The 121896-nt window shown below is 39.9% G+C and overlaps 7 protein-coding genes across 19 annotated transcripts in view; 3 read left to right on the forward strand and 4 right to left on the reverse strand.

Annotated features, from left to right (window-relative positions):
• LOC140851988 (putative lipoxygenase 5) overlaps positions 1-5548 on the reverse strand; it is a 6104-nt gene extending 556 nt beyond the window's left edge. The window contains exons 1-9 of the mRNA XM_073244513.1: positions 5097-5548; positions 4618-4898; positions 4169-4406; positions 2952-3275; positions 2055-2140; positions 1827-1934; positions 1343-1647; positions 931-1197; positions 1-535 (exon numbers count right to left, since the gene is read on the reverse strand). The exon at positions 1-535 is cut by the window's left edge and continues 556 nt beyond it. Coding sequence (XP_073100614.1) covers positions 1-535; positions 931-1197; positions 1343-1647; positions 1827-1934; positions 2055-2140; positions 2952-3275; positions 4169-4406; positions 4618-4898; positions 5097-5469 — 2517 coding nt within the window. The 5' untranslated portion in view covers positions 5470-5548. The remainder of the gene's footprint in view (positions 536-930; positions 1198-1342; positions 1648-1826; positions 1935-2054; positions 2141-2951; positions 3276-4168; positions 4407-4617; positions 4899-5096) is intronic.
• A 43168-nt stretch (positions 5549-48716) lies between these two features.
• Positions 48717-50705, reverse strand: LOC105053110 (protein BIG GRAIN 1-like). Its single transcript, XM_010934150.4, has one exon. The coding sequence runs from the start codon at positions 50500-50502 to the stop codon at positions 48940-48942; it is 1563 nt and encodes a 520-aa protein (XP_010932452.3). The 5' UTR covers positions 50503-50705; the 3' UTR covers positions 48717-48939.
• A 4972-nt stretch (positions 50706-55677) lies between these two features.
• Positions 55678-65193, forward strand: LOC105053109 (26S proteasome non-ATPase regulatory subunit 11 homolog). The gene is given in 3 exon segments (XM_010934148.4): positions 55678-55798; positions 63653-64668; positions 64671-65193. Coding segments are annotated over 2 exon segments (1278 nt in total). The 5' UTR covers positions 55678-55798; positions 63653-63674; the 3' UTR covers positions 64955-65193.
• A 2143-nt stretch (positions 65194-67336) lies between these two features.
• Positions 67337-88579, reverse strand: LOC105053108 (uncharacterized). Its single transcript, XM_010934144.4, has 17 exons — positions 88235-88579; positions 84506-84556; positions 84037-84138; positions 82914-83025; positions 77835-77880; positions 77417-77488; positions 76534-76596; positions 76293-76447; positions 76097-76158; positions 71450-71600; positions 70481-70586; positions 70263-70398; positions 68510-68574; positions 68207-68389; positions 68046-68118; positions 67884-67970; positions 67337-67695 (listed from the first exon to the last, which is right to left on the reverse strand). The coding sequence occupies exons 1-16, from the start codon at positions 88392-88394 to the stop codon at positions 67903-67905; spliced, it is 1605 nt and encodes a 534-aa protein (XP_010932446.1). The 5' UTR covers positions 88395-88579; the 3' UTR covers positions 67337-67695; positions 67884-67902.
• A 6853-nt stretch (positions 88580-95432) lies between these two features.
• LOC140852004 (uncharacterized) lies at positions 95433-111970 on the forward strand. 13 transcript variants are annotated; one of them, XM_073244596.1, is made up of 10 exons: positions 95435-95785; positions 95862-95942; positions 96056-96197; positions 98193-98358; positions 103393-103451; positions 105275-106273; positions 110296-110427; positions 110864-111151; positions 111303-111359; positions 111670-111970. In XM_073244596.1, the coding sequence occupies exons 3-10, from the start codon at positions 96093-96095 to the stop codon at positions 111835-111837; spliced, it is 1974 nt and encodes a 657-aa protein (XP_073100697.1). In that variant the 5' UTR covers positions 95435-95785; positions 95862-95942; positions 96056-96092; the 3' UTR covers positions 111838-111970. The 13 variants fall into 13 exon arrangements, with proteins under 13 accessions (XP_073100706.1, XP_073100697.1, XP_073100701.1 ...); XM_073244600.1 differs by having other exon boundaries at positions 96056-96176; XM_073244597.1 differs by having other exon boundaries at positions 95862-95936.
• A 2336-nt stretch (positions 111971-114306) lies between these two features.
• LOC140852005 (uncharacterized) lies at positions 114307-115017 on the forward strand. The gene has a single exon (XM_073244608.1). The coding sequence runs from the start codon at positions 114399-114401 to the stop codon at positions 114786-114788; it is 390 nt and encodes a 129-aa protein (XP_073100709.1). The 5' UTR covers positions 114307-114398; the 3' UTR covers positions 114789-115017.
• A 1248-nt stretch (positions 115018-116265) lies between these two features.
• On the reverse strand, positions 116266-121553 carry LOC105053105 (thermospermine synthase ACAULIS5). The gene is made up of 10 exons (XM_010934133.3): positions 121205-121553; positions 120971-121037; positions 120790-120884; positions 120334-120436; positions 120070-120158; positions 118430-118586; positions 118257-118332; positions 117490-117548; positions 117235-117371; positions 116266-116548 (listed from the first exon to the last, which is right to left on the reverse strand). The coding sequence occupies exons 1-10, from the start codon at positions 121339-121341 to the stop codon at positions 116470-116472; spliced, it is 999 nt and encodes a 332-aa protein (XP_010932435.2). The 5' UTR covers positions 121342-121553; the 3' UTR covers positions 116266-116469.
• Between the last annotated feature and the right edge of the window lie 343 nt (positions 121554-121896).

Here is a 121896-nt window from a genome sequence, read left to right on the forward strand (position 1 = left end):
CTCCCCGAGGTATTCCTCGTCCGCCGAGTGCGTGGAGAGTGTGTCGATGACGGTCATGAACGTGGTGGCCTGCGTCAAACTCGGCAGCGCCGAGAGGAAAAATCGGTGGGGGTCGGCGACGAAGCTCTCATACTCCGGGTCGCCCTCGGCGGGGACTAGCCGGCGCATCAGCGGTGGGCGGTTCGGGACGTAGCCGCCGAGCGGGTATTGGCCGAAGTTGAGCGCGGCGTGCTGAGCCGACGCAAGCCAGAGGAGGGTGGTGAGGATGGAGGAGAGGTCGGCTGGGGAGCCGAGCCGGGGCCACCAGTCGGCGTCGCTCCTGTCGGCGTGGCCCACGCGGACGGCTTCGGCGTACCAGGCTTGGAGCTCGGAGTCGGCTTGGACCACGTGTGGGGTGGGGTAGCAGGCCTCTACGTACGTCCGGACCCACGATTGGATGGCGGACCAGAGGAGGAGGCCGTCGTTGGCGTAGGGGTAGTCCTCCATCACAAGCTTCAGCCCATGGGGTTGGCTGGGGTCCTCTATGGCCATGCCTCTGTTGTGACACAAAATAACATCAAATATATATTAATATTGTCAAAAAATTGGGTGATCATTTGAAGTGAATTCGATCTTGAATTATATACTTGAATGTATATTTTAAGGATTCTTGTGGAATAATTACAAAGATGAAACATGTTTGATTTAGTCATGAAATTGACTGGTCATGCTTGATTTGTTAGTGAAATACTTTGCCTTAGTAATGGAAAACATTACATTACTTAGGGATTTTTATAAGTTTCTAGGTTTTGTTGCGAAACTTGCTTCTAGTTTGTGGTTTTTGGTTTTTTGATTTAATAGTTCTTGAATGTTTTAAACTTTGTGTCTGTAACATTTTGGTGATGGTTGTGTGTAATAAAGGTAAGTTGAAAATAATCAATTGATGCTTGCCTTCTGATGAGATCGGCTGGGAGGCCCTCTTGGTCGAAACGCCAATGATCCCGGTAGAAGGAGGCACTGATCTCCATGCAACATGATCCAGGGGTGAAGCCAGACTCAATGACTCCATCGCCATTGATAAGGATCTGGCGAGCGAGGGCATTGATCTCGAGGGTGTACCTCATGTGGGGCTTGAGCAGCTTGAAGATTGGATGCATGTCACTTAATTGTCGATGTGCGGCTATTATGAAGGGCTCCATGCATGCATGGGTCCTCAACCTGAATGAAGACAATTTCCACCAAAATGTTACCGTGTTGTCACTTGAATTGCAGATTTGAAGTAGGTGCAATCTAGTAAACTTCATTAGCCTGTGCCCATATAAACTTTCATTATTTACTTAATATATGAGTCAATGGAACCTACCAATGGTTGACAAGTTGGTGGACGCCAGCATCATTGGAGCAGACATGAGCCTTGGCAAGTTGCCAGAGCCAATTGCTAGTGGCATCAGTTGGTGGTGTGAGGACACGTTTGGCCCTTGAACAACCAGGCGTTGCTGGTGGGAGACAGAGCTCAATGGCTATTGGTTTTAGAGTCCCAAGTGGAGTGAGAAAAAAGAGAGTTCTTGTGCCATAGGCCTTCCTTCCATCTTGTGCATTGATCCGGTCAACAAATGGGAGGTAAACATCATGGAAATCCAATATGAAGAGCTTGTTCTCCTCCAATGCCTGTTATATGAGAGTTTTAAAAGAAAAATGAGCAAATTATGGACAATCTGATAGCATTTGTTCTGATAAAGGAGCCTTGTGGGCTTCAAGCAATATAAAAGCATCCCATCTTAACATGAATGTGGCTCTGGATTCCAACAAGAGTCTATCAATTTGTTTCTTTCTCAAAAGAGAATTACCTGTTGGACTGACATGCCATTGAGATGGCCAGTGATGTGTTCTTCTTTGATGGCAGATTCAGGCGGACCGTAGATGGTGGGATCGAGCTTGCTCACAGGGGGGAATACCTGAATGGAACAAAAACTAAACCCTTAATATTTGCAAATTTCTCATTGGAAAGGATGTTCTTTGTTCCAAGAACCAGAAAATAACTGAGCCAAACTTATCCTTAGAAATGCTTTAATTACCTGAAGCCGCTCTATATTGACAGGGTTAATGCCAGCGAGTGCTTGTCGAGCGAACTCATCGTCGCGCAGCCATGCAAACTTGTCCTCTGCAAGAAGGCATCAGGGAAAACCAATGGTCAAAATATATACAGCAGAAAGATATGTGGAGTTATGATGACTGCATGATGGCAAATGATATGCTGCTTGGTATGAATTGACTGGCTAAAGTGGCCTTCTCATAGAACTGAAAAGAAAATGATATGCTTATTAAGTAAGACGATCCACACTGATATTTAGCCTTGGAAGAAGGCAAAATAAAAATTTCATCCCTCGAACACGTGTGCACTGTCATCAATAATATCTTGATCCAATTTTTAGCTTCTTGGAGATAGAATTTGAAAAGCATATACTCACATGCCTTCTATTTGTTTAAATGAAGATGCCAGTATATCCTGAGTTCTTGCATGGATGTTGCTTGATTGGCTCATCACTGTTTAATTACAAGGTGTTTTAGGTGTTGGTCTCTGAACATTTAAGGTAGCTGGCATGTGCAATGGAACTCAATGTGACTTGTACTAGCTGTCAACATCGAGTCGCATCCATGGACAGGTGGCCAAGATCTATGTGCACAAAAGTGCCATGTTAGGCATGGTGATCGGTTGGGAGCAGTTGCAATCACCCACAACCAAGATGCTTGATGTCTATGACTTCCAATAATTAAGGGGTTGCAGGATGTAGTTCCACACTTTTTCGCTTTTAGCTCAAGGTTGGTCATAAATGATGTCAAAGTTAGATGGCAAAGGAAATGTGCATTTCATTGAAAGCAATGGATTTCTTCCATCCCTATACTTTGACATGCTCAAACTATCTCAATTCAGTTTTATTAGATACCTTTATGATTAAAGAGAAGATGCTTACTTGTTATGATGTCAGGGGTATCATATCGGAGTAGGCCTTCGCTTGACTCTTCAATCTTACTCACAAATGGAATCTTGTGGAACAGCTGGTCTTGTAAGGTCTGCTTCAGGCGAAGGCCTTCTTTGAAAAGGTTGTCGATGTCGTGGAAGGCCTTGAAGTCATGGCTCTCTGGGGAGAAGGATGCAACAAGAGATGGCACAAGGTTGCGGAGCAATGCTTTCAGTGCACCTGCCGATAACATCTCTTGCTTTGCCTCCTCGAATGCTTCATCACGAGGCACATATATTGGCAATGGATCCTCCGCTCGGCTCTCGGCATGCGTATCTGCAACACAAATCATTAGTCAGTAGGAATGTCATAAGATTCTTGTTAATTCAAGATATTAAGAAGCTTTTGTTTACAGAATTCTCTATCTTCCGAAAGGGATTGGTCTTTCATAAAGTTGGCTTCATGGAAGTGTATACATGTTTGGGGCCATTTATGTTGTTAATGTGGTCAGTTGGGGTTGGTCAGGATTAAAGAAGGATTAGACTTGATCAATCAGACAAGAATTAAGACTTATTCCTCCTATCCTCCTACTTACTTATTCCATGTGGCCAAGTCCAACACTCTAGAGGATTGCATGGTTTTACTAGTCAAATACTTTATACCCAGAAAAGAAAAATAGTGCTTCCATGGAAGCAATTGTGAACACACAACTCTGACCAACATCCAGCTCTTGCCGACGCAAGGGATTGAAAGGAGGTGAGAAATGTTGTGACGGTATATTGTTTCTATATGGGTAACATTGGTCATTATAAGTATAGCGGTCAATGGCTATTAATTATCGTATTTCTGAAAGCAAATTATCATACTTTGACGCCAATAGGACTTGAGAATTTGCTGGTTCTTAACACTTGTGCTAGAGAGAGGTTCAGTGTCTGAATGCAAATAGCAACACTCCCTCCATATTCTTAACGGGACAAAAATTCATTCAATTTGACATCTGATACTGGAGAATGTCTTTGTTCCATCTACCAATTTTTAGTCCAACCCTGGCCTCAAATTTTGCCATTTGGCATAGAACAAAATTTGGCTTGGGATCAACTTCAAAAAGCAAACCAAATGATGCATGTAACCTTACGTATATAAATCTATAAGACATCTTTGTTGCCACCCATGCCCTTGTCTTAAGAGTTTATTATCGCCATACCAGTCTGATAGAAATGTGCCAATACCTGTATTGGTTGGAGGCCTCCCTGTTCTACATCTCCTTGGATATGGTATTTTCTCTCCTCCGAGGACTGGCCGGGCATACTCGATCCCCTTGTCGGGGTTGCCCAAGTCATTATAAGTAGCATACTCATAAATTCTATCAGTGAGCTTCCTCTCCCCGGTGCCGTCGCCCCTTAGCTCCTTCAACTCCCTTCCCCTGAGTTCCTTCAGGCCAGGGGGTGTCTCTGAAGGCAAATAAGGCTGTTCCAACCAAACCATTAAGACCAAAAGGCTCATTAATTAAGGCAACTAGCATGGCTTACAAGTTCTAGTGGCTTTAAAATAGCAATAATTAGCATTAGCACATGGACAAATTTTCTCTACTATAATAATATTTTAATTATCATCATTGTTGGTGTTAATTATTGTTATAATCATTCTTAGAATTGTATTCAAAGGAGGGATGGGAGACCTTGTTGCTGAAGAAGACCCTCTGGTTGGGGTGAATTCTGGTGGGTTGGACCCATGAGTAGCAGGAGAAGTGGACGGCGCCGCAAGCGAAGCCCTCGACGACGATGCTCTCCAAGAAGAACTCTCTCTGGTGCCGGTTGAGCACCGTGATGGCTCCCGGCGTGCCGAAGCTGGAGTCCACCATGAACTCAGCTATGTACACCACCCTCTCTCCCTTTGCATTCTTCTTCTCAAACCAGTCCCTGAGGACTGCCTGCTTGCTAGTCTTCGGCCTCTGTGACCCTTCGGTATCGAAGAAGAAATCAGAAATCACAGGCAAAATGAACAACTCAAACAAAATACTAGAGAAAATAACAGTAGAAATATTGTTTAGAAATATATAGTTCTAGGTGTTTGTGTTTAGCAAACAGGTAAATCAAACCAAAAAAACAGCAAAAAGTTGAAATAAATGTCGAGAAATTAGAAAGGACATGGGCTCACGTGGATCGATCTCGGTGCTGACAAGCTCCAAAACGATGTTTCTACCGAGCTTATCAGAGAAGGCATCGAGCTGCCTCGCAATCTTTGCTTTGAAATCCTCCTTCTTCTTCTTCCTCACCGTCACTGCCGCCCTGACCTTAAAGCTCACCGGCTTCTCCGCCGCCACCTTCACCACTCTCTCCGTAACCACTGCTGCTGTTGGTGTTGTCACAACTCTCCTCACCCCACAAAGACTCCTTTGTCTCAATGGAAACAAAGCAGGGGAGAAGCAGAGCTTGCTCTGCACCCCTCGAAGCATTCGAGAGGTCGAAGAAGGAAGGAGAGGAGATTTTTGGATCAAAGAAGTGCTCAAAATCTCGATAGGAGCTGCCATTAGGTATATATTTTTGTTCCCAAAATCTCACCTTTGTGGATCAAGAAATGGGGTGGGTCTTCTGCCTCCTTTCCCTGTTGGCTTGGTTCTTTATAATATTTTGGTGGGAAGAGAGGAGAGAAGCAGCTCTCGTATAAGAGAAGACCAGGAGTAAAATGGGAATTTTGGGTAAAACCTCCGCATGCCGGTCCACGTTTTTCTGGCGCGATAAAAATGGGTAAAATTTGCGAGGCTTCGCGGTAGCGGGGGGTAGTTTTGGTCGTTAAATTGACGCTCAGGCCACTAGACTTTCTGAAATGACATCTCAGTCCCTGGAGGGGTAAAAAGGTTTTGGTATCATTTGACCACCGCTATCGAAAAGTATAGGGCTGTGATTGGTGGACCAGCTGGAGTAGCCGTGCCGCATCCAAATTGGGGTGGGAGGAAAAGGTGTAGGGTTTAGCTTTGGTACTCAAGCCCAAAGTAAGCATAACTACATGATTGTAGGACCATTCTGGTGCTAGTGTTCCACATATAGTGTGTACTGAGTGTACATTACAAACTATTGCCAGGATAAGCATTCTTAGTTGGAAAACTACCATAATATTCATGAACCTATACATTGATAAAACTTTTCAAGAGATCATGGTGCTCTATCTGACTATTTCTAGTAAAAAGAAGCTCGTAGACAATGAGCTACACAATCACAATAGCTCTCGTGTTATATCCATAAATATCTCCGATCCGAAATCTAGGTTTCAGGGATATGCATCAAGACTTTTTCGTAGTAAGTTGAGCTTCAAAGATAATGTAATGAGCAATGCAAAACAAATATGATAGTTATCATCTTAACTGATAAGAGTGGTGAATTGATAAGAGGATTATGTCACCTAAGGCATTGCTATAGCTGTATTAAGTTTCATTAATTCTTAATGGTTAATTGTTGGTGGTGTATTGTATTAAAAAGAATCTGCATATGGCCTTCTTTATGGAGAACTAGAGGTTTGCTTTTTGCCATGACGTACATACCGACTTTGAGATTTTATGGTTATCAAGATGATTCCTAGTTGGTGAGATTGCTCCTTTTTGATGAGTACATTGTAGTTTCAAGTCACATTCACGGCAACTAAAGGTTTTAGGTTTATAAAATGAGGTTTGTTAGTATTCATGTATATCGAGTGAATTGGTGCAGTAAAGTATGGACATAGGTATAAGACTAGGATGATGAACGGATGCGAAAAGTAGTTCAATTGAAAAGTGATATTAGAGTTAAAAGACAAAGATGAAAATTTGAATGCTAATCATGATGATTTACTACTACGTATATATCTGTTTTACTAATAGCATCACATTGCAATTGAATTTTAAACTAAGTTGATGAAAAGATTATGGGTGAACACATGTTGCTTGAATCTTTTTAACTTTTCTCCCAAAGTCAAGCTAAATGATCATGCACTGATGGATTCTAAGACATACTTGGTCATCATGGATGAAATAACTGAGGGCAGGTGTGAAGGGTTGGGACTAGGATAGCATTATTAATGGGTAAAAGTCAACATTAATTTTTGAATCGGTTAATTAGACCAAATTCTACCACATTTGGATCGGAGGGTAGTTGGCCGATACTGACCAGCATTTTAAAGTGCCTCCATTTGGTAATGATTTGTGAAGATTTCTCTTTTCTACTTAGGACTAACTAGCTGTACCGAAATGACTAGCGAGCATCAACTCTTTTTTCCACTTACAGCTAAATAATAGTAAACCCCTAGAGATCTTGGCAGAATAAATAAAAAAAAAAACTTGGGAAAATTGTCTTGATGTTTAAGTTTATTTGGCTCATAATAGCAATTATCTTGTTAAGATGGTTTTATCATGATATTATTAATTCATTCATAATGTACAAGTGACCAATCTAGGAAATCCGAACTATGTAAATCAAAATTATATGATATTTCTATCCCTTCAATGTATATGCAGTATTATTTTATTCAAAAAAATATTAATTTTTGAATCTTGTTTTAAAGCTTTGATGATAAAAAAAATATCTATATTATAATTATCTAAGTTCAAATACTTGAAAATACACCACCTGAAAGTTGAGCCAAAACATCTAATTACTAAGCAAAGAGATGTGATCATTGGTACAAGCCTTAGTTCATTTTGACAACAAAGAAAGTTATACCATATTAACAACCACACATTAAGTTTTGAGAGTCTAATATATAACCGATGATGTATCACATTAAAGCCAAGAAATGTGTTTTTAATAAGTTGTTACATTAATTATAAAAACATGGTCAAGCATCATTTGGTTATATCAACAAATAGGAAAGGTGTACAATATACACTTGAGATCATCAGATTTTATGGGCAATCATTTCATCGGTGGCTTACCCTAAGCCTTAGCCTTTTGGTGCTATTTATGCATGAGTTCAAAGCTTAAAACATTTATATTCTGAAGCAAAAACAAGCTCCATTACTTATTTTTATAAGGGGGCATCCAAAATAATATAAATTTTTTTTGGCAAATTATCTCTTATCCCAACGCAATCTCTTTTTTTCTTTTTTTAATTTCATAGCTATTATAAAAAATTTCTAGATTGTGCACATGAGAATTTGACTTTTCCCGACAATCTCACCTCTTGACAAGTAGATTTCTAAGCTTGATTTTTGGATAATACATCTCCAAGAATTGGATAAACCTCTCTCTCAAAAATAAATGATATATTGAGATTAACTCCCATTTTTATCTCCAAAGGACTGCTTCGGAAACAAAAAAAATACAAGTACTTCCGGATAGGATTATTGCCATGTAACTATATTTTTTTTCATGGATTTAATTTTAGATATATGACATGTGATTTAGTAGCAAGTTTGCATGGCAAGAATTCAAATAATATCTATAAATCTGTCCAAAGATTTTTGTTGACAAACTTGTAATAAATCTTAGTTGTCCTAAACTAACCGAGATAAGACTAGATGGCTCTAATTATACTGGCACGCAGGAAATCTTGGATTTAGCCAGGTGGTTTCCTGTCACCAAAAGAAAGAAAAGGGCATATGTGTAATTTCATCTCTCTGGACGGAGATCCGTGTTGATTTGAATCCTGCGCGGTTGAAGTCGAAACTTAAATCTCGTCACTGTGGTCAAAAACAGCTAATATAAGACGGCTCTTGTCAAACCGCGTGCAGACACTAGCCACGTGTCCAATAGCTGGCCATAACTTAATTGGCTACGCTCCACGAAACATCCAATCGAACTCGACCCTCCAAGTGCTAACCGTCCGATGATGATCGGATGGCTGCAAGGGAAGAGATCATTTATTTTTTAATTTATTTTCCTTTTGTCCTTCTTTGGCACGGTAGTGACTACTTGCTCTTCGTCTTATAATTTTTTTTTAAAAAAAATTGCCCTTTGGTGCCAAGTGTGCTGTTTTCCATACCTTTTAATTCTAAAATTAAATGCAAAGAGTGTCATCTCATGTTTGTGTATGAGCATTGGATGTTCCAAAGGTTGCCACGTCCCAATTTAGCAGTCTCAACTAGACGAGGGGCTGTCCTCGCTATATGTTAAATAAGTGTTGGTTGGCATGATTTGAGCTAGTTGCACCAATGAGTTCCTTTGCTTCATGGATGTGGCTAGGTTGGCAGGTCCCATCAAGCTATCTTTTGATTTTGAAGGTGTTGCAAATTAAATTACATAGTCATCTAATTCGATTGGTTAGGCATTTTAAAACCTTTCGTAGAGGGCATTAATTCTTGTTTCAGCTTCATTTGCTTGAATAATTATTGTTAATGTCATCAATAAGTAGACTTAGCAGCAATTTTGTAACATGAAAGTCAACATTTGGTAACCATCTTTTTCCCTCCCTCCCTCCCTCTCTCCCTCTCCATATACATATATATTCCTCGTGGTCTTGTCCTGATGCTAATGGAGGATTGGCTTGTGTAGGAGCGCATCTATTAGGCATCTTAGGGCTTTATTTTTTACCTGGGCTTCTAATTGGGGTATACTCTAGCTTTATCAACTTGGTAGATTATGTCAATAGTGCGTATTTAGAGTAAACTAGGGAAAGCATTTAGACTAGGGTTGTTCTTGAGAGTCAAGATTCAAGTTAGGGGTGTATGATAATTCACAAAAATATTTAATTAGGTTAGATAGGCTAAATTGAGGAAATTATTCTTTATGGGTTCTAGGTTGGACGTATCGGCCCTTGCTCTGAAGAAGTAATTAAATTCTAAAATTTTACAAAATATCAATTTAATTTTGATTTATTATATTTAGATGATATTCAATTGGTTTGCACACTTTTGATTGGATAACTATTGTATATTAGAGGTAAGTACCGATCCATCTCAAATGCTAGTCCATTTTTTTTAATGTGAAACCTTGTGTTATGCAAATAAGAGAATATGGTTGAGAATTATTTTTTCTTGAATGAAAATATTTTCATGAATAATTGGCTTAGAATTGATGTAGTAAAATTAGAACGCCTAACTTAGAAATTGTATTCCATTTTGTTGAATCATGAATTCAATTTTGTTGTATATAGAACTAAAATGTGGTTGTCTGGAAGAAAATGCTTGGTGGGTTCTATTTATTTTAGATGAGATTTCTATGATTATGGGTTAGCATCATATCTATTAATGAGAGGGACAGTTGAAGTTGAATATTATTTTCTCATTAATTTATGAAATTGTTTGTACATGAATCCAGATCATGCTCAGGATTTGGGTTTAAGATATGGATATAATTAAGCATATGATTGACATTGAGATATAGACTAACCATATTTTATCAATACATAGTTACAGTGCATAGACCAGACACCTAATAACAGTCACAGGATGTAAGCACGACACTACTAATGGATGCCCAGTCAGAGAGTAAGCATGATACTACAAAGTGGAATAATGATATTGTTGATACCCGTTGGGGGATACCCACCGACCGACCGATCGACTATCGGAGGGCCCGACCGGCTGGCGGCCCGACCGACCGACCGACTATCGGAGGGCCCGACCGGCTGGCGGCCCGACCGACTAACCAACGGTCCAACGGACGACTCTGACTGGCCGATCGTAGGTCGGGCGACAGGCCGACGGACGCTATCAACGGCTAACTGCGGTCATTCCACGGTCCATTCCCGACCGACTAAATCCAGAGGTCCGGTAGCCGACCCACATGAAGCTCGCCGACCGACGGAGGAGTCCGACGCCACTCTGCTGGCCACCGACCTTGGGTCGGCCGACTCCACCAACCACCGTACGGCCGCCAGACGTTGTCAGCTCTGACACGGACATGCGGCACAGTTACCTAGGGGCATTGTCCCGCCGAGAGCCGGGTCAACCCTGGTGATTAGACGGCTACACGGCGACATGACATTTTCACGGCGGCTCTGACAGTCTACAGTGAGTTGACAGTTCCTCACTTGTCCGCGCCATTAATGACGGCGCCATACCTAGCTCCACTATATATACCGGGGAAGGCAACAGTGGAAGGGTCGATCCGCCCGTCTCTCCCACATACGCAGGCTCGCTCCTCTCTCTCTCTCCCTCTCTCTCTTTCTCAGAGCTCTCTGTCTGCATTTCACTGTTACCCAGTCACCTCTCTGACTTGACCGTCGGAGGGTCCCCGCCGGAGCTGCCTCCGGTCAGTGCGGACTTCCTTTTGCAGGTGCACGCTTCCCGGCGATCGGGCGACGAGGCGATTGGCCGCAACAGATTGGCGCGCCAGGAAGGGGTCAGCATGACAAAGACAAGAGCTCAACGATCGAGAATCACTGGGTCGGCAAGGCGCTCTTCCCGCCGGGAAGAAGCCTCCCCGCCCCCACCGGCGGCGGAGCCTAGCTCTCCGCGCCCTGCAGTGACTACGGAGGCCCAGATTGCGGCCATCGTACGGCAGATGACCGTACTGACCGACGCAGTCAAAAGCCTCCAGCAACAACCGGCGGCCCGACCTATGCCTCCCAGGAGCAGCCGCCGACGGCCGCGCCGACCCCTGTCGCCTCCATGCGAGCGCTCTCAACAGCGCCCCCACGGAGAGGAGGAGGGGCGACCACGGCGCGACGACCGACGGTCTCAGCGGCCCTCTCCTTCTCCGTTGGAACGGGCGAGGAAGGAAAAGCGGCCGCGCACACCGTCGGCCTCTCTTTCAGAATCCTCCGGAGGCTCCACCCCCGGGGTCTCCCAGCATCGACGAGCGGACGACTACGAGCGACGGTTCGAGGAGATCGACCGCCGACTCGCCCAACTGCAGATGGACGGCCAGAAGTCTTCGAACGACGTCGACTTCCAGACCGCCCAGCCTCTCTCTCGACTGGTCCTCGATGAGCCGATTCCCAGTCGGTTCAAAATGCCGAACGTGGAGCCATACGACGGCTCCACCGACCCAGTCGACCACCTCGAGAGCTACAAAGCTCTCATGACGATTCAAGGGGCAACCGACGCTCTTTTCTGCATCGGCTTCCCCGCGACGCTTCGCAAGGCTGCCAGGGCTTGGTACTCCGGTCTTCGATCGGGCAGTATCCATTCCTTCGCGCAGCTCGAGCACTCGTTCGTGGCCCATTTCAGCACCAGCCGAAAGCCGCCGCGAACGTCGGATAGCCTTTTCTCTCTCAAGCAGGGGGAAAACGAGACGCTCCGACACTTCGTGGCGCGATTCAACGCGGCCACGCTCGAGGTCCGGGACCTCAACGAAGACATGGCGGTTTCAGCCATGAAGCGGGGCCTGAGGTCGTCCCGGTTTACTTATTCTCTGGACAAGACCCTCCCCCGAACATACGCCGAGCTACTGGAGCGCGCATACAAGTATATGCGCGCGGACGAAGGAGCGTCCGACCGACGCTTGGTCGAGCCCAGAGGTCCGAAGGAGAAGCGAAGAAAAGGTCGGGAGCCTGCCGAACCAAGCAGGCCCCCGGCCAATAGTCGACTTTCTCCACCCCGACAGATCCAAAAATCACCTCGCCGACAGACTCCGAGGCCGGTGCATCCCAGGTATGACTCCTACACTCCTCTCTCCGCTCCCCGTGCGCAGATCTTGATGGAGATCGAAGGGGAAGAATACCTGCGACGGCCTCCGCCTCTGAAGGCAAAGGGCCTCGACCACCGGAAGTACTGCCGGTTCCATCGGAGCCATGGCCACGACACCGAGCGATGCATCCAGTTGAAGGATGAGATCGAAAATCTCATCCGCCGGGGGTATCTCGGCAAATTTCGAAAGGGTCCGCCGACCCGACCGACTGCCGATCGACGCCCCCAGCCGACTGAAGAGGCGCCGACTAACCAGCCGACGGCTGGAGTCATCAACATGATCTCCAAGCGGCTGGGATCGGGGACGTCTACAGGGGGGGAGCCGACGAAAAAGCCGCGCCCGGACGACGTGATTACCTTCTCAGAAGACGATGTTCGGGGCATCCAGACTCCCCACGACGACGCTGTTGTTGTGTCGGCGACAATAGCCAATTATGATGTAAAATAAATTTTTGTTGATAATGGAAGTTCGACAAATGTTTTGTTTTACTCGACCTTCTCCCGAATGCGACTACCGACTGATCGACTTAGTGGGGTCTCCACGCCCTTGATCGGCTTTGCCGGAGACACCGTCACGACAGAAGGAGAAATCACCCTGCCCGTGACGGTCGGCACCGAACCACGGCAAAGCACAGTCTCCCTCATTTTCGCGGTCGTCCAAGTTCCTTCGGCCTACAACGCCATACTCGGGCGACCCGGATTGAACGCCCTCAGGGCGATCGTCTCGACGTACCATCTCCTTGTTCGATTCCCGACCAAAAACAGAGTCGGGGAGATGCGCGGAGATCAACAGCTCGCCCGACGATGCTTCCAAATCTCCGTCCAAAGCGACGAGACAAAGGATCCCCTGACAATCGACAAGCTGGATCAACGGGAGGAGGAAGAGCGGGGTTCGCCGGTCGAGCAGCTCGAGGCGATCCCGATAGGAGAAAATCCCGACAGAAAAGTTTGGATCGGGTCTCAATTGCCCGACACCGAACGCCACCGACTGGCGGAGCTGCTGACGGCCAACGCCGACATATTCGCATGGTTGGCAGCAGATATGTCGGGCATCCCTCCAGAAATAATTACTCACCGACTCAACATCGACCCGACAATGAAGCCGGTGAGGCAGAAGAAAAGGTCCTTCGCCCCAGAAAGGCAGAAGGCCATTGACGAAGAAGTGGACAAGCTGCTCGAAGCAGGCTTCATTCGGGAATCCACGTATCCCGATTGGCTCGCCAATGTCGTCATGGTCAAGAAAGCCAACGGGAAGTGGAGGATCTGCATCGACTACACCGACCTCAACCGAGCATGCCCGAAGGATAGCTTTCCACTCTCGAAGATTGACCAGCTGGTGGATGCGACGTCCGGATTTCGACTGCTCAGCTTCATGGACGTCTTCGCCGGGTACAATCAGATCCGGATGGCGCCTGAAGATGAGGAGCACACCGCGTTCGTGACCCCCAAGGGCCTCTACTGTTATCGGGTGATGCCCTTTGGATTGAAGAATGCCGGCGCCACCTACCAGCGACTCGTCAATAAGATCTTCAAAGACCAGATCGGGCGTAACATGGAGGTGTACGTGGACGACATGCTGGTAAAGAGCACGCAGATCCCGGACCATGTTCAGGATCTCGAGGAGACCTTCCGCACCCTTCGACGACACCGAATGAAGCTCAACCCGACCAAATGCGCCTTCGGGGTGTCCTCGGGGAAGTTCCTCGGGTTCCTCATTTCTCAGAGAGGGATCGAGGCCAACCCTGAGAAGATAGAGGCGATCCTCGACATGCGTCATCCAAGCACCAAGAAGGAGGTCCAACAGCTGAATGAAAGAATCGTCGCTCTTAGCCGATTCATTTCCCGATCAGCTGAAAGGTGCCTCCCGTTCTTCAAGACCCTGCGCCAGGCGAATGGTTTCTCTTGGTCGGATGAGTGCGAACAGGCCTTTGAAGACCTGAAAAGGTACCTGGCTTCTCCGCCGCTGCTCGTAAAGCCGCAGGTCGGGGAGACCTTGTATCTCTACTTGGCCACATCTTCTGAGGCGATCAGTTCGGTGCTCGTTCGGGAAAACGAGTGCCGAACCCATCAGCCCATCTACTATACCAGCAAAGTGCTCCACGGCGCCGAAGCCAGATACTCGGAGACGGAAAAGATGGTTTTCGCCCTGACCGTCTCCGCGCAGTGGCTCCGACCATACTTCCAGGCCCACGCCATCGTGGTACTCACCAACCAGCCCCTGAGGGCCGTACTGCGCCGACCCGATACATCCGGATGACTCGCTAAGTGGGCAATGAAGCTTAGCGAGTTCGACATTCAGTACCGACCGAGGCCTGCCTTGAAGGCTCAGGTCTTGGCCGACTTCATCGCTGAATGCCCGACGACCGACCGAAGGTCGGGAGCTGAAGGCCCGGGACGAGATTCGGTCTCTGAGCCAGACCCGATCTCCACCTGGGTACTTCACATCGACGGAGCCTCCAACGCTCAGGGAAGCGGGGCCGGGCTCCTGCTCACGAATTCGGATGGGGTAGTCACCGAATACGCCCTCCGGTTCGACTTCAAGGCCTCCAACAATCAAGCCGAATACGAGGCACTCCTCGCGGGCTTGAGGATGGCGAAGGAACTGGGCGTCGACAGCCTCCGGGCATTCTCCGACTCTCAGCTGATCGTGGGGCAGGTCAAGGGCGACTTCGAGGCGCGAGATCCGACCATGATCAAGTATCTTCAGAAGGTAAAGGATCTCGTGGCCCGCCTCGAGCATTTCGAGATCTCCCACATCCCCAGGACGGAGAACGCCCGTGCCGACGCTCTCTCCAGATTGGCAACGTCGGCCTATGATTCTTTGGGTCGGACGTTTGTCGAAAACCTCCAACAGCCGAGCATCGATCGGGTCGAAGAAGTACAGCAGCTAACGTCTGAACCAAGTTGGATGGACCTGATCGTCCGGTACCTGTCCGACGGGACCAGTTCCGAAGATCCCGCGGAGGCCAAGCGACTCCGATGGTCGGCGTCGCAATATGTGATCATGGACGGCCGACTCTACAAGAGGTCGTTCTCCCTCCCTCTGCTCAGGTGCTTGGGACCGACCGACGCCGACTACGCCCTCCGAGAGGTTCACGAAGGAATTTGTGGGAATCACTTGGGGGGCAAGTCCTTAGCCTTCAAGGTCTTGCGACAGGGCTACTACTGGCCGACCATGAGGAGGGATGCGGCAGAATTGGTCCGAAGGTGCGAGCCATGCCAGAAGTATGCCAATATTCAGCGCCAACCGGCCAGCCAAATCGCTCCCATTGTCGCTCCGTGGCCCTTCGCTCAGTGGGGAGTCGATATTCTCGGCCCCTTCCCACCGGCGTCGGGCCAAAGAAAGTTCATCGTTGTCGCCATCGACTACTTCACGAAGTGGGTTGAGGCCGAGCCCTTGGCGCAGATCACCGAGCGAAAGATGGAGGACTTCGTCCAAAAGTCCATCATCTTCAGGTTCGGATTGCCGCACACCATCATCACCGACAACGGACGGCAATTCGATAACCAAGGCTTCAAAGACTTCTGCGCCAGGTTCCACATCCGTCATCGACTAACTTCAGTCGGGCACCCACAGTCCAACGGTGAGGTTGAGGTGACGAACCGAACCCTGCTCCATGGACTCAAGACCCGACTGAACGAAGCCAAAGGTCTCTGGGTCGACGAGCTGGGCTCCGTCCTATGGGCTTACCGAACGACCCCCCGTGTCCCGACCGGGGAGTCGCCGTTCAGTTTGGCCTACGGGACAGAAGCTGTGATCCCGCTCGAGATTGGCCTGCCGTCTTCAAGGGTCGAGCAGTACCGCGAGCCGGACAACTCCGAAAGCCGGAGGGCCGACCTAGACCTTCTCCCCGAACTGCGAAATGAGGCTCAAATCCGAATGGCCTCATACCGACAGAGGGTCGCCCGGTACTACAACGCCAAGGTCAGACCAAAGCTCTTCAGGCCTGGCGACCTAGTCTTGAGGAAGGCGGAGGTGTCGAAGCCCTTGGACCAAGGGAAGTTGGCTCCCAACTGGGAAGGACCCTACAAGGTTGCTGACACCTTCGGGCCGAGAGCCTATCGGCTGGAAACCCTTGAGGGAAAAACCATTCCCCGGACTTGGAACGCCGACAACTTGAAGCTGTATTGCCAGTGAATTCTGTAATTCAATTGTCGGAATACATGTTCAGTTTGAAAAATTGGAGTTCTAACTCTTCCACTACCGATCGGCGCTCAGCCCCGACGCACCGACGCGGATCTGGCACCGACGACACATCGGCCCCTTACACGGACCGATGCATCTACAACGACGGGAGTCAATACTCCTTCGACGACTCGTCGGACCTTCACAAAGGGCCGACGGACTCTTATGAACGGGAGTTCATGCTCCCTCTACGGTCGAATTTTCGGGCAGAATCCGTCGGCCGACAGGCCGATCGGGCCCCGACCGAAGAAAGGCAAAAAGCCCACGCGACTATTGTCGCGACTTCCGACCGAGCTACGGCCGGTCGAGGGATGTTCGGCTTACCACCGTCTATCACACGACGCGACCTTTGTCGCATCTACGACTTGCCGACCGACCAACGGCCGGCTGAACGACATTCGGCTTACCACCGGACGTCGGAAAACATCGAACCCGACGCAGGGGTATGGGAACCCGACTTACTATCGTTTCCCCGACACTGCGCCGGACGACGACTTCGACTGTCGGAACCCGACCTAAAGTCGGGACACATTTTACTCTCGGGGCTGAACAAGTTGCTGAAGTCCTACCGACTTGTGCGAGTTAGTGACTTGACTAAGTCAGCGACTAACGTTCGACATTGCAGACATGTTGGCATTACAAACAAGGGGAGAAAGTAAAGGGAAGTTTCATTCAATACTTAAAGAAATTTTATCTACAAAGATAAGGCCGAAGCCCGATTACAAGTCGAAGCAGAGCATAAGACAAAACAAAACCGACTAATCGTCGGAGTCAACGTCCTCAACAGGACGACGATGCGAGTTGGTCGGCGGTTCTGCTCTGACTTCATCCGTCGGGGCCGACCGATCTTCGGCAACTGGCTCTGCGACGTCTTCGGCTTCCGCCCTGTTGGAGAGACCGTCCGAAGCTGGTTCGGCCGCCTCCTCCGCAGCTGGGGCCTCCGACCCTGGCAGAACCACGCCGCTGAGGTCGAGTTCGGGGTACAAGCTCCGAACGGCTTCCCGGGCATCCTCGTACCCAACTTGGTACGAAAGGTAGCCGCTCTCCAAGAGCTCTTCGCGGTACTCCTCCGAGTCCCGGAAGACCTCGATCGCCCGACCCAAAGCCTCCTTTGCCAACTCTGCCTCGGCTTTGGCGACGTCTGCGTCGGCCTGCACGGCGAAAAGGCCTTCTTCGGCCTTGGCGAGGTTCCCGAGACTTGCTCGGAGTTGCTCGCGCTCGGCCTCCAGCTCTTTGCCGACACTGTCTCGCTCATGTCGGAGCCGACGGATGGTTCGGGACTTCTTGGCAGCGTCATCCTTCGCCGACTTGAGCTCCGACTCCAGTGACGCCTTGGCCTCCTTGAGTCCGGAGACCTCCTCCGAGAATCGGGAGACCTCCCCCTCGAGTCGGTTCTCCCGGTCGACTGACTGTTGAAATTGGTCGACGAGGACGGCCTTCTCGGCTTCGAGGCCCGCGACCTTGTCTCTCCAGGCCGCGCGCATGTCCCCGAACTTCCGATATCCGGCTTCCAGCTCGGATATGTTGAAGACCAACTGCACCAAAAAGAAGAACCGACTGTTAGTAAGCCGAGCTTGCAAGGCTACGATTAAAAACAGAAGGAAAGGGACTTTACCCGAATCAGCATCGGATAGAAGGACGACAGCATGTCGGAGACACGTTGGTTCTTCATCGCTCCGATGTCGGCAGGAAGGAGCAGTCCTTGGCATAGTCTCCTGGCCAAGTCGTGGTTGGCCAGGCCCGACGCACCCTCGGGAAGCGGAAAATCGACCGACCCGCCCGCCGACCGACCTTCATCACCCGACGCCATTGGGGCCTTACCTCGGCTGGCCGTCCAGGCCCTGACGTCGGAGATCGACGGCAAGCTCGAACCCGATCGAGTCTCGGCGGACGGCGCGGCGGTGGCATGCGTCGGCTGCTCAGGTTCGCGGAACTCCTCCCGAACCTCCGGAATCTGTCGGTCGGTCGGCGTGCCCCCGACAGGATCAGCCGCTCGATGGTCGGGCGAAGTGGCTCCACCGACTGACGGTCCCTCGGGCGGGACGTCTTCAAGCACTGTCGGCGCCGACAGTGCGATCACCGGCTCCGCCTCCGACCCGGCTGGTTCGCTCGGCGGAACCACGCGGGGCCTCTTGGGAAGCTGCGACGGCCCGGCACCGGCTGCCGGCCTCTTCTTTACGGCATGATGATGTATGTCGGCTGCCGACAGTCGCGTCCTCGGCGGCATATCTGAAAAGGACGACTAAAGGTCAGAGTTAAAGAGGAAGGCAGTGAAGAAAATGAAGATGTCGGGAGAATGCAAACCGACCTAAACGGGGGACCGGGCTAAGGCCGGCGTCGTACAAGGCCTGCTCGGTAACGAGCTCGCTCTGCTTCGGCATCGAGATGTCCTTTAGCCGATGGAAGTCCTCTCGATCGTCGGCCTCCACCCGACTGTTCTCGTTCGGATCGGTACGGGGATTCCCCCAACGGGCGGGAAACCCCCATGGAGCCGAGGACGACACAAAGAAGAACTGGTTCTTCCATCCGTGAATGGATGTCGGAAGACCAGTAATAAAAGAGAGCCCTTTCCGAGGAATGAAGTACCACCACCCTCGGGCTTTGGGGTGGGGTCGGAGGACAAAGAAAACTCAGAAGAGAGAGATCCGAGGTTCGGTCGGCAAAAGCCGACACAAGAGGGCAAAGCTGACTATCAGCCGAACCGAGTTCGGCGCAAGTTGTGCCGGGCACAGCCCGTAATAGTCCAGAATGTTCCGGACGAACTCCGAAACCGGGAATCTAAGGCCGGCCCGGAGATCCTCCAGATAGAACGCCACCTGGCCCTCGGGCGGGCTATTGACCCGACCATCGGTGCCAGGGGCGAACAGCCGAAACTGCTCCGGGATGCAGTACTGCTCCCGGAGCCGATCGACGTTCGGCCCCGAAAGTGAAGAAGCCTCCACCTCCGGGGACGACCGAGTGTCCTCGGTCGGTTCACCCGACCGACTACCTCGTGGGGACGTCCTGGCCATGAGTTCAAGGAAATGGCGAGGAGAGGAGAAAGAAGGAGGAAAGTTACTCTAGCCCTTGGAAGGGAAAAATCGCCAATGGGGGGCAGAGCGGAGAAGTACCTAGAGCGGAGGCTCAAGCGGCAGAGTCTCGACGGTAAAAATGAGAACGGTAAAAATCGTGTGGGGGGTGACTTTGTATATATAGTGCCCCCCCAACGGTCGAGATGCAGGCACGACCGACGAAGGCTCCCCAGATTTCACCGCGTGGCGTCATCAGGGCCGCTCGACGGTCCGACGGTTCGACGCACCACCCTTCAGATCGCGCCACGTCACCTCCATCCGCTCCGCCGAACGCAGACCAATGGCCGCACGCCACGTGGCGCGACGGGACGCGACGTTTGGTGTTCCCGAAGGGGCGACGGGAATGACGGTTCCACTTCTCGATGGGACATGACATCTGGCGCCGGTTTTATCGCTGACACCGACGGGACATCCGACACGACGGAGCGTCCGGCGCCGACTTGACAATTGATGCTGATAGGACTAGACGTCTGACGCCGACTAGGCGACGGACGCCAGCAAGCCTCTCGACATTTACAAGGCGCCAGACACCGTATCAACCGGCGGTACGGTCGGATCCTCGCGTACGACAAATCCACTCCTAGTCGCCAGCTCACCACCCGACTTAAGAGTGGAGGGGGGCAACTGTTGGGGGATACCCACCGACCGACCGACCGACTATCGGAGGGCCCGACCGGCTGGCGGCCCGACCGACCGACCGACTATCGGAGGGCCCGACCGGCTGGCGGCCCGACCGACCGACCGACTATCGGAGGGCCCGACCGGCTGGCGGCCCGACCGACTAACCAACGGCCCAACGGACGACTCTGACTGGCCGATTGTAGGTCGGGCGACAGGCCGATGGACGCCATCAGCGGCTAACTGCGGCCATTCCACGGTCCATTCCCGACCGACTAAACCCAGAGGTCCGGTAGCCGACCCACATGAAGCTCGCCGACCGACGGAGGAGTCCGACGCCACTCTGCTGGCCACCGACCTTGGGTCGGCCGACTCCACCAACCACCGTACGGCCGCCAGACGTTGTCAGCTCTGACACGGACATGCGGCACAGTTACCTAGGGGCATTGTCCCGCCGAGAGCCGGGTCAACCCTGGTGATTAGACGGCTACACGGCGACATGACATTTTCACGGCGGCTCTGACAGTCTACAGTGAGTTGACAGTTCCTCACTTGTCCGCGCCATTAATGACGGCGCCATACCTAGCTCCACTATATATACCGGGGAAGGCAACAGTGGAAGGGTCGATCCGCCCGTCTCTCCCACATACGCAGGCTCGCTCCTCTCTCTCTCTCCCTCTCTCTCTTTCTCAGAGCTCTCTGTCTGCATTTCACTGTTGCCCAGTCACCTCTCTGACTTGACCGTCGGAGGGTCCCCGCCGGAGCCGCCTCCGGTCAGTGCGGACTTCCTTTTGCAGGTGCACGCTTTCCGGCGATCGGGCGACGAGGTGATTGGCCGCAACAATACCCAATTAACAATGCATACAAGGCCATTGTTTAGTCCAAACATAAGTATTTTTCTATTCTCCTACCGAAGAACTTGGAGCCTTCATTGTTTTAGATCTGTATAATAAAATTGTAGAGTTTTGTTTATTTTACAAGTAGATGAACATGCATCCTATTGATCTATTTATATATAACTGGTCGGAGATCCGCATGTTGTACGGAATCGGATGTACGAAAATAATTTTTTTTCTAAATCTGATCGAATTGAAAAAAAATTATATATAAATAATAAAATAATATTCATTCAAATTCTTAAGATCATTTCATATTTTCAATTATTTATATAAATAAATTTTAATTATAAAAATATAATAATATCATATATTAATAACATAATTTAATGTGAAGAGAAATTCTTTCCAAGTGGTATAATATAACTTATTTGAAAAACTGAGTAGACAACATTCCAATACTTCTTCACAAAATATTATTATTATTAATATATATATATATATATATATAGACACACATACACCAACCAACTATATGATCAATGAATTTTCTATTTCTCTATATGCGTATGGCAGATGCATTTATATTTATAATTCATTTATGATTTCATGTCAAGGTTGGGGGGTACTTATTGAGCTGTTGGACTCGTAACTATTCTCTAATAATTTCAAAAGGAGCGGGAGGCTTGGAGATTGCATGACTATGGTTAGTTGTGAGATAGAGTGGTTCTTAGATTTTAGTTCCAGCAAAGATCTTTGATTACATTAGCTATCTTGAGGTTTATAGAATCTTAGTTATTCAATTGAAAATGGTTCTTAGATTTTAGTTCTAGCAAAGATTTTAGGTTACATAAGCTATCTTTGAGATTTCTAGAAACTTAGTGATTCCACTAAAAATTCTATATTTTTGGTTAGATGTGGTCACATGTGTTTGGCGTTGTAGTTTGTGCCTTATATTTTTCATTTTATATCAGAGGATTGGGTTATTTTCATCTCGCAACTGTTATCCATTTTATTTTTATTTAATTTTTTTGAGTAAGAAATCTGCTTTATTGGTTTAAAAATAGTGTTTATATTGTCTTCAATATCATAAATTATTATATAGATTTTAAGATCTTGCATATTTCATGAGATTATATGCTATGAAATATGCAATCATATCATATGCCCAGCTGAGGTGTCATGGAATGTAATATTTATATTTAATTTTGCGCGTACAAATCACATTGGGCTTGCATTTGTGTATTATTTAAGATCTTGCACCATTTTAAGATTGTTGGTGTCATACTTCTATAGAATTTTTCTTGCATTTGTGGTTATTAGAAATTTGTGTATTTTTTAACTTGCACATTTTAAATTGCTATGGTAATGATAAATTCATTAATTTATTAACTTTCCAAGTTTTAAAAAGTCTAAAATTATATGCCAATATGCTTGGATTGAACATGAAATATAGATCAAATTAAAGATAAATGAAATAGATAGCCATCCTTTTTTTCCTTGACAAATAGAAACTTCTAAATGAAGCCATTATTTCATAGTTGATCTTAGAAGAAGAAGATGATGAAAGGGCAGTTAGGCACCTAGGGGATGGTTATAAATTTAAGACTCTATGAGATCTATTCAGACAAGATCGTAAGTTTATCATTAGAAAAAAAAAAAAAAAAAATCAAATCAGAACGAAAGGATCCTGTTGATCTTTCAAACATACACCTTGTTTGCATAGGTTTCCTTTAATAGAATTTGTCACCATGTAGGCAATGCTATGAAATGCCTAAGTGGACCAAAACTTTTGACACATCCTATCATTAATTACATAATGGTCCACCACCCTCCATGCATAGAGTTATAATTATTATTTTCGTTTTTTATTTGCAACATGGTGCTAATGTGCCACCACTAAGATTCAAAGATTCAATCTTTCCCAATAGCAAGCCCACCAAAAAGAAAAAAAAGTGCCAACTAGCTGAAAAAAAAATATACTCATAATCAACTGTTAGAATTCCCACTTTTACACAAGTATTGGATGATCATCCCATGAGAAATGAGATGGGTGGATTGGAATATTCTATTCACACCTGTTTACCGGGACATTTCTCATAATACAAAACAAATATTTCAACAAATTTTAAGTTCTCAAGCCTTAAACATTTTTGGCACTCAGGTGGAACCAAATATATTCTCTTAGCAAATCATGGAACAATCTAAAGTTATTATGGCATATCAGAAGGAGCACTAGGTCAGCCTACATCCTGTGAATAAACATTCCAATGTAGTTATACCTACATATTATCAATGAATGTATAAGCCATCCCTCAACTTTATGCTTCATTCTATATCATCATAAAATTTAGACATGAATAAGTTTTGAAGGATCCAAATATATCGTTGCATTAGAAATACTTGAACCTTGGTCAATAACTAAATCCAATTTAAACTTATGTTGTAGACAGGTATTAATTCAACAATAGAGCTGACGAAGTCTAGTGCTAGACATTTGACAGGTATTAATTCAATAATAGAGCTGATGAAGTCTAGAGCCAGACATAATCAAAGTCTCAATCCGTCACCATGATACTTTGGACCTAGCCAAAGCAAAACCTCATATTTCTCAGACTTAGAAATTACGCATTAGATTGGTATCCTGTCAAAGAGGCTAAAAATACAGTGAGAAGTAAGGTTGCCGATGGGTCCCACCAAATCTTACATTTTCTTCGGGTTTTTCTACAACAAAAAGAAGTCAAACAGACCTGTAGTCTAAAAGCACAGTTCCCCCACCGGTGCTGCACCCTCTAATTGGTTGGTGTCAGTTCTAGATCAAATACTACCTCCTATCTATTGATACATCCTGTGATCTAAAAATGCATCCTTCTGCAAGGAGAGACATGATCTATAACCCTATTGATGTTGATTCTAGATTACATTAGTGGCCATATTACATGATAAGCCTTATTAGTGTTCGCTCTGGCTGTTTGGTTTTGGAGGGGGGGGGGGGGGGGGCAATTTTCACTCCAATCTATTTCGATTTTTATTCCGGTCATGAATTAAATATATTCCAAATCTCATAGAAAAATATAAAAAATAACTATTCCCTGCCGACAAGAGGCGACAAAATGCTACGTCAATTCATTCCATTCTTCTTTCTTTAGAAAAGGAGAAAGAGTAATCTTGGCGACATTTTTGAGCTACAACAGCACTCTTTTGATTGAAACTAATAGGGATTGAACAAAAGAGCATCTCAGTTTCATTTCCCTCAACTAAGCCAACTAAAATCTCATGTTTGACATTGTCGTCACTGGTGTCTTAATCATCCTCTTGCAAGTGAATTTTTTGACCTTAACTGCCAAAAAGAACAGGTGAAAGCAAAGTCTCCTTTTATGTGGTAAAGAAGCCACCGACTAAAGATTTCAAGTAGGACTGGCCATTTGAAATTCCATGCTGTTCTCACTATTGACCATACTTTCCCTGACATGCAATGTTGAAGCTGGTTAGAAAACTGAAATCAAACCTACTTCTCATCTACTTTTCATAAAGTAGAACTTGGAGATACCCACCATGTACATGGATTCTACTATTACAAGACATCGACCACATCCTCTTTAAGTCATGGCTGACACAATACCTTGTGAGACACAAGGCCTTTGCATTGCATAAGGCAAGACCTTAGGAAGAAAAAATGGACAAAACCATGGAATTAAGCCAAGGCTGTGGGCTGGTCGGCAGGGAGAAAGTGTGGAACATACGTGATAAATGCTTTAAAACTTTGTTTCTTAGAAAAAATCAGGGTAGCAACATGACACTGCTAGATGCTTGCATCCTAAACCTCACCTTGTGATCTTTTGGGACCTAAGAAATCTCTCTAGAAAACAAAGACAGGCTACCATTATTAAAATGAGATGATATATATTTGCATCAAAGATGTTTGGATAAGGCAGCAAGGCAGGTGAGGCTTGACACTTGCTCCCTGTCAAAGATGTTCCTTCCTTCATCCACTCCTTCCCTCTCAATGAAGCCAACAATCCATGGTCACTAGGTCATTGGTGGTAGGAATCTTTCAATCAAGTTATCTCTCTCCATTCAAGCAGAAGCTTTGAGCTGAAAACACCATGGATCTCCCTTATTAGGGGCAAACAATGGAAAACACCATGGAGGCACCTAAGATCTGGTGGAAGGGAGGGAAATGTGTATTTAATAGTCTGTAGCTCCATTGACTGGCAAGAACTTTTAGTTTCTGCTGACTAAGATTATAACACTTGGCCCAAGTTTCAAAGATTCCTTACTTCGCGGTCCCCAGCGGCTGTACACAATTATATCCCAATATATACACAGCTGCAAATAATTGTGTACGCATAAATATAAGTATGTGCAGGGATCGTATTATTATATGCAAAAATAATATAATTGTATACAAGAACTATTGCAAATGTATGCAATATAAGTGTAAGTGCGTACAAATCTCATATAAGTGTACGTAGGATTAAAAATTAAATATTAATAGTCAAAGGAAAGAACCAAGTGTTAAAATATCAATATATATATATATATATATATATATATATATATATATATATATATATATATATAATATATATATATATATATAATATATATTATATATATATAATATTAGTGGGTTCGGAGAAGGGGACAGACTAGAAAGGGGTTGTGAAAGACCTGCACATCTAAATCACTCCTATAAAAAATAGCTTCTAATTCAATTCAGTAACACATCACTTCTAGCCGAATATGAACATCTCAGTGCAACACAGTTAATTATCTTTTTTCTTTTCCTTCTTTTTTCTCAGTGGTTGTTGTGGGAACGTAAACTTATGGCAACTTGTAGCTCTGGTTTATTAATTATATATATGCCAAATCATTCATACCTGCAAATGTCTAAGATGGGAAGTATAAGGGATCTTAAGTTGCTCCCCATCATTGGTCGTAGCCTTAAGACAAACAAGATGTGGATGGAATACACCATTACATGACTAAGATTTTGATGGAGTGGACAAAAACCATCAATGATGCTGAAAGTATGAATGCAAAATTTAAAACTCACGCGAATGTTCTGCTATTCTTAATTCCAAAAGCTATGGGAGATTTCATTTTCAAAAATCAAGAGTGTTGACAACCTCACCACTGCTTTCTCTCCACATCCTTGTCAATTTTAGAAAATTTTGAATTGCAACCATGGAAACATGTGGTGGTGATTATTTTTGCAGTGTCTTATCTTTCCTGACTTGGATGATAGTCTTGGCTTTGCAGGTCTATTCTCTCACTAGGAAGCAAGAGCAAGGGAGTTTGTGCAAGTTAATAGATATAGTGTAGAGTCTGAGCTTCAAGCCCAAAGGATCATTTTCATTCAATCGAAGAAACATCGATATCTAATTGGTATCTCATTTTCAGTTCATGTCTGTGTCTGAGCATGTGAAAAATAAGAGTTAGGGTAGTCTCCTCTCTACAAGATATAAACCAACAAAAAGTATTGTCAATTCTTTCTGTGGCAATAAATCATCAGCTACTTTGCACCTCATTTTTGGGTTAGAAATCAGTCTATTACCGCATACCATATTAATGCAAATGATCGATCGTTCATTGTACGTTTGGCTACTAGTTATAATGATGTGACCATAGACCAAGTGTTACATCTCAGTTCCTTTTGGTGGCTCTCGAATTCATTTCATTCCGGCAGCTTGTAATATAAGCACGTATCAGAGTACGAGTCATCTTCTGAGCTATACTTTGAAGAAGATTGCGGCCCAATTTTATTACAATACCTTTGTCATGCCCTAAATCCGGGACATAACACGGCCATGCTATTGAAGGATGGAGCCCACGATAACACGAAGCCAATCCATCATAATCATCTAAAATCCATCAAATAAAAGATTCAATTCATTATTCATAAATAATCGAACCAATATTGGTTCAGAGCATCTAAATCCAAAAGCAAGTACCAATCCGAATCTCAATATTTATAAATAACTACAAATCCGTGATTATAAAATAACTAAACTTCTGCTACCAAATTTTCAAGCTTGCTATACAGATCTTCAAGCCTAGATTTCTTTTGTCGATCCTAACCTTATTCCTCTGTTCAAACAAAAAGAAAACAAAAAGAATATGAGCTACACTAGTTCCAGTAAGTAGAACTTGCACTTCCTTATCGGATCAAACATAAGTTTTTCATGATAATGCAATATTTAGAAATAGCAGGTTAATACAAAATAAAGCATTCATAGAGCATATAACAAAACAAGTTATAAACTCATCATGCATGCATAAATCATGTATATTTCACAATCATGAATTGTAAATCATTTTCATCATGTATTCATGTCATGTTTCAAAATATTACTCACAGATATTCGTGTTAAGATCATTATTATATCCGTGACAGGGCCATTTTCTTAATCGACAGAGTTCTTAATTCATGTGCCAACTTTATATCTCTGGCAGGATCATGTTTCGTGGGATGCTAGCTCCGGATGTCGACCTTCCCGAAGAATTCATTCATAGCCATCTGAGAGCTTTTGAAATCTTTATATCTTTTTCTTAAAGCATACATTGCATAGACGAAAAAACAATAAAATTCATGCTTCATAATCATGCTATTTTCATAAGACATATTCATGAAATCAATGCTCATAATAAAATATTTTTTCATATCACATATGCCGATCCTTATTTTATGAAAAATTATGATTCTATCGATAGTAATTCTTTACATAAAAATATGATCATTTAAAAATAAATAAGGGGTATAAGATCTACTTACTTCGTTCATCTTAGATCTTCAGACTTCGTTAGAAGAATCAGCTAATCCTATTTAAAATATCAAATCATTATCAAATTCTATTCATAAATATAACAAGATTAAATCATAAAGAAAGAGGATTATTGACCGGATGTGTCGGACCATCCAGATACCAAAGTAATTCAGGATCTCTGATCTGAGGGACAGATTCAAGTGACTTGATCAAGAAATTGTGAAGCACAGATTCGATCAAATCAATCATAGAGTTCATTAATAATGAATTTGAAAGATACTTGATATAATCAAATGAGGTTGACATACAGCACGGATATCAAAGCACTTTGGATCATCTTGTTTAGAGTCAATATGAACTCCTAAAAGATGAAGACATGACTTGGTACAGGATTCATAGACCTTCTTAGAGAGAGAAAGTCAATCATGAGAGAGAAATAGAGAGAGAAAATGGGAGAGAGGAATCTTCGTATCCTTCAAAATGGCAATCATGATTGAGATCATCAGAGATTATATCAGGGTGACTTAATATGGATTAACCATAATCGATGTTATCAATTTCGAATAAGGATCGGATCGGGATCCGATCTACTGCACGAATTTTGATCAGTCTCAGATTATCATATTTTCATCTCAAATTTATCCTAGGGTCTATGATACAATCAGAGAGAGAAAATAACCCTAGAGAGACAAAATCCATAAAAAGAGATAAAAAGGTCTAGAGAGAGAAAATAGAGAGAGAATTTAGAGAGAGAAATGGAGAGAGAATGTAGAGAGAGGAGAGAGAGTTCTATTATTTTATATAATTTTTTTTTATTTTATTTTTTTTCTTCTTCTTTTTTTCTTCTTCTTTTTTTTCTTCTTTTTTTTTCTTTTCCTTCTTCTTTTCTTTTTCTTTTTTTCTTCCTTCTTTTTTTCTTTTCTTTTTCTTTTTCCTTCTTCTTTTCTTTCTTTCTTTCCCACGGTTGTCTTGGGCTGAAACAAGGGACCATGTGGTCCCCTTCTTTGCTCGATCGATCAAGGGCCGCAGCCGTTATGGCGGTGGCCGGCGACAAGGGCCGACGATCCCATGGCCCGGAGGAACCAAATCGGTGGTCGGCGGTGACCACTGACGTCGAAATATTGAAGAAAATGGCAAAAATAGAGATTTCTTTCCGCAACAAAATCCGACGACTCCAGTCGCCGGCGAGCGTGCACACCGGCAAGAGAAGGAAAGGGAGAAGAGAGGAAGGAGGAGGAGACTCACCTTCGACGCCGACGAGGCTTTCCGATGAGAAATTGGACGGCATAGGTCGGGTCTCCACGGTGATTTTTCGATGATTGCCGCCGACTGAGTCTCGGATCTTTGGTGAGAGGGAGAGAGGAGGGTTCTCCTCCTTAAATAGAGCCGGAGGGGGCTCTTTCCGTCTCCGATTGAGAGCCGGTGAGAGGAGGAGAAGACTCCCTTTGGGAGTCTTCTCCTCTGTTTTCTTTTATTTTTTTTGTGTTTGAGCTTTGTGGGCTGGTTTTGGGCTCAATTGGACCAGGTTATCACATTCTACCCCTTAAAAAAAATTCATCCTCGAAATTTAACATACCTTCATTTTCAAATAAGTGTGGATATCTCATCTTCATAGCATCTTCAAGCTCCCATGTAGCTTCTCTCTCTTCATGATTACTCCAAGAAATCTTCACATACGAAATGATGCACCGTCTTAAAACTTGCTCTTTTCGATCAATAATTCGAAGAAAAAATTTTTATAGGTTAAATCTTTATGAACTTGCAATGGCTCATACTTTATCACGTTATTTGGATCAGGTACAAATTTTTTTAGTAGTGAAACATGAAAGACATCGTGCACTTAGAATAAATCTGGTGGTAAAGCTAGTTCGTAACAACATCTCCTACTCGGCTCAAAATTTCAAAAGGTCTAATATATTGCGGACTCAGCTTGCCATGTCTCCCAAACCTCATGATACTTTTTGTAGGTGATACTTTTAGAAAGATATGATCACCGATGTGAAATTTCAATTCTCTTTCTTTTTCTATCTGCCCAACTCTTCTATCTATCCTGTGCTGCTTTAGTCTTTCCTTGATCAGATATATTTTTTCTCTAGCATTCATTTATTATCAATAAAATTCTTCTTTATTTACAATAACGTATTTCATAATATCTTTTGATTTAAAGGATTAATATTTCTAATCAATTCAGACCATCACGCTTTTGCTGCGCACTCTGATCTCAACTTACCAAATTATTTAAGTCTATCAAAAATAAAATATCTTTGTATATTAAATCAATCAAAGATAGATCCAACTTTCAGATTTCATATACAATTTAGGGTAAAATTTAAGGTTTCTTGTCATTACTATCTCTTAGGCATAGCACATCAAAATTAAATCTTCATCCACCTTCTATGTTTGAACTTATTACATAAGCTTCACCACTCCTCAAGAATCCAATATGTCTAGAATTAATTTGAGTTAACCTTCGATTTACCTTATAATCATTTAGACAACTTCCAAACCAACCTTTCTTTGTAAAGAAATTAATATCAAAATTAGCAAAGTTATCATGTCCTTGATCCATATAGGTTTAGCATTCCAATGTCATCGAATATACCCAACATAATATATCAATATCTCCCACTTCATTCAGGGTCAACACTTCTCGTACTTAGGTCAATCTGCTAATTGAAATCTAAGATATAACTCGTCAATTCTATTATAGACATCATATGCACTTATGCATAAATTTCATCATAATACCTATTAATTCAAAATCAAATTATTGTATCTTTCTTTTATATCTATCATGTTCCTCATATCTTAGCCTCAAGTTCAAATATCACTAAAGTCACAATCTCGAATAATGATAACCTTAAGTTCAAATACCACTTAAGTCATATTCTCTAGTGATCATACCTAAACTTTATATCATTCTATCACGTCCTTAATGATCATAATCTTAAGCTCTGATATTATCCATTATACTTCACTTAGTCACATCCTATTAATCATACATAAAGTTTTGATATCACTTTATAATCTCAATGGTCTTAAACCTAAGCTCTGATATTATTCTATCATATCCTAATCATTTATATGACTTATATCATAATCTCCAATGATTATAACCTAAGCTCTGATACCATAAAATGTCACGCTCCAAATCCGGGATATAATGGCCATGCTACCGAGGGATGGAGCCCACGATAACACAAAGCCAATCCATCATAATCATCTAAAATCCATCAAATAAAAAGATTCAATTTCATTATTCATCAAATAATCGAACCAATATTGGTTCAGAGCATCTAAATCCAAAAGCAAGTACCAATCGAATCTCAATATTTATAAATAACTACAAATCTTGATATAAAATAACTAACTTTTTGCTATCAAATTTTCAAGCTTGTTATGCAGATCTTCAAGCTAGATTTTTTTTGCCGATCCTAATCTTATTTCCTCTATTCAATAAAAGAAAAACAAAAAGAATATGAGCTACACTAGCCCTAGTAAGTAGAACTTGCGCTTCTTTATCGGATCAAACATAAGTTTTTCATAATAATGCAATATTTAGAAAAGCAGGTAAACACAATAAAGCATTTCATAAAGCATATAACAAAACAAGTTATAAACTCATCATGCATGCATAAATCATGTATATTTCATAAATCATCATTTTCATCATGTATTCATGTCATGTTTCAAAATATTGCTCACAGATATTCGTGCTAAGGTCACTATTATACCCGTGACAGGGCCATGTTTCTTAATCGACAGAGTTCTTAATTCATGTGCCAACTTTATACCGCTGGCAGGGCCATGTTTCGTGTGGATGCTAGCTCCGGATGTCGACCTTCCCGAAGGATTCATTCATAGCCATCTGAGAGCTTTGAAATTTATATTTTTTCTTAAAGCATACATATACAAACGAAAAAAATAAAACCATGCTTCATAATCATACTATTTTCATAAGACATATTCATGAAATCAATGCTCATAATAAAACATATTTTTTCATATCACATATGTCGATTCTTATTTTATGAAAAATTATGATTCCATCGATAGCAATTCTTTGCATAAAAATATGATCATTTAAAAATAAATAAGGGGCATAAGATCTACTTAACTCGTTCATCTTAGATCTTCAGACTTCGTTAGAAAATCAGCTAATCCTATTAAAATATCAAAGCATTATCAAATTCTATTCCATAAATATAACAAGATTAAATTATAAGGAAAGAGGATGTTGATCGGATGTGTCGGACCATCTAGATACCAAGGCAATTCAGGATCTCTGATCTGAGGGACAGATTCAAGTGACTTGATCAAAAATTGTGAAGCACAGATTAGATCAAGATCAATCAATAGAGTTCATTAATAATAAATTTGAAAGATACTTGATATAATCAAATGAGGTTGACATACAGCACGGATATTCAAAGCAACTTTAGATCATCTTGTTAAAGTCAATATGAACCTCTAAAAGATGAAGGCATGACTTGGTACAGGATTCATAGACCTTCTTAGAGAGAGAAAGTCAATCATGAGAGAGAAAGTAGAGAAGAAAGTGGAGAGAGAATCTTCGTATCTTTCAAAAGTGGCAATCATGATTGAGATCATCATAGGTTATATCAGGGTGACTTAATATGGATTAACCATGATCGATGTTATCAATTTCGAATAAGGATTGGATCTAGATCCGATCTACTGCACGAATTTTGGAGCAGTCTCAGATTATATATTTTCATCTCAAGTTTATCCTAGGGTCTGTGATACAATCAGAGAGAGAAATGATCCTAGAGAGACAAAATCTATAAAAAGAGATAAAAAGGTCTAGAGAGAGAAAATAGAGAGAATCTAGAGAGAAAAAATGGAGAAAGAATGTAGAGAGAGGAGAGAGAGTTCTATTATTTTATATATAATTTTTTTTATTTTTTTTTTCTTCTTTTTCTTTTCCTTTTTTTTTTTCCTTCTTCTTTTCTTTTTCTTTTTTTTTCTTCCTTCTTCTTCTTCTTTTCTTTTTCTTTTTCCTTCTTCTTTTTCTTTTCTTCTTCCCACGGTTGTCTTGGGCTGAAACAGGGGACCATGTGGTCTCCTCCTTTACTCGGCCAACCAAAGGCCGCAGCCGTTATGGCGGTGGCCAGCCGACAAGGGCCGACGATCCCATGGCCCGAAGGGACCAAATCGGTGGTCGGCGGTGACCACCGGCATCGAAAAATTGAAGAAAAATGACAAAAATAGAGGTTTCTTCCGCAAACAAAATCCGACGACTCCGGTCGCCGGCGAGCGTGCACACTGGCACGGGAAGGAAAGGAAAGAAAGAGGAAGGAGGGAGGAGACTCACCTTCGATGCCGGCGAGGCTTTCTGACGAGAAATTGGACGGGCAATAGGTCGGGTCTCCACCGGTGATTTTCCGACGATTGCCGCAAACTGAGTTTCGGATCTTTTGTGAGAGGGAGAGAGGAGGTTCTCCTCCTTAAATAGAGCCGGAGGGGGCTCTTTCCATCTCCGATTGGAGCCGATGAGAGGAGGAAGAAGACTCCCTTCGGGAGTCTTCTCCTCTGTTTTTTTTTTTTTTTTTTTTTTTTGGGCTTTGTGGGCTGGTTTTGGGCTCAATTGGACCGGGTTATCACAGCCTTTTTCAGCAGAAGGTAATGGGCCAGGATGGTAACAAATCTATACGCCTGGATGATCCTGAACCAAGAGAGAAGACAGGAGACCAAACACATACATACATACGTATATACATGCATACATACATACATACATACAAATATATTACATGCATATATACATACATTTGAACATTCGTTGTCATCTCTCTATTATTGTCCAACCAGTTCTTATAAATGATATAGTAGCAGCAATGCACACTTCCTTGTTTTTAGTTCTCACTACTTGTTAATCATATCATTTTTAATTTTTCTTTAAACATAAATAAATAGTGTACTTTTCTTCTTGCATTGAATCCAAACATAAAGCAAACTTTTTTTTTTTTTTTGGAGGAAAGATCGATGGTGGAAATGAGACACTTCCCCCATGTATGTTAAAAAAATTTAAAGTCAATTTACAAAGTATATATATATAATGGAAAGAAGAAAAGGGGTTAAAGGCTGCCATTGAAACAAGGAGGCAGAGCTCATGACTGAACGGTGACGTGCACTTTTTTATTAGAACACTACAACTCTCACCAACGACTGGCTGATCCCAAGCATCTTTTGCTGACCTTCTAACATATTTATATCTCCAAGAGGTTTAAAGGTTTTGTAAGGTAGTAGGCCGGCTATTGGATTTGATGCATGCCTTCTTTTATTGGGTAGAAATGATGCATGCCTTTAAGGAGGGCCATATACTTATTGTAAAGGGACGATAATTAACAAAAATGAGTCACTGCTTTTAAGTTAGCTTCGCATAAAGGGTGACATAAACCCAACTTGACATAGATCTGAATACATTTGAGGTTGGATCTGATCATGCTTGACTCAGGCTAACTCGAATAATCAAATAGGTCAAAATTTTCATGAAGTTGGGTCCAAGTCTACACTCTACACTGTTTCACAACTCAAAACACTAGAAGTTGAGCCACGTAAGGCTGGAGTAGTGAAGCTGTTTGCATTTTTCCCTAACATTCTCCTATTAGAAAAATGAAGACAAAAAGGGGGAGCACATTTTGATGTGAGAAGCAGTACATAGTCTTGACAAGCAGGAACTGGTTTCAATCTTTGTTACTATTAGAGTCTAAATGTGACTTGGGTTGTGATTTCAGGAATTCCAGTAGGGATTGGAAAAAGGCATCTAAGTACATATTAATCTCCATGTAGGAAAGAAACTTTTTATCATGTATGTTGGACATGCCCAATGCCAGAAAGAAAATAGGGTTGGGTCCCATGCTTGCTCAAGTCTGACTAACCCAATTACAAGTCTATCAGAAAGATAGTAATAGCATGCATCTCACTATTTGGCCTTGATGTTAAGGTTCTATTTAGCCCTTATGAGAGATAATGGAAAGCATGAAAAGAGGGATATCAATGGGCTCGGATGGCCTAACTGTTTCTAAATTACTTAGGTTTCAGCATTTACACCTCATGACCCAGACTTGGACCTCAAAAAACCAAGTGCATGTAAGTTCGAGTAAAGTTAGGACATATAAAGTCTTTTTTGTGGATACAAGAGAATGGGATCAGTCCTGTCCTTCTCTAACCCAGAAAGGACTTCCAACCCTACCACTCTCAAAAGAAAAGGAATGGAAAGAAGAAGAAGAGAAACAAGAGGAAATAAAGAGCTTTTTTTTGTGGATATAAATGAACGAGGTTCGATCCTGTCGTCATCAAACAAAAACTAGGTTCAGACACAACCTTCATATTCTGAGGAGATGCATTAGGTTCAGAGACAACACTTCATGGTCTGAGGAGCTGCATTCATAAATCCTGGTGGAAAAGTTGATGAACTATTGAAAGCGGCCATAATAGCAGTAGCATCATGGTGAGACACAATCCTTCATGGTTTGAAGAGATGTGGCATTTGAATTCCGTAAGGTGAGACACATTGAAATGGCATTATAGCAGTAGCATCATGATGAGCCACATTGATAACACCAGCTAAAGTAAGGATTTGTTTCAAGCAGGGCATTGTTCACCCACAATGTTTTTTTTTTTCCCCTTTTTTGACAACATACAAACTCAACTCCACTCAAGTTGATGTAGTTTTGATTGTGGTTTGACATTTGGGATGGTTTAATATGACTTGTTATGGCTTGAGTTAAACTACAGATGGGCTCGATCGTGACACTCAAATAGAAAATAACTTTGTGCTTACCGTACTCTAGCCATATTTGTTGTAGAATATGATGCTTATTAAATACGAGATAGGGCTTGATGGAACACTACGTACCCACTATGCTAAGACATGCAAAGTTGTCGGCCATAAGAAAGAGTGACATTGTATGATGAATTTTAGTGCAAGTAAAGGCCATATAAAACCATTTATGCTTAATCCACCTATTTTTTTATGGTAATCAACTTTTCTTGCAAACACCTGCGCCAATGGAACTATGGATGATGGTACACTATTGGCAATGTAGGAGGATCCAATGTTCTTGTAAATCTTGATGCATTAACTCATTTGTGACTCATATAGCATCGTGCATCAACCCATGCATGCACTAGTTCTACCAAAAAGAAAAGGAAAAAAAAAAAAAAAATCAATCCATGCAAAGCATCAACAAGGTAAATCGAGTCTCTTTCATCAACACTCAAATCCATGGCCTTTCATTATCCCTTGTGGGGACCATGTTGTGGCGTACCATGGCCTTTCAACTTCAGAGTGCCTCAAAATAGGTGCTACATAGTTAATTTAGAAAATGATATAATGACATGACACTGGTGCAAGAGCTACCAGGGCAGTGGTCGGTCCCATTGATACAAGAGCATTGATTTTGTGTTCGCATAATTAGGAGGAAAGAACCAAGTTTTGAGTGATCCAATGCACAACTTAAATGACACTAGGAGGATGGAAACTCGATCGGTAACCTTAATCTTATTATATCCAATACTAATTTTAAGTGATTCAAATCAGATGCCTCCTTTACATATTATGGGTCATATCATATCATACAAATTTATGCATCTTATCGGATGTGCATTTAGGAACCAAAACTGGTCATCTCATCCAAGTTTAGATTCAAACATAACCAAATTTGCAGTTGCTAGATAGAGTCAATTTTGACCAACACAAATTGCAAGTGCAACATGCATGAGTGCCTATCTTTCTTAATATATATATATTTTTTTTAAGAATCCAATTGTCTCTGGATTGTATGGGCTTCCTCTGTGAAATGAATGCGATGCATGGATGCTATAGAACTATCAATATGTACTCTGGTTGCATGATATGGTGACCTAAAATGTCTCTTAGGTAGATAACTGGTCTAAAGAAGGCCAACTAAAGGTCGATATAGATCTCATACTCTCACACATCAATAGCTCGAATCATTATATTACATGGAAATAGGTTTGCATTTCTTGTGGATTGGGTTTTTGTTGGGATCCCAAACTGCATATTAGACTTGGATTTGCATTGAGAATCTCACCTGAATCTTACTTATTGCAACCCCTATGATAGTATTAGTTCTGAAAGGTGAGGGAGGGATCTAGAACTTTTTCGAATCGAATTTTATAATAGCCTATCATCATAAAAAACAAAACAGCCAACATTCCCAAGATCACAAGCATGTGCACTTGACATTAGAATAATTATGCCCTTAAATTTATGATCAATTTAATAGATCGTGTGTGGCAATGGCGGTGCCATGGTCGTTTTAAAATTGGTACAAGTATATTTTTGGCTTATAATAAATGGCATGAATGCCTATCAAATAACATGGTCTCGAATTGTAGTTGCTTAAGAATTTTTTGTTACGTAGTTGATTTAATTAGAACACTAGATTGGCAAATTATGTGAAAAAAAAACTAACCTTGAAAATGTCGATTTATTTATAAAAATTTAGAATAGTAACTTGCTTTGAAAGGAAATTGACGTAATTTTCCATTTTTCTATAAGATTCTCTTGGAACGGTCTAACCTAAGGTATCTAAACATCCTACATTTTACTATGGCAAGACCTCTTTGGCAGATATAAGATGTAAAATTTTCAGAATAACTTCATTCCTCATTTTTATCAGATAGGTTTTTCAAGCTTTCTTTTAGTAGATACGGGTCTGTTAAGAACTAGTTTGAGTTGAAAAGCTACAACCCTGTCAACAGTTTCTTATATGGGACTATCTTAAAAAATAATGAACATGTCAATTAAAAAAAAATCAAAAAAAAAAAAACTAAATTAGGTGACAAAAAGTTAATGTTTATGCAAAAAACATGAACATAAGAATCATGGAGAGCTAAGAAATTGAAAAATACGGAAAATCAAGGCAAGTAATATTAGGTACTAATATAATTCATGAACATAGCATAAGCTGAGTAGCAAAACTAGAAAATTGCTAAATATGTGGTTGATAATTCATGTGAAATATAATAGAATGGGTAATATAATTATTTAACTATATGGACTAATTAATCCTTTTAGCTATTAATGTATCTTTTCTTTATTGCTTTTAACCTAAAGATGCCTCTAGATTCTCAAGTGTATGCAAATCCGTATCATATATGCAATGCTATTCTGTTGTTAAATTTCTATCCCTTTATTTTTAAGAAGTGTAAGTTATAAAATTTTTTAAAGTACTCAGTTCTCATGTTATATTCTCTTCTTTATCTCAAAACTTTTGTCTTTCCCATGCTAGTTTCATATTCCAATTAGACCTAATTGTTGCTCTAACCCATCAACATTTCTTCTTAAGAAGAAAAAGGAACAGGATTGGTGGTGAAGCAGAAGTTAAACAAACTACAAACAATGGAAAGATCAATTATTATAGATTAAACTAAAAGAATCAATAATCATATAAAAGAGCGTTTAATGCAAGGACCCTTTAATAATTCATAAGAAAAGTTCTACCTATAATTAAATAACTGACACAGGACAGAAGATGAAGAGAGAAGAAGAAGATGGTGAAGAAGAGGAAAGAGAAGAGAAAAAGGAGGAGGCTTAGGTAGAGGGTGGGAGGAATGTATTGTTAAATTTCAATAATGTAAAACTTATGTTTTTAATTACATAACAATGAATTTATATAGATCTGAAATCTTAATAAGAGTCTATATAGAAATAAAATATCAGAGTCCCCATAAAATTCTAATCCTAGATTCCAAGTAAAAAATAAAGTTTCTTAATTCTCAAATAAAACGAAATTCTCATATCTTTATATTTGCATCTAGTAGAAGTGCATCTAGATTTCTTATTATTAGAGGGTCTTTCACCAATTAACTTGCACTTCAAAAGGATAAACTAAAATCTTTTAATTTTTAACATGGAGCAACTCAGTTCTTCTCTATTAGCACAAAAGTTAATAAATTCTCTATCTTTTTGATTTTTCATGTGCTTATTCTATATTGTTATAGCAAGCACAACTATAGGGCACACACAAATTCGTACAATCACACAAAATAGAGAAGAGAAAAAAAAATAAATACAGGATTTACGTGATTCGGCTGAAAAGCCTACGTCCACGGGCAAGATACGAGAGAAAAATTCTACTATGATGAAAAAGAGATACAATCACTCAAGAACTCTCCAAACTCTAGCCGCAATTTGATTTCCCAAACCTCTCTCACAAAACTACTGAGATTGGCAGAAAATATAATATTTATATCGGTCCATGCCCTTCGCTACCACTACAGACCTCCCAAAATATTTCATTCAGGTCGCAACGCGGGCTTTTCAGATTGGATCATAGTTCGAGCCCATAAAAGATATCCAAAATTCAAGCCACGTTAACATATATGGCTTTGGTCTCATCTGTCTCACTCTTTCATACTAGTCCACGCAAGCAATTCTTACTCCAAGGAAAAAAAAAAAAAAAAAAAAAGACAATGATGTTGCTTTTTTTTGGGGCGGGAGGTGCGCGGAACGCCAATGATCTCTTGGATGACTTGATTACTGATGACATAATTAGTAGTAAAATATGAACTATAATAAAATATAAGCAGTAGCCCAGATTGTTAGCAGATAGATATATGCCAGCATCGAAAAGGAGCCACAAATGGCGGGATAGGAAGTCACCAAAGAAGCAATAAGATGAAATAATTAGGAGGAGGAAAGAGGTGAGAGTCAAACTTTGTGGGTAGGCTGTCCTGAAGCCGTGCGGTAAGGTAATATTTATTTGATGCCCACCAACCCATCCCACGATTGAACTTGGCCTCCACTCCACCAACCATGGGGAACTCCTATAAATTAATCCATGAGAGAACCTTTCCATGTGGGGGGGAACAAATTTGGCCCGTTTCCTATTCGGAGAACCTTAAATGGATGTCTGAGAAGCAGCAGTCATTTATTAAACAATGGAAGAAGGCAGGACAAGATATTATTATAGATCACGTAGCTGGGATGAGTCGTGGCCCATTCCTACCTCCCAAGACCTCATTAATTTATGTTTGCAACTGGCTGCATTTTGCCACCTTAGTCCCACCCCAGCTACCCATTTCCACCGAAAGGGATTTTGATGTTGGGAACCTTCATACGGTCATACATACTACCCAGAGAGAGAGAGAGAGAGAGCATGACTGTTTAAGCTCTTGACAACATTTATACATACACTTGTACATTTTTTTATGGTATTGTTCTTTTTTTAATAAGGAGGGAGGTTTAGCCAGCCAAGTCTTATTTATACATTAAAGTATGTACATAACCATTTTTGATTGTATCGTTATTTCTTTTGATCATACAAAATACTTACAATATTCTGATGTGAGTACATTCAAGGAAATCAGAAAATAAAATGTAATGAAAGTGCAAAGGAAACATTGAATAAGTTTGTCCAAAAGGTACCGTCAGAATGATTTACAATAGATTGTATTGTTGTTAGATTAGCAACCAACACCAGAGGGTTAGCGGTCCAAAACACCCTAATGGACATTAATTTGGTCCCTACTCTCACGTACCTGCCTCAATCCTCTTGGGCTTCAAGGTTTAAGAAGAATATTAGCTAAAATGTCATGATAATTATAACCATTAGTAATTTCCATGTTAGGTCACCAAAGTTTTAGGGTTGGGTCTCAATCACATTTGTACAATATGTCCATCAAATCGTTGTTCATTACACAATTGACACTGAAGTAGTGGTCCAAAGAACCCTAATGACTGACTAATGACTATCAATTTGGTCCCTACCATCACATATCTACTGGCTGAATATCTAAGCTTCAAGATTTAAAAATTAGATTACAATTACATGCTAATCTCAACTACTTATTTTCATATATGTCAAAATCCTAAGATCCGGCAAATTTTATTGCTGGGAAAACGATGAAAAAAGAATGGAATTTCACCAATGGCTTTAATATTGCAAGCTTGCGTGTCCAAAATCAGCTGTTTATAGACATACTTGGTTGGATAAGTTGAACCAAGGCATGCATTTAAGTTTTTACCTTCATAGAAAAACAAATTTGAGTGAACAAAATCTGATTTCTTCTGTTGGCCATTGAGAAGGAAAAAAAAAACATCGGTCACAATGTCGTACAAATTGCTTCGCATTATTATATAAGACAACCAACATATACCCTAACAAAGGGTGATGCTGTAGGATAAAGTGTTTTTATACCACAATCTCACCATGTATCATTTTATGAATTGCACCAATCCCCTTATTTCTTTTTTCTTTGTGACCATAGTTAAGCCCTATAGAACTACTCTACCCAAAAATATTTGCATATCTCAAAGTGGATTGTGAGTTATCTAAAGCATCAAAATTTTCCTTTTTCATATATATATTGACAAGTAGAAATAACCCACTTGATCACAGTTAAGAAGGCTACCACCTTGTTGATTATCTTGCTGTACCAATTGAAATCACTTGCTGATGATATAATTAAGTGGTGGAACAATGTTTTTAGGTATGCAAATTAGATTCCTATGCTCTCAAGTTTTCTTAGCCAACATAGAGCCCATTTTCCCCAACTTCAACAACCTTGACAGGAACATATATATCGTCTCATCAGCTTTGCAGATCAAAATGTAACCATTAATGTTTAAGAATATTTTACCTTCAGCTTTTAATCAAACATCAACCCTACATGAATTGCTGTGCAATGAATTTGTGAGGTTTAAAATTGGAATATATGGTGATGTGACTTTGAACTTCTAAGTTTATAGGGATCGAGTTCTTGCTTGTTTTTTGACCGGAGAACCGGAGCTCTGTCACAAAGCTGAAGAAGGCACAGAAGGAAAAGGAGACTATAGTTATAATAAAATATGCTGAGGATTAGTTGTGGCAGTGATGGAGAATAATCCTTACATTAAGTATCTAATCCTTCAATCATTGCTGCAAAGTTTCGGTTCCGGCCTTCCACAGAGGGCCGAAATTACTTAAATATATAGATTAGTTTGGAAGCACCTTGGGTGAACTTATCCATTCCTTTGAATTTCGCCACGGGGGGACGTTCCTATGAGATTTGTCAGAGCTCAATTAGCACTGCATATTACCAGTGACATTGTTTCTTCGCATTAAGTTGTCTAATTGGATCTAATTATCTTCACATTCTATTGCTTTAATATCATTCTTGTCGAAAAAATGACCGGTGTGTTCCATTTGATCTAGGAAATGTAAATGGTAAATCCGTTAAAATTTAATCCATTCATAACGGTTTGTTGCAGGCACCCTCAACAATTTTTATTTAACATCCTTTGACTTTATCTTCTAGATTATCTCCATTCTTATCGAAGGCTAAATTCGTATCTAGTACATGTTATTTGGTACTAAATTTTACTTTTCTTGATGGATGTTTGCTCTGCATATCCTATCAAACCAAAAGCTAGCTGAAGCCTATCATAATTAAATCTAGCGAACGACAGGATGTCAAAGAGATAAAACAAACCGGATTAAAACCAAAAAATCAATGATTTGGTAGTTATGGATCAGTCTCTTTCCCACTGCAATCATATATTGTTGTTTGAGTGTCCTGATTAGTCCTCGGCTGTCTTTTATGCATATGCTTCGACTAATTATTGTCCACATTTGAAGACAAACTAACAATTTCATGTTACCATCAACATATATGTTTCTAGCATTCTGATGTATCTTTATCATGCAAAGTCACTTGAACAGTTTTCCCAGCACACAACAGCTTGGATTTTTCTTTTTTCTTTAATTTTTTATATTTATCATGAAATAGCTTGAACCTAAATCCAAGGGAGTAAGTTTCTTTATCTCGTGAATAAATCTCGAATTCTTGGAATTTTGAGCCTTGTCAATCACCCATTTATACAACCAACAGCAAGTATATAAACTGTTGAAATTTTATCATAATATCTTTTATTTTGATTTTAGGTTATTCAAAATTTTAATTATTCTATATTCTATATCAATTTTATTCCGAGATATATAAAAAGATATGCATCTTTTAGTAGATAGTGGTTATTCCACTAAGAGATGCCTCCTTTCTTTTTAAGCCAACTCTTTGTGAAAGGATATGGCCCTTAATTAAGAGATGAAGGAATACTTTTGAAGTATTATGTCTCTTGAAATGCATCATGTTGCGGCCAATGCCCTCGTCGCCTGGTCGCCGGGAACGAGCGTCTGCAAAAAAGGAAGTCCACACTGACCGGAGGTGGCTCCGGCGGGGACCCTCCGACGGTCAAGTCAGAGAGGTGACTGGGCAACAGTGAAATGCAGACAAAGAGCTCTGAGAAAGAGAGAGTGAGGGGGAGGAGCGAGCCTGCGTATGTGGGGGGGACGGGCGGATCGATCCCTTGCACTGTTGCCTTCCCCGGTTTATATAGTGGAGCACGGTATGGCGCCGTCATTAATGGCGCGGACAAGTGAGGAACTGTCAACTCACTGTAGACTGTCAGAGTCGCCGTGAAAACGTCATGTCGCCGTGTGGCCGTCTAATCACCAGAGTTGACCACGCTCTCGACGGGACAATGCCCCTAGGTAACTGCGCCGCATGTCCGTGTCAGAGCTGACAACGTCTGGCGGCTGTACGGTGGTTGGAGGAGCCGACCGACCCAAAGTCGGTAGCCAGCTGAGTGGTGTCGGGCCCCTCCATTGGTCGGCGAGCATCATGTTGCGAGAGTCGGCCATCAGACTTCCTGGCCGGAGTCGGTCAGTCGGTCGGTCGGAGTCGGCCAGTCGGTCGGTCGGCCAGTCGGAGTCGGCCAGTCGTCCGTCGGGGTCGGCCAGTCGGTCGGTCGGCCAGTCAGGGTCGGCCGTCGCGGTCGGCCAGTCGGGGTCGGCCATCAGACTTCCTGGCCGGAGTCGGCCAGTCGGTCGGTCGGAGTCGTCCGTCGGGGTCGGCCAGTCGGTCGGTCGGCCAGTCAGGGTCGGCCGTCGGGGTCGGCCAGTCGTCCGTCGGGGTCGGCCAGTCGGTCGGTCGGCCAGTCGGTCGGTCGGCCAGTCGGAGTCGGCCAGTCGGAGTCGGCCAGTCGTCCGTCGGGGTCGGCCAGTCGGTCGGTCGGCCAGTCAGGGTCGGCCGTCGGGGTCGGCCAGTCGGGGTCGGCCGTCCGGGTCGGCCGTCGGGGTCGGCCAGTCGATCGGTCGGCCAGTCAGCCCCTTCGACCGTAAGTCGGTCGGTGGGGATTCCCCAACAGTTGCCCCCCTCCACTCCTGAGCCCGATGTCGTGTTGGCTCGCGTGAACACGTGGGCGACGGCTTCGGACGAAAGGAGTGGTGTTCCGTCTTTTCCTGCCCCGACTCTGGCGATCACATCAACGAACGATCCAATATCGGTCGTCCCGACTGTAGGTCGAGCATGCACGTCGGATCGGAGGTCGGCCAACCTCCGAACGTTGCTCGTCGACACGATCATTCCGCAGAATCTGATAGTCGAGTAGCATCCGACGTATTCGGATAGGATAACGATGGCAAATCGAATATCCATTGTCCAGCCCTTGGCCGGACGTATGCGTCGGGATGTATGATAAACGGTGGCAAGCCGAATATCCTTCGATCGGTCGTGACCAGATCGGTATGTCGCGAATACGACTGCGGTCGTCTTGGCATTTTGCCTTTCTTAGTCGAAGCTAGGTCGGCAAGTTAGCCAGCCGCATTAGTCGAAGCCCTTTGCCTTCAGAGGCCGAGGCCGTCGGTTCAGCGATCGGTGATCGAGCCGTTGATTCGGCGATCGACGATCGACCACGTTGGTCGGAGCCTTTTGCCTTCAGAGGCCGAGGCCGTCGGTTCGGCGATCGGTGATCGAGCCGTTGATTCGGCGATCGACGATCGACCGTGTTGGTCGGAGCCTTTTGCCTTCAGAGGCCGAGGCCGTCGGTTCGGCGATCGATGATCGAGCTGTTGATTCGGCGATCGACGATCGGCCGTGTCGGTCGGAGCCTTTTGCCTTCAGAGGCCGAGGCCGTCGGTTCGGCGATCGATGATCGAGCCGTTGATTCGACGATCGACAATCGGCCGTGTCGGTCGGAGCCTTTTGCCTTCAGAGGCCGAGGCCGTCGATTTTGACGATCGATGATCGAGCCGTTGATTCGGAGATCGATGATCAGCCGTGTTGGTCGGAGCCTTTTGCCTTCAAAGGTCGAGGCCGTCGGTTCGGCGATCGGTGATCGAGCCGTTGATTCGGCGATCGACGATCGGCCGTGTTGGTCGGAGCCTTTTGCCTTCAGAGGCCGAGGCCGTCGGTTTCGGCGATCGATGATCGAGCCGTTGATTCGGCGATCGACGATCGGCCGTGTTGGTCGAAGCCTTTTGCCTTCAGAGGCCGAGGCCGTCGATTTCGGCGATCGATGATCCAGCCGTTGATTCGGCGATCGACGATCGGCCGTGTTGGTCGGAGCCTTTTGCCTTCAGAGACCGAGGTCGTCGGTTCGGCGATCGATGATCGAGCCATTGATTCGGCGATCGACGATCGGCCGTGTTGGTCGGAGCCTTTTGCCTTCAGAGGCCGAGGCCGTCGATTTCGGCGATCGATGATCGAGCCGTTGATTCGGCGATCGACGATCGGCCATGTTGGTCGGAGCCTTTTGCCTTCAGAGGCCGAGGCCGTCGATTTCGACGATCGATGATCGAGCCGTTGATTCGGCGATCGACGATCGGCCATGTTGGTCGGAGCCTTTTGCCTTCAGAGGCCGAGGCCGTCGTAGATTCTCCGCTCCTTCGATCTCTATCAGGATCTGCGCACGAGGAGCGGGGAGAGGGGTGTAGGAGTCATACCTGCGATGCGTCAGTCTCGGACTCCATCGTCAGGGTGACTTTTGGATTCGTCGGGGTGGCGAGACCCGACTATCGGTCGGGAGCCTGCTTGGTTCGGCGGGTTCCCGACCTTTCCTCCGCTTCTCCTTCGGGCCTCTGGGTTCGGCCAAACGTCGGTCGGATGCCCCTTCATCCGCGCGCATATACTTATATGCGCGCTCCAGTAGCTCGGCATAAGTTCGGGGGAGGGTCTTGTCCAGAGAGTAGGTGAATCGGGATGCCCTCAGCCCCCGCTTCATGGCTGAGATTGCCATGTCTTCGTTGAGGTCCCGGACCTCGAGCGTGGCCGCATTGAATCGCGCCACGAAGTGTCGGAGCGTCTCGTTTTCCCCCTGCTTGAGGGAGAAAAGGCTGTCCGACGTTCACGGCGGCTTTCGACTGGTGCTGAAATGGGCCACGAACGAGTGCTCGAGCTGTCCGAAGGAGTGGATACTTCCCGATCGGAGGCTGGAGTACCAGGCCCTGGCAGCCTTGCGGAGTGTGGCGGGGAAGCCGATGCAAAGGAGAGCGTCGGTTGCCCCTTGAATCGTCATGAGAGCTTTGTAGCTTTCCAGATGGTCGATTGGGTCGGTGGAGCCGTCGTATGGCTCCACGTGCGGCATCTTGAACCGACTGGGAATCGGCTCGTCGAGGACCAGTCGGGAGAGAGGTTGGGCGGTCTGGAAGTCGACGTGGTTTGAAGACTTCTGACCGTCCATCTGCAGTTGGGTGAGTCAGCGGTCGATTTCCTCGAACCGTCGCTCGTAGTCGTCCGCTCGTCGATGCTGGGAGACCCCAGGGGTGGAGCCTCCGGAAGATTCTGAGAGAGAGGCCGACGGTGTGCGCGGCTGCTTCTCCTTCCTTGCCCGTTCCAACGGGGAAGGAGAGGGCCGCTGGGACCGTCGGTCGTCGCGCCGTGGTCGTCCCTCCTCCTCTCCGTGGGAGCGCTGTTGGGAGCGCTCGCATGGAGGCGACAGGGGTCGGCGCGGCCGTCGACGGCTGCTCCTGGAAGGCATAGGTCGGGCCGCCGGTTGTTGCTGGAGGCTTTTGACTGCGTCGGTCAGTACGGTCATCTGCCGTACGATGGCCGCAATCTGGGCCTCCGTGGTCACTGCAGGGCGCGGAGAGCTAGGCTCCACCGCCGGTGGGGGCGGGGAGGCCTCTTCCCGGCGGGAAGAGCGCCTCGCCGACCCAGTGACTCTCGATCGTTGAGCTCTTGTCTTTGTCATGCTGTTTCTCCTACCTGGCGCGCCAATCTGTTGCGGCCAATCCCCTCGTCGCCTGGTCGCCGGGAACGAGCGCCTGCAAAAAAGGAAGTCCACACTGACCGGAGGTAGCTCCGGCGGGGACCCTCCGACGGTCAAGTCAGAGAGGTGACTGAGCAACAGTGAAATGCAGACAGAGAGCTCTGAGAAAGAGAGAGTGAGGGGGAGGAGCGAGTCTGCGTATGTGGGGGGGGACGGGCGGATCGATCCCTTGCACTGTTGCCTTCCCCGGTTTATATAGTGGAGCACGGTATGGCACCGTCATTAATGGCGCGGACAAGTGAGGAACTGTCAACTCACTGTAGACTGTCAGAGTCGCCGTGAAAACGTCATGTCGCCGTGTGGCCGTCTAATCACCAGGGTTGACCACGCTCTCGGCGGGACAATGCCCCTAGGTAACTGCGCCGCATGTCCGTGTCAGAGCTGACAACGTATGGCGGCTGTACGGTGGTTGGAGGAGCCGACCGACCCAAAGTCGGTAGCCAGCTGAGTGGTGTCGGGCCCCTCCATTGGTCGGCGAGCATCATGTTGCGAGAGTCGGCCATCAGACTTCCTGGCCGGAGTCGGCCAGTCGGTCGGTCGGAGTCGGCCAGTCGGTCAGTCGGCCAGTCGGAGTCGGCCAGTCGTCCGTCGGGGTCGGCCAGTCGGTCGGTCGGCCAGTCAGGGTCGGCCGTCGGGGTCGGCCAGTCGGGATCGGCCATCAGACTTTCTGGCCGGAGTCGGCCAGTCGGTCAGTCAGAGTCGTCCGTCGGGGTCGGCCAGTCGGTCGGTCGGCCAGTCAGGATCGGCCGTCGGGGTCGGCCAGTCGTCCGTCGGGGTCGTCCGTCGGGGTCGGCCAGTCGGTCGGTCGGCCAGTCAGAGTCGGCCAGTCGGAGTCGGCCAGTCGTCCGTCGGGGTCGGCCAGTCGGTCGGTCGGCCAGTCAGCCCCTTCGACCGTAAGTCGGTCGGTGGGGATTCCCCAACACATCATTTTGAAACCTACAAATATGAGCTTTATTTTGTCATATTTTCCTCTATACTTGGGCTTGGGCCAGTTCGGATTCATTCCTTTATCCCTATTATAAGAGTGCATGTTAAGGCAATCAAGAAATGGCAAATTCTGCTCTTAAAAAAGTACCATCCATTGCATGCCTCAAAGTGGATCATAATCTACTTCATATATTTGTTGAAAGGCTACTTAGAACAACACTATGAGAATATTAGATATTTATTAAAAAAAATGATAAGCAATCTACACTTCGATGAACTTAGAAAATAAAAGACAACGTAGGAGATCACACGAATAACCTAGCATTTGATGTTTAGAGAAGTAAAGCAATTACATATATATATATATATATATATATATATATATATATATATTCAATGAAATGGTGATGACATCAATCTTGATTAATGCTCTCTAACATCTAATCATATCTCTGTTGTCCGTTACGCAGCTAAGATGCAAGCTCTTAAACACACAAACCCTCTAATTTTACATATATTAATGTCCCACAAGCAAATTATAGATTAATCTAATTTACAATTTTTCCACACAAGATTCATTGCTTATCATTTTTTATACTTCTCTTCCCATCTAGCAGACAAAGCATATGCATTCCCCACCATAGAAACTTCCATATTCCTCTCTTTTCCTTTTCTTACCTCCATTGTAACTTTATAATATTACTTCAACTTAGAAGAGGGATTAATATTCTAATTCCTCTCCTAATGACCACCACCTCCTCCAACCACAAGCTCATCTTTTCTGCATTAAGAAATATAAACAGAATAAAAAAATATATAATTATTTACATAAACCTTTTTTTTTTATTTCACCCGGTTGGCACTTAGTCCAAAATTTATTAATTATACCCAAAATGGAAAGCACTAATTTCCCAGGAAATACATACTTTTTCCCCTAAACTTGAATTTTTCTATTTTTTTAAGTTTTCTTTTACACAACTAAACCCTGGGCGATGGCGTGATTGGTCCCCACGTCGGTCGTTTCGTACACCGGTAGCTCGTCCCGGTACCGTCCGATCCCCGTCAAATTCTCCAACTCGAACAGATCCGAGCTCGAATCGCTGATAGCGTCTTCCTCCTCCTCCCCCTCCAAACCCCGAAGCAATTCCTCCACCCTCCTCACCACCGCCGGCGGCCGCGGCCCCGGCCCCGCCGCCGCCGTCAGATCGGCGTCATAAAGGCACTTGTGCCCGCACGGCCGGCAGTCCTCGCCGACGATCACGCTTACGGGGCAGAACCGCACCGACCTCTTGCCCCCGTCCCCCGCCGCCGACGGCTTACGCCGTCCCCTCGACGACGGCGTCTTGCTGAGACACGAACGCGAGCATGCGGACTCCAGCGATGGCGGGGCCGCGATCTTGGGCTTCTTGGGGTTCCCGACGGCGGTGAACAGCCCGTTGAGGAAGCTCGCCAGACGCGCCCCCGGCGACGTCGGGGCCCGGCCCTTTCTCAGGTCGCGCAACCGGCTGCGGATCGAGGAGCCCTTCTTCTTCTCCGGCGGGACCTCCGGACCGCCGGACCGGATCCGGTCCGAGAGGACCGGCTTCACCCCGGCCGAGTAGTAGGCCGCCGCCGACTCGGCCTCGGAGGAGGAGGAGAAGCCGCCGTAGCTGGAGGAATCCGAGGAGCTGGAGGCGGGAGTGACGATACAGCGGCTGCAGTCCCTCGAGCCGCGTCGGATCACCGCCCTGTGGCTCACCGCTGCAGCGTTCCACTCGAGCTCGTCCGCGCTCTGCTTCTTTCGAGCGGCGGCGGCTGCGGTGGCGGTAGAGGAGTAGGTAAAGGATGGATCGGGTGCTCCGCCTCTGCGGTGATCCGGCGCTGGACCTCCTCCGCCGCCATCGGATTCGTCGATGGAGCGGTAGATGGAGTCGAGGAGGGAGGAGGAGAAGGAGGGCTTGTTGCGGCCGCGCCGCGACGGCGGTCTCTCCCACCATTCCATTATTTCTCTACTAGATGGATTAAGAGAGAAAGCCGAAACAAAAGCCAACCACACTGGAGAAAATGGAGACAAGTAAAAGAGAACAAATCTGAGCTTTTTCCTTCCTTTTTGTTCCTTAATTTCTCCCTCTCTTTCTTTTCTACTGCTTATTTCCTCCTTTTCTCTTGGATTTTTTTTTTTTTCCCCTTCCTTCTTTTGGTGGCAGGAAAAGGAGAGAGAGCTCTCAGAAGAGAGAAGAGAAAAATCCCAGGGACGGTAGAGCAGAAGAACGGGAGAAGGGAGGACAAGTGGTTTTAAGAGGTATTGAGAGGCAGAGGCCGCGAACGGGGAGGAAGGGAGAGAGAGGAAATGGTTTTCTTTGGCGCTTCGCGCCTGCAGCTGAGTTGGGGTGTTGGACGACGTGGCATCTGCTTTGTTGGACATGGGACCCGCGTTTGTGTTGTCCGTCGGATCAGCTTGATAGACGGCTGGTGTTGATCTGGGGGCCACCCTGTCACGCGGTATCTGTCGCCGAGAGGTAGATCCCGTCACCCGTCGTAAGTGCCGCTGCATCTCCGCTTGTTTTGCTTTGGATCGGATTAATTGCTGCAGATTGATCGGGTCGAACCGGCTTGTTTTTTAAATGTTAGCGTGTCACCAACCCATGCAATAAAAGTCAAGGTATGCTCTAATTTTTCATTGAGCTGCTTGAACCGGGTTCGGTTTTTGTAAAGTCGAACCCGATGTGGTGGATCAAGTTCCGGTCCGGGTGGGTTAGCTGGGATGAGGTGATTCTGTCACCGGGTCGTGCTCATAACAGAGCTGCTGAGGGTTTTAACTAAGTAGGTATTTGCTCAAAGAACTGGTGGGGACACGAGACACGGAACCATTTAACCAGCGCTTGAGGCTTCCTCCTTGAATCGCCTCACTATTTATAAACAAATCTTATTGGTGTAATTCAAAGAAAGAGAACGTGGGGCATAAATTTGCAAGATACCATACTATAATGTGTTCATGTGAGGAAAAAGATAAAAGATATGAAATGGAGTAAAATAACATAGATGGAAGAACAACAAAGGGTACGGAGTGTTGATTATTCTTCCAGGCGTGGCTTAGTTCAAGTCAGCATTTACAAAGACGGATGCTCGAATTCAAAAGGTGATTGAGTTATACCATGTTCTCAATAGCAGCTTGGTATCAATGTCTTACTAAAACAATGTTGATTTGACATGATCGAATATAACACCTTAATGCATCTAACGTAACCAAGAGAGGGCCTTTGGATGAAAATTAAGCTATAGTCTAATGGTTGAAGTCCGATCGAGTATTTCCTACTAATTTTTGAGAATTATGATGGAAAAAAAAAAAATCTGATCAAATAAAATAAAAATATTTGGATCACTGACTTAGACATCGAACAGTCCTATCACCCCAATCTTCTCGTACGCTCCCAAGTCTCCTCTTCTCTTCAAGTTTTGTTTAAAAGTTTGAAATCCTGGTTTTTAATTGTAGAACCATGGATCCTTGGAACCATGCACACGCACCACTTCACCATCCTTCTTAAGACATCTGATTCTAACGAAACTTATGTGAGGGTCTCTCTTCGCGTCTGTTTGTGTGCATGCATTAAAAAAGAAAAATGGCAATCAAGAGATTTGATGGATAACAAAAAATCCATTGTGAATGGTGATTCATCCTTTTACGATCGGATGATCCATGTACCCCTGGCAGAGTTATCCTCAAGCAATGATGTGCATCCACACAAGCTTTTAATCTATTAAAAATTATGAATCTGAGTATCACAAGGATGTTCGCTTAGCCACTGATCATGGCATTCGGTGGATTGGTAGTCTTTTGTCGACATGTTTCGAGAGAAGAAAGAAAATTTTGGACGAAGTTTGCATTTTGTGAGCAATCATGCTATGGCGGAGCGGTGTGGGTATTACAGTACCATGCATGTAGTTTCTACAACCCTCTAATAACAGATAGCTCTAGAGGATCAAACATAAAATTGGAAACATGATCATTGTTAAGGAGAGAAAATCTTGATGTCTATTATCCAAAAAATTATTTTAGTCTTCCAAACTATTCCAATCAAGATGTACAATCACATAAGCTCAATGAAGTCTAGGTGTAATCGAACTTGGTCTGCAGTTAATTTCCAGCCTTAATAAAACTTAGTGAGAAGACCATTTAGGCCATTAAATCTAAAATGTATAGATGCCCATTTAGCTGACTATTTAATAGAAACCCCTGTAGCTCGTAATCTGATAAATCAAACCGAATCGAACCAAATTTTTCAGGTCGGTTTAAAATGGTTTTAGAATATTATTGATTTGATTTTGATCTTAATTTTAGAAAATCGATTTAAATTAGTTTGGTTTCAGAAATACTCCTAAACCGACTCAATACGAAGCCCATAGAATTCTTGTATCGATATAATTATTCTAAAAAAATAGAAAGATGATGATACAAGAATAATAAGTTCATTAGGACTTTAAAGTCAATTACAAGTGTTTCTAAAAACAAAAATAAGAAAAATTTACCAAAAATCTAAAAAATCTCCTTAATTCATGATGGCCATGGAATAATATTTTCATTATTATCTAAAAATTTCTCAGCAACAACTAGCTGTATCTTCCTCATTCAAGCTCTAATTTAAGTCTTTCAAAATGCTTTTGGAAAGTTTTTTAGATGTTAGATGCAGTTTTCAAGCTATACTTGGAGGTGATTATAATGATATCATATTTGGAGGTGAGGTGCATTAAATTGTACCTATACTTTCTATTTAATAAAAATTAAGCCTATTTAGATACTTGTAAGTCAAATGTCACCTTATATCCTTCTATAGTTAATCTTCAAAGGATCTGTAGATCATGTAGGGCTCTTGTAACATTTAAAGGTTTTGGATTCGACCTTTTATCTTACCCTAGAGTAGTTTTTGATGCTTCAATGACGTTTTCTTCAACCTTTCTATTTTCAACCCTTTATTTCATCCAATAAACATTAATATAAGAGGGTTTTGGATTGTATAACCATGGGGTCAGGCATCTCCAAGATATATCAAGTCTTAATCCAATTAGTGTGAGATGATCAATTTTATATGTAATGTTGTGTTCAAAAATATAGTGGAGGAGCTAACTTCTTTTGAATGTAAGATCTCTCGTATGTGGAGGGGAATTTACTTTTGCTCCTTAATTTTTTGATTGCCATAAGTTTCTTGCATAAAACTATGCACTTAGGATATATCCAAATGATATATCCCAATTACTCATATTGTCTATATCCCTACCATTGATCAATGGCAGCAAAAAAGAATAACTCATACAATTATTAGTTATTATAAAAAAATAATTTGAATAATCAATGCCAAATAACAATACCACTTTGCGATATAGTTATTTATATTAATAATATTCTAAAAGCTTAAGCCAAGAAAAAATGGATTGGCATGCTTATTCCGTGTATGGTCCAGATAATCTACATGGAGATTTATAAAGGGTTGAGATGATTATTGGGTTACTTATATAAACTAGTATCTTCCAACTACCACAAGAGAGCCTTTTTTTTGTATACGGTTTTGTTTTTCCTTTTAAGGGGTGTGGTGCACAGAGTTTCCGGGTGTTTTTGTCCGCATAAAGCGGGCTTTATTTTTTTATTTTTTTATTTTTTTTTGGGTACAAGGAGATGATAACACCACTGAGTATAATCCAAAAAAATTAAAAAAAAATAAAAAATCATATAAGATCCATAGATGAGTCTCATTCAGTCGCTAAGTCCAATTTCTAATATACTCAGAACATAAAATACAATCCAATCTATCATAATGTTCGCCTTTTAAAAGACATATCAAACAGATACGATGATGAAATCATGAAAAAAATTTCAGTTATCGTGGAGGAAAGGATGGGTCTCCAATTGCTTCATCTCATTTTGGATCCAACTGATAACAGCAGTAGAATCTTTTTTTATAAAAATTTTCTCTATCCATAGCTCTTATCTAGTGCATATGATTTCCATCCAAATAACTCGAAGCTTAACTTTTCAGATAGAAGGCTCAAAAAGATATGGGCCTCCAACCTGACATCAAGCCCAAGTGTTTTTCTTTTTTTTTTTTGGTAGAAAAATTTTTTGTGCACCGCCAGTGGTGTCGAAAATCCGACGTGGAGCACACCACCTTATCCCATTGGTCCACATAAATACTACTTTTCAATACGCATTTAATGTCCATAGTTTTACTTTTTCGTTTAAAATTTTGAATTAAAAAAAATGCTCTTGCTCTTTGAAAAGAAATTATGACATCTTATGTCCATATCATGACATCCTGCATGTAGGAAGTCATAATTTGACACAAGATATCATAATATACCATAAGATATCATAATTTTTTTCAAAGTACAAAAATATTTTCATCATTCAAAATTTTAAATGAAAAAGTAAAACTGCATTCATTAAATGCGCATTGAAAAGTTGTTGGATAAAAATACTTCTCCTATATTATAACATCCTAGACTATATTATGACATCCTGCGTGCAGAAAATCATAATTTGATATAGAATATTATAATATACTAGGATGTCATAATTTTTTGGGCTATATTATGACATCCTGCATGTAGAAAGTTATAATTTGATGCAAGATGTCATAATATCCTATATGATGTCATAATTTTTTCAAAAGGGAGGAATATTTTCATCATTCAAAATTTTAAACGAAAAATATTAAATTATAGATATTAAATATGCATTGGAATGTGGTGGCTATATGGATCAATCGAGCAAAATGATGCACTCCACATCAGAATTTTTTGCACCACCTTCAGTGCACAAAGAAATTTTTTTTTTTTTGATAAAGCCAAGGTGTTCTTTCAAAATAGCTTTATATATTTTATCAAAAAAAAAAATTTATATTTTCCACTCCAGGGTTGTTTCTTTATATATTAATAACCAACAAACCCAAAAGCTTGGGCTGTGTTTACTTGCAAAATAAGTTAAACAGAATAAACAAGTTACTTTATTCACAACTTGCTTTACTCCCGAATAAATTACTTCACCATGAAAGGTGAAAAAGTAGCTCCACCGACTTTTTAAAGTGCCCACCTTGTCCTCGTTGTCAGATTGAAGTGGAATAAGCGGAGCGAGTTATTTTAGACTCACGACCTTGTATATCAAAAAAAATATTATAAGAATAATATAAATTTCTCAAAATATTATATTATTTATTCTTATTATTTAGCTATGATTTTTTTTTTTTTTTGGATGGGGCGGGGGGTATCATGTTATGTATTATCCAAGGAACCACTAATATTATTAGCATCCTAGTCCTTAAGATTGCTTTAAATGTACATTAATCGATGGCAATGTTTTGTTCCTTTTTTTCCTTCTTTTTAGAAGGATTCCTAAGTAACTCAGGTGCAAAACTCATGCCAAAGGTTTTAAAGGCTAGGGTTTTGTTATCTCCACCCCCCGCGCCCCCCCCCCCACCCCTCAAAAAAAAAAAAAAGGAAAAAGGCTAGGCTTTAATCTTTGTCCATTGAGGACCCCAACCTAGGATTTTGGGCCAGTCCAGGTATGGCCCGCAATTTTGGGTCCGACAACCTGCTTGGCCCAAGGCACTGCCTTTCCCACCCATCTGGCCTTCACCATACATAAAAGATCCGCAACGGGCCACCCCTGGAGAGGTATGTGTTCGGCGATCTAGGAAGCGATTTCACCTGGTGAGCACTCCGAACCTGGTGAGGGTTTTACTGTTTTCTCCTTGATTTCATTGTTTGGAGGTAAAAATTTCGAATTTAATTAGCACGTCCCGATCCGATTCCGCTTGCTCTTTGAAACACTTCTTGTTTTTGCGTAGTTGAGCAAGATCTAGGTAAATATAGCCCATTTTTCGTGGCCTATGCACGCATATTGATCTCGAACTCGCAATTTCCTGCAAGAAAAGTTTGGGTTTTGTCATTTTTGGGGTTTGTTTGTGTAATGGGAGGATCGATATTTTAAGTTAATAAAGTTATGTTTTGATGTTTGATATGACATCTAGAGACTTCCGTTGCTTTAATTCGTCGGCGAATTTCTGGGTAATTGTGTTTGAGCTCCCTATTATTGTGGCTTTTGTGTTTTCTTTTTCAATCCATATATCTCTTCTTCTTCTCCTTCTTCTTCTTCGTAAGAGTTTGTAATCTGCTTTTAATGCCTGCCAGTAATAAGCTCAAGCAACATTTATCTCTCCTTTTGATTACTTTAGATGAATTGGATTCTTGTAGGATCTTTATTGCTACCATGATTATTTGATTCTCTTGTAGTCATACTATGTAAGGAAAGGTCCTTGCACTTGCACTTGCAGCAACTGTAGGAATCAGATCTGTTCTTTTATCCTGCTCTTACTTTTGAAACTAAATTATGCAACGTGAAAGTCTGGTTTTTTTTTTTTTGCTCCATGTTTTCAACCTCATCCTAATAGTTGAAATTTGAAATAGCGTCCTTGTGGCTTAAGCTGTGTTCTCATGTAGCATCTTCAGCGGTTTGAGGACCCATTAAATGGAAGAATTTTAATTATCCAGTTGTTATGTTTCATCATCTCACTAGTGAAATTGACTTGTAGAACTTTTAGATGATGCCCTCTTCGAAAGTAATCAGCAGTCTTATAATTAACTAACCTTTAGATCCCTCCAGGCTCTCTCTAGCCTTTCGGAAGACAAATTATGGTTCACATGGTTAGATTCAAAATTTTCTTTCAAGTTTTTGCATCTATTGTTAGTCATCCATGACAACTATTGCTGGATAAGTACCTTAGATTGACTATTATTGTTACTACTGAAAAAAGATGGAGAAGTAGATTTGTATATTTCTTATCGTCCTAGTATAGGGTAGGTGAAGTGGTGAACAAAGTGTTGGTGGTAGATGCACCATAGGAAGTCACTGGGATATCACATGGAATAGCTGTGTTATAGATGCTGTAGTTTTAGGATTTAGAGAAAGTATTAATCTAAAGATGAAAATGGAATGCTGAGATGGATGAGTGGTACAACCAAGAAGAATGAAATTTAAGCTTAAGCACTTATTATGATGCCTGAACCAATAAAATACAAATTTGTGGTATACAAGTTGTGATGGTTTGGGTATGTCTAACACAGACAGAAGGAGACACTTCTGTGAGTTAATAGGTCTTGTCCTGTGGTTCCTGCAGTGTTGGTTCCAGAGTTTATAAAAGGCTTCCTCTAGAAGTGACTAGGTTTTTGGTAGAATTAATTAGACGAGTTGGATCTAGAGATCAGATATCAAGTTGTTGGCTCTTGATTTGTGGTAATGTACTGTTTGAAATAGAGGATATCTTTGCTAGTAGTGATGCTAATGTGATGAGATAACATAGACTATGTATGTGCATTCCTAGTGTTTCTGCTTTTAATGTTGCCTTTTCTTAGTGGTTTTTACTTATTGCAAAGCCTATCTTACTTTTAGTTGTTATTTTATGGTGTATTACTGTACTTGGTTTCTGTGTAAAGTTAACAGGCTGAACTGCAATTCTCCTAGAAGTGGTCACTTCCGGATGTTTGTTTACATGTAACAATCTGAAGTGAGGAACTCAGCTTCTTACTTCAGCAAAAATGCCAAACTTGACTCCATCCTTGGGGCCTCCATGATCAAGTTCTATGTGTGTGTGGGTTATGTACCGCTACTTTACTGCCCTCACACTCATTCTCCTGTTATAAATAGACCATTTAGGTATTCTCTTAGGAAATATTTTTTTGCTGATAATCTAATAAAAAAGTTAATGCCGAAAACTGTCCTTCCTATGCACTGTATTCCTCCAAATAGATGCAAAACTCAGGTTTTCAGAACTTAAATTCTTATAACCCAATTTCTTGAAACTTAGCTTTAGACACTTCTAGCAGTTGAAGACAAACGCACCCGTGGTGTGATCTTATCTTGATCCCGTATCTTTTTATTTTTATATTTATTTCCTTCTTCATTCCTTTCATGTAGTCTCCCCATCTCTTCTTTTTGGTTGGCCCAAGACACAAATGCTAGGGAATCGGTTGTAGGTTGTTGTTTCACCTATTGGTTGTAAAATCTTGCCCAACCAGCTAGGATTGTGTTCTTTCAAGTTGTTCTCAATCAACCAATTTCATCCTGCTGACACAAGGCTTGCTTGCTGTTGTTAGTTGATCAAGCCTGCTTAGTGATTGATGGCGACATTGATGTTTGTTACTCATGTTTGGTAGGTTTTTTTTTTCCTTCATCATAGGTCAAAATGTATTACCAACCCCAATGTCTAGGTGACAACCTTTAGATATCTCATGAGACCTTGTGTTACTATAGGCAATGAGCAATCTATCCATAAAAAAGGGTGGCCCATTGCATGAGGCTTACACCACTCCAAAGCCTTCGGAGGGTTAGATGTATGCAGTCTTAATCCTGCAATGTGTAGATGCTATTTCGGTGTTTCGAACCTGTGACACCTACGTCACAATAGAGCAATCTTGCCGTTGCGCAGGTCTTGCCCTTTCTATGAGCAATCTGCCCATAATTAACTTTACTTCTTGTTTCGTTTCTTCCCATAGTCGAAGCATATCCATGAAGTAAAAAATAAAGTTTTCCTAACATACTGTCCTTGCTTGGCATTTCATTGTCATCGATACATATGAGCTAAGCTAGAACTCATTGAAGTCTTGTTTCATTTATTTCCACAATTTTATTGGAGTAATTCATGCCACCTCAAGATCCAACCTTTTAGATTTTGCTTTACCTTTCAGACCAGCATTTATTTATTTATGAATGAGTTTGAAAGGTTGTGGCCAGTTCATTAGGTATAAAATCCTGTTCCTATTGATTGGTCCAAGTTTAATAGAAGATTGGTTTTCCTTGGAGCTGTGATCATGTTTCCTGCTATGGAATAGCATGATATTTTGTCTTGTTTAGATTAACTCCAATAGGTGTTTGACAAAATTTAGTTCATGATTTTTGAACTCATTTGCCCTTTGCCCGCAATCATCTTCCTGCATCATCAACAGTTACCGGTGTGAAATTTCTTCCCACTCCAGAACTGTGTGCTGCCATCTTATGATTATTGAAAATGCCCTTTATCTCTTACAATGAAAACAGTTAAAGTTTGAACTTTAGTTAAATGCATAATAGTGATGAATATTATTTTGGTTGTAAAATATATCACTATCTTCTTTTTGAAAGTCATGCTCATTCATTCTCCTTGTAACTTTCACATTATGGATTATTTACATAAATAATTGAGGTTTATTTGGATGTTATTGGTATTGTCTGATATCCTTCATTACTAACAGTTCAAATGCAAAACTTCGTCATTTGGTAATAAGTATACTGTGTCTCGGGCCTGTGATATTGACACCAAATTCCCAAATTTGGGTACTCAAAATTATATTGCCTTATTTTGAAGCAAGGTTGATGCTTCTTATGCATCGGGTAGGAGTACATGCATAACAATCAACTTTTGATGTCTGGTAGGTTTTTTCAACTTCATTGCCCATTAAAATACAGCAACACTAGGTGACTCAAGTTAAAGCTAGAGGCTCGAGACTACTTGGTGATTTGAGGATCATTGATCACATATCCATGTTTCCAAATGCTGAAGCTACTTAAGGTGAAGGATAAACATTTGATTCAGCTGGCTGTAGATTAAAGTCAAGGTTGTGACTTTTCCAGAGTTATTAGTTTCATAATGCATTTCTTGAGGGAAATAGCAGATTGCTTGTTGGTGGTCTCAATGCTGAATAATTCAGTTTCTTAAAAGAGAATCACAATAAACCCTTGCAAAGTCTGATTATATAATTCATGACTTGTCAGCATTGCTATTTGATTTACCCATCCCAGCTTAGCAGTACTTGAGTCAACCGCCCCAAGTTTTACTTACAGGGATTGGCAGTAATGCCTTTACATGTTTACTCTCGTTATAGATGAACTTATTTTAGGAAGCAAGATAAGGTGTCATCATGCATTTTCAATTTGTTTGATTGTCATGGATAAAAGAAGGTCAACATTAAATGCTATACTGGAAATTTATGTTATATGGGCCAAAAGTTTAATAGAATGAAGACAAAACATGAAATGCAATTTTAGTGGATTAGCACATGACTATGAGGACCTAGTCATGATTGATGCTCAAGGCATACTTGGTTATTATTGTCAGAATGGGTATATGAAGTATAAAAGGTGCTTCTCAAGAGCTATGTGACCAATGCATACCGTTAAGGAGGGAATATTTTATAGGATTGTAAGCCTCAATATTGTTTGAATTAAAATGTTGAGCAGTGAAGAGGGTAGAAACATAAACACTGAGCACATTAGAGAATATAATGCAAAAAAAAAAAATTGTATTGGTGGAATGGGAAGGATGGGAAGAGGAAAGAATATATTAGAGGATGCACAGGAATTGCATTAATAGAGTACAAAGTGGTGGAGATATGATCAAGCTGGTTTGTGCATGTGCATCATAGATTTGAGGAGGTTTCCAGCATGATAGGTGCTTTATATTTGTTAAAGACAAGGCTTGACAGTTGTTGGTTATGTAACCTTGTCCTCTCTAATCCCACTTGTGATTTAAGAATGCCATTTCTTATGAAAAATGTCTTTCTTCCATTCACATGGTCTAGATGGTCATAAGGCAATTAAGCCACAATGAGAACTGAAGTTGTGAGTGGACTTGGTTTCAGAAGTTTGACAGTTGAGTTAAGGATGGTGCCTCTGGTTGTCTACCTTATTAAGCATTATATTGATAAAGAAAGCCACCTTCCTATTGAGGAATGAGGTAGGTTGTTCCTTTTTCTCCAAACCCACCAAAGTTGTTGGTCATTCCCTTCTTCAAATCCATTATTTTAATGGGTGGGGTTATGCTTTCTATCCATTCTCATTGTACTTGTATTGGATAATCTTATGACAAGAGCATCACCTTTCCTTTAATGGCTATTAGAGCAAAATCTCTAGGTGTTTGTTGATGTGATCTTAGGTTGAGAATCATAGTCACAACTGATATGAATTCATCTCTAACTAATACTTAAATGAACAGGAGAAGAAGTGATGGAAAATAATGGAGAAACAACAAGAAATGTTACTTAATTTTGTGGAAATTCCCTGACTTCTTAGAACGTAGTTTTTACGTAACCAAATGAATCTTTGGATTTAAGGAGAATGTCTATGAATTGAATATATGAGCATATTGCAAATTTACCATCAATTAAGAAAAGGTTGTGAGTGTGGCTTTAGTTTCTTCTAGCAATGAACATGTTCTGTCTTAATGGACTATTTTCAGGTTTTTCTTTGTGTTTCTAGCAATGAACAATTATTTCTGCTATAAGCCGAAAGCTGACAAATTCAGCAACTAGATAGTAAGCTCTTGTATGAATTGTTTTTTCTGGTTTTTCAACTATATTGCTTAAATTTGATGTCTTGATGACATGTAAACAAATGGTCTAATAGAATTTTCATGAGAACTTTTTTTTTTTGAAATTAGTGTTGAATTCTTTTTTTTTTAGCTGGCACAGAGCATTTGAAAAACATTTTCTGTGGGGGTAGAAATAGAAATATCGACTGTTTTACCCAAAACAAACTGGGAGAATTTCAAATTGCATTGGAACAGTGTAAATTAACAAGGATGTACCTTCACTGTTTTTTTGAAATCATTGTGTTCAGTGAAAACTTAATGAGACATTTCTGTGGCAATATTAAGGTCAACAATTTCTGCATGTGTGAAGTTGTTAAGCAATAACATCAATGCAGAAGCACCAGCTTAGGATGACAGGAAAAAAAAATTTGTAGAGTCGGAAGCATGGTGAACCTGAAAGGGCAGAAAAGAATGAGAAGTAGAAGCAACCTAGGACTTGCATTAAGAAAAGACAAAGATATGGAGACTAAATGAAAGCATCCAAAACTCAAACAGAAGCTTAAAAGGGGTAAGGAGGGTCGGAAAATTTAGATGGGAGATGTAAGAGAGGATCGGGGAAACATTTTGCATTATATATAGGAATCCCAAGCTTGAGCAAAATTGTAAGCTGTTTGGCTACAGTTATGTATAGTATCTTTTCATCTTTTATCTGTCTTAAGCTGAATCTTGCTTAATCACTGCATTTTTTTATTAAAAATATTTGCGCTCCAGCAATCCTATTTTTGCTGGTATTATTAAAGTCGCTTGGTTCGGTATCAAGTATATATTTATGGTGGTGCTTCTGTATATAAATCTGTGTGCTGTCTGGTCATTACTAATCTGCCTACTCCGATCATGTAGTGCTGCTAGAATTCTGCCGTGCCTTCTTTAGGTGTGATAGTCAACTTGTATGTGATGAATTTATCTTATGGCATTATTGTCGTGACATGGTGGACGTTCAAGGTGATGCATGGGTTAGAATTATGTTCAAACTTGTGTTACAAATCGAAGAAGCTATGCCAAAAACCAGTAGTGTTACATTTCTTTCCATTTTCTAATCTTGTCCAGAGTAGTTGGATTTGGATGAAAGCAACTCAAGTTTGTCTAGACTAGTATTTGACAGAACTGAGAAGGAACTGCTCTGGATGAAATTGACCATGTCTGATGAAACTACTGTAAATTGATTGTTTGAGTGGTGGTATCATTTATTGTGGTTCTGTTAAACAAGGGAGATGCTTAGCTCTTAAACTGGCTCTGGATCAATGTTTTAGATCTTTTGCTGATAGAACACCTTTTCATTATTATGTGGAATTGTGAATAGATGCGGTGACATACAACAGATCCTTGCAAGGTGAGGTGGTTATTTTGAACCCATCTGTATCCATGCATGTTTCCCAGTGCACAATTATCATTGCAAGATAGTTACTTTAGGTATCCTTATTATGGCTTTGTGTAAATTTTTGTAACTTTGGTCTTACTTTTAGGAAACTAATAATTTGACACAAAAGTAAACAATTTGAGGTGCGTGGCATTGAGCACATGGCTTCAGTATTCATAGGAAAAGGATTAATATTTACAGAATTGGAAGTTCACGTCATCAAGTCCTTCTGGAAGAAGCTGATGTTGTGGCCTAGTTGATGGTGTTGTGGGCTAAATATTCCCCCCCTTCCAATCGGCAATTTCCATGGTGCTGCTTGGACTGACTATTTCATTAAACGATTGGCTAGAACATTTTCTATCTTGGTAATGTACAGAAATTAGGAAGCCTTTATATTGGATGTGGTAGCGGGAAAATGGGAAGGGATGAGCCAGCAATATGTTCCCTCATTTTACTCAAAATTACTCCTATCATTTGTTATTTTAGGTGGTTTTATCATGTGTGTGCATGCCCCATGTAAGTGTTGAATTAAGGGGCATCTTGTTTCACTTTACAAGGCCACTTGGGATTGAAAGTGTGAGTAGTAGCAAAAACAAATTGCAAATGTTCAGAAGAGTGAAGAGAAGATTTGAGCATAAAGCAAATTTCATTCTTTAATTTCGTTTACATGTTATCATGACTCAAACTTTCTTGCATTGTCATATTTCATTATCTTTATTAGTTCTGGTATACCTATTGACATTTAGGGTATTCTAGCTTATTGTTGTGGGCACCAGCAGTTTAGTTCGGTGTTTTCTTACTGGGTATATTTATTGAAGCATGACCATAACAGTAGTTTCTGGATTTTGGTACATATCTGAGGCGTGTACTGGAAAGATTTGAGCTCCTTTATTAAATCTCACTAGTGTATATCCATGCTACCTTCTGGTGACATATTTTTCCTTGTTTTCATCTTGTAGAGTTGATACTTGGGCAGTTGCAATGTCTTCAGCAATCCAAGCATCGTATCTTCCTGCTACCACCGATTCAATAGCACAGGCCTTGGAGGCGAAAGATCCTTCTGAGTCTATTTCTATTCTCTACCATGTTCTTGAAAATCCTTCATCTTCCCCGGAAGCATTGCGTATTAAAGAACAGGCAATTTCAAATCTCACAGAACTACTCACACAAGAAAGGAAAGCCGAGGAGTTGAGAAGTCTTCTGACCCAACTCAGACCCTTCTTCTCTTTAATTCCAAAGGCAAAAACTGCAAAAATTGTGAGGGGGATCATAGATGCAGTTGCCAAGATACCAGGAACCTCTGATCTGCAAATCTCTCTCTGTAAGGAAATGGTGGAATGGACCCGTTCAGAGAAGCGTACATTTCTCCGGCAACGAGTTGAGGCAAGGCTTGCAGCTCTGCTAATGGAAAACAAAGAATATTCTGAAGCTCTAAATCTTCTCACTGGCCTGATCAAGGAGGTTAGAAGATTGGATGATAAGCTACTTCTGGTAGATATTGATCTTTTGGAGAGCAAGCTTCACTTTTCATTGAGAAATTTGCCAAAGGCCAAAGCTGCACTTACTGCAGCAAGAACAGCTGCTAATGCTATTTACGTTCCTCCAGCGCAGCAAGGAACAATAGATCTTCAGAGTGGGATCCTTCATGCGGAGGAGAAGGATTATAAAACTGCCTACAGTTACTTCTTTGAAGCATTTGAAGCATTCAATGCACTCGAGGATTTCCGTGCAGTTTTTAGCCTTAAATACATGCTGCTGTGCAAGATAATGGTTAGCCAGGCTGATGACGTTGCAGGCATCATCTCTTCCAAGGCTGGTTTGCATTATGTGGGTCCTGATTTGGATGCTATGAAAGCTGTTGCTGATGCACACTCAAAGAGATCACTAAAATTCTTTGAAACTGCTCTAAGAGATTACAGGGCCCAGTTGGAGGAAGACCCAATTGTTCACAGACATCTATCATCTTTGTATGATACCTATTGGAGCAGAACTTGTGCAGGTTGATTGAGCCTTACTCGAGGGTGGAGATTGCTCATGTTGCGGAGATGATCGAGTTGCCTGTGAATCATGTGGAGAAGAAGCTTTCTCAGATGATTCTTGACAAGAAGTTTGCAGGGACTCTTGATCAGGGTGCTGGCTGCCTTATCATCTTTGAAGATCCCAAGTCCGATGCCATTTTTCCTGCAACACTTGAAACAATTGCCAACATCGGCAAGGTCGTGGACAGCCTTTATGTGAGGTCAGCTCGGATCATGGCCTGAGCTTTGGTGTTTCTCTCTCACAGGCCTTCTCGTTAATGAATGAGACACCAATGGATGATTGATTTTGGTTTCTTTTAGCTTTACCTTGTTTTGTCTTGTAACAAATCACATCATGCTCTCTCAAAGGTAACCTTCATATTTGTGATAAGCTCTGAAATGCATACTCCAGATGTGACTTCGAAATTGGTCTGCTGTCGAGCAAAACCACATGCTGCCATATTTTTATGGTTTATTTGGAAGTTGCTATTTGGTGGTCACGTCTATGCGCTTATCAGATTATTAAAAACAACTGGCACTTTCTTGGGCATTTGTTGACCTCATTGGTTCATATGTTTCAGGTTCAGATTCATAATTTCTGATTTGCTCTCAGTGAATGGGTTCACTTATTGTAGATTGGCAATCTGTATGTAAATTTCTGTTTCAAAATTTTATCTTGGTTTCTAGTAACTTTGTAGATATGGATTTATCAATATTTAAGAGAGAATAATTTTAAAAACATTTTAGGAGAGAGAGAGCAGTGGTAAGGAAAAGCAAGCTGATCCTTTTGTATCAGATAGGGTGTGGGGATTACTACCGAACCCTCTGGTTGGCGAAGTGCATCTTCCCTTGCAGCAAGGTCAGCTACATCCGGCCGAATACCCCAGTGCCTCCAGCAGCCCGTCCGCCACATGTACTGGATGTTCATCTCATTTGCGTGCCATCGACGTGTTTCTTGAGAGGAGCTGGCTAAGAAAGAAGATGCCTCTGATGAAGGTGATAGAAAAAAGCGGCCATCTTTTTCATCAGGATCTTTGACCGAGGAGAGGGTAGATTTTCTCGATGGCAATCTGGAAGCCGTCGAAGGTGATCGGGTTCCTGATGAGATGGCTTTGTGGCTTGAAAATCTCTGACCGGCCATATCATTTTGGATTTCTCCATCCAGGTAGTCAACATGATCAATTGGATCTTGAGTTAGATTCAACTTAAAAATATCATCTTTGATAAATTTTGTATATTTTTACTTCTTCTTTTTTTTTTTTTTCCAGATTTGAAAATACATTTAGCTTTATCGCCCCTCAACCGGCTATGAGAGGCCGGTCGATGAATTAGACCCCTCACAAACATAAAGAGTAACCTCTAAAAACTAACAAGATTGCTTAGATACGATCTGAGTTCATGCTAGAGTTTGCAGTAAAGCCAACGAGCCACCATAACGAAGAGAGTGCCAAAACGAAAATCTTTTTGACTCCACCGGACCACAAGGTCAAATCGTTCCAATAGCTCACGAGGTTACACAACGAGTTTTCCGTTCAGCTTAAGCTAACTGACCTGGCTGAGCAGCATACAAATTTATTTACACAATATTCATCTAATCAAGTACTATTTGCTGGAGAATATTCTTCTGTGGCAGCCTACAACAGCACCAAACCTTATACTGATGATCCACCCGAGAAGGGAATGACTAGCCATTTAGTACTACAATTTGCAACCTTTTTCCTGACCCAACACAAGCCACGGCTAGCAGAGGTCATTTGGAGATGAATGGGGTAAAGAGGGTAACAAACAACAGATGCAATATTTGGAGGGTAAGAAGCTTTTGATAGCTAAGACGCATACCTAAATTCTCGGTAAACTATTCAACCTTTTCTCCTAAATTTTTGATGAGTGCACGGTAAAAGTCAGAGACAGCACATGTACCGTTGGCAGCAAACATATGATCATAGCATCTGGTTTTGCTACCAAATTCACGTGTGACCCATTACCTCAGAGAAGCTGTATGATTACCAGAGATTAATTAAAACAGAACTACGAAAACATATTGCTATATAATACATGTCATGCAACATTTTTCAGATACAATAACCCACCAGGCTTTAGAAACCAGCTTTAAAGAAAGAAACGGAACAAATAACTTCATAAAATTGATCTAGGTTTTGTTTAATCCAATTTTAGCAGAAACTGACATCCAAGAGGCTCCAAAGGATGCATCCACCAAAAGCAAACTAAAGAAATGCAGCTAGGATTATAAACGAAATCAATCCAGTTTTGCTTAATCCTAATCATCCAAGCCAACACAAGAAACCCTCTTATAAGATCAAAAGAACTAGACCCCCTCATAATAGAGCATCGGCCATCATCAGTGGTCACATGACCAGGACTGACTGGGTATTAACCCTAACTGGATCTTAGACACATGATCAAACTGCTATAAGAACCAAACTTCGGATGTTTCATACCAACAGACACAAATTAGGTTCCATCATCAGTCATACATTGCCTATAGGAATGCTAGTATACATACAGAAAACTGCAAAACAAAGTAGAGGCAAGCCTTGCTCAAGTAATTTTAAATCACATGGTGGAGGATGTGGTATTTCACATCATAAAAGAAATGACACAGGCTTCACCATATGGGATCATAAGAATCCCTTCCAACATAGCTATAGAAAAATTGCTAGTACATGCGTATAAAGAACTGGTAAAGCAAGTATAGACAAGCCATGCTCAAGTAATTTTATCTCACACCCAGCAAAGGGTGAATGGTATTTCATGTCATTAAAAAGGAAAAACGACACAAGCTCAATCATACAAATCATAATTCTCCTTTCTACCGCAACTATGAATCAAGATTCATCCCGTTTATCCTTTTGTTACTCATAAATATAAACCACAAACTTCAAGGCTGCTTCAGAAATAATGCTCATGCTAACTGAATAACTGTACTCCAACTTGGTGGGCTAGTAGAACAGAAATATCTCTTCCTGGCCAGCATAAAATTATAACACAACATTGTAAGTTATGATTTGTAGAAACCACAAAAAATTGGCACCCAGCAGTAAGTTTTGAGTAAGAGATAACAGGAAAATTATCAGATTATTGCAGAGAGAACATAGATCCATGAATGGCGATTATAGATGATAGAAGACGATTAGTAGGGGGAGTCACATACCTTCTAAACCAAAATTTGTTTAAGAAACAAAAGCTGAGCTTCCTGGAGGAGGAAGTGCAACAACCTTCCCTACTGCAACTGTTTTCCCTGTAAAACATAAATTATGTGACTGACTATTACAATAAGCACAACAGTTTCATCACCCAAGAATTCCCTTCCCACCTTCGGTACGAAGGGTAAACCTTCCAAGCTGGGCAAAATCTGAAAAGTTCTCGATGCATATCATGTTATTCACCTAGATGACAAATTTGAGTAGATAATTAGTACTAAGAAAGTGTATACTTGTGCATTTTGTTAACTTAAGAGTACTTCAACGGGCATACCTGAATGCGGCAGACAACAACAGCACCATTCTTAACGAAAAGAGGCTTTCTCTTTGGCTTCTTTTTCTTAGGATCAGTGTTCTTTCTCTTCAAGTCAATTTCTTCTATAAGATCTACAATCTCACACTCCTCAACAATTGCATGAATGTGTAATACTGCCTTGTAACCAGCAGTGAAAATTGCCTAGCACAATAGTAGAGCATCAATAATGCTTCATGATTAACCGGACATGTGTTTCCATAAGCCAAACAGCATTGTCATAACCAAGAAAGCCTTTCTTTTTTATTGAGGAAAAGGAATTACATTGTCGATCAATTCAAGAATCTGCAACTGGGCATTGAATTCAGCAACAGCCCCTATTGGATTTGCTGCATGGACATAAGAAATCATGTTAGCACATATTGCCAGTGTAATATTCATATACAAGCAATTTCTAAATTTCATTATAGTTGAAGATCCTTGTATGAAAAATACAATAAATATGTTTCTTTTATTTATAAAAGAAACTGCCTGTGCCAACAAAGTAATCAAGGGTGGAAAAAATGAAGAAACAGCCTACAGTCATCTGGAATTTCAGAATTTTTTATTAAGCACATGGCCCTGTAAAGATTACCCACATTCGGGAAAACCTAAACTAGAGTCATGATCAATCCCACCACCAAAAGACATAATATGAACATTCAAGAATTTCATAGCATTGTAAGATTTTAACAGATCAAGCGCACTAGGAAAACTATCCAAACAAAAGCATGCAAAGAAATCATAACGTATGTCACAAGACCTGCAAAAATGGAATATTAGCATATCATACTGGTTGATATGAATCTAACAAGACAAAATAGGTGGGAGCAAACTGGAGGAGAAACAACCAAGAAAATTATGGGCATGTTCGAGATTTGAGACCAAAATAAGAAATAGTTTGAGAAAGCCAGATGGGAAATGCTTCCACTAAAAGGGACAGAAGTTGAGAAAAACAACTTAGAAAACCAGTAACAGCAGATGTATCCGTTGGTCAGGACAATGTCAAAGTTAATAAAGCCAGATCTATACAACTGGGAAATGGTTTCTTGGTTATGGTGTCGATTTTTTAAGATGAAGACATCTAATATTATAGTTAAATGCATATCACAACCAAACAGCAATCACAGCACAATCCCTAATAAAGATCTGGCATGCATAGACTATAAATAGAGATCGGGCTTCCTAACATTCCTTGACAACCATCAGATCACCAGAAGGCACAAAAATTGAAACAAAACAAAACAAAATCTAATATGTTCCAAGCAATCTTAATATGCCCTTATCAAGTCAACATTGAAATGACCGAGGCAGAAAATCTGTTTAAATCAATAGGTACATTAAAGATCACAATAATAAGAGTTAATTTATCATTATTCATTAGCAATTATCTATGTGTGTGAGCTCACAGCTCAGTAGTTACAAGGATATTAAGAGCTTCAAGTCCAATGCATGGATACACCGTCAAAGTGCTTCCTTTAAAATTGATCAATTCTGGCAGGTGCTTGCAGCATCCAAATGGCTTAACATTGTTAGCTAAACCCTTTTTTTTTTACCAAATCTTTCTTAATAAATCTATCCTATATAAATGAATTTGGAAGACTGCTATTTTCCCATCAGTTCTAACTAATATATTCATGGCTTCTTTAGCATGTCCACAGAAAATATACATAGCCAGAAATGGTGGTGTCTGTAGATAAATTACAAACCTGGGTAATTCTCTGTATCAGACTTCAGGTGAATCTATATAATTTATGAGTTACAGTAAAATAAATTCCAATGTAAGAAAATCCATGCAAAATGAAAGCAGCAAATCCTCTAGATCCTCTGAGCCCAATATTTTTCTTTTCACTTTAAGAGACATAACTTTCTAATCTTCATCATTATTTTCTAATATATGTACTAAGGTGGATAGTTTAGTGTTATTTGCATAGATATCCAAAACAAAATATAGAACCATCCTTCAAGCACTATCAAAGAACGCCAATTTAAGCTGTAAGTTTTTGAGACTAGGTTTATATAAGAAACTAATACATACCAATGCTTGAAAGGACAAAACCAGCCACAATATCCTCTTCTTCAATCCCTGACAATTTGATCCGGACATTCTCACCAGGTCCAGCATGTCTTACTTTATTTTCATCACAGTGTATGGTAAGCACTTTTACGTTAGTCTGTAGATCAGCAAGCAATACAACATAACTGACCCAACAAATTTAAAATTATGAACAGACTGAAGCTAAGAAGATATCATACTTTGTTGGGCATGACCAACAAGCTGTCACCTTCACGAATACTTCCAGACTCTATTTTTCCCATCACAACAGTTCCCATGTCTCTGTATTTATCAATAATTGGCATCCTGCATATCAAGAGTTTATGATTGTATTATAATAACTTGTTAAAGTAAATAATTAGGTACAAGGAAGTGGAAAAATTAACTTGATGAATCTTCATCACATCTATGGAAACTGCTAAGATTGGGCAAAAGAGGAAAAGTAAAGTCTGATCATAAAGTTGGCTGAACATAATTATTCCAAACCCTCCATATGCATCCTACCACATGCTCTAACATCAATCCAAAAGATATTCTCTCCTTTTCCTCTTCCCATTTTACCTTCAACCTTTTTATCTTTCCCAAGTTTACCCTTTTTAACTGACAGAGTAATAAATGCATTCAGTTTTTTCCCCTTTAACCTGTCTTACAAGAACCAAACTAAATGGGTATCCAATTATTGCACAATAGAAGGCCGCTCCATGCATCAAATCATGATTGTTCGTCCTGAATTATAGTACCACTTGCAGCACAGTGTAACGGGATTGCCATTCACAACCATCGATATTGTTCGAATTTCAAATCAAGGGTTTAAGAACCAGCTACCAGTGCCTATACCAGTACCTCACTGGTATGGCATGGACCCATACCTTACTAACATGCAGTACGCACACCTACTGGTGCAGGCATAACATAACTGAGTTGCATACCATGTCTCAGTATAACATGTACAAAGGGGCATACCAGCACTTTAGTGGTAATGCACCAGTACTTATATCCTTTATTTCACAAAAAGAAAAATTGATGGTAAACCATGTGATTCATTAATTACTCCTTTCAATTTGATGCATCGTGTACAATAGAGTCACTATAATACATGAAATCCATCATGTGCATCTTGGGTGCCAATAACTGGTTGGAAACTAAAAGAGATGGAAGTGATTTCATACCTGAGAGGACCTTTAGGATCACGTGGAGGAACTTCAATTGAATCTAAAACTTCAAAAAGACAAGGACCATTCCACCAATCACAAACGCTTTTCTCCACTCTGGTCTTCATATTGGTACCCACCAAACCAGAGATAGGAAGAAATTGAACATCTGTATAAAATGCATAAGGAACAGACAACTGTATCATATACAAACTTATAGTTTATCATGTTGGTTCAGCTCTCATTAGTAAAGTTTGATTGATGAAGTATGTGCTATATGCAGCTCCAGCTCAGCTAGCACTGAACTTCTTTTCACATGATTCTGATGAATTGATCATTATCTTTAACTTGCAAAATCATAACACATAAAAGAAATGATGGGTATGCTTTAGCACGAATAACCAGAGCAAATGGATAAACAACAATGTCCATGCTCATGGTAGAACCAAGTATAATTATTTTAAAGACTTGCATGGTAGACTAAAAGTAGTTTGTCCAAAGATACAAATTTAATTAACTGCATCTGAACAAAAATGTGGTTCACCAGTTGGACATCATCCCTTAAACTTACATCATAAAGAGAACTAGCACCACGAGACAAGGAAGCTAGCGAGCCATTAAAAAATAATCCCAATAATTGTGTAAAAAAACACCACTAGAGTTTTCTCACATCCATATCTGAAAGCACACAGTCCTGTTTAGTTAAAATAGTAAGTGACCAAAGAATAACCCATCAACAGATCATCCCTTATATTATAAAGTAAGAGAAGAAGCACCACCGAACAAGGAACCTGGTGGGCCATTAAAATAAAGTCTCAATAATTGTGTAAAAGACACTGGCCTAGAGATTTCTCACATCCATAACTGAAAGCACAAAGGCCAGTGTAGCTAAAATAGTCACTGATTAAGGAATAACCCATCAACAGAAAGCTATGAAGCACAGACATGGATGCAGGGAAATAAGACATGACATGAGTACACCAATTCAGCAAAACTTTAAAAATAAGATACAGTGTTGCTGGAATGTTGCAATCAATAAATGTGTTATTTTACATATATGTGAAAAAACTTCCCTAAAGCATAATGGAGTACCATAGTAACATAATCCATATTCTACACAATAACATCAATCCACAAGCTCCATTAGTTATCATTCTCATCTATAGACCAAAATCCATGCTCCATAGTTCATACCATCACATCAACATCACATTCTACAATTTCCCACATATCATATCCATTATTAAAAGTTTAATATTCATGGGAAGAAAAAAGCCAACACATTATCTCAAACCAACTGCTGCTTCCCTCTGTCTCTCTCTTTCTCTCATACTTAAAAGGCTAAGATTCATAACCAAAAAAATCCCCCTCATCCTTATCTCCAGGTCCAGCTGTCACTTCCATCTTTCTCTCTCCCTTCTCTTACATAGAGCACAAAAGCATGAGATCTAGGATTTAGCTAGATTGTACCACTTTGTACCACCTACACTAGGCCTATCATACCAGACTCTTAGGAAACCGATACTTGGTACACCCCCTATGCTGAGTGTCAATACCAAGGGATGCACCAGGACAATACTCGGTACAGTCTGAGAATTACTTAAAATAATTGTACAACATTTATCCAGCTGTACCCAATGAGTATTTGTATCTGATTCATACATGAAATGGCCATGGCATGCAGAAGGATAATGCAAAGGATTACCAATGACCATGCAATTAGTTTTATGTAACAATATATTGATTTTGGACTAAGTTGGCCTTAAAGCAAAATGTACACAACTAATAGATTCATCAACAGGCAGCTGAGAGCAGGGTACTACCATGCTATTAAATGTTATTAGGTATCAAATACACAAAATGGAGAGATGAACGAGGTAAAACCAAGAAATTCTAAACAACAATAAACTAGATAACAGCTAGTCACAAATACAATGTAGGCTAAATCTGAATAAAAGACTTGCAAGACACAGGTTTTTCTTTCTCGACTAGGATTGAAAGGACCACAAAGCAAGCTAAGCCCAACAATCCAAGTTGGGCAAAAACAAAAAACAAAACAAGACCTTAAGCAATAGAAGGAACATTAGCTCTGACCTGCATGCAATCAGCACATGTACACAACTAATAGATTCATCAACAGTCAGCTGAGAGCAGCCTTAAGCAATAAAGGGAACATTAGCGCTGCCAAATGAATAAGCTACTTGCACTCAGCTCATGTTCAGCTGAAAATGATCATGCAACAAGGAAAAAAAAAAGAATTTTTAGCTCAGAATATATATGAGCCAAACATGGGCTAGGCCTAGCTCTCATGCTCGGCTCAATATAGAAATGAATAATCATTAATTCATCATTTATTTAAACTTACTAAACTTAGGTGTCAAACACGAGACAGATTCATACAAAAAAAAAAAATTAAAGACAGCCATCTAGGTGCCAAATCAGGCTAGCCATCCAGGCAAAGCCCACTTAAGCATCATTCTTTAAGAGTTTCATTCCTCTATTTCTATCTCCATTTGAACTCATACAGGACAACTGGAAGGGCAGTGGAATAGTACCAAGGGAGCAATCCAGCAGGCTGATCAATGCTTATCGGTGGAATGGTGAGTGGCAATGGACACGGACAGCTGTGGCTAAGACTAATACCAGACATATATTTTCTACCTATCTCTCTCTAACTTTCTCTTATATACATGCATACACACAACTTTTCTTGCTCTTTTTCCTCTAACAATTCTTTTTTTTCCATCTGTTTCCCCTGTTTTTCCTTTTTTTCCCCTTTGTTGTACTTGCTAGCCTTTGTTTTGCTGGCCTCCTTCCCTCATGATGGGTGTCACTTGTCTTGCAGCGGATTGCTGCTACTTCGCTACCCTTTTCTCCTCCTCTTCCTCCTATTTGCTGGGGGGCTGGCTGCCTTGCTACAGCCCTGCAGCATACCGGCTGCTGCAGTGGCAGCAATGCTGTTGCTGCTCTCCACTTTCTTCTTCTAGTGGATTTTCGGATTTTCATCTTCGGCCTTTTAAGAGTGAAAAATAGGTCTGATGATGCCATATATAGTGAAAAATAGGTCTATTTGAAGGATTTTCCTCCCTAGACAGCTGTCTACACCTAAGGGGTTCCCCACTTGGCCTCGCCTAGGCAGTTGGACAAACATGGGATCAAGGTTCAGTTTATTATGCTTTCCCCGTGTTCGACCCACACATTGTTTTATCATCCAATCCAGGCTGTTTGACCTGTAGCAACACAAGATTCACTAGTTTGGGCAGGTTTTGGTGAAATCCAGGTCTTACCTTGACCTAACCCACTTCTCAGGTGGCAGGTTAACTGGGTCAACTCAAATGGTCAACCAGCTTCTAAAACACTGCTCGAGACGACATTGAATTATATGGTTGCGGACAATGTTGTTAAAAGCCCTAGGCACACCTAGGTGCTCGGAGTCCCTGGAGCCTAGGCGCAAGGCATGTGCCTGAGAGAAATCAGACGCCAAAAACAGAAAAATAGAGAACTATCTATGGCAAGAATTCCAGCAAGTAAAAACTAGCACCCTGTTATTAAAAAGTAAAAACAAAAAAAAATCTAGCTATAGGCAAGAAGTCCAGTATATAAAAACTAACTCTAACCCAAAAACAAGGAGAAGGAGAAGAAGAATGACAAGAAGAATAAAAGGTTAGAGAGCAGACTAATGCGCTCTATTTTTGGCCAGAAAATAAAGCATAACAGAGCATGTCAGAAGAAGAAGAAAAAGAAAAAAAAGAGGAGTGGAGGAGAGATGGTTTACATCGTATTGGGCGATGAGATGAGATGGAGGTGCTTTTTAGGCGATGAGATGAGATGGAGTCTGATAGAGACACTTCAGCTTCTGTCTTTTGGTTCTTTTAGGTGATTCCAAGAGTCTCATGTAAGTTTTTAAAGTCCGTTTGACATTTAATGATGCCTTTCCAATTCTTATTTACTATAATTGACCTTTCCAATCCCTATTTACTATAACCGATCTTTCCTATTTCTTAGAAACTAAAAATTAATATTTGCTAGAATCATGCACCTCTTGGGCGCCTCATTGTGCCTCTGCATTCTACAGAGGCATACGCCTAAGGAGCGAGGCGACGGCCGTTGCGCCTAGCACCTTTTACGCCTGAGGTGCGCCTCAAGCGTGCCTTTAATAACATTGGTTGTGGATCAACTAAAGTAGCAAAGATATCATGAGAAACAGTACCACCCAACAAATGAAAATAGCTCACAACACCCCTCCACCAACCCCTTCCCCCCCCCCCCAAAAAAAAAAAAAAATGTAAAACGCTGATCCTGCAAATGCTGCAATAGTTTGCAAAGTATGAATGCAACATTATATTTACTTCTATGATCCAAACAACCTTTGCAATATGGAAAAAAACATAATGTCAATGGCATGGAGAATTGCTGAAACTTTTGCATTTTTGTTGTTCTTTTTCCAAAAAATAGTTCACATTGGAACAATTCAAGTAAAAAGTAAAAATGTCAACATTACGTAAAGCAGGAATATCAAATAAATTATATGCGGAGATGACCCCAAAAAAAGCACCAAAAAAAGTGAATACAAAAAGGAGATGTTGGAAAAAGGAATTACATTAGTGTTGTGGGACAAAGTAAAAAAAACATGACTATAGCTCATGAAAAGTTAGACCATGCTACCTTTCCTTAAGTAACCTGAAGACTTGAGGAAGGGAACCATCTTAGACTCTATTTCGTCGAACCTGCAAAGGAAAAGCCCCCATCAGAAAAAATAAATAAATAAGTAAAGGGTGAAACCTATCACTCTTTAGCAGGCAAAATCACAAATTTAAATCTCTTAAAGACAAAACAAAACACACGAGTACTTGAACAAAACCTTTCTTTGGACCATGTCACAGTAGGATCATCCATTTTGTTGATGACAACAATCAACTTAGCAACACCCAATGTTTTTGCAAGTTGAACATGCTCACGAGTCTGTCCTCCTCTTTCATATCCAGTTTCAAATTCACCCTTTCGAGCAGATATAACCTTAACACAGTGATATATCACAAGATTACTCTATGAATTTTTAAAAAGAAATATATGTTGAAATAACAAGATGCCAAGATCTTTACCAGAACACCGATATCAGCTTGAGAAGCACCACTGATCATGTTTGGCACATAACTTTTATGACCCTAGAGAAATAAGCAATTAGATGCACCATTATCAAGAAAACTTCCAAAGGTATAGGAATTAATTTATGTGATATCCAATGATAGAGAATCGTAATTGAAATACAACACCGAAAAATAATTTGGGATACTCACTACACTGATATATCATTCTCATAATGTGCAAGATCCAACATTAACAATGCATGCAGATATATTCAGGAAATTCTATAATTCCTTACAAGCCAGTAGGCAAGTCGATTGAACACTTTTCTAACAGAACATAACAAAAGATGGAGACACTGGCAATTTGATACCTCAAACAAGATGCAAGGACTCCGATACTGATGCATGATGCATGTTTCAGGAACCAGGAAAACAGGGATTTTGTTGTAACCAGAAATATATATAAGGTCCACCAATTTGAGCTAACATATGAGAGTTAATAACAGTGAGATGTCTTTCCATGCCATATGTCACAAAAAAGAGAGGTCAGACTACTAATGACACCAACTATAAAAGCCCTTGACTTTAAGCAGAGTTTCACATCTACAGTTGTGATATGCTGTTCTGGAACTAATTTTACACCAATCTCGTTGCATAACCCACTCCAAGCTTGTTATGTAGCCCAGAGATGTTGCTGCTTCATTTGATGTGACATATTCAGTCAACATTGTTATACAACATGATCATGGAATTGAAAAATGAAAAAAAAAAAAAAAAAATCCTTGTTCAGATCCTTCAAACATCCAAACCAACACACTCTAAGTCATTACTGAGAGAACACATTTGGTTTAATAACAAAAAACAAATTCTAAAGTCTAAACTATTAGTAGAAAAATACCGGAGCATCTAAAATTGTGAATCTTGTATTTTCTGTCTCGAAATGGGCTCTGCCAACCTCCACAGTCTTTCCCTGAAACACATTAAATATAAAAACAATAAGCAAAAACAACTGATTAGAAAAACCACACAATCCACTAGTTAGATGATATGTTGGGCCAAATAGGAAAATAGACAGAACACTGAAGGAGGCATGTCTTTACCAGTATGGATGATGCTTTCATAAACAACATAAATGACAAGGCATAAGGGACTTCTTTATTTCACTCAAGCATATAATGATAAAACCTTTTTATACTCAGAAACTATTAAAAGCATAACAGAGCTGTTAAGCATAAAAATAACTGAAGCTTGGCCGAAACAATCATAAAGTTTAACCCACAACAGATTTAGATAAGGTGAAGGCCGAAATTCCATACCTTTATGCGTTCTTCCTCATTTGTGTCCATAATATAAGCCATGTACCTAGAACATCAACGAACAGGCCACCAAATATATATAAGAACTCCAAAAAAATGTGAATTATTCCAGAACAGGCCATAGTGACCGATGAAAGAAAGGCACCAGCAAGATATACCCCATGACATGCAAATGTCTCAAGTACTATAAAATTGAGCAGTGTGACAATAACTTGAAAATATATAAAAGGGCAGGCTAGTGCATGAGGCTCCCACCACTGCAAGGTCTAGGGACCGTCAGATGTACACAGCCTTACCCCTATGTGCGGAGAGGCTATTTCCATGCTCATGACACCCAGGCCACACAATGAAGCAACCTTACCTTTGCACCGAGGCTCGCCCTCACAATAACCTAAAACAAAACAATTCAACCATCTACATGGCACATAAATAAGATTTAAGAACCTAGTCCTCTGATCTACCCTAATTTGGCAATCATAAGAACCTGTAGCATCCCTACAAAATTCACATTTTCTAACATATAGTTGTGAAAAGAAAATAGAGATTTTCTTGAAAACACATACTCCTTAAGTCCGGAAATCAGAAGGTTTAGAGCACAATAATCTAGCCCTTCAAAATACAAAAAATTAAGAAAACATGGAAAAGATACAAAACAAAGAAAAAATTTAATAAAATATAAAAAAGGGAGATGTCTTTAATTTAATCTTGAACTTACACAAAGCTCAACAAGTTTAACGGTATCCAAATCAAGGTTTTAAATCCCGTGGGACAAAGATATCCCGTTTTTTTCATGAAATGAGATGCCCTGCTGTCCCATCCTATCCCGACAGCTGTCTTGGTCATACATCCTGGTAGATATCCTCCATCTTTCTCTCCTTCTTCTTCCCTTTCTACTTTCTTTTCTTTATTTTTTTCTTTCTTCCTTCTTTTCTTTCTTTTCCTCTAACTTCCTTTCTTTCCTTCCCTTTTTTTCTTTCTTTTCTTCGGCCTTCCTTTATTTTTTTTCACTTTTCTTCTTCCTTCCTTTTCATTTTTTCCTTTTCTTTATCTTTCCTTCCTTTCCTTCTTTCCTCTTTCTTCTTCTCTTCATGTGTGGACAGGTTTCGGAGTCCCGAACCCATCCTAATCCTATTTTCTCATAGAAATGAGACGGAACAGTCAGGACGCCTCCTATCCCATCGGAATATAAAACCTTGATCCAAATGTTTCTATAAATATTCTTTCACGTACTAATATAAATACTTTTCTTTCTCCTTTCTGATGAATGTTTTTTTTCACAAGAGTAATAACCAAAAAACTTCGATTAATTCTTTTTCTGAAAAAGGATCAAACCAAGATTTTAAGTCTTGGCTGATGGAAGGCATCTCAACCATCACAAACTATTTCCATGAGAAACGAGACCCATATGAGGTCAGGACCCCGAAACCCATCCATACAAGGAGAAAAGAAGAAAGAAAAAAGAAAGAAAGGAAAGATAAAAAACAGAAAGTGAAAGAAAAGAAGAAGAAAAATGAAAGAAAGAGAGCAAGGGAGAAGAAAAGAAAGAAAGAAAACAAAAAGATGAAAAAAAAAGGAAAAAAAATAAAGGGATAAGAAAAAAAGAAAAATGAAAGGAAAGATAGGCAGAAGAAAAACAAAGGAAAAAACAAAGAAAAGGAAAAAAGGAGAGAGAAACAGAGGATATCTATTGGGATACATGACCCGGACTACCATCAGGATGGGGCAAGACAACATCCCGTTCCATGGAGAAATTAGGACATCCATGTCTATTTAAAACCTCGTATCAAGTTATAAAGGAAAACAAATCACCAACACAAAAATTTCACTAGCTAAACATGCTAGTACCATTGTGGACAAAGCAATGCCCTCAACCATCAAAATCTCACCAATCAGAAAAGAACATCTCTCATAATCAAGGGTCCCATTCCATATGGTGAGTAAATGCCTAAGACTCAAAGTCCTGATGTCCGAGCAATCATCAAATGGAATTCATGTCACAATATTAGTTCCTCTGGTCAGAATTAGGATTCCCAAATAGACTCATTATGGAGAGCAAATTCACCGATACTAACCAAAACATCCAATTACAGCAACCACAAACTTAGGCAGGCATCTCAAGGCAAGGTGAAAAACAAATTTAAAGTCTTTTCAAAACTGACAGCACAGATCACAATGAAATTTACCAGATCATTAAATCTATACACCAGGACATTTTATTACCAAAGGACTGTTCATCATCTTCCTTCACAATCTCCCATGCCACTACCATCACAGTGATGTTTCAAGTTTCTTTTATCATAATGCTAGCAACCAATAGAAACTAATAAAGCATTGAAGAAAATCCCACTTTTATACATATATTCTACAAAGGAATTCCAGATTCTTCAAGTAATTTCAATACTTTAAGAGATGACTAACTGATCTTTTGTTCTCTCTGAGCACATAGAGAAACAAAGCATCATAACAGGATTGTATTTTGAAGTAGTTTGCCATATGATATGTGTAATGAATGAAAACACAGCCAACCTAAAAAGAGACGAGTCCACTTGAAAATCTGACACCTGAGATCAGAGTAAAAAGAAAGATATGTGGGAATAAAGTCCTTGAAGGAAAGTTAACAGATGAGTAGGTGTCACATTCCTCACATCTTCACCATAAAATGCAGATAGATAAGAATGTAGCACAGCAAAGCAAGTCATCTCCTCAACCACAAGATCTCATCTACAATACAATAGGTCACACAACTATATCACCTAAAATTCCTTAGGTTCTCCCACACTGACGTCACTGGATTTTTATTAGTCTCCACTAGACCTGCTTATCAAGCAAGCCGAGCCGGGTTTAGGTCGGGCTCTGCCCAGAGGACAACACTAATTTTCCAAGCCCGAGCTCGACTCGGCCCAACCTTTGGGCCTCCTTCCCAAGCCCAAGCCTATTTCATACCGGGCTGCGGGCTTCCGGACCGGGCCACAAGCTTCACTACAGGATTTTTTTCCCTTCAATCTCTTTGTTGAAGGAGGAGGTCAGGAGGAAGGGAGGTGGGGCGGCAGGGAGGAGGCAGCGAGGTGGCAGGAAGGAAGCGGCAAGGAGGTAGGGAAGAGGTGAGAAAGAGGCAAGGAGTTGAGGACACGAGGAGGAAGCTGGGAGGTAGGGAGGACATGAGGAGGAGGTGCGAAAGAGGCGGTGAGGTAGCAGGGAGGAGGCGGCGGTGTGATGAGGAGGAGGCAATGAAGAGGCGGGGAGCGAGAAGGCCAAAAGATGGAGACGACTCAAAGAAGAAGCCATGAGGCAAAGAGGACACAAGGAGCCAGCGGGAAGGAGACGGTGGGGAGGTGGGGACAATGCAAGGAGGCGATGAGGCTGGGAGGCAAGGAGGAGCAAATCATGATGGATTGGGGAATAAAGGATGAGGATAGGAAAGTAATTACTGAAATTATGAAGGGTAGTTAAGGTAAAATTGTATATTATATAATATATTTATTAATTTAAAAGTTATATAACCAGATTCGAGCTAGGTTGACATAAACCGAGCACGACCTATTTTTAAAAGATAGGCTTGCTTTTTATGCCCGGTCCAAACTCGCCAGGCTGAAAAATGAAGCCCAAGCCTGTTGTAAAGGTGCCAAGCTCAAGCGGGCTGCCTGGGATATGAAGAGGTCTCGTCTCCACATGTACAGAATTGCATGGCAAGAATGGAGGGTGCTCTTGAGATGGTGCTAGCAAGGCATTCCGAAGTTTGCCCGAGAGGGGAAGGCTCGAATCATCATGGCCCCCTTCTCTTCAACTATACCTAGCATTTATTCAGACTCATGGTATAGCTTCAAAGAGGGGATCAATTAGTCTCTGTGACATTAATCTACCGCAACAGGAGACCATCAAATCAATTATTTCGTATCCATTTAGTCTTCATCCCTTTATAAGAACTCTACTAACCTTCCACATGACCCATTAAAGGCTCATGTAATATACAAAAAAGAAGGCTTCTTTTTATGCTCTAACAAACAAGACACAAATTTACTGTTTATCCCATACCTTCTTTTACCAATATCCCACTTTCCTTCCATCCCTCCCTTGCATTTGGAGCTACCAATAAGAACTACCAACAATTTCATGAAAAAAAAAAAAAAGAACTTAGGTTAAGTAACTACCCAACTAATTTGGATCCTATATTACCTCTTTGCACTCAAAAACTGCATCCTTACACTTGCAAGTCAAAAATATATTATCCTGTTGCCCAAATCAAAACATCAAATGGATGATACCCTGTCACTATTCCACTCCCCCGAAAATTGTTGAAATGAACCATATTCAAATCAAAATTTTCAATACTCCCAGGAACTTTTGGAATCCGCCAAAATCAGCTCCGAAAGGAAAAAGAAAATTAAAGCTTCATCTTTAGAAATAAAGTTCAGAAATATTGCATTCTTCATATCGCAAATATATGGTGCAAAGAAGTAAAATTCATAACATCATAAACCCTGATATAGCTAAATATATCTGTCAGTCAACTGACTTTATAAGGAGGTACTGATCTTTCCTGATCTCATGTCATCGAGCCAAAGTTGTGAATTCGTCATCCTTCAGGTACATGTGATTTCAACTTCCTAATGATGTATAAATAATGAATCCATATTCTCTTACAACAGGCAATAACTAGCATGACAAGGTGGCATTCACTTAGTGGCATAGGCAGCACAATACTGAACTGTTAATGGAAGTATTATTCCCTAATACAGCAGCAATCGGGGACTCCAACTGCGTGCAGATCAGAGTGTAGGACTGCGTATGTCGTCTTTTAAATAAATATCACTTGGCAAGGCCATCCACCAATAAGCATATTACGACTATTAGAACAAGAGAAAAAAATTGTGAAGAATATTCAAACTTTTAATATAATAATATTCAAATTATATCATTGTCAACAACACACAAAAGATAGAGTAGACATATATTGGACAAATATTTATATTGGCAGACTGTGACATGTAGCAATATAATAGTATGTAGAGAAAGAACTAAAATAGCACCACCTCGGTAACAAATAAGCACAACAAATCATGAGGTACAACAAGAGCATACCAGCTTTCTCTGCTTTTGTCTTTTGCTTCCTTCTCATATTTCTGTATAGTTCGATCATCAACCTGACCACTGAGGAAAAGTATCTGACCTCCAGTTGTAGACTTACCAGCATCTGCATCCATGGAAATATGCGAATGCAGAAAGCAGATATGATCTATTAGCTGCTTTTGTTAATATAACAATTAATGTGAATTAGAATGATGAAAGCAGCCAACTAACTGATCTTCACAAGATCAATGGTTCATGCGATAATATCAGATGAGAAGTGAGAATGCAGTACAAGAGCATATAACATCATGATAGATCCTTTAAAGTCATATGAAACTCTGAAGTTGGCTTTTATAGTAGACATAGAATACAACTAACAGGTAGGAATAAGGGAGGAAGAGATCATTCCAGCCATATATGTCACACTACATAGACTTATGATCTATATCAGAAAATTAAGAGAAATGAGGATCAGGAATAGATGAAAATCTTTTGGCAGAAAGATCTGTGTCAGAGAACACCGAGCTAACGTTTAGACATTTTGGTTCTATATCATCTCTCTCCCAAGCTTGTGCGAATTCACAATATAATTAACAAATTCCAAAGAACTAGAACTCCAAATGCAGACACCACTCTCAATGAACTCAAATTTACATGTTTATAGAATTGAAATCTGAGACACATATCAGGTCCCGAACATTTTCACTGATCTTGAATCATTTTCAAAATTAGCAAGTTAATCACAAAAAAAAAAAATGCAAGATCCCATCAACAGTTAACTATGCTCAGTCTCATTTAACAATTCTGAAATCATGTTCTCTGGGAAAAAACTATATGGACTTATGTTATGCCTTACAACAATCGAAAAGGAAATCAGAACAAATTGGAAGAAACATTTCAGAATCTAAAAGTGATGACTAGTGAGAGAAGTGAGAGAAACAATATGGTGTATATCTAAAAAAACCAGAATCTAGTAAAATCCAGGGGAAAGATATAGCAAATAGTTCTAAGATAAAAGAAATAGAGCACAGCAAATATAACAAGATAACATGGTGGAAATATACCAACAACCATTAAAGGTCTTTTTTACAAAACACAACAAGGTGAAGCAGAAGAAAGCCGCATCCTCACATACCAACATGACCGATGAAAACAACATTTAGGTGTCGCTTCTTGTTTTCTTCCTTTTCATCCAGGTCTTCAACTTCCTCAGTTGCAACTGCCTCCTTATCTTTCACTGTGATTTTAACCAAACAAGCATTAACATGAAGAAAAAGAACATCAGGAAATACAAATAATGAGGATGAAGATCAAGCGATATCAGATTTGTTCAATGGCTCAGGAATAGTAAGTGGAAGGCCATAATCTGAAGATTCTTAATGCATTGGTAGGCCTGGACTAAGGTAAAAAAACAGAAGACAGTGATCCAAAAGGCAACTCATAAGTAGTTAAATGATTGTTTCCTAATTATGGCCATGGTAATCTTTAACTAGTATGAAATGAAAAAAGAATTTTTGATGATCTGCCTGCTGAACCTATGTTTCTCAAAACAAAATTTCCTATCAACTAGACTATATGTGCAAATCCACATAGGACATTTGCACCTTTTGTCTCCAACTGCAAGGACTGAAAGTTTGACTGAATCACTTTGACATCTGCAAAAAAGAAAAGAAGTAAACATCAGTATTGATTAAGGCTAGACTTTTAGAAAAGTCTCATAATGATAAATACACATGAAATTATCCTGCAGCAAATGGACGAGAAATTCTTTAAACAAGTTTTCCTTTTTTCTGGCTTACTAGAAAAAGCTAGCAGTTAATATTCTACTGGAACAACAATGATGGTTCAAAAAATAAACTAGTGTTGAAGCTTCCATGTGTGTTTTTGCAAGGAAGCAAGATCATTTATGAATTTTTTGTATATTGTCACACTTCCAACAATTAGTTAACGAGCATGAGACTGTTTTTGGTAATTAGACTCTATACCTTAGTTGCTAGAATTGAGAGTAGGTATGGGAGCAAGTGCAAGTGTAGGTGCAACGAGGTGGATATTTTAGAAACACTTTAAATAAGTGCATGCTTAGAAAGTGAGTGCAGGTCCGAGATTACAAGGACATTCTAAAGTGGGTATTTATAGGTAGAAGATTCTAGCTGCTAAGCTTTGGACTGTTTGGAAGCCATCATTCATGATTTGGAATTCAGATACTTGAACAATGCTCTTTGGGAGTTCGTTGGGAATTTGGATAGCAAGAAACAAGAGATATTCAAGGGCAACAAATAACATGACAAAATTTTGTGGTTCAAGCAAAAGGAAAAGTCCATTATTGCACTAAGAAAAAGCATTAAGCCTGTCAGCTTCTATTCTGATCTAGATCATCTATAAAAACGGTCAAACAAATAAAGGAGACGATTGTGTTATCTTTTCCTTCAAAATAATGATCGCAAAAGAAGGAAACATAAAAACCAACCTGAAATTGATGGGAGAAGGCTTGTTGATTACTATTATGGTTAAGCTTTGAAGATTGTATATTATCATAACAAAGATCCTCAGCTATCACTACACAAAATGCATGAAGCAGATTACAGAGCTTGCCTCCTGACATGTGGCCAGCCATTCTTTACAAATTTCATCAGATAACAACATTTGCAATAACGACACTAAATTGAAATCATAACAGGATATAAGACATGATGACACATCCTTGCAATAATCAGATCTACATAAAGAGTACATTAGTTAGATAGCACCCAGCCAATAATTTCATCCATCTATCATATAAGAGTATTTAAAGCGCATCCTGGCCATTTTTTTGGCAAGTCAGCCATTGTAAGTCTAAATTATTAATTAACAGGTTATTCAGCACATTAAATCAGTTTCATTGTTGTTAACCATTCAAAATTACTTTTGGAACATAACATAAATAGACTACTGAAACTTAAAAACTCTCAATAAAGGAAGCAAATGCCAATGGGACAACAACAACAGTCTCCTGAATTAAGTTTGCAAGAACCAAGCTAACTCTAGGTTTTCATCTTGGCCAATATCTCGGCCAAGATATCAATTTGTCTAGATATTGGGCAGCCACCAATACGATATATCTCAGCCCGTATAAAGCGAGATATCCCGATATATCATCAATATGACATCAGAATATAGGCCAATATCTCCTAATACATCTTTTAGAATCTTAAATTAATGTCTTGACCATCCAATACTTAACTCACAGTCTTAATATGGAAGCTAATCTCAATTACTATATCAACCAAGATAATTCTTGGTTCACATAATATTGCCTAAGATCTCGAAAATTTTGATCTTCCTATTTTTTTTTCAATGTCCTATCTTGACTGCGATAAACGAAGATCTTGGTCCAGCTCAGTATCAGACACCTTAGGAGATGGTTGAGATCTTATTAACTAAAGACCTTGAGCAAACTTACCCCAATATTATAAGAAATATCCAAAGGGACTGGCCTAGTAGCAAGGTGCTTTTTCGCTTAAAGATTTGTAAATGCTCAAAAAAAAGAAAGGAGAGTCTGATAGTTTATAGTCAATTTTCTCAAGCGATCTGCAGGAGAGACATTGTGCACTTATGTTTGCACTTATCTTTCAGCCAAGACAGGATGTCATCCCACCTAAAAAGTTGTTCAATCTCAATCACTATATCAACCAAGATAAGTCTTGGTTCCTATAATATTGCCTAAGATCTCGAAAATTTTGATCTTCCTATTTTTTTCAATGTCCTGTCTTGGCTGAGATAAATGAAGATCTGGGTCCAGCTCAGTATCAGACACCTTAGGAGATGGTTAAGATCTTAGTAACTAACGACCTTGAGCAAACTTAAGAAATATCTGAAGGGACTGACCTAGTAGCAAGGTGCTTTTTCGCTTAAAGATTTGTAAATGCTCAAAAAAGAAGACAGGAAAGTCTGATAGTTTATAGTCAGTTTTCTCAAGCAATCTGCAGGAGAGACATTGTGCACTTATGTTTGCACTTATCTTTCAGCCAAGACAGGATGTCATCCCGCCTAAAAGGTTGTTCAATTTTTTTTTTTTGGCTTTGGTCTTTTTCCCCAAAACACCCTGAACCTGAACTACTGTAACTGGAAAAAGAGAAGCGGTTGACAAGAAATCTGACCATGCTTACCCAACTAACTGTCCAAGCTCTTAATTACTTGTTCCAAACTCTGGATGACTGGTCAACTGGATCTTTCATTTGAGAAAACAGGAAACAGTAGGATTGCGGGCATAAGAGGAAGAAATTGATCAGAAAAGCTTTTTTGAGTCAAGCAGAACCTATTCTCGGGAGGATATACACTATATAGCGTATAGATGGGAGACGGTATTGTAGGATTGAGAAAGATAGATAGATGGATAGAGAGAGACGAGAGGGGGGAGAGATAGAGAGAGAGAGAGAGAGAGAGATGACCGCATAGCATATCCCTTTCCTCCTTTGCTGCATTTTGAGAAGTTAAAAAAATTCACACAAAATCTAACAAGAAAAAATGGATGGCATTAAACAGACATCATGATTTTGACAAGAGTGATATGACATAAGATCACTCTTCAGCAAAGAACAACGTATTTACATGTCTTAGAGGCCATTATTTCCTGGATCCATTTACAAAATCAAAAGCAATAACAGGCCAGATCAATGCCACATTAAGCCACATTAAAACAAATGCTTTGTAAATTCAAGCTTTATGCCGTGATCAACACATACAGAACCATGATGATAAAAATGTTCTCACAAAAAATAACTCCATTAACGGCGAAGAGCCTCCCGAATATAAATTGTTGCTTTCACAAACACCCAGTGCATCGTCATGGCGTATGGGAGAAAACGGATCAGGAACCTTTCATATCATACGTAACAAATGCCGTAGCAATCGGTAGCAATTTCCAATAAATTCTAGACCAAAAAAAAACAAAATATACTGGACGATACTAAAATGATCGCCTTTCATCCTTTACATTTTCCTTTTGTTGGACAAACCATGAAACGAAATATTTTTGAAAAAAAAGAAAGAAAGAAAGAAAAGCAAAAGATACTAAGATGGAATTCGAAACTCTGCATCATGCAAAAAAAATTCTCTGGAAGAATGAGGCTTGCGCAAGAATCCAGCATCCAAAGGAACTACGAGCCAAATTATTTCGGAACAAAAAGCATCAATAAAGTTAAAAACCGAACGATCTGAGTTCTAGTTCTGAGATCCCGCGTCCAACAAAACATCGTTTCAAAGAAAAATATCATCTTTCCAACAGGACGACCACTAAATCCACGGATAATTCTACCGGAATCTAATAGGATTAGGGTTTACAGTATCGAACGAACCTTCAGCGGGAGAAGGCGCTAGCTTATCATCGGTGGCAGCGGCGGGGGGTCGAACCTCCTCCATGGGCTCGTCGTCCTCCTTGCTCCAGTCATTGATCTCGCCGTCGTCGACGAGGGTGGGAGGGTGGGGGGCGATCTCCGCTCTCGCTCCTTCCTCCATCTCTTCGCGAGGGCGGCGAAAAGGCCTTTCGAGCCCTGCGCTCGGCGCCTAGGGTTTTATCGCAAGCGGAGGGGAGGCGGCGGCGGAATAACCGGGGTCGCGTGCACGCGCCGCTCGTGGCTAGCGGAGAGAAGGATTGGCCAGGCCGGGGGACAATGCGGTTTGCTATAGTGGGAGAAATACGCTGCGCCCTGGAATCTGTGGGTGGGAGCGGTCTTTTTTTATTATTATTTTTCTTTTTTCTTTTTTTTTTGTACAATGCGTGATACGTAGCGGAGGCGGAGTTGGGATGGAAGGGATGATTAGATCCATCGTCCAAAATTATAGACTAGATTTGGTCTATTTTGTAACCATAAAAGGTCCGTTTGGTTGGAAAATATTAGATTAGGAATAATTTGATAATTTTAAAAATTATTTATTTAAAAAAATTAATTTTTATTATATTTAATTAATAAAAATTTTATTTTAAAAAATAATTGTAAAAAAAATTACTATGTTTGTTTAGAAGTAAATTTATATAAAAATATGATCAAATTTATAAATATATATTTCTACATAAAATATTTTATTAATACTAAAATAATATTATTATTTTAATTAATATTTATATAATAATTATAATCATATAGTCTTTACATAATGTCATTTTTACCTTAATTTTTTTCGTAAAAAAATGAATAAATTTAGAAAGATATCAAATAAATTTAATGAGCAAATATGCAGTTTTATTGGAGATTTTTTTTATCAAGTATGGATTACCACTACTTGCTAATTTATCAAATACCAACTCTTTATGGTATTTATTTTACCTTCTCTCTCCGAAAAATAAACATGGAGCCCACTGATTTTTTTACTATCTCTCTCTTTTATTTTTCATACTAAACATGACAATTTGATATTGAATTTATTTTTCTATGCCAGATTAGCTCCAACTAAACGGATCTTAATAGAAAAAAAATGACCTCAACCATCCAAACAAATGCTAATTATTATTTCATACTAAAATTACGTTGGAGTAGAGATGATAATTGGGTCGGATCAAAAAGTCATCAAATCTAAATCCAATCTGATTATTAAATATATTAAAAATTTAAATATGAATCTGATCTTTTTTTTTAAATAAGTAATCTGATATCACCTATATAACCTATTTATTAAACGAAGCAAGTCAGATTACACGGCTTAAATAGATTAAATTAATTTTTAACAGATTAAATAAATTAAGTGGAATAGATTAAATAAAATTTAAATAAATAAATTATTTTAAATAGATTAAACATATCTTTTTTTAGTAAAAGATTAAATATATCTTAAACAGATTAAATAAATTAAATAAGTTATCTGACTCAACTTAATTCAAATATTAAACAAAAAAATAGATCAGATATCTGAAACTCAAATCTAACCTAAATATTAAATAGATTAAATAGATTAATTAGTTTATGATCTAAACCCATTTAGTCCAAATCTAAACCTATTTATAGTATGTCAAATATGAGTTAGATTGATAAGTCATATCATATTTTATCAGTCTTCAATTAGAGTCAATTATTTTCCATCTAGAATTTGGACTATCTTACATGCTATGGATAATATTTATTTGAATCTATTTTTGTGTCATAATCTATTCGGATATTGATAAAATTATGAGCATTTGATAAATATTTGTATTCTATTTATATACATAAAAAAATAGATATGCATATGAATAGATAACCATCTAATTTATATATATAATTCAATTCTATTTGTAATCTTATTTAATTTTATATAGTACTAATATGTGTGTATATATATATAAAACAACATTTGATACATTATTAACTTAATTTATCATCCATTTAATAGTATCTTTAATTTTATAATTATAAAATTTAATTATCTGATTTATATCTATATTTATATTTTTGATATTTAACTTATATCTATATTAATTTAAAATAAATATAGATATAACTTTTTATATCTATTTAATATTTATATCTATATTTATATCTATCAAGAAAAATAAGGATATCGATACATGAATATCTTATTTAATCATGTTTTAGACCTACATATTTTTTGAATTATTTTAAGATTGCACAATTGCATGTACAGAAGACTAGGTAGAATATAATGATTAAAATATATTATATTTTTAAAATAATTAAAATATAACATTAATTTTAAAATTAATCATTCAAGACAGATATTCAAATAGAGGGATTGATATCCGTACACCTTCTATAATTGATATGATGTCAGGAACCATTATCATTGGGGCTTGATTTGTTGTATCTACATGTGTCATGTCATATTAATCCACATTTTTCTGAAATCTATAAAACTGAGCTTGATGGTGAGGTAGAAAAATAATAGTAATTGTACCTATTCATCAATATCCATCCATCATTGTTATTTATGTACCAATTTTTTTAATAAGCATTTCTACACAAAATTTGATGATATAAAAATTAAAACTAAATTGAAAGTACGAAGACTCTACTCTCTCCACGGATGATTGAGGTTGTTGTTGTCGGAAAGTCAATTAGTTTAGATTATTGGCCGGAGTCGGGAGAGAGTAGCGGTTGTAGGATAGTTGGTCAAGATCTTCGAAGTTGAAAGTTGATGTCGGATTTTCGATTGATCTTTTGAGCTGATCCTACAAAATCTTCAAAGATAAGAAAGTCCTCGCATTGGGGGTTTCTTTGGTGATGGACCCTTCGATGCATAAGTTGTCTCCTACGAAAGCAAATAGAAAAGATCTAAATGATAGATGGAGATTAGCAGTAATGTCGAGTATGAAGTGCAGAAAATTGGTATGGAAAAATAGAGAATGGATAATAAAGAATGAAGGATGGAGGATGTCGTATGGAGGATGGAGATCTCGGATATAGAAAAAAGGAAGCTCGGAGTTCTATGGAGAAGTCGGATTCTAGTTCGTATAAAGTCCGTCTCTAAGAGAGGGTATGCAAAATAAGTGTTTCTTTCTTATTTGGAGGGTCTTGAGAAAAAGATTTTATAAATGAAGGCTGATACTTATCATCTTCGGGAATGTGCACCATCTGCTAGACAGCAGCGGTTGTGGAGATGTACTCTAGCTATCATGAAATAACAGCTCGTATATCTCGGATTGTGGAGATCACAGATCTCACTTGGTGGAGGAGGAAGTGGAATAGTGAGCGAGCAAACCGCTCGTCATCTTGCAAGCATAAAGCTCTAAAACTCTTCTAGCATGATATCAAATGACAGAGGCTGGACGATTGCTCCATCATTTTCTACCAAGGATATGTGTCAAGATATCATTGGATCGTTAGTGCTACGGTGGACAATTCATCTAGGGTGTATCATTTGCCCCCCGCTTCTAAAGTCGAGACATATTTTTGACTCGAGCCAAGGAAGTAGATGGAATTCCTACATTCACCATGGCATTGGTGATCAAAATAGGTGCTGAGATTCTGGGCTTTGACTCTCTGTGGTTGATGCTGATGAGGATCTTCTAGATAAGGCTATATTGAGGCATACCTTCTGACTACTGCTAACTCAATTTCGGTACTTCGATTGGAGCTCAGATGAGGAAAAGAGTCCTGATATTTTGCATCACCTTGATCATACCTTGAGAGGCCTCGATTCAAGCGAACAATTGGACGCACACATTTATGGAAGATGCATGTTTCCCTCTACTTTTTGAGAAGGTATTTTGGCATGTAGATTGATCGGTCCACTCATTCAAATCATCACTATCATCAAACAGTGCTACTAAATAGTACGAGAGAGGCGTACGTTGCTCACCATGCCTTATGCTTATAAAGATAGAGTTGATGTTGTTGTGTACAGAAGTATTGCCATAGTTGTCATCATCTTCACCTTCTTTGGTCCAAGGTTTCCAATGGGTCCGTCCTTCTTATCTTCTTTCTCTTTCCTGATCCTTCTCTTCTTGTTTATCTATATGATTTTTCCTCTAGGTAAACCAGTAAGATAGTAGATAGAAAGTCTCATTCCATATAAACTAGCATCTCTAATGACTCACAATCAATATGGGACTAATGATGTCTTTCTCCTACGCTACAACATAGCCAGCCTTCAGTCAAGGGAGACTTTGGCCAACATTGTGGGAGGTACTCTACAGTCCATCAGAGACACATTGGCCCTTCCTTTAGCATCAATGTTGCGGTCAAGAGCTCATGACTTAAGCAGATTGGTCTTCGCTCCCGCATACGTAAGGTATTATCCACTTCAGCCTTTAGTCGCTATGGTATGGACTTCATGAATTTTCTTTTCAAAAGGTGCCTCACGGGAGAGAAAAGATTTCTTCCCATATAAGCTAGAATCTCTTTTAACTCATAACCAATATGGAACCAATGATGTCTTCCTTCCTACACCACAATATAACCTATCAATTAAGAAGAACTCTAGATTAGATTGTGGGAGGAGCACCACAGTTTATTGGAGGCACATTGACCCTACCTCTAGTGCCTATTTATTATTGTCACGGAGTCGAGCTGGCTTAGGCCGCTGAACTGGAGTCAGGAGAGAGTAGTGGTCGTAGGATAGCTGGTCGAAATCTTTAGAGTCAGACATTGGTGTCGGATCTTCGATCGATCCCTCAAGCTGATCCTATAAAACCATCAAAGATAGAAAAATCCTCATATTGGTAGGATTTCTCAGTGGTGGATCCTTCGATGCCTAAATCAGTTTTTCATGAAAATAAACAAAAGAAGTCTGAGCTGTAGATAGAGATTAGTAGTGGTGTCAAGTGTAAAGTACAAAAGATCACTGTAGAAGAATGGACAATGAAAGATGGAGGATGCCTTATGGAGGATGGAGATCTCAGAGATAGAAAAGGGGAAGTTAGAGTTTTGTAGAGGAGTCGAATCTTAGTTCGTATAGAGTCCATCTTTGGGAGAAGACATGCAAGATAGATATTTCTTCCTTATTGGAGGGCTCCAAAGAAAAGATTTAATAGATGAAGGCAAATACCTGTCGATATGCGCTCTTCGTCATAGAGTAATGGTCATGGAGGTGTGCTCTGATTGTCAGAAAATAATAGCTCGTATGTCTTGAGATTATTGAGATCATGAATCTAATTTGGTGAAAGAGGAAGTAGAGTAGTGAGCGAACAAGCTGCTTGTCATCTTGCGGTAAAAGACTTTGAAACTCCTTCAGCATGATCATAAAGGATTAGATGGCAGAGGCTGGATGATCACTCCGTCACCTTCTACTAAGAACATGTGTCGGACTATCACTGGATCATCAGTGCCACGATGGATGATTTATCCTAAGGTGTATCAGTCGCGGTAATTTTCGTTTTCGAAACTAATATATCTAAAGGCTCTTAATTATGAAGAGAGGTCTATATTTTTTTTGGATGTGTAATTGTCTTGGAGAGGCAATGGCTTGAAAGTTTGTTTCTGGATCAATAAATGATTAAGAACCCAATTTTAAGGATATTGTCATGGCCCTATTCAGCTTTTTTTGATAAGGATTCTAAAATAGTGGAATGTTGAGCAGGTCGATCTTGGCAACTGGTTTTAGAGTCATTTGTAATATATTGAGTTTTGGAAGATGCATGCAATCTCTATTAGCTATTAAAGGATATTTATATTGTTTAGGATAAAAATGAACCCATCTAGAAAATTAGCTCTTTAGAAAAGTTTCCTTTCAAGGGCTTGTTTGGATATCCATACCTAGAATCTCACAGGATTCATGGGTTTGGACTAGTATAACTAGAAAAAAGAAGTTTGAGTTAGACTTATATTCCCAATACTTAAGAGCCTTTGAAGTGGATTAGTTCAATCCTACAAGGAGAAAAAAATGATCTTAGCATGATATTTTTTATCTCTATGGGATTCGAGCCAACTCATATAAAAGATAGTCTTAGATGGTTGTGGATATAGGCTTAGTCCAGCCTCTAATTCAATATTTTTTATGATTATATTGGTTCAACTCGCAAATCTTATGGAATTTTGGGCTTAGACATCCAAACAAACTCTAAATCTATTTATATATTCATCTACGAAAAGAAACATCATGCCCACTGATCTAAGCTGATAAAACACCTCTAAAGATAAATAATTGCATACGATTGCTCGAAATCGATCGCTCATAAAGAACAATATAGTAAGAAGGAGCATCCATGTTGAGATAAAGATTTTTTTTTGGATATATTGGAGGAAACTATCATGCATGTATTTTTCAATATCATTTTGCTTGACAGTTTGCGGCTGGAGCCGTTCAAGATCGTTAGAGCCAAATGGAAGAACTCGAGCCTAGACAATCTTTGGCCCTGATGGAGCATAGATTATATTTGTAAAAAGGCAAGGGTTGCTTGGTTCCTAGCAATGATTGTCATGTTATGGATAATTTGAATGTAAAGATATGTTTGGATCTTCACTATTACGATGGTGCTGGTTGGTAGATCAAAACAACAGCTTTATATATTGATTGCTGATAAAGATCATGATTTGTAGCCAGATAGAGAATTATTGTTTGTAATCTTTTGAGTTTTCGTTGATATGTATTTTTTTGAAGAAAAGATATACTGATACGTTATATTCTCTTTTTATTCATTTGCTTAATAAATTTATGAATATTATTTTATTAAAAAAATAAAATAATTTATTCATAGCATATCATTTGTATTTGAATAAAAATTTTAAATCCCATGATATAAGATCATCTTGATTTTCTCATTAAATGGGATGCATTATTGTTCCACTTCACCCCAACACTTAAGATAAGATATGTCTCAAAGCGTTTTGATTGGAATGATGAGATGATAATGGGATGATCCTATTTCGACGTACAGGAGATTCTCTATTTTCTAGTCTCATGGGAAGTTTTATGGGGACCTGTTCTGATTTGTGCAAAATTGCAGATCTTAGAATTGTGTCATTGATGAGCGGCTTCAGATCATTTCACAATCAACCTCAATGGCAGATCCAACCCCCGCATAGAACTCTATATGGGAGCGCCGACAAGCTTGTTATGTCCGAAATGGCCAAATCCGTCACCCAATTCCATCACCTTCATTTCTGCTCCAATAAATCCTCTCCCTTTTCAGAAGGGGCCTGCGACACTCCTTGCCTGCCCGAGGAGCGCTCTTTAAAACTCCTTATCATCACCGGCCGTCCAAATCCCGCACCGGGGCACCATCACCGTTAAATTGGTGGTCTTCACGAGGTCCTCATCTCGTCTCCCTTCTCCTCTTCGAATGAGCTCTCCACTCGCCCTCTCTTTCTTCCGTCTCTATCCGCTCGATTCGAATCCCCAATTCTCTCTCTCGGCGTCCATTTCTTTTCTCCATCTTTGTCCCCCTTTCGAAAACGCTGCTTTCCTCTTCTTTGATTCTCGAATTATTGGAGGCAATGCCGAGGAGATCGCCTCAGTGATCTGTTCTCAGTTCTATGGTGAGTTCAAGGAATCATCTTGAATCGTTATTTTCCACGAATTTTTTGGTGAATTGATGGTAATTTACTTCTTGAGATACTGAATTCGAGCTTGGCGAGTTGCTGGTAGAATTTGATCGGATTTGGCGGTGAATTGAAAAGAGAATTGGAAGTTAGGGTTTGGTTCTTGCACTTAGTGAAACTAATTTGGTGTATCCTTGAGAAATTCTCATTTCTTTTCTTTCCTTTTCGTAAATGAAGTCATTGATGCTTTCCTTCTTTGGTGTGCAGTAGTTGTTCGTTTGAATTGCCTGAGGTGGAGTTTTCCATGGGAACAGTTGTTGACACACAGGTTGATGAGGGAAAAGACAATGAAGAGAGTGATTTTCGAAATATCGGTGCTTCCGACCCGGTGGTTTACCAACTTGTTAGGGTATTTGTTTGCATTGCATTTTTTTTAAAATCATTTGAGAATGGCTTACTGAGTCTTTATGTGGATGTAGTTTACTTATAGCATCAATTTAACGAAATCAGATAGCAATTTTGGAATCACAGATGTTGGAATTGAATAATTTAAGAGATTATTAGAGGTGCATATTTGGAATTTATTTTGTGGCTTATTGAATTATGGCCTCTGAGCTACATCCCGTGTTTGGCTAAATTTTAGAAATTTATTAATGAAACTGTGTTTTGGAAGTCGAATATCGACATATAAGGTTCTCTTCATATTTCAAGCTTATTCACGGTCAACTTAGGAATGTGTGGATTTATCCTATCACTTATTTAGTTCGCATTCACCTTTTGGAGCCTCTTTTCCTTGAATAGTAAGTCAAAGAAATCCTGTAATTTCATATTTATTAGCAAATGACTCTCATGTAGTTGCCTTCACTTCAGAGAAACTGTAATTCATGTTTCCTATGCTACAGGTTTCCATTTGGAGTGTAGTGACTCTGTCTCATGTTATGAACAAGAGAAAACACAATGGAGATGGTTGTTGAAGATGCATGCAAATTTGCAGACTGATGTAATTATTGTCACATATGCAATTTGACGTCTTTTTAAGGGGAACAAAAAAAAAAAGACATGAATGTGGCAATTATAGAGACTGTTGTATGGTTGTTGTGATGCTCTTCATTATTGCAATCAAAATTCTGATGGGGCATGGTAATTATCTTTCAGTATTTCGAGGATGTTAGAGGTGCAAAGGTGGAGAAGATTATCCAAGGAGCTTACAAGGATGTGGCAGACAAAATTATTATTGGATGAAGTGAAATAGATGAAATATTGTTTTTAGGATCACTCAGTGGTAATAGCCATTTGAGCAAATAATTAATCTACTGGGTTTTTGTTCTCTTATGTGTTGTGTTAAGGTGAAGAAGGTACGGATTAGGAGAAAGGTTCGAAAGCTCAGCTTTATTTTCTGGTTTGAGCTGAATTGAATTAGTTTTCATTTAGGTAGTTTTGGTTGTTTTGGCTGTTTTTCTCTCGATTAGGTAGTTCTAGCTGAAGATTGTGAAAGAATTACCAAAATGCAAGTAAGTCTAAGAGAAAAGAAAAACAGAAGAAACGTAAAATCAGTCATGGATAATAAATTAAGGACCATTGAATATGTCATATTGCCTGTGGCTTTACCAGTATTGTTTCAATAATTTTCTGATGAAACCATCAAAAGATTGAATTTTGGAATGAAGTGATTAAAAAAAGTTATTTTAGACTGTACTATAACATTAGCTATCCAACATATATTTGTGCAATTGTCTAATGAAATTCAATCTCTAGAATAGCCAAAACTTTGTCAAAGAATTTACTCTTCCTCTCAAAATGTTGAGAACCCAACATCATGTTGCTTCAAAAATTGTTCAAAACTTGCAAAATTCAAGTTAAGAAGGAGAAAATGCTCCTCAAACACTTAAAAGAACAAACTATTTATATTATTAAATTTGGCTTCATAATCAGTTTTGGCCAAAACTCCTAAAGCAACCTAGTTGTGGATTGGGTTTTGGCTGAAAATTAAACTAGTTCTGATGAAACTTAAGATCATGACAGGGAAAGAACAGAGGAAGGATTATGTGCCATGCAGTGGCAAAAATAAAAGGAAAGATATCAAGAAGGGTGTAACAAGCATCTGACTTTTTTGTTCTGTTCGAGTTGTCTCTCTCATTGCTAGTACAGTGATCAGTCTTCAGCTAGTTTCATGTTTCATCTACAATCATCTTGATAATTGAACTGAAGATCCTACACTGACGTCCTTTCTTATTCTTCTGATTTTCAATTAGCATTGTTAATCCTCAAAAACTTCTTTCTTTTTTTTAATCATAGACATGCTTGTGAATCTACTCATTAAGGTACATATCCAACCACTATTCATAAATATGCATGTGGACAAGATAATCTTGATTTTTGAAGTTCTAGCTAGTTTTATTCTCAGGTTGAAGGCGACGGAAGGTTAGTTCCTGCTACAGATGATGAGGTTATGGAGGTTGAGCATCTGCTTGAGGAAGATAAGAGTGGACTTGCTTCAGATGAACCTACAAGACATTTTGATGGATGCGTTTCTAATGAAAGGTTGCCCTCCAAAAAGTCTGACTTTGAAGGTAATGAGTGTTGTTTCTCGCTTTTCTAGTTTTTACACTTTTCTCTTAACCATGTACCAGAGAACTTCATGCACTTGCAAGTTACAATGCATGTATTTTAGCATATATTTTTGGTGCATACTCTTGTTTGGTTGTTCTTGTCTTATTGATCTGACTATAGTTATTGTGCTGTTAAAAGTCACATTTTTGCTGGTTACTTTGTTCTTTTTAAGTATTTCCCAGATGCCTTCTTCCTTTGGCATGCCAAATTGCCTGTCTCTCATGCATAGGCCATTTTATGATGCTAGTTCAGCTTCAATTTCTTTTGGAAACCATGCAGTTTTCTCCCCTTCATTTTATTTTGGGTTACTTTGAACTGGAATAAATGGCTGGAGTTAGAAATAGATAGCCATATTATCTCTTTACTCTTTTTGGTAGATAATTAGGCATTTATTATATCTTTTGCTTCTTTGTGGCATTTTGATTTCATTTGTTCTCACTTTGATTTGTAGGGAGGAATTGTTTACGAAGAATAAGTACGGAAATTCATGTATGTTTTTCATGCCAACAGTACTTTTATGAATGAGAGGCCAGGAGTGCATTCTGCAATTTAGTCTAAGCATCAGCATTAAATCATCATCATCATTATTGTTATTGCTGTCAATTTTTATTGTTATTTCGTCTGATAAGAATGGTGTCTGTTTAACTGATACCATTTATATAATGGCACAAGGCTTGGTTGCCAAACTGGGTGCAGTTGCTGGAGCAGCAGGCAGTGATTTCAGAAAAAATGTTAAGCATGAACCTGACAAGCGAGAGGAGTGCCTAAAAAGGGAAATCAGTTACTAGGCCAGGATTAATTTTATATTTGGATGTACTTATGCATGGTTGCATTTTTTTCAGAAGCAAATGTGATAACTAACAGTCAATGGTGTGATCTTGATTAGACTAGGATGAATGTGCTACTAATAGGAAATTACAAAAAAATTAATGGGGGGCTGAAAGTATTATGAAGTTGGTGCAGATTGGAACAAAAGCAATACTTCAGAGATGCTGGAATCTTGATAAACTAGATTTAGCGTTCTGGCTACTCTGGATGCAAAGATGTAGAGTTCATTTCATGTTGCTTTGGTTATTTCCTCTCTTGCTACATTCTCCATCATTATACTTCCTTCCTCTTCCCCATTATGAAGTGTGTGGCATGTGCTTATAATGAATAACTTTTTTCCTTTGTTCTTAAGCATTATGTTCTGAAACACTGTTTGTATTATGCTGCATCATCTGCTCCAAAAAGGAATAAATTTTGAAAAATTACACGAAATTTGTTGTGTAGTTTGGATATACCATTTTCTAATTTCATTTCTGTGGCAATTGTCTTAATATAGTCAATTAATGGACAATCCTCAAAAACAGCCCATAAGTTTGCTTTAAATGTGACAAACCCTTTTACTCATTCAGATCAGATACTTGTTTATTTCAAGTCATTGAAGGTTCAGTTATCATATATCTACATTGTAAACTCATGGATCTCTCCCTGACCCCTTTCATTTGGTAACACTTTTATCCATAAAATTTTAAGAGAGCAATTATCCGATATATTCTGGAAGTCAAATGATGAGCTGCTTGAAATTTCAAAAGCATTTTCTCATACTCAATACATTTGGATATTGCTCTCACCTCACAAAGCAACATCTGAATGTTCTCTGACTTTAATTTACTAAACATTTGAATAAGAAACCTTAATTACTAGTCAAGGTTGATTGGTTTAAGTATCTTAATGCGCTATTTCTATCAAGAATTTATTACTTTTGGATTTTTTTTCTTTTGTTGGGGGTGGGGGGGGGGGAGGGGGGGGGGATGCAGGGACATGAGCAATATTATTCTATTTTCATATTAGATTAATTTTTTCCTCAAGACTGATGAGCTATGACTTGGGAGAGATGGGAGCTTCAATCAGAAGTCTATCTATAGGTGGTGTTCTAAGATGTGGTGGATGTGGCCACATATGTGGCTGGGATGCATTCCCTAAACTATATGCCGTCACACCGCATATGGGGTTGAAAAGTTGGTCCTCTTCGCATCATGCGGCTGCTTATATGGTTGGCTTAGCATTTTGGCATCATACTGTAGCCTACTCTTATGTGGGCCTGTGTGGATGGAGTGGGTTCAAATTGATGGTTTGGTTGGATATGAGTTTAGGCAAGCTTGATACGGGTATTAATAATGTTAATATATTAATTATGTTATAACTATTGCTGTTAGGTACTACTAAGTAGTAAGCAATAATTGTTAGTTGCTATTGTTATTAATATGGCTATTATTTATACAATAAAATATTTCTATTATTATTATTTTTATTGTATTTAATGTTTTAGTAACTGCACATCCATGCTCCTGTGCTGTCCACATATTATTTATGCATTGTGTGGTCCCTTGACCACTTGCATACTCAACACAGTCTTTTAAATCAGAGTATAGATAAAATTAAAGCAAAAAAGGATGTGCTACTTTGTATGCCAATAGTTGAAAATACTGCGTACGATCTGCTACTCTTCAAGATTAGAAGTTGGTTTGGTCCATGGTTCATACATTTTGTTCAATTAATTTTTTTCTCCTCTTTTTGTGGTTTAATGATGGCCTACAAGATTTTTGTTATCAGCCTTTTCTGACAGGTAGAGGGCGAGCTTTGGTGCAACGGTAAGGTTGCTCCGTTGTTACTTGGGTGTTAATGGGTTTGAAACATGAAAACAACCTTTCTACACCTGGGGTAAGGCTCTGTATACCTGACCTCCCTAGGTCCCATATTGGCAGAAGTCTTGCGCACTGGATGCCTTTTTTAGGCTTTTTTGACTGTTTAATACCAGTGCCTAAACTGTCTGGAACATTATTTCTATTCACTCTTAGGAAAATTTGTCTTGCTGACTAGTGGTTGATTGATTTGATTTTGTGCGGTATCACACCTTCGAGTGTTTTATATATGATTTTATATAGGTTTTTTTAATCCAGGATAGGAATTTATTGTCCTATTCATAAGGATAATGAATCTTGTTGGGGCTCAAGGTCCTGTAATGTAAAATAGAACAAATTTTCATTATGCACTGGACATGGTCTCACCCATGCTCATAATGCCTTCCTTTTTAGAATTTTATAGTCAATAGGAGTTAAAAAGTACTTCGTTTACTAAGCTTCTATGCAGATTTTCTTTCAAGGTTTATGCATATCTTATTTTAATACTATAGGTTCTGATGGAACTTTTTTTGTATTCATTTGTCTTTTTCTTGTATCTCCTTTCTAGAGAGAGATTCCAATGGAACCTCTGTTGTTTCTTAAAGATGATATATTTGTAATGTTTCGCATTCATTTGCCTTTTCATTGTATCTTCTTTTTAGAGAGAGATTGCAAACACAATGGTTAGAAAAAGTAGTTTGAATTTAATCAAGTTAAATCATTACATAAATCAACTCATGAACAATGCAGGGAGGAAGTTACGTGAAACTTCTGATTCAGACCAATTTAGTCTAATGCTATCCACTTATGCATTCCCAAAATTTGTTAAAGGTTCAGTTGCATTCAAATGTAATAGAAAGTTGAAGTTTTACAAAAAAATACCAGCATCTAATATATTGAGTTTTTAAAACTTATGTGTGAGTCGCACAGCAAATCCAGTGAAGAATTATCCGTTGTTGCTGTTCTACATAGTTTTAAATTTACATATTTTTTTTTCTTGATTTTTTTTTTCACTATTTACCTCTTGATCGTGTTAAACTATTGTCTCTCTTTTACTGTCTATTTTCGTTGAATGTATGCCTATATGTGGGTGTGCGCATGTGCACGCATGTGTGTTTGCATGAGCACAAGTGCATGTTTATTCGCATGCTGAATCCTAATGAACATCAAGTTGCTCATGTGTATTCACCATTTTATCGATTTGGTCTCTGGCTGAATATGATTTGGTTTCCCAATAAGTTAACCATGTTAAGGGGCTGCAAGAATCAGAGGATCGTGGCTGTAAAGGTTGTGTAACCAATTAAGTAAAACCATGAAACAGGAAATTCAGAACCAATAGGGTGCAGTAGTACCGTTACTAGCACGGTAGCACCTTCTTGGTTAGATTTCATCACTGCAGCCCTGATTTTCAAAACCAGGAGAGAATTGTCTGATGCTGCAACAGCTCTAATGTCCAGAAGAGCTGCAAATTATTCCTGCTTTTATAGGATGAGTAACTCAATCGTGATCTCCAGTTCAATTTTCACATGGTTGACATCTTAAATAATATTTATCTCATTTTAATTGGAGCTTTTGAAACTGATAATGCTGATAGATAAGATAGTACTGGTGATAAGCCTTCATTCGGTGCTCTTTGAAATCTTGTAGCTTGATTCTAGAGAGTCAAAAGGTAATCTGCATTGAAGAACAAATTGGACAAATTGTCAGGTCACAGCAGGTTCACATATTTTCCATTAGATTAACTTCATTGCATTCCACCATGCTGCATTTCTAGACTTGCATTGGGATATGAAAACATTACCAAGTTTACACAGTTGATCCTAGACCAGTCTGTAAGCCAAGGGAAGCAGTGGTCACCAAACATGGTCTGTCCTCATTTTTTTCTAACCCCAAGAGAGAGCAGCTAATAAAAATTAATAATAGTTGCTCCCTAAATTTCTTCATTTTTGTTATGCTTAGGGACCAGATTTTAAATTTGCAGAATTGTACATACCTCAAGCTCCATTAAGATGGTAGCTAGATGAGTCGGTTCTTAATGGAGACTAAAATCTACCCATGTAGCTATAACTGTCATAATATATAGAGCAGCTGGGCAAACAATTAGCTTTCATTTATGCATATCTGTGTTCATATAAGCTAATGGTTTTCATTCATATTGGATTCTGTTGTAAATTACTTTGTACATTTTTTTATGAAAGTTGAATTTTGTTATTCACTATTAGAAACTAAAATGCCTGCTATCTGTTCACGTTACTCTTGAATTTCTGCTTGGCACTTTTTGGTAGCTTCTTTATGGAAGCTCACATCTTATTAAGCTGTATGTGTCAGGACTTTCACAATCCGAAAATGCTGAAGCTGATTCACAAAGGTTGAATGCTAGGCTTGAGGTGCGTTTTCACACTTGGTATGCATTATGCATTTTTTTAATATTATGAGTGAATTGTTTAACTGTTTTCTGATTATGTCATTGGGCATCATATCACCGTATAGCTCCAATTTCCATATCACCCTCCCTCCCCATTGAAATCTTGGTTGATATTAGTAGAAGACCATGCAGATAGGTTCAACTTCAAACTAGTGTAGTTTCCAGTTATGGTAAAACCTTTTGGCTTTCTGGTCTCTTGATTTAGTGAAAACTATTTCTTTTAGTGTTTGGTTGGATATTGCAAATACAGATATATGGACATGTCTTTTGCTGCTATATAGTTGCATGGTTTTGTGTGGTAGGATTTGCATATTAGGTGAACCACTTGCATGTCTCAACCCTATAGGACGTCCAATTTTGCATTAGAGGAAACTGGCTTTCCTGTAACTACATCAATATAGAAGCCAATTAGTATTGATTATATATGACTCAAAGAGGTTATTTTGGATGAAGATACAAACATTACAAGAAGAAAATCAGTATTAGCAAAGACTTTTCTTTTGTTTATGTTGACTGCATTGATTTGCAGCATTGTATTTCTGAGAGATGATTGAATTGGTAAGATCTAAAAATTAAATTGACTATTCAATAAACATAATTTGTCTAATCATCAATACTCTAAGTTTAATCACCATAGCTTCAAACCGGTCTGTTGATACACATTGTAGTCTCTGAGGGACAGACATTGTTTAGGCTAGTGACGAACCTAAGCTCAATTTGCCAGTGATTGGTTGCCCTTCACCTTTTGCTGCTTCTTCGCCAGGTCACAGTCCTCACCACCACTCATGGTTCTGCTATTTGCCTTCTCCATTCACCTCCCCCTCACAGCCTCCTCACCATGAAACCTCCACTGCTGTTTGCCCATCATTATTACCCCTTCTCGCCACTAACCATCCACCAGCAAACACTACCTGGGCACCATTAAGTTGATTACTGGGTTTTACCATTTAGGAATAGGTGAGAGGGATCAGGAGAGAGGGAATTGAAAGAGTAAAGTAAATATTAAATGGGTCAGGTGTAGTTTAGATGTGTGATGGGTACTTGACCCATTCACTGGAATCTGCTTCACAACCGTCCATGCGCCTGATCATATTGCATGGTTTTGACCCATATGACATTCTGCTGACACAGTAAAGCTTGATATAACTTTGTATCGACTCCATTTCTGCATATAAAATGCATCAATTTGAAGACGAATCAAAACTACAAAGTCAAAAAAACCCACAAAATTAGTATTCTTTGCAGATGTTTCCAGTACGCCTTGACATAGTAGTTAGTGTTAATATAAGTAACGCCAGGTAATGTTGGCACCAATAATAGTTGAGGCATCTCCAGAAAAGATTGATCGGTTCATTGTTGTACTCACTGCATTAGCAAATGTCAATGGCTATTAGAAATGAGCTGTAAAATATCTTGTATTCTTTTAATAACTCGACTAGCTGCGCGGAGATCTTTCATCCAGTAAATTTTGTTTTCGCTGGTGTTTGTGCCATGCTGCAAAAGAGAATAATGATGATGAACTAAGATAATCATAATTGTCAACTGATCTTCTATCACTTGTCGGAGCATGAGCCAGACGCTTTAGTTTTAATTGCATTTGACAACTGCACATGTACTTGCTACAGTTATCATATGGTTGATAGATCATCATCCTTTACAATTTATTTGTATATAGTTTTTTGTGAACTTGAAAATGGCTTCTGTTTTCACTATGTAATGTCTTGTTTGTGAGTCCATATTTTTTCCTTTCCATTTTATCTTTTTTGTTTAAATTCTATCTTGTAGTATATAGAGGTGATGTTGCAAAAGGTTAAACAGGAAGAGAGGTTGCGGTTATCGTCTGAATCTCTAAATCATTCTACCAAGTGCATGGATGTAAATTGTCAGACTTCTGACGGTTGTAATGAGACACAAGCCTGCAATGACAAGCTCCAACCTGAGAATACTTCCATGGAAACTGCTCCTTCTTCTATGGTAATAAATGGCAGCTGCAGTGCTCAATTAGGAAGTGCAGAAGCATGCTTAGGACCTGCAAATGAGGTAGTCATGAGTAGATCTTCAGTTTCTGAATGCACTAGCTCAAAGCCTGATTTTTCTATTCTAAAAAGGGAGATTTGTTTGGATAATCTTTCAATAAGAGAGCTTCAGGAAGCATTCAGAGCTACCTTTGGTCGTCAGACTTCTGTCAAAGACAAATTGTGGCTTAAGCGACGGATTGCAATGGGATTAACTAACTCCTGTGATGTTCCAACTACAAGTTATGTGATCAAAGATAATAAAAGAGTTCACAAGGAAATGAAAGAAGAGCCATCCAGGTTGCAAAAATCTCAGACTGAAGCTGGTTCTTTGTCCATGGATCCAGTTAATGATCTGACAATTAATAATTCCCAAAATTTACCGTCTAGCCCTACTGACCAAACTGAAGACCAGCAAGTGTACAGCAAGCGACTTAGAAAACCTCTTTGTGAGGATGATGAGAAGAATGAAAATCTTCAAATGGAACAGTTTGCTGGCAAAAGGGTGAGGAAGCCTACTAGGCGGTACATTGAAGAACTTTCAGAATTTGAGACCAGGGAGTGTACTGCTAAATTGTTATCTTCAGTAAAAAATTCTGGACATTGCCAGTCCTCTCCAAAATCTCGGATCAGGCCGGTTCATGATATTGGCTCCCAGGGCATAAGCTTTGCCACCAGGCAGGACTCTCTAGGAGGACTTGGTATTCAGGTACCATTTGTCTCCAGGGTGAGAAGAGGGCGCCCAAGGAAGAATCTTGCGACTCTCATGGTATATAAACTACTGACTTAAGCTTGGCAAGTAAGCTTTGATAATATCTAGTATTGCAACATATTGCCATGTCCAGGATAAAATAGACAGTAATTGATGCATTGTTATTTATTTATGCTTTATCAGCATAGTTTTATTTTTATAACATGTAAGACTTGGTTCATTGACAGTTTATGCTGCTGTTGAGGTGATTCATAGACCATATGTATTGGAATCATGGATCATTGATTTTTCCTCCTTTCCATCCCCTCAATTTATCAATGCCCCTTTGTTTTTGCTTCACAGCCATTAATCATCTGTCTTCAATTTGTTTCTTGTTCTTGTGTGTAAACACACAATTATATTTTTTTCATTTTGAATAATGGAAACCTATGTTACCCCTAATTCCTAAAAAGCCTCTTTGCATATGTAGTTGACTACATCTTCATCACCGTTAATTTTATCCTTTTCTACAGTTGTGTCTGTTAGAATATAAGTGGAGTTGCCTGTAGGAACAAGGTTTCACTTTTTGATGATATTCAGTGGCTCATGCCTATGGCCAAATGGTGCCTTCTGGAGTAGGCAGTAATGCAATATAGAACAAGGTTTTAACCTTGCAAGTCTATCTACCAAAAAAACTTTATAACAGTATTAGCGTTATGATGTTCTGGCTTTGAAATTGCTATCTATTGGGATAACATTATAGCACACCGTTATTTGGCTTAAAGTTTCAAAAACTGTTTTCATATTATTTTTTGATAAAAGGCTTTTAGATAATTTTCACTGTGTTATAATGTGGAAATATCTGGTAGCATTGTAAAGTAACCACATTATTGGACAGAACCAGTGTTTACAGATTAATCTTTTAGACCAATTTTCTGTATGTACCATGAACTATGAAGACAGTAATGCAGTTTATTTATCTTCTTTAGTGAATTACAAAAATTAAATAATGTGTGATAAACTGATGATGATGATGTATGCTGGTCATTACATTTCATAATTGCTATACATGCTGTAACAGAAAGGAAGCGCATCCTGAGATGATGGTTTCAAGTGCCAGCCAAGCTGGACTGTGCCAGTTGGCATAGTCTAGTGCTGGCACCCAGAATGGGTCAGCATGACAGCTATCAGTCTTACTCTTTAAATATTTTTAATTAGGGGAAGCGCATCAATTCATTTTTTTTTTTTTTTTACAAATTTTACAATTTCGAAATGGTGTGGTGCATGTGCCAGCACAGCTGTCCCGGGTGATGCCTGGCAGGCGCACCGGCATCAGTACTTGAAACCTTACCTGAAACCATTATAACCATCGTTATGAACAACCATGATGCGGAATGGCTTTATAACTATAACAAGGATGCAATCAAAGATCAGACAGGCATGTTTCTATCTACTTAAGCTTTTCTTTGACTGGTAAAAGTTGTCTATATTTTTTCATTGAAGAGAGCAAGGTTAGAAGCAGGCAGGAAAGGAATATGAAAGAGAAGGGAGAAGATTAGAAATAGGAAATACCGACAACACAAAAATTGGTGGAACAAAGGTGAGTGTTATAAGCTCTTCAGAAGTAGGTGTTAGGTTGTAGTGGTTTTTGGTTTAAAAGGACCGTGACATTTTCCAGTGGTGGTTTTATTTTGGGTGCCACTTAGGTTGCATGAGAATTGAAGTCTCTTAACACACTGGATTGTGAAATTATACTCGTTGAAAATTCCTTTATTCATTCACTAGACATGTAGGCCACTAAGAGAAGACATGATTCTTTACTCACCATGTAATGCAACATTCCTTCTGCAACTGATAATTAGCTTCACCTTTTGAAGGTCGGTCCATTTTTCGTGTGACATCGCCTTCATTAGATTTGTTATCTTAGTCATCTTCCTTGATGTCCAAAAGGCTTGCATATTTAGTATAGGAGGAAGATTTCTTGTTGGTCACTTGCTATGGCTCTATACAAGCTTGCCTTGCAGAACTAGCCTGAAACACTGTCCTCAATCCTATGAGGAACTTCATTTCTTAAACAGTGTTTTTCGTTTTCAACAGTTTCTGACTATTTAATCTGATGCTTTTTTCCTGCAGTGTGCGTGTTCATGTAATTGCTTCATCCATTTCATGAAAAGCTGAAAACTATGATCAAAGTAACTAAAGCGAAGCATATTTGTACATATATGTTCGTTTTTTTCCTTTCAGTCTTTTACTCTTAACTGTGGATAGTTTCTATTGATGTGAAATTTAGGTTTATTTTGTTGAATTGGTAGATCATTTGTGATCCAATAACTTATCAAAATTTCAACCCATTTGAATGGACAGAGGTAGGCTGATTTAGGACCTGTTGAACATTTTGGATATGATTAGGGATGACATAGTTTTGTGATCTAAATCACCTGTGTTCCTTCCACTAATGATCTTTGAAGGATCTTAAAAGACATTATTTGGAAACATGTTTGCATGAGTAAAAATGGGAAAGTTCTACCAGAAGAGGTTATCTAAGAAGTGAAGACTTCACAAATCCATGGTTTCCTCTTTAATTTGTCATTTTCTTCTGATCCAGGTTAACTTTGCTTTAATCAATTTTATTTAGTTGTTTTTTGATGCCATTGGTAATGAAGATGGATTTGAGGGGAAAATATGGTTTGTAATTTTGTGATATGTTATCTGCACAAAAAACATGGATGTATATCCAGATCCTGTTCGAATTTATAGATTATGTGGTATAATATCAACTGGTAACAGTATGTCATCATGCACCGTATATACGCTGGTAAAGATATTACCATAGTAGAAACTATAGCCTTAGCAATGGCATGATAAAATGAAGAATTGGTGAAGGGCACTAGCCGTGCCTAGCACGGCTCGGCCCAGGCCCACCAGGCCTGAGGCTAAACAGGTTCGGCCCGGCCTAGGCCCACCAGGCCTGAGGCTAAACGGGCTGTGCTTGGCACTGTCCGTTACTAAACGGGCTAACGGGCTGTGCCAGGCACGGCACGATTAGCATCAGGCCCTAGCCCGACACAGCCCTAGGCTCGATGGGTGGCGGGTTGTGCCTGGCACGGCCCATTGGCCTGCGGGCCTCTTTTTTTTTTTTTAAAAAAAATTGCAAACGGGCCGTGCCCGGCATAGTTCGTTTCTGGTCGTTATGGGCCGTGCCAGGCATGGTCCATTTCGGTCCGTTATGGGTGTGGGGTGCAGGCGCAGTGGCCGAGGAAGGGTGGAGGGGGTTTCGGGGGGGGGGGGCTTTGGCACAGATGGACGTCGGGGCCCGAGGGGAGGGGAGGGAGGGTGGTTGTCACGCGGAGCCGGAGGCGGACGGTGGGTGCGGCGCAGATGGTGATGGGATGGGGTTGTGGTGCGGATAGCTGCGGCGGGTGCCTCGCGAGGGGAGAGGGAGGGGAGGGTGGAGGGGGTTCCGGGGGGGGTGGGGCGGCTGTGGTGCGGATGGACGTCGGGGCCTCAGGGGAGGGGAGGGAGTGTGGTGGTCGTGTGGAGCTGGAGGTGGACGGCGGGTGCGGCGCAGACGACCCCCCCCGCCCCCCAGGAACCCCCTCCGTCCTCTCTCGGCCGCTGCGCTCGCACCCCATGCCTGCACCCCACACCCAAATGGGCACGGCTTGTTTCAAGGGGGACGGGCCGTGCCTGGCACGCTAGCCGTGCCGTGCCTGGCCCACGGGTTGTGCCGGCCCAGGCCCTTATGGGCTGTGCCGGGCCTGGGCCGTGGGTCAGAAAACCCCAACCCAATCCGGTCCCTCTCTTATGGGTCATGCCAGGCACAGCACAGCACTGTAGCTGACGGGCCGTGTCTAGCACGGCTCGTCTTGTGCCGAGCGAGGTTGTGTCATGGGCGGCTTGGTCCGTTGCCCATCTCTAATGAGGGTCAATATGATCCTCCTAACAATTCATCTGGATCATATGGACTTTGTAGGGGCTTAGTTTTTTTTGTCATCTACCCTTTAAAAACATCTAACATAATGATTAGCATTTTTTTTCCCTCCTCTCCCTGGCTGGCTGGAACTAACATTATTTTCTATAATGTTTGTCACAATTGGCAGAAATACCATCCTAGTGGCATTGCATCCAACCGGGTAAGAAAAGCTCTGAGGATTCCTGCCATGCAACAAAATACTGAAAGTGGAAGCAGATTAAGGAAAGCCAGAGCTCTACCTATGTATATTCCACAGCGGGTAGGATGATAGTTAACCCACCATGTGGCTTCTCTCTCTTGATAGTCTTGCTTTATGTTGTGATTTTTATATAGTTGCTAGCAGTGCATTCATAATGCCTATGTGACTTGTCTCTTTCGATAGATTTTTTTTGGCTTTACATAGTTTCTAGCAATGTTGCTGAAATGCCTGTTCGAGTTAAGGAGAACCATTATACTGTATCTGTATTTTTGCATGAACAATGGAGATGATTTTCTTGTACATAGGAAACTTGATCATATGATTCTCATTAGTTTATATAATCTTATATGATCTAGTCTATGTAGCACAAGTGGTTTATGACATATGCTGATGCATTAGAGGATATGTAATGATGTACATAGATTTTTCATGTTTCAATTCATGTTTTAGTATTTACTTATTAGTTTTAACATCTAATCAACATCTTTTGCTGCAGAACTTTGTTGATGAGAGAGGAAAAAGGGATGTAGAAACAATTAACGGTGATGAGGAGCAATATCTGAGGCTTGAAAAGTTTGATGCAGCTGGAGATAACACAGATGATAATGCTGATAGTCGGCCACTATTGAAAGGTGGTGTTAGAAGGAAGCATCATCGAGCCTGGACTCTTGGTGAGGTTTTGAAGTTAGTTGATGGAGTAGCTAGGTATGGAGCTGGTAGGTGGTCTGAGATCAGACGGCTAGCCTTTGCCTCTTACTCTTATCGCACCTCTGTTGATCTTAAGGTAAGCTCATTCTCATGCCAATACCATGTCTTCAGACATGCTAGTTTTTGGTATTTCATGAGGCTATCTTCCTCACAATTTGAAATTAGATGAAATCCGCTTTATTGTGCAATACTGTAGTTAACATGATTGTGATGATTATTGTTTTCAGGATAAATGGCGGAACCTGCTGAGAGCAAGCTTGGCGCATGGTCCCACGGACAAAGGGGTGAGGTCATCAGCAACCTTGGCTTCTGTTCTTTCTTGTTTCCTCTCGTATTCTTTTTAATTAAACCAATTGGCATTTCATGCATGTTGCTTTCGTCCCTCATGAGAATGTCAACTTAAACCCTATTTCTATGATCTGACAAAGTACATAGAACTTTGGAGGGTCAAGATTGCGAGGAATCATTAATAGTAGTTGGTTGATGGGTGACTTCAAGCTATAGCCTATAGTTTTGCCCTCAGAAGGTGGGGAACAATGGATGTAGAAAAATATTTACGTTGTTGGTTTGCTTCTTATTCTTTTGTGTCTGCAGGCCAAGAACTCCAGAAAACACGCTTCGATCCCGATACCAACAAATATCCTATCACGAGTAAGGGAGCTGGCAGAGATGCACTCACAGACTGGTATTGAGCTTGGTCCAAGCAAGATTACTGGCCGTGGTGGGAGAATTGTACAGGAAAAAGGATCTGGATTTTTATGACCAGCCATGTTAGCAGACTGTTACACTAATAAGAAGAAACACCATGTAGCCACCTTTGTACAATATTTTTAGGTGTATGCAGTCATCACTGTTCTCTTCTCTTCATGCAATTTGAGCATTTCTTTTTGTTCCACTTCTTGCAGTGATCCAGAAAGTTGCAGGTTTGTTAAAAAGGCAAGAGAAAAAACTTTTGAAGCATACGCTTATCCTTCCTTTCATGCTTTACTCCTAAAACTTAAATAATTGTGTGCTTAATTACAAGAACAGTATTTGTTTTAAAATTCTGATTAGTCACCTCGAGTTTGATAGGATTGCAAACAATGAAGAAGAGAAGGTTTAGAACTAAGGTCTCTCTGCTGTGGGCCATGTAAGACTGATATATATATCACTAAAATCTCTGGATTATTATACCACCAACAGCAATAGCTAACATCGTTAATCTGTGATCTATTTTGATTTGATAAGTAAGCTGTGAATAATCCATTAACATTTTCAAGTTGTTGTGCTTGTGATTATAGAATCTAAAATTTGTATTTGTGTACGAATGTTTGGTCATGAGTAGATCAAAAATTAGATCATGTAATTAGATTATATTTAGGATTTTGATTTGATCATAATGGATCCAAATCGATTTAGCAATTGTTCAAATCGAGTCAAGTGTTGATTAGAATTAGGTTAATTGAGTTTTAAGTCATATAATTGTTATTGGTCGAATCGATTAAATTTCATATGTACAATCGATTAATCTAAAGATCTGATTCAGCTCAATAGTTTGAGTCTGGTTCGTTTGAGCTAATTTATTTGAATTAATTGATCAATTGATGTCTAAGACAAGTAATAGAAAGGTAGTTATTTAATTGATTCTGTTTGCTGATCTGGTCAATTTATTGATGTCTAAAGAAAGCAATGGGAGATTCCATCGATTTTTATTTACCTGACTAATTTGGAAGATTGAGTATTGAATATGAATTTTTAAATTGCGGTTCTCATGAACGAAGATCATTTATTTTGGAGAGAAATATGGTTATGATTAAGATTTTAGCCTATTTATCAAGATTTTTGCCATCATTTTACACATGATGATATAGATTCTTTACCACCGATGTATATGGATCGCTGGGGCCAGTTTCTTCTTCTCCCTTGAAAGTTTTTAAATCTTTAAAAATTTCACTAGTAATATTTAAACATCAAAATTTTAAAGTATTATAATTAATACTACTATATTAATTTAATATAATAATATAATCTAGCTGTTCATCTTCACTAAACAGCGGCTAGTATAATTTATGACATGCAAAAATCCAATTGTTTTTTTTTTTTTGGGGATTATCCTTCTTGCTAATTAGATTAAAATTTTTTTATTTTGGCAGAAAATAATGAGTGGAATCACGAACGAGAATCGGAAAAGGAAGAGGGCGATGAGGAGAGAAGATTTGTAGGAAAAGGTGGAGAATCACAATCTAGCTCCATGTTCCATCACTTCTTGAGGTGGCCATAGAGCCTATACAAGAGGAGAACTTGGTCAAGAAGTCAGCGATAGGGGCAAAGTTGCTACGGAACTTGCATATCAAGATGCAGGCATCGTAGCGTAGGAAAGGATGGACTTGGGCTGTGAGGGTAGCGGTAGGAGGGGATATCGTAGTGGGGAAGGGGGAACTTGTTGAGGTTGATGGAGGTGGGAAAGTGGCGATGTAGAGATCCATCAAGATCAAAGGTTTGGGACAGGGCTTATCGAGTTATTGACGGCATTCCTATATTCTAATAAAGATGGTTGGACCATATTGCTACACTAAATAAATTTTATGATGTTAATTAAAATTTTTGGAATCTAAGGGTCTTTCATGGAAATTTGAAAGGGTCCAATATATTTATTTTCTTTAAGCTAGCCAAAGTTGGGATGAGGGTAGTATATAACAGTAACACCTGACACTTGTTTTCAGATAAATCCACATTAATGATTTTTATAAACTCAATAGTTGACACCCCTAGTTAGGGGCTTTGGTGTTGCTCATCAGAGAGCGCGAGTGTCTTTTTTAGACAATTTACAGTCTAAAAATTAGTAAAATCTCTAGGTGTTTCATAAGTTAAAAATAGACTGTCTGTCTTCTTTTAAAAGAAATAAAACAAAAATTTTAAGAAACAGAATTTTCAGAAAGTCGGAACTTTTGCTACTAAAATCTATGTTATCATGTGAATTTAAGAATACTATGGACCTTTATAATATATATATATATATATATATATATATATATATACTTCATGTTTTTTGTGCTTCGCATCAGATCCAGTAGCTAATTTTTCCGTCAGGAGAAGTCCAACCACTGGTTTCCAGCCATTCTGACAAGAGAATCATAGAGATAACCTTATCCTATTGCTCCCACAACCAGAAGCCTCCACGTAGGATTCAAACGCTGACCTGGCATCCCACACGCATCTCCTAGCCTCTCATCTCCCATCTCAAGCTACTTCCACTCCCTCCTCTCTCTATCCACGCTAAATCCACCACCCAGAAATCAAACACTTCGTCCACCACCCCGCCTCCCAGTAGCCACCACTTCTCAATGGCATCTGCTGCAATGGCACCGACGTCCATGGCCATGCCGTCGCCATGCATCAATATTACTGAGAAAAGAGCCTTCTTAGGCTCCAATGCCTTCCATGCAACGAGATCTTCACCAAAGGCTACCATTGGTTTCAGGAGATCCCACTGCGGCCTGGCGGTCCGGGCATCATCATCATCGCCAGCGAAGGAGAAGGCTGTCGCCGGGCTGACTGCAGCGGCGTTGGCTGCAGCCATGGTGATCCCCGAGGTGGCAGAGGCAGCCCAGCCGGGGATCTCGCCATCGCTTAAGAACTTCCTTCTCAGCATTGTCGCCGGTGGAGTCGTGCTAGCCGTTCTTGTTGGCGCGGTTATTGCGGTCGCCAACTTCGATCCTGTCAAGCGAACTTGAAAGCTATATATATATATATATACATATATATATATATATATATATATATATATATACATATATATATAGATGTTTGTTTGATCTCCTTTTGTTCTTGCATCAATCTTGGGGTGGTGATCATGTCATTGTAACTTCATGTCATTTGCTTTGTGAGTGGTAATTCCAAGCTTAATTACTCGAATCTTGTGGGAAAGATTTCTTTGCTGTGAGTTAAAACAGCTTTCTTTTATCTGTTTTTTGTTTGTTTTAATTTCCTGTCAAAATTAAAGAGATATGGTATCAAGAATAATGGTGGGAACAAGTACTGGAGATAGAGAAGCTAGGCCATGCTCAAGCTTATTAGCTGTGACATTTTATAATTAAACATGGCAATAAAGTGGAGTATCGAAAATTTAGGGACAGGCCATCTTTTTTCAGCAAAACGCTGAATTTTAAGCTTTCTTCAGGTAACATCACAACATTATTTGGGTTGCGAAGCATAGAGAAAGTTGCTAGGCAAGGCAGAAGGGCAGGATTATGTCAGAAGAATGGTGGATGTAGCTCCATAAGAAACCAGCTCATACCTGCAAATCAAGAGGTCTAGACCTCTGGAACATCAATTTTGAGGTACACAAGAAAAAACCCTGAAGAGGTATGAATTTGATAGTTAATCTGAATTTGATTTCAAAATGGTGGATTTTTTTTTAAGGGAGCATACCAAATGGGGGGAGGACCAGTATAAAATAAAGCTGTCATTATTCTTGTCATTTTGCTACAAAATGAGAGAGAAACATGTATGAAGTTTTTAACACAATAACCCTTTATTTGCCATCACAACATACAGCTTTATGCACCAGGACAACCATAATAACAAACACCATACCAAAAGGGGGAAAAATATGCATACCATGGACCCTTCTTATTATGGATACAATCGATCCTTCTTGAGGTTAAATAACAAGACAATATCATCTTAAACATTCACAAATACAGAAATTTTAAGATGATATTTTAAGTCTCGGCGCATCGATCTTGCAAAATATGATATGTTTCAGCGTATAACTGGCTTGGCAAAGACAGCCTAACAACCATTACTGAGTAAGATGCAAATGTCTACCATATCAAATACAGATTCCTGGAAAAAATTATCCACACTAAGAAAGCAAGCCAAAAAAAAGAGACCTAAAAATTAGTCTAATATTGCAACCATAACCATATGCTACTCATCTATTACGGTAAAGAACTCTTCATAGGTCACCACATGAAGAAAACAAAAATCAACACTGGGTGGTCAGAAACATAATTCCTTTAACAGGGCTAAGGGTTTAAAGTTTAAACAAATCATAACTGCACTTAAACAAGAAGCTACAGATACCTTGAATATCTCTCTGAATGACAGAAGTTTTTAGTTCCTTCTTTTTCTATCAGAGACCACCAAATGTATGTAAATTTATTTTTATACAGAAAAAGGGGGGAGGAAAGAAGAAGAAATAGTAGATAAATAATTATCATGCATTTTATTACAATATAACTTTTATTTCATAAAGTGAGTCATGGTTAACGCAATTTATCTTTTTGGGGTATAAAAGAAGTAAAGAATGCTAACATCCAAACTTCTTTGTAAGATTCTTGCTAGATGATCTATTTGCTCCTAGTATTGTTGGTTTGACTTCATATCCATTTGTCGCTTGAATGAGGAGCCTTAAGAACAACATGCCCTCCCATGCCCATGGATAAATCTTGCATTCTCCTCTGTGTATACATGTGTTTCATTCAACAATCTGCAATGTTCAAAACCAAATTCAGAGTTAAACCTATGTTTAAATAACCAAAGATTATGCATTGTTAAAGATTTATAATTCTCAATTTATTTGTGAGTTGAATTGGTTTTTCAGTTTATGTAATCTAGGTTTGTTTGGACCAATCTATTGAGGACATCTATAGGTACTGATCAAAGTGGAACTACATAACATAAACACAATTTGGAAAAACTCAGGAGGAGTTTAAACAAAATCCCATCAATGTCCTTTTTAGACTTTAATCTCGCATGCTTCTTACAAAACTTGAGACAGGAGACTGAATTACTTATAAAACTGCAATGAGCATGAGGTATCTAAATTTGTCTTTCCAGTCCAAGCGACAAGTCAAATTGATGCTAGTTATGTTCTGTTATTTAGGTTGGGTTTTGGATTAGACTTGGTTTACCATGTGAAGCTGAAACCTCACCTCATGAACATTGACCTACCAAGTCTTACAATCAAGGGGCCACGGATAAGTTGCTCATATATTAACCTCTTCAGCATCCTTAAACTATCCTTATTAGCAATGTGGTGATATTTTTTTAGCATCATCTGGTGAGCCTGCTTGGAGTATGATGGCACCATTACCATGGGCTTATATGAGATTCGCAATTCTAACATTAGCATCCTTGTTACTGATGATACAATCACAGAACCATGATACTTACGATTCGTAAACGGTCTTGTTCATTGTGGTGGCAGATACAAGGAACTCGCCGTTCAAGTAGAGTAGCTCTCCAGTAATTCTCTCATGGATCCTCTCATCAATTTGTTGAGCATTAAAAGTAAATGGTTGATCAGATGCCTTAAAAGCACATGCACAAGTTCACATTAGCTATTTGGATGTTCACAATCTTATTCCCATTAGCAAGTGTAAGATCTTATAGAAATTTAATATAAATGTCTAGATAGGTGCAACTTACCATAACCCATCCCCATGTATCTGCAAAGGATGGCACATGAGCTGTGTATGCAAGCACATCTGTATGGATAACAAAGAAATTAAGGCTATCAGTAACTGAACAGAGATGTGAAAAGTGATAATAGAAAACTACTTGTTATTGTTTACAACCTAATTAGGAACTCTCATCATGAATAACCAAAGGGATCATTTGCAAATTGGCAATGCCATCATGATCAGAATATCTTACTCTAGTATGGCAAGTGCCCTCAAATTATGAATGGAAGGTTGTGATACAGAAACACAGTAACTATGTTGTAGGAGTTGCACATGCAAATTTCTTATGGGACCCAACAAGGTGTTAGTTGGGCACATGTACCAACAGAAAGATAGACATCCTGTTGCTTGTTTATAACTTTGGATGCACTCAATGCTCAGCTTTTCTTTAACTAACACAAAAATATTGAATTTATGATAACCTATGCTTGTAGTGATCCTTGGGGAAAGTCACATAACAAAATTTGGCAAGGTAGTGGATTATATTTAGATACAAAAGCAGCTCAGACTTAGCAAATTTAGGTTCAAAAGTTTGACTTCAAGCTAAAATGGTCTTCTGCTGAACTTGGCATTGGTATGGACTTTCTGATGAAACGGGACATGTTAAAGAGGATGTTGATTGGGGCCATGCTTCAGTACAACAATAATGTGAAGCTTGGCATAAGTAAAGATATTTTGCTTTGAAAGAATGTAAAAATATCCTCTTTGAAGAAAAGGTAGGTAAAAACTCACATTTAAAAACATGCTTTAGGGTGTTGTGTATAGATGAAAAGACCTCCTTATGGGTAAGAACTCCAGCTGGTCCAGCCTATGCATGATCAAATTAGAATAAGAGAAAAATTGGATGGAGTGCGAGAAAGAGATGATGTTGAACTTGGAATCATAATAATAGGTAGATGACCCACTTGGGTGACAAAGATTCCATGATGATGGAGCTTGGGCTTGAGCACTTGTTCATAGAATGATTTAGTGTAGAGCTGATAACATGGTCCTTCTTCCACAGGGTCAGCCAAATCTCCCACTATGACATCATATTTCTCCTCTCTCTTTTCCAGCTCCACCCTAGATCAACCAATTTTAACAAAGCAATTTTGAAGTTTATATAGTGAATGGCATAAAAATTCTCAATTTGCAGATTGTTCACTGTCATATTTGATTTTCTTAAACTTTCACTCGAAATATTTTAGACCAAACAAAAACAAACCATGGATAATAATGAAACCTAGAAAGAAATGATCTTCTACATGAAAATCCAAAAAGAAAAAGAAAATTGAAGTTCACCAGCTTATTCATTAGTGATTGATCATTAGCCATTTTGTTTAGTTTTGGAACAACAGTCGATCCAACAAGGAATCCAACATGGGCAAACTACATCGTATAATTAGTCTGACAGATAACGGATGGGGCGAGATGAGGGATAAGGAGGTCATAGTTAATAACTATTTAACAAAATAAAGCACTCGCAAATGAAAGAAAGGTTCAAAAGTATGGTTAACTTGCAACAGAAGTGGTTTCATGGACCAGGAAGGCAAATAATTCATAAGCATAATTACAAATTTGGATCAATAATATAAATGACCATGAGGTATACTCATGAAAAACATGCGATAAATACTTAGGAGAAACAGGAATTCCAAAAATAAGTCAAATGAATGATGTGCAAAGTCTCAATGCAATAATGGCACTAGGGCTGCGAATAGACCTGATCTGATCTGAATCTTACAGATTTAATTTTAGACTCTAAACATCCTGGCATAAAATGTACATATTATAAGATCAAATGGAGCAGACTCAAAGCCATAAATTAGGATCCTTAATATCAGATCCAGACCTAAAGTCCTCGGCATACATGAGTCCGGTCCAGGAGATCGAACCCTACATGATTGTAGAGCTAAACCTTAGGTATTACATAACTGCATAATTGTTTCTCTTAGCTCTTTAAATGGGATCATTTGATGCCTACTCTTAAGGGTGCAATTTAGTTTTGCAGCAAAGTGAATTTTTATTTTTAAAAAAATTCAGGCTCCCTTGTAATACTAGTCGAATTTCAAGAATTGTATGGTGTTTTATGATAAGACTCATCTCACCATAGAGCACATGATGGTGAACGCAAATCTCAAAATCCACCATGTATTGCAAGTGAGCTTACAGTAAAAACAGTTTTTACTATGCGACAAGTCTAAATCATGCTTCATCTCTTAGTTCTTCAGCTTTGAGCTTGCTAGCATGGTTTAAATAGCAAAGTTGAAACATACACAAAAAAGGACTAGATCATGATCGGGTCAAGTTAGGTTAAATTTTACATCGACTCAACTTAACCTTTATATGTTACAATGGACTCACAAAATATTTGGACTAAGAACCATGATTACATTTCACATCAGTCCAATATGCAACCCGAAATGGCAAAATATCATTTCTGATTTTTCTGGGGTATCTAGAATAAGGATTAACTTATAATGTTCAAAGGGAACACCAAGACTCTTCTTCTTTTTTTCTTTTTTCTTTTTTTTTTTTTATGTGTGTGCATGTCAGTAGAACTCACTTGGCATCGTTGATGATGAGGCAAAGCTTGTCACTAGTGAAGGCTTCTTGGTTAGCAGTCAGATACCTCCGACAGAAGTCCACAACCTCCTGCCATGTAGCACCCATGCCCACACGTGTGACAACAAATTTAATTTAGGAAAAATGTGAAATATTTATGACTAATTATGATTTTGATACATAAGCAATTAATTATACAGGTGAGTAACTTTAATTATTCCCATCACATGAAATTTTTAATTTTCATGGATAAAAGAGTTGGGACCTTGTCGATGTCACACATGACCACCCTCTGGATGGTGTTGTGCTTGAGGACTTCTCTTGCAGCGGATCCCTCTCCACCTCCCATTATGAATACTATTTTTGGACTGCAATTATTGTATAGAAGGAAAAGAAAAAAAAATATTATTAATATGAGAACTACAAAATCAAAATTAAAAAAAATATAGGATAACAATAACCATAACAGCAACAACAATATTTCTAATGATAATGGTAACAATAATAGTAGCAACAACCACAGCAGCAATAGTAATAAATGTGAGGTTATCATGAGGCCACTATTTGATTTTTCACAAAGACATATTAGGTGCATGCTTTGTTGTTAATCATGTTATAACTACATATAGCTAAAAATATTTTAAAAGGAGATGCATGCGTCCAACTTCAAGATTAGGGAATCCTTTAAAATGCGATTAGTGGCACAAGGAAAGAGGACTACTTGGGATGGCAGAGAAGGGTTGGATGGATCAAACATTCATGGTAAACAAATTCATCCATCTCGGTGCTCTGCATCTTCCCATCGATCACCAAGGCCTATAATATACCAAAAAAAAATGATGAAAACAATTAAATGGATCAAAGGTAACATTTTTCTTTCCTTTTAAACAAAAGTTACCAACCTTTCCAAAATGCTTTGTGTCAAGAAGAGCTATGTCTTGGTACTTGCTGGCCCCTTTATGTAGCACGCTAGCATTACCAACACAGAAATTATTTAAGAAAATTCAATGAAACAATATGAGATACAATTCAAGTGCAGATTTCAAAAACTAAGTTTATTATAAACCTAATAAAGTATTTAATATGATTTTTTTTATATAGAAAAGGACGGAATCAAACATATGAGACTTCTTCACCTATTTAAAGCATAAGAGAATTTGAGATTATCATCAATCTCTTCCTCGAACCAGTTGCATTCATCTACAGTACCCTTCTTGGCTTGACGGCTTTCGTAGCCATTGGCAACATAGACTTCCCCCGCATCTTCTCCCATAACTCTTACAGGGAGAAACAGAAGAAGAAGAAGAGAGTGCGTGGTGTTGGATGGAGTTTGGGTGGCATATATGTAGTGAGTGACACGTTGAAGTAGTGAGACCGGAGGAGATAATCAAATCAAGGGGATACAAACTGGCACAAAACAGGAGCCGAGAGAGAGAGAGAGAGAGAGAGAACGCAAGTGTACTCCAGGTGTTATAAACTTGGCAATTGAAAATTTATTGTTTTTTATTCCCCCATTAAATGGTGTGCGGGGAATGATGTGTCTATTGATGTGCTTTATGATCTATGGTATCGCCTACTCCTCTTGCTCTTGTTGATATTAGCTCGTTACAGGGACTTGTGTTCCTGGTGAATGAAAGCGGAATCAGTTACTGATCTTTTAAGTTGTGTCAGATAATTTTAAAAAATAATTTAAATTATTTTTAAAATAAATTATTATTATTAAATTATTTAAAATATTGATTACTGTATTTGATACATATAGATAATATTACAGTAAAATTATTAAAAATTTTAATTGATATATTTGATATGACAATCAAATTATCGA

This window comes from Elaeis guineensis, chromosome 10 (genome assembly GCF_000442705.2).
Source record: "Elaeis guineensis isolate ETL-2024a chromosome 10, EG11, whole genome shotgun sequence".
Lineage (NCBI taxonomy): Eukaryota > Viridiplantae > Streptophyta > Magnoliopsida > Arecales > Arecaceae > Elaeis > Elaeis guineensis.

Bases quoted from the DNA above. Each gene is read 5' to 3' on its own strand.
- LOC105053110 (XM_010934150.4), bottom strand. From the start codon at position 50,502: ATGCAGCGGCACTTACGACGGGTGACGGGATCTACCTCTCGGCGACAG.
- LOC105053108 (XM_010934144.4), bottom strand. From the start codon at position 88,394: ATGGAGGAAGGAGCGAGAGCGGAGATCGCCCCCCACCCTCCCACCCTC. The intron at 77,881-82,913 runs GTATGCTCTTGT...TTGATGTTCTAG, and splicing joins GACAAAAGCAGAGAAAGCTG to GTACATGGCTTATATTATGG. The intron at 76,448-76,533 runs GTAAAGATCTTG...CACTGTGTTAAG, and splicing joins AAGCTGATATCGGTGTTCTG to GTTATATCTGCTCGAAAGGG.
- LOC140852004 (XM_073244596.1), top strand. From the start codon at position 96,093: ATGGGAACAGTTGTTGACACACAGGTTGATGAGGGAAAAGACAATGAA. The intron at 103,452-105,274 runs GTGCGTTTTCAC...TCTATCTTGTAG, and splicing joins GGTTGAATGCTAGGCTTGAG to TATATAGAGGTGATGTTGCA. The intron at 111,360-111,669 runs GTGAGGTCATCA...TTGTGTCTGCAG, and splicing joins ATGGTCCCACGGACAAAGGG to GCCAAGAACTCCAGAAAACA.
- LOC140852005 (XM_073244608.1), top strand. From the start codon at position 114,399: ATGGCATCTGCTGCAATGGCACCGACGTCCATGGCCATGCCGTCGCCA.
- LOC105053105 (XM_010934133.3), bottom strand. From the start codon at position 121,341: ATGGGAGAAGATGCGGGGGAAGTCTATGTTGCCAATGGCTACGAAAGC. The intron at 121,038-121,204 runs GTGAAGAAGTCT...TGGTAATGCTAG, and splicing joins TTCTCTTATGCTTTAAATAG to CGTGCTACATAAAGGGGCCA. The intron at 120,885-120,970 runs GTTGGTAACTTT...GGTATATTATAG, and splicing joins ACACAAAGCATTTTGGAAAG to GCCTTGGTGATCGATGGGAA.